This window comes from Ovis aries, chromosome 8 (genome assembly GCF_016772045.2).
Source record: "Ovis aries strain OAR_USU_Benz2616 breed Rambouillet chromosome 8, ARS-UI_Ramb_v3.0, whole genome shotgun sequence".
Classification (NCBI taxonomy): Eukaryota; Metazoa; Chordata; class Mammalia; order Artiodactyla; family Bovidae; genus Ovis; species Ovis aries.
In genome coordinates, this window is record NC_056061.1 from 63812382 (window position 1) to 63934277 (window position 121896).

Consider the following 121896-nt stretch of genomic DNA (forward strand, 5'->3'; position numbering starts at 1 on the left):
TGATTCTCAATTGATCATTAAATGCCTAAACTCCAGTGTGACTGAGGAGACTTTGAGCCCCAAGTTCCTTTCCTCAAATTGTCAAGGGAACATGCATCCTTATCAAGTTTGATCCTTTAAAGATAGAAACAGTAAGAGGCTACTTGTAACTCAATTCTGGTCCCCTCCTTCTCTCTCCATTACAGTCTCAGGTAGACAACGCTGATAATTCGAATGATGTTTAACTTCCTCAGTGTTTCCTATTCCTTATTCTTTTGACTTCTATTTATCTTAACACATTTCTCAATTCTAGATTAGGAGTTAATAGTAAGGTTGTCTAGGCATGGTTAGGTGAATAATAAATATAACATAGCAACAAAAACTATGTCATTAAACATAAACTAACTTAACTTCAATAGAGACTGCTATATCTTCAAATATCATTATTATTCACAATGTTTCAATGACAGAAATTACTGGGTAATTGTTAAATAACCAAACTAAGACAATTAGTAAGAGAAATTACTAAGGACATAAGAAAAACAAACTAGACATAATTTTAAAACACTGAACTTAAATGCCAGTAGCTCCATATGTATATAAAGGAAAAATAATTTTGTTGTAAACTAATTAATGAACAAAAAAGACAATGGTTTGGTTTGTTTCACTACAAAATACTTGTTTTGATATTTTATCACAGTCTTATAAACCTGTCTCTCTTATGTGATAAAATTGCATCAGTTATTTTCCTCTGCTGATGGATTTAGCTACTGAGATTATAGACCATAAAAAGATTCAAACTGTAAAGTTAATTTTAATACTACAGCATTTTCTACTCCAGGAACCTGTCTAGATTTAAAAAATTTTTCTTCATCATGTCCTAAGGATGACTGTTCTCTTTTTTTCATCCTATCTTACAACTTACCAGCCTCTTGGCCAGTCTAGACTGGAAGAATAGTAAGGGCACTCCTATAACCCAGAGAGGTTAAGTGTTAACTGGGAGGGATGGTGAAGCTCCTGTGAAGAATATAATGGAAAGTCTTAGACATGAGAATTCTCTAAATAGCACCACCTTAAGGAAATCTCCCACTGATAATGAAAAATTTCATAATCTTAGGAGTCCGATGGGGACTTCCCTGGTGGCTCAGACAGTAAAGAATCTGCCTGCTCTGCAGGAGACCCAGGTTCAATCCCTGGGTGGGGAAGATCCCTTGAGAATAGAATGGCTACCCACTCCAGTATTCTTGCCTGGAGAATTCCATGGACAGAGGAGCCTGGAAAATTCCAAGGACAGAGGAAGCTGGGCGGGGGGTGGGGGGATGGGGGGTGGGGGTGGGGGTGGGGGGCTATAGTCTATGGAGTTGCAAAGAGTGGGACATGACTGAGTGACTAACACTTCCACTTTCACTTTTAGGAGTCAGATGAATTACCATTAGGCTCAAAAACATTGTTTCTTTTTTCAGACCCTACTAAATGAGTCAATCTTGCAAAATTGGAAAACAAAACTAAAAGTATTTACTATGAAAATACAGATTCCTTTCCTTTCTGTGTAACATCCTCTTCTAGTAACAAATAGAAACAATGACATTTATTAATATCATTCAGTTCAGTTCAGTTCAGTCGCTCAGTCATGTCCGACTCTTTGCAACCCCATGAACTGCAGCACGCCAGGCCTCCCAGTCTATCACCATCTCCCGGAGTTCACTCAGACTCACGTCCATCGAGTCTGTGATGCCATCCAGCCATCTCATCCTTGGTCGTCCCCTTCTCCTCCTGCCCCCAATCCCTTCCAGCATCAGAGTCTTTTCCAGTGAGTCAACTCTTCACATGAGGTGGCCAAAGTACTGAAGTTTCAGCTTCAGCATCATTCCCTCCAAAGAAATCCCAGGGCTGATCTCCTTCAGAATGGACTGGTTGGATCTCCTTGCAGTCCAAGGGACTCTCAAGAGTCTTCTCCAACACCATAGTTCAAAAGCATCAATTCTTCAGCACTCAGCTTTCTTCACAGTCCAACTCTCACATCCATACATGACCACAGGAAAAACCATAGCCTTGACTAGACGGACCTTAGTCGGCAAAGTAATGTCTTTGCTTTTGAATATACTGTCTAGGTTGGTCATAACTTTTCTTCCAAGGAGTAAGCATCTTTTAATTTCATGGCTGCAATCACCATCTGCAGTGATTTGGGAGCCCCAAAAAATAAAGTCTGACACTGTTTCCACTGTTTCCCCATCTATTTCACAATACATTTATAAGTGATCTCAAGATTTAGAACAGCAAAGTATGGGAAAGGGGAGAAAGTCAAGGTTTGATAAGAAATGTTATGAATCTGGGCAATAATGGAGAACAGGGGAGTCTGGCTTGCTGCAGTGCATAGGGTCGTGAAGAGTCGGACATGACTTAAAGACTGAACAACAATAACATAAATAAATAAATAAAGTATGCAGAAAAAAAGAAAAATTTTTGGTAGCTCTGACTGCTAAGTAAGGTCATAAATACAAGATACTATGACTAAAGTTTTTCTTTTTGCTCTGGAAATCACAACTATTATCTAAGTGTTTTAAAAAGCTGTGCTAAGCAGTACTTTAATAGCATTACAGCTTAAAGGAGCTATCAGATGCTCTTCTCTTTTTAGTGTTGGTAAAATAAATCCCCAGCCATAGTGCTTGTTATCTGAGGAAAACAGCAAGATCCTGATACCTTCTTTCGGTCTAGTGTAGACTTCTCTCCTTCCTGGTCTGAAGCTTACACTATTAGAGGCACACCTTTTGTTTACATAATGCACACAGGTCACTGGCCCAGAGGATGCAATTGCACCCAAGGATGGAGAAAACCCTTTCCCTCCTTAGCATGGATTCTCTTGTCAGATCATATCCCCTACTTCTTTCAGGCTGTAACTTAGACTCTAGTGAAAGTCACTCAGTTGTGTCCGACTTTTGCAACCCCATGGACTGTAGCCCGCAAGGTTCCTCTGTCCATAGGATTCTCCAGGCAAGAATACTGGAGTGGTTTGCCATATTGGCAAATGAAGAAGATATAGTCTTTTTCCTTTAGGAGCTCATTGTCTAGCAGAAAATAATATACAAATATAATGCAACATGATACATTTTCTACTATAGTTGACAGAAGTTGAAAAGAATAATAAATAAATAGTCAAATATAATAAATAATAAAGATTGAAAAGAATAATAATCAGTATTACCTAGAATGTGGGGAAACAGCACTGAAACATGATTGCTAGAAGTTCAAATTAATAAGTATTCTGGAGGGCATTTTAGTATTATGTATCAAAAGCATTTTAAAAAACTAAGAAAAAGTGAATACCATTTACCTTAGCAGCTCCATAGCGCAGGACTTAACCTAAGGAAATCCTCAGACAAATTTGCAAGGATGTTTGTACAAATATCTAGAGAGAGTAGCATTTGTTGTAATAGTGAAAATGCTACAGTTTCCAGTAAGAGGTGGTGATTAGTTAAATGAATTTTGCTACATCCATACAACAGAATATTATTATCATCATTAAGAATGCTATAGATTTATATATATACATATAGAGAGTAGAAAATATGCATTTGATATATTTTTGAGTGAAAAATAGGTTATAAAGCATAATAGATACGATGAAGATGGCATATAACTTCTTCCTCTCCAAAACGTATAACCTCTGTCTAATCATGAGAAAAACATCAGATAAATTCCAATAGTAAGGCATCCTGCAATACACTGACCTACTTCACAGCTATCAAGGTCATCAAAACAAGGAAAGTCCAAGAAACTGTCAAAACCAAGAGGGGCCTAAGTAGTGTGTTAGTCACTCAATCATGTCTGACTCTTTGCAGCCCCATGTACTGTAGCCACCCAAACTCTTCTGTCCATGGAATTCTCCAGGCAAGAATACTGGAGTGGGTTGCCATGCCCTCCTCCAGGGGATCTTCCTGACCCAGGGACCGAATCTTCATCTCTTAGGTCTCCTGCTTTGTCAGGCAGGTTTTTACCACTAACGCCACCTAGGGAACCTATGTATTTTACATATATACACACACATATATATTATATATATAAATTGTCTTTCTTACAGTAGCTTCATCTTTCATGCCTAGTTAGCTGCTTCTTTTTGCCCCATGCCTACCCCATGCTCCCAAAGCATTCCATCTCTCCATTCCATTCCTATCTCTCTCTTAGCATTGTATTTATAGTGTGGCATTGTAACCACTTGCTTAAAATCCTGCAATCTCCAGTTTGACAGGAATTCCTGTAGATTCTGCCCCCTACTTTACACTATATTCCAGAGAGGTAGAAAATCCTTAATAAACATTTAGTGAGTGAACAACTATATTTCCACAAGACAAACAAGGAAGAAATTGCGAGAGGCAGCAATCCATGGTGGATATGTTTCTATAAGAAGAAAAAGAAGAAACTAAGAACTGAATGATCAGTAGGATGAAAGGAAAGACAGACCTAAAGCTCAGGCAGATGTAGTAGCGGGGCTCTCAGGAATCACTCGACAGTTTAACTGGAATAACCTGAGGCGCTCTCACATCAATCTTAATATGCTACTATATATACACATACAAGTTCTACACATGTCAATATAGAACAGAATCCAAGATATACTGTGAAAAAGAGAAAGTGACAGAACAGTGTGTCTATCCTAAGTGTGTGTATGAATACATGTGTGTACACACAAATATATACATTCATATACTGCACACGTGTGTGATGAGACCAATAACAAGGCTGTGTAGAAGAGAAAGCTCCTTTTCATCATACACTTTTATTACCTTTTATTTTAATATCACATACATGCATTAATCTACTCAAAATTTATTTTAGAGGGATCTACAAAGTGAAATTTTGGATTGTATTTCTAAGTGAACTTTTAAAAAAGGAAGCTATATGCAGCAAGGAAAAAAAACGTCTGGAATAGGATATACTAAAACATTAATGGCATGCCCATTGTCCGTGGTAATTTTAAATTTTCTCCTTCTCTAGCCTTTTCTGTCTCAGTCTCCTAGTTTTGCCAGTTTCGTTTTTCCCAAGGCTCACTCCTTACAAGTGTTCCCTCTCTGGATTCTCTTGGTGATCTCATCAGGTTTCATGGCTGTAGGTACCATGTATGTAATGAACAAATATATACATCCAGGCTAGATCAGAGCTCCAGACTTAAATATACAACTGTTTCCTCAACATTGCCACCTGAATGCCTAAAACATCAACTCAAGTGTAACATATCTCCAAATGAACTTCCTGCCCTCCCTGGCCTCCAACACACAAGTCTTGCCATCTTAGTCTATGGCAAATCCTTCCTTGCAGTTGCTCAGGCCAAAAACTAGACTCATCTTCCCACATCCCATATCCAATCTCTCAGTAAACCTTGTTACTTTCACCTCCAGAATGGATCTAGGTTTTGACCACTTCTCACCTCCTTCCAGCTGCCCTCCTGGTCCAGGCACCATCTCCTCTCACGTGGATTACGTAGATGGTCTCCAGATTGGTCTCCCTGCTCCTCCCCTCCACTCCCACAGTCTCCCCCGAGGTGGTATCTGTCCACATGAAGGCCAGATCATGTCACGCCTCTGTTCAAAACTCCCCAGATGCTTCCATCTCTCAAAGGGATGAAGTCCAAACCATAAAAACAGGTCACTGGGTCCCACATGATCCATCACTCCTTCCGACGCTCCCATCCACAAAGCTTTATCTCTCTCACTTCACCGCTTGTCATTTCCTGTGCTCACCCCTCTCAAACGAGCTCAACCCTCTTACCGGTCTTCTTTACACACCAAGCCTGCTTCTACCTCTGCCACGGCGCTGTTCCTTTCTCTGCTCTTATCCCAGGTGTTCTCATGACTCTCCCTTTCTTCAAGCCTTTGCTCAAAACTCACTCGCTTAAGTAGGCCTTCCCTTGTGTACCTCCCTATCCAAAATTGCAACTGCCCATCCATGACCCTATGCCCCTTTCCCAGGGCTATTTTCCCCCATAATACTCATCCTTCCTATTCTATAGAAGTGATTTGGTTATTAGGGTTATTTTTACAATCTGTCATGTCAACATTTGAGTACAAGCTGCATGAGAATGGGGACTTTTGTCTGTATTGTTTACTGGGCCTAGAAAAATATTTCACATATAGTAGATGCTCAGTAAACACAAGTTGAATGCACAAGCTTGTATTACTTGCATAAGGAATGATTTAAAAATAAAAGTTACTATAATGAATGAAGGCTACAACTGTCTACTTATTCATAATTTGAAAATTGCGGGGGGGGGGGGTGTTACAAACATTGTATTTTGCTTTGAAAAGATCTTTCCATTCTTGTTGTCTTAAGAAAGAATATTTTATTTTTAAAGAAATGTTTTAAAATATTTTTTTCTTATTTCTCAGGACTATAGTAGAAAAAGGTTTTATTTTATTTTCACCATGGGGGGAAAAAGTAATCCATTTTATTTCAGTGGTTGCACTTTCTACTGCAGGCAGCACTGCAGAGGAAAGAGCAATAGCAATCAAAACCCTAAACAATAGGGTTTAACCTGTCTCCACCACGTACTCACTTGCTTTCAAACAAGGACCTTAATCTCTCCTGAACCTCCTTTTCCACATCTGTAAAATGGGAATCATACTTATGTCACAGAGTTGTGAAGATTAAATGGGGTCACAGCTAATATTTGCTGAGTGCTTACATCACAGAGTGGGTAATATCATGCCTGTTTTCCCAGCTTAGGAAACAGGGCCCAAAGGTTATCCAACTAGTCAGGTAGCAAGGTCAGAGGTCCTGAATGGTAAGTCTGGGATTCTTTCCCCTCCACTCTCCTATCTCTTATCTCTTTGGGAGAGGATAAATGGTGGAAAGAGCATCTAAAGATGACTAAGCGGGGACTGGAGTTTAACTCTTCCCTTGGCACCTGAGAGACTGTTGCCTTGAGCAATGTCCCTTGGGAAGTGCACCATGGATACGACTGGGTCATGCATGAACCACCTCAGGCTATCACAAATCTGGATGAGTTATACAGAATTAGCAATAATCCAGGGCAACACCTCTCCCACTTCTTTTTTGTTTCAGGTAGATAATTATACAAAGTCAAATTCTTCCACTTTTGATTTTTCTTTTCAGTTTTCAGCTCAGTTATTTCCACTACAGAAATTTCTTCCTCACACATGTGCTCCTTAATCTTCTTTCACCTTTTATTAACTCTTATCCAGTTACCTCAGGTAAATCTTCTCCTTACTGACATTCTTCATTGCACCTATAAACCCCAAAACAGCTATGTTCAGGTTGATAAGCACAAAAATAGTATTCAAAATACAACTAAGTTAAGGAAAAGACCAGCCCTTCACTTTGAACTGTTCCAGGCTCAGGGAGCAATATGGTGTACCACCCCAGATGGAGATCAGATACCCTCTTCAGCATCTTCTCTTACAGTCCACTGGCCTCTGTATTCACATCAATGTACCTGTGGTGAACAGGGCTTAATGCAGCTGTGAGTGGGCCCAAGTCCCAGTTCTAATAGGCAGCTGTGTGACTTCGGGCAGTTACTTAACCCTCACCCCACTTTCCTCATCTGTAATGTGTGTGCTAAGTCACTTCAGTTGTGTCCGACTCTTTGCGACCCTATGAACTGTGGCCCACCAGGCTCCTCTGTCCAACGAATTCTCAAGGCAGGCAAGAATGCTGGAGTCGGTTGCCATTTCCTTCTCCAGGATCTGTAATGTGGGATCATAACAAAATCTACCTCCTAGGACTACTATGAGGATTAAATGGGTTAATTCATTTAAATCAATTAGCAAGGGCAAAACAAACATGTTAACAGAGATTTCTTTAAATATGAATATTAATTTTTTTCTATATTTATTACTTTTTAAAATACTATTATTATGAAAATGAAAGTGTGAAAGCGTTAGTTGCTCAGCCATGTCCGAGTGTTTGCAACCCCATGGACTGTAGCCCACCAGGCTACACTGTCCATGGAATTCTCCAGGCAAGAATAATAAAGTGGGTTGCCATTCCCTTCTCCAAGGGATCTTCCCAACCCAGGGATCGAACCCGGGTCTCCTGCACTGCAGGCAGATTCTTCATCATCTGAGCCACCAAGGAAGCTCCAGTTATCATCATAACCACTCTTAATAAAATTTTTTTAAACTACAAATACAGTGGTTCAGTCACAATTTTTTTTTCAGTCACATAATTTTTTTTCTGTCACATAATTAAATATACTTTTACTAGGTAAACTGAAGATCTACTACTCATAGTATTGTTTCTATGGAAAGTTTAAATTCAGAAATTTTTATAAATGACATTTTAAAGCACATTTTATCTAGAAGATAGGGAATGCTCGTACTGAAAATGCAAATATACATAAAACTATAACATGATTGAATTTACCAGAAAAGTCTTTACTTTTTTGAAACAGGATTTATTTCATAAGCAATTTACCTATTTCTGTTGCCAGAGTTGCTATAAATCTGGTACCTCTGAAAAGTATTAGAGGTGACAGGATCTAGAATCTCACTTATTCATGGTTTGGCTTTTGCAAACAGAATCACATGTGTTATTAAAAAAACAACAACGGTGTTTGTATAAAATCACCACTTCAGTTTCTACCATCTGTACTTGCTTGAGGGGTCAATTTCCTGCAGATAAGTCACCCAGCTGAGGAACTCAGATCTGCACGGGTAGAGTACAAAGAGTGGTGAAGTTAGACTTAAAGTGAGGAAGCCCGCCCGACCAAGCTACTTCCTTTTTATCCCTCCAAATAAGGAAACACTGCAGCACCCTGCAGACCTGGGGAGTTCTGTTTATTCTGGAATGAACGACAACAACAAAATATCTGTAGGATTGTCAGATTTAGTAAAGCAAAATATAGGATGACCACTTAGATATGATTTTCAGATAAAGAAATACCCTTTCGGTCCCCAGTATTGCTTGGGATATACTTATGTGAATAAAGTATTCTTTATCTAAAATTCAAGTTTAACTGACCATCCTGTATTTAATCTGGTCACCTTATTGTTGGAAGATGAATTATTTCCAGACATATAACTGCCCCCTCCAACACATTTCCAACTTTAAACAAATACACGTGTTTTGTATGCTGCTGCTGCTGCTGCTAAGTCGCTTTAGTCATGTCCAACTCTGTGCGACCCCACAGACAGCAGCCCACTAGGCTCCTCTGTCCCTGGGATTCTCCAGGCAAGAACACTGGAGTGGGTTGCCATTTCCTTCTCCAATGCAAGAAAGTGAAAAGTGAAAGTGAAGTAGCTCAGTCGTGCCCAACTCTTAGCGATCCCATGGACTGGGGGGTCCATGGGGACTGGGGGAGTCCTCAGTCCATGGGATTTTCCAGGCAAGAGTACTGGAGTGGGGTGCCAAAGCATACCAGTTTGAATATATATTCAGGGTTTTGGAAACTGCTTGAATTAGAGAACTACCAGTAATCCTCATTTGTGTTGAAACTGGAGAATAAATCTATAATCTCATGTATGTATATTTTAATTCTGATTTTGGCTCAGTACAATTACAGAAATAAACTACCGAACTTTGTTTTTTTCCCTCAAAAGTCAAATGCAATTCACAATTTAACATGAGATAATACCGCCACCTGGAGGCCAGAGGTAGGTATGTCTAAGAATCAGTGTCATCGTTAGTCATCTGAGTTATGGTGACACTTGATTAGTAATACCATTCTGCTACTTGCCATTATATAAGTCTAGTTTTCTCCTCATTTATTCATTCATTATTGAACACTTTCTAGGTTTCTACTGTATGACAGACACTATGCTAGACTTTGGGAGTACACAGTTGTCTAAGACCTAGCTTCTTCCTTCAGGCATGTAACAAACTAGTGGGAGAGAGCAGGGGATTACCAGATGTCATCCCAGGTATTCTTGCCCTTTAAGGTTAAAATGAAATTAATATAAACCTCCAATCTTCAGATGGTGGAAAATTCGTGGTCTTTCTAAGATTGTAGGGGAAACTGTGGCTTGCAGTGTTCTTGTTCACCTCAGACTCATAGCTCTTGCTTCATCTGACACAGTTCAGTTTATGGACTGCTTTAGTGTCCTCAAACCATTCAATATCACGGTAGTCCAAGCCTATGCCCCAACCAGTAATGCTGATGAAGCTGAAGTTGAACGGGTCTATGAAGACCTACAAGACCTTTTAGAACTAACACCCAAAAAAGATGTCCTTTTCATTATAGCGGACTGGGATACAAAAGTAGGAAGTCAAGAAACACCTGGAGTAACAGGCAAATTTGGCCTTGGAGTAGGGAATGAAGCAGGGCAAAGGCTAATAGAGTTTTGCCAAGAGAACGCACTGGTCATAAAAAACACTCTCTTCCAACAACACAAGAGAGGACTCTACACATGGACATCACCAGACGGTCAACACTAAAATCAGATTGATTATATTCTTTGCAGCCAAAGATGGAGAAGCTCTATACAGTCAGCAAAAACAAGACTGGGAGCTAACTGTGGCTCAGATCATGAACTCCTTATTGCCAAATTCAGACTTAAATTGAAGAAAGTGGGAAAACCACTAGACCATTCAGGTATGACCTAAATCAAATCCCTTACAACTATACAGTGGAAGTGAGAAATAGATTTAAGGGACTAGATCTGATAGAGTGCCTGATGAACTATGGACGGAGGTTCCTCACATTGTACAGGAGACAGGGATCAAGACCATCCCCAAGAAAAAGAAATGCAAAAAAGCAAAATGGCTGTCTGAGGAGGTCTTACAAAGAGTTGTGAAAAGAAGGGAAGTGAAAAGCTAAGGAGAAAAGGAAAGATAAACCCATTTGAATGCAGAGTTCCAAGAATAGCAAAGAGAGATAAGAAAGCCTTCCTCAGCAATCAATGCAAAGAAATTGAGGAAAACAACAGAATGGGAAACACTAGAGACCTCTTCAAGAAAATTAGAGATACCAAGGGAACATTTCATGCAAAGATGGGCTCAATAAAGGACAGAAATGGTATGGACCTAACAGAAGAAGATATTAAGAAGAGGTGGTAAGAATACACAGAAGAACTGTACAAAAAAGAGCTTCACAACCCAGATAATCATGATGGTGTGATTACTCACCTGGAGCCAGACATCCTGGAATGCGAAGTCAAGTGGGCCTTAGAAAGCATCACTACGAACAAAACTAGTGGAGGTGATGGAGTTTCAGTTGAGCTATTTCAAATCCTGAAAGATGATGCTGTGCAAGTACTGCACTCAATATGCCAGCAAATTTGGAAAACTCAGCAGTGGCCACAGAACTGGAAAAGGTCAGTTTTCATTCCAATCCCAAAGAAAGGCAATGCCAAAGAATGCTCAAACTACCGCACAATTGCACTCATCTCACACGCTAGTAAAGTAATGCTCAAAATTCTCCAAGCCAGGCTTTAGCAATACGTGAACTGTGAGCTCCCAGATGTTCAAGCTGGTTTTAGAAAAGGCAGAGGAACGAGAGATCAAATTGCCGACATCCGCTGGATCATGGAAAAGCAAGAGAGTTCCAGTAAAATATCTATTTCTGCTTTATTGACTATGCCAAAGCCTTTGACTGTGTGGATCACAACAAACTGTGGAAATTCTGAAAGTGATGGGCATACCAGACCACCTGATCTGCCTCTTGAGAAACCTGTAAGGTCAGGAAGCAACAGTTAGAACTGGACATGGAACAACAGACTGGTTCCAAATAGGAAAAGAAGTACATCAAGGCTGTATATTGTCACCCTGCCTATTTAACTTATATGCAGAGTACATCATGAGAAATGCTGGACTGGAAGAAACACAAGCTGGAATCAAGACTGTTGGGAGAAGTATCAATAACCTCAGATATGCAGATGACACCACCCTTATGGCAGAAAGTGAAGAGGAACTAAAGAGCCTCTTGATGAAAGTGAAAGAGGAGAGTGAAAAAGTTGGCTTAAAGCTCAACATTCAGAAAACGAAGATCATGGCATCTGGTCCCATCACTTCATGGGAACTAGACGGGGAAACAGTAGAAACAGTGTCAGACTTAATTTTGGGGGGCTCCAAAATCACTGCAGATGGTGATTGCAGCCATGAAATTGAAAGACACTTACTCCTTGGAAGGAAAGTTATGACCAACCTAGATAGCATATTGAAAAGCAGAGACGTTACTTTGCCAACAAAGGTCCGTCTAGTCAAGGCTATGGTTTTTCCTGTGGTCATGTATGAATGTGAGAGTTGGACTGTGAAGAAAGCTGAGCCCCGAAGAATTGATGCTTTTGAACTGTGGTGATGGAGAAGACTCTTGCGAGTCCCTTGGACTGCAAGGAGATCCAACCAGTCCATCCTAAAGATCAGTCCTGGGTGTTCACTGAAAGGACTGATGCTGAAGCTGAAACTCCAATACTTTGGCCACCTGATGCGAAGAGTTAACTCATTAGAAAAGACTCTGATGCTGGGAGGGATTGGGGGCAGGAGGAGAAGGGGACGACAGAGGATGAGATGGCTGGATGGCATCACCGACTTGATGGACATGACTTTGATGAAGTCTGCGAGTTGGTGATGGATAAGGAGGCCTGGCATGTTGTGATTAATGGGGTTGCAAAGAATCGGAGACGACTGAGCAACTGAACTGAACTGACTGACTGTTTTATACATGCTGCCCCTGTTCTCCATCAAACCTCCTGAAGATGTAGAATACAACGCTTTTCCCTTGGTTTTCATAATGATTAATTTATCTAAAGCTTTGAGCTTGTCAGGGATTCATTTTGATGTTTTTTAAAAAGATTTTATTTTATTTTTGGCTATGCTGGGTCTTCATTACTGCATGTGGGGTTTATCTACTTGCAGCAAGCAGGGGCTACTCTTTGTTGTGGTGCACAAGCTTCTCATTGCTTTTCAGGGCAGACTCTTAACCACTAGACCACCAGGAAAGCCCTATTTTGACATCTAGAAGCATGGTGGGATGTGTGTGTGTATGTAATTAGAGCCACACAAACAATGATAAATTGAATAGACTTCTTTGCTCCTTTTAAAGTCCTTCTTCCCATCATTTTGACTCTTCTTCCCACCTTTTTTTTTTTTCTGTCCATTTGCAACACTTCCACCCCCATCCTCTACCACAGTGAAAACTTTCTCCAATTTATTATACAGAATGGTTCAATTTTCTCAACTTCATATTCCCAAACTTAGTGTTGTGTCCACCTGTGCATATCCAACACTCATTATTGTATTATGACACATATGGGCCATGTACCTAGAGTCTCATCCTTTATTTTTTGCCCCTATATAAATGTTTATTTCCCCCATTAACAGGAATTCCAGCAACTCCTTAAAAGAATGATAACAGTTTAGGCCTTATGTAACATTTTAAAATTTCCTTGTTGCTTTACTACCTTCCCCCACCCCACCCTCCCTCCCTCCTTCTTTTCCCTCCATCCACACCTACAGGTATTTCTTAACAATCTTGTGGTTTGTTGCTGTTGTTCAGTTGCTAAGTTGTGCCTGACTCTTTGTGACCCCATGGACTGTAGCACTCCACGCCCCTGTCCTCCACTATTTTCCTGGAGTTTGTTCAAATTTATGTTCATTGAGTTGGTAATGCTATCTAACCATCTTATCCTCTGCTACCCCCTTCTCCTGTTGCCTTCAATCTTTCTCAGCATCAGGGTCTTCTCCAATGAGTCAGCTCTTTACAGGTGGTCAAAGTACTAGAGCTTCAGCATCAGTCCTTCCAGTGAATATTCAGGGTTGATTTCTTTTAGGTTTGATCTTCTTGCAGTCCAAGAGACTCTCAATCGTCTCCAGCACCACAGTTCAAAAGCATCTATTCTTTGGCTCAGCTTTCTTTATGATCCAACTCTCACATCTGTACATGACTACTAGAAAAGCCATTAGTTCAGTTCAGTTCAGTCGCTCAGTCTTGTCCGACTCTTTGCGACCCCATGAATCGCAGCATGCCAGGCCTCCCTGTCCATCACCATCTCCCAGAGTTCACTCACACTCTTGTCCATCGAGTCCGTGATGCCATCCAGCCATCTCATCCTTGGTGGTCCCCTTCTCCTCCTGCCCCCAATCCCTCCCAGCATCAGAGTCTTTTCCAATGAGTCAACTCTTCACATGAGGTGGCAAAAATACTGGAGCTTCAGCTTTAGCATCATTCCTTCCAAAGAAATCCCAGGGTTGATCTCCTTTAGAATGGACTGGTTGGATCTCCTTGCAGACCAAGGGACTCTCAAGAGTCTTCTCCAACAACACAGTTCAAAAGCATCAATTCTTTGGCGCTCAGCCTTCTTCACAGTCCAACTCTCACATCCATACATGACCACAGGAAAAACCATAGCCTTGACTAGACAGACCTTAGTCAGCAAAGTAATGTCTCTGCTTTTGAATATGCTGTCTAGGTTGATCATAGCTTTCCTTCCAAGGAGTAAGCGTCTTTTAATTTCATGGCTGCAGTCACCATCTGCAGTGATTTTGGAGCCTCAAAAAATATAGTCTGACACTGTTTCCACTGTTTCCCATCTATTTCACATGAAGTGAACTGTGGTGTTGGAGAAGACTTTTGAGAGTCTCTTGGACTGTAAGGAGATCCAACCAGTCCATTCTGAAGGAGATCAACCCTGGGATTTCTTTGGAAGGAATGATGCTAAAGCTGAAACTTCAGTTCTTTGGCCACCTCATGTGAAGAATTGACTCACTGGAAAAGACTCTGATGCTGGGAGGGATTGGGGGCAGGAGGAGGAGGGGACGACTGAGGATGAGATGGCTGGAAGGCATCATGGATGTGAGCCTGAGTGAACTCCAGGAGTTGGTGATGGACAGGGAGGCCTAGCGTGCTGCGATTCATGGGGTCGCAAAGAGTCGGACACAACTGAGCGACTGAACTGAACTGAACTGAACTGAACTGATGGGACCGGATGCCATGATCTTCGTTTTCTGAATGTTGAGCTTTAAGCCAACTTTTTCACTCTCCTCTTCCACTTTCATCAAGAGGCTTTTTACCTCCTCTTCACTTTCTGCCATAAGAGTGGTGTCAGCTGCATATCTGAGGTTATTGATACTTCTCCCAACAGTCTTGATTCCAGCTTGTGTTTCTTCCAGTCCAGCGTTTCTCATGATGTACTCTGCATAGAAGTTAAATAAGCAGGGTGACAATATACAGCCTTGACATACTCCTTTTCCTATTTGGAACCAGTCTGTTGTTCCATGTCCAGTTCTAACTGTTGCTTCCTGACCTGCATACAGGTTTCTCAAGAGGCAGATCAGGTGGTCTGGTATGCCCATCTCTTTCAGAATTTTCCACAGTTTAGCTTTGACTATACGAACCTTTGTCAGCCAAATGATGGCTCTGCTTTTTAATACCCTGTGATTTTGGAGCCCAAGAAAATAAAATCTGTCACTGCTTCCACTTTCTCTAACCCTAACCCTAATCTTGCTTCATGACAATACTACTGAGCCTCAACTAAAATTCAGCAACAAGAGAGAAAACTGATGGAATGATTGTAATACAGTAGAGCTAATTAGCTGGCCCATTGTATCCTTTGCTTTCTGGTTGAGTCTATAATACAGCACTTCTTTTAAAGCCCGAGTGCTCCTATGACAAGACTTGGAGAAAGGATACTGGAAGGATGCATTGTTCTATATCTTGCAAATGACCACTCACTAATCCTGTTAACTGCTCCTGCCCTTAAAAAGGACATGTGAATATGAAACTGGATACAAAACCTTAGTTTTGTAGAATCACAGGAAGAAACTATCCCAAATATTAGGTTTTTAAAATAATCACTCAGGGAGACAACAACTTCCCAAAGTGTCAGAATCAGCTCCTTCATTAGATCCCTTGGTATGAAGACTTCGGTACCCAAACACAAACTGCCCAGCTGGAAAACGAGCAATTGCTTGGGCATTAGTGATGCCATCTGACTGGCATTATGACTGGGCCTAGATCTATGGACTTTGGGGTTTAAACAAGGATTATTTGAATGACTTTACCTTCAGAAATAAAATCAGTGAGCTTCATTTGTTTGTAACACACACATTTGAGTACCTGCCTTATGTCATGTTCTATGTAATGCACAAGGCAAAGTGGTTTAAGATACAAAAATAAACTAAAAAATAATATCTGTCCTTAAGGAACTTAAAGCCTACTGAGGAAGACAGATTAAGCAAAGGCCATATATGTGAGGACTTTGTAAATGTCTAAGTCTGTAACTTTTCATGTCTGTTGTTTACCCTCTTGTTGTTTTACAAAAGTAGCTAGCAGTAAAATACTTAAAATTTAAAGGATCTCTCTGTTTCCTTTGGGAACCTACACTAATGCTTAAGATGTACATCTTAGAGTAGAGCAAAGTCCAGAACACCCCCAGTGGCATTCTTTCAGTTCCATGAATATGGCAAGCTCATTTCTGCTTTAAGACTTTTTTACTAGCTGTTTCCTAAGCCAGGCATGCAAAGAAGCATTAAGACTGATCTGTCTTGGCCTGGGCATTCTGGCATGGGAGGAAAAGGAGATGGAGGAAAAATCACAGATAGGTTTCTAAGTTAAAAAATCTTTCCTAAAAGAACCACAAGGGACAATAAAGTGGTGACTATTTTCTAGGTAGAGCAGCCATTTGATTTGGGTTGAGGTACCTTTTCCTTTGGAATGTAATCTCCAGGGGAAAAACAACGCCTGACTGCAGCTCAACAAAGATGCACAACAGTGGCTTCCAAACCCTCTCATTGCCCACGATCTTACAGAAAAATATTCCTGAGTCAATAAAATGTGGAAAAAATGAGGACACATGATGCTATTGGAAATTTGAACACTGACTGCATATTTGATAATATTAAGTAATTATTGCTGTTTTAGGAATAATGGTGATATGTGATAAAGCTTTTAAAAGATCATACTGAAATATCAGAGATTCAGTCATGTCTGGGATTTGCTTCAGTGTATTACTGGGGAGAAGAAAATGTCCTGGGAGGAATATAAATAAAACAAGATTGGCCATGAGTCAACAGCTAGATGTCGGTTGCATGGGGATTCATTATACTATTCTGTCTTTAGTACATGTTCAAAATTTTCATAAGAAAAAGTATTTTTGAAAATATGCTACAGAGTACATTAGTGGCGGGTGAGGGGATTGGTCTTGTTGATCACAGCTCCTATTCTGGAAATATCTGCTCTCTTTAGGAAGAAAGTATCTGACTAGAGTAATTTGTACAAGATGTGCATTTAACAATCCAAAGCAGAGATTTCTGAAGTATAAAGGAAAATCTAGTAAGTCTCAAAGAACAAGATTTCTTTCAAGCCTCTATATTTCAAATAAAAGAAATTACACAAAATTGTACTTCTATGACTCTATCTCATGTCACTCTGTCCCTAAGCCAGTATAATCCAGGCACACTGACCACTGGCCTCCTCAAATGCGTCAAGCTCATTTGTACCTAAAGACATGTGGTTTTAGTATATGTTTTGTCAAAGAATGCTCATCCCACTGGCTGGCTCCTGTGCTTCATTCATCTCAACCTCCCCCACCAAAGTTGCCTTTTCAGGAGGGCTTCCCCAGCAGTCCATCTTTAGTATCCCAACCCTACAATAACTATGACCTTAAGCTGTTATTTCAGAGCACTTATCACTAAATGAAACTGTCTTATTTGCCTAATTTATTGTCTGTCTCCTCTATCAAGGATATAAGATTTCTGACTGTAGGGCTCTTGTTCATCTTGTTCATGGATGTCCCCTGATTTTTTACAAGTGTCCAGCCAAAAGAGATATTAAATACAGAACTTTGAACATGGAACTATGTAATTTGAAAGAATACCTTCTTGCGCCCTTACATTATATCTGGGGTTGCAAATACAAATGCCACAGGGCTTAGATGGGTACTAAATGCATGGGTCTTAGAGAAAAATAGAGATCATCTGAACTTATCTAAAAAAGTAAGCTGCTCTTGACTACTACTGTTGCCAGGCTACAGTGCAGATCTCGTGTGGTCAGTTCTTCCCATTTATTATTGGGATGACAAATAGATGGGTTGACATAGCTCAAAATTAAACCCGTTTATAAGCTCTGCTCATACAGATAAGACAATTCAAAGATGAGCTGAGATGTTGAGAACAGATATTGAGAAGATCACACTCTACAGCATTGCTCGTAACAGCAAAAAATGGGAAACAACAAAATCACCCATCATTATGGGAATCCTCAAATAATTTGGAGCAAGCCTATTTGATAGAATACAGTACAATTAAGACAAATGAAGTCTAGCCATCTATATTCATGTAAAAAGATCTCAAAAACATACAATTCAAGTTGTAGTGACAAGTCAAGTTGTAGATCAATATACAAAATATAATAGTATTCATGTAAAACTAGAAACCAGGATAACTGCATTTGTCTTTGCTTTGCGTATCTGGCATGGATATGATGCCAGATACAGTTTCACCACTAGCAATGATGGAGAAGTACGTGCTGCTTTCTCGTCTCTTCAGTCTAACAGTTTACGAATCTAAAATCTCCCCATCCCCGCGCCCCCAACTCCCCCGCCCCGCCGCCACGGAGAAGGCTATCCAGACCAGGGAATGAAACACGGATTCGCCCCTCACTTAGGAGAGTTCGATCTCTCTAGTTCTCAATTCCTTCTCCAGAGGCAGTATGTGTAGAGACGAACAGCCTTGGCGAAAGAGAGACTTGGATTTATCAGCCTTTTTCAGTGTCATATTCTTCATTTCAAAACGCAGATTCTAACACCTACCTTATAGACTTTAGTGAGGTTTACAGTTAACGTGTCAAATGACTAACAGTAGCTATTTATAGTAGCAGTAATAGAATTTCATTTAAGGGCTCAGCATCAGGGTCGCTAAACAGAATCACGGTTTTTCACGCTGCCTTCCAACCAAAACTGATTTACTTTGCGTTATCCTGGTGATGTTTCAGAAACAATCCAGAACAGTTGCTATGGCGACACTCTGGTTCCGCCTCCAAGCTCGTTCGAACAGCTTGCTGGGAATTGTAGTGCGTGGGAGATTACACTCACGGAGGGGGCGGGGCAGCTTCCGGAAAAGGTATATTTCCGGTTCTTGCCCTCACACCTACCCTCCTTATCCTCCCCGCTTCTGGGCCATTGAGCCCAAAATAAAAGCCCATCTATGTGTCTTCCTTTCCATGCTTGTCGAACTTACAGTTGAAGACAGGATAAGGGAAGCAATGTGATGCCAGGGCCGTAGAAGGGAGCCGCACAGGTGGTACAGGAAGAGGCGGGGCGCCCTCCTAGGGCACGGAGGCTCTGCCTCCTACATCACTTCCGTAAACAAAGAGCACTGTGGAGGCGCAAGGTCCGGGATGTGACCCCGGCTCGAGCTGCAGCGGTAGCATCGGCGGCTGCGGCGGTGGCTTCAGAGGCCCCGGGGTCTTTGCAGGGTGAAGAGAACCACGATCCCCTTTCTCCTCAGGTATGAAGTGGAAACAAAGGCACCTCCCCAGTGTCCCTTGTACGCCCCTCCCATCATTCTCTCTGGCCACTACTGGATTCTGGGCGGTGAAGGGTCTCCGTGACGGCTGATTGGGGAAGGGAAATGAGGTGAAGTCTAAAGAGACTCTTAGTGGTCTTTCTTGGAGGCTGTGAGTTCCTGGCTCTCGAAAGACTACGAGCTGTGTTCTGTGAAGGTCTTTTCTGAAAGGTTCCATGCTGCTTGGTATACAGGAGGAATTTCGGTGCTCCTGTAGTAGTGATGTTACTTCCGAACACGGGTAATTTTCGAGCCTTTCCCCCTCAGAACATCTTAGTTTAGACCACTCTTGGTTTATTTGTGTTGCTTTACTTCCTAGTTTTTTTTTTTTTCCTTGTATCACCAACTGTGTATAAGCGTCATTAAATTCGAAAACCAGTTTATTTATGTGTAGCATAAATGCATAAGATCCTTGCCTCTAAGAACTGATATCCCATCTACTGTGTTGTTATTTTTTAATTGTTATAATTTAATTTGTGTTGCATGCCAAACCAACCCCAGAAGGTCTATTCTGTTACTGAAAATGCTTCTTAAAGGAAAAACCGTTAACCAAGATTTAAGCAGTTTGTTCTCTGCGCTTACAGACTGGGCAATACAGCCTTTACTTTACAGCCTTTGGTTTTTGGCAGTTTAGCTCCAGTTATGATTGTCTAGAGTCAGCCGAATAAACTTGGTTCAGTGGTTTAATAACAGTGCTAGTAGCACACACACAAAAAAATTGTTTTTATTAAAATTCTCAAGTAATTACTTTAGGAGTGACATCAGTGTATTTGAGTCTTTTTGAATGGTTATTGTTGTTTAGTCGCTAAATGGTCAGAAGACTCTTTTGGGACCCCATAGACCATAGCCCACCAGGCTCCTCTCTCCATGGGATTTTCCAAGCAAGAATACTGGAGTGGGTTGCCATTTCCTTCTCCATTGAATGGTCATAGAATGATTAAATTCAGCACAGCATAGTCAAGACCTAATGCTGCTAAGGCTTTTTGCCATCTGATGAGACAAGTAATCATATAAATTTCTCATCTTATGATACATGAAACAATATAATTAGGAAGAGTTGAATTTGCTGCTAAGTCACTTCAGTTGTGTCCGACTCTGTGTGACCCCATAGACGGCAGCCCACCAGGATCCCCCATCCCTGGGATTCTCCAGGCAAGAACACTGGAGTGGGTTGCCATTTCCTTCTCCAGTGCATGAAAGTGAAAGTGAAAATGAAATCGCTCAGTCATGTCTGACTTTTAGCGACCCCATGGACTGTAGCTCACCGGCTTCTCCACCCATGGGATTTTTCAGGCAAGAGTACTGGAGTGGGGTGCCATTTATGCATAAGTAAAAAGGAAATGTAGAAGGATGTTTTTAGATAGGTGGCTGAAAAGAAAATAAAGCTGGTTAATACATAAAGATAAGGGATAGTACTGGGTAAATTCCCTTGTGGCTCAGCTGGTAAAGAATCCGCCTGCAGTGTGGGAGACCTGGGTTCAGTCACTGGATTGGGAAGATCCCCTGGAGAAGGGAAGGGAAAGGCTACCCACTCCACAATTCTGGCCTAGAGAATTACATGGGTCCATGGGGTCACAAAGAGTTGGACAGGACTGAGCAACTTTCATTTTCATATATATTCTCTCTGGAAAAACCAACTGTAACTTCATAGTGTTACTTTTTAAATGAACATTCTTTGGCATTGCCTTTCTTTGGGATTACCTTTTTTGGAAGTACGTGAACCATGAACTTTCAGATGTTCAAGCTGGATTTAGAAGATCAAATTGCCAGCATCCGTTGGATCATTGAAAAAGCAAGAGAGTTCCAGAAAAACATCTACTTCTGCTTTATTGACTATGCCACAGCTTTTAACTATGTGGATCACAACAAACTGTGGAAAATTCTTAAAGAGATGGGAATATCAGACAACCTGACCTGCCTCCTGAGAAATCTGTATGCAGGTCAGGAAGCAACAGTTAGAACTGGACATGGAACAACAGACTGGTTCCAAATTGGGAAAGGAGTACGTCAAGGCTGTATATTGTCACCCTGTTTATTTAACTTATATGCAGAGTACATCATGTGAAATGCCAGGCTGGATGAAGCACAAGTTGGAATCAAGATTGCCGGGAGAAATATCAGTAACCTCAGATATGCAGATGGCACCACGCTTATGGCAGAAAGCAAAGAAAAACTAAAGAGCCTCTTGATAAAAGTGAAAGAGGAGAGTGCAAAAGTTGGCTTAAAACTCAACATTCAAAAAACTAAGATCATGGTGTCCAGTCCCATCACTTCATGGCAAGTAGATTGTGAAACAATGAAAACAGTGAGAGACTGCAGCCATAAAATTAAAAGACACTTGCTTCTTGGAAGAAAAGCTACGATCAACCTGCTCCTGCTGCTGATAAGTTGCTTCAGTCGTGTCCGACTGTGTGTGATCCCATAGACGGCAGCCCACCAGGCTCCCCCTGTCCCTGGGATTCTCCAGGCAAGAACACTGGAGTGGGTTGCCATTTCCTTCTCCAATGAATGAAAGTGAAAAGTGAAAGTGAAGTCGCTCAGTAGTGTCCTACACTTAGTGACCCCATGGACTGCAGCCTACCAGGCTCCTCCATCCATGGGATTTTCCAGGCAAGAGTACTGGAGTAGGGTGCCATTGCCTTCTCCGATGATCAACCTAGACAGCATATTAAAAAGCAGAGACATTACTTTGCCAACAAAGGTCCATCTAGTCAAACTGACCTATGGTTCTTCCAGTAGTCATGAATGGATGTGAGAGTTGGACTATAAAGAAAGCTGAGTGCCAAAGAATTGATGCTTTTGAACTGTGGTGTTGGAGAAGACCCTCGAGAGTCCCTTGGACTGCAAGAAGATCAAACCAGTCAATCCTAAAGGAAATCATTCCTGAATATTTATTGGAAGAACTGATGCTGAAGCTGGAACTCCAATACCTTGGCCACCTGATGTGAAGGACTGACTCATTTGAAAAGACCCTGATGCTGGGAAGGATTGAAGGCAGGAGGAGAAGGGAATGACAGAGGATGAGATGGTTGGATGGCATCACTGACTTGATGTACATGAATTTGAGCAAGCTCTGGGAGTTGGTGATGGACAGGGAAGCCTGGCATTCTGCAGTCCATGGGGTCACAAAGAGTTGGATGCAACTGAGCAACTGAACTTCTTTTTATATTGGCAAAACTAAATGTATATAATAAAATTTCATGTTTCCTTGGAAGTAGAGAAAGTAAATTCAAAATAGTCATGGAACAAGTTTAACTTTACAGAACAGTTTTTGTCAAGGAACTAGAATCAGTATTATCTCTTGGGAGAAACTGAATTTCTATGTGGTAGTTGAAATAAGGTTTCTGGTTGCTAGTTAAAATGCAGGTACCTATGTCAGCTGCGAGGGATTGGGGGCAGGAGGAGAAGGGGATGACAGAGGACGAGATGGCTGGATGGCATCACTGACTCGATGGACATGACTTTGAGTGAACTCCGGGAGTTGGTGATGGACAGGGAGCCCTGTCATGCTGCGATTCATGGGGTTGCAAAGAGTTGGACACGACTGAGCGACTGAACTGAACTGAACTGATGTCAGTTATACATCTGTTTAAATCTAGTTCTTTTTTCAAAGAATACATTTTAGAAGGAAAACTTAAAGACCACCTAAGGCTTGAGTCAGGCTGAATGATTTGGTGTTCAGATGTCACACCGTTTCTATAACGATATAGGTTTTTGAGGGCAAGGACTTTGTGTTGCTCAGTACTGTCTCACCAGTGCCCAACATAGTGTCTGACATGTGGAAGAGAGTAAATATTTATGGGATGAACTAGTAAAATGATGAACAAAATTTCTTGTCTAACAGGTAGTTTTGGTTAGGGCTTCTGTGTATTTCGTACAGTAAATTAAGCTCAAGGATCCTTGTTCTAACTTTCTTTAATGACCTCTGAAGTTCTTGATCATCTTTCAGCCCATAAAGTGGGTCTTTGAACCCCTTTCATTTTGGCATCTTATAGCATATATGTATAAATCTGCTGTATTTTCTTAGGTCATAACAAGCTGGCCTGGGTGCAGTAAGGAGCTTAAAACAATGGAGGATCGCAAAGTGAAGAGGAGAAGTCCTAAGTCTTTTAGTGCCCACTCTACTCAGGTTGTTAATACCAAAAAAAATGCCATTCCAGTTAGTAAAAGCACGGGGTTTTCAAATCCTGCATCCCAGTCAACTTCACAGCGACCAAAGTTAAAAAGGTGAATTCTTCTCTTTTACATTATTATAGCAAAATGCTATTAAAGTAAATACTAAATCCACTCAGTCTTATAACATTTTTTTTTATCTTGGTTTGACTTTTGAGGCACATACTATATGTGATTTAGAAAAAATTTTATGAAGGTTACAGTGTACAGAGATTAAAAAATGCAGAATGAATGATTGGCTTTAAGGCTCTTTGTCTCATATTAAAATATACAGAGCAAGAGAACTTGTAGACAAAGTTGATGAGCTAGCCAGAAATGGAAAAGAGGTATGTGGTGGTTGTTTTTTACACTGAATATTTGTGCTTTAGTTTTTTTTTTTAAATAATGAATCCGTTGTTTTAATAGAAATGATTTGTATTTATTGTAAATATTTAAACACAGGAAAAATTGAAAAAACAGAAGAACACTAAAATTCCACCACCTGGAAGTAATCACTATTAACATTTGGTGAACATCGTTTGTCTTAAAACTTGAAAGGAAGCGGGGGACAAGTTTGAATGTGTTATGTATTACTGCTGCATATATGTATTTTGTAGTGTTAGATATTTGGAAAGCAAGATAATATCTTTAGAGAAAAAGCACTTCGTAACCTCCATCCTTTAGGTAGTTATGATTAAATAAACTTCCAGCTGAGACTTCATCATGAGAGTCAGTTGAGGAAGTAACGCTGTGACGCTTTGTAGCCGCTAGATTTACACAAAAGAAGAGGGCTGTCTTGGTGATGATCTCACTCTTTTTGAGGAAGCCAGAGACATAACCAGAGACACTTGGAAAAGAACATTCCAATAAGGACTAAATGAAAAACAACAGGAGTTACAAGGGCTTCTGGAAAGGAGTTTTCCTCCTGGAGGAGTTTAATTTAGAGTCAGATTTTGAAAATGGTTTTGGTTGGTGGAAAAAGAGGGCCAAGAGATTTGCAAGGAGATCACTCCTTTTTCCAGATTTTTGCATCAGTTTATTTGTAGCTCATTGTCATTTTCTACCTGGTACTTTTATTCCTATATGCCATTCTAGAATGTAAGCTTCCTGATGCCTGGGGCTTATGTGCCAGACAGTATTTAGAGTAGGACTTGGCACAAAGTGTAATTTCAGTGGGTACTTTTAAATTGAATTATTTTAAAATAAAGTGAAACAGCACGACATGATCAAAAAACTTGAAGTAGGAAGGGACAGATTTATATTTTCTTTTTTGAGAGGGTTGTTAAATGATGAACTGATGCAAAACAGTTACTTGGATAAAGCTTCCAGTTTGAAAAAAACAATTTGCTACACCAAGACCTTATATTCTGTAGTAGTTTATCTTAGATTTTAATGTGAGTATGAATCTCCTGGGGATCATTTTAAAATATAGTTTCTGAATCAGTTAGTCTGAGATGGGGCTTCAGATAAGCATTTCTAGTAAGCTCACATGTAATAGGGATGGTACAGGTCTTAGACAGCACTAGAGTAGCAATCTAATATCATATACATATAAAATTACAAATCTTGCTTTGTGAAGAACTGTTACTGACCTACTGTCAACAGCCCGTGTGTTCTAAATTGATTTCAAGAGAATTAGTTTTGTCTTGCCACCTTCCCCCTACACCCACAGCCCACCCTATTCATCTGACCCAAACTGTAGTGAGTACAGTTGTGGGGAAGATGTCTTCACACAACATTATGCAGAAAGTAATTGAGTACTCAGTATATGTGTACTTCAGGATCTGTAGTATGTGTTCGGGTTATAAAATAACCCCTGTTCCCAGTTAGTCTTTCATTCACAGACCACCTTTAGGAAGTTTCCTCTGCTGTCCCTAGGCTGAATGAACTGTTTTTTCTCTTTGTTCCCATATCTCAATGTGTGTAGCACCATCACTCAAGTGTTTGGGAGCCTGGGATATGATGCTGCTGCTGCTGCTTCTAAGTCGCTTCAGTCATGTCTAACCCTGTGCGACCCCAGAGACGGCAGCCCACCAGGCTCCCCTGTCCCTGGGATTCTCCAGGCAAGAACACTGGAGTGGGTTTGCCATTTCCTTCTCCAATGTGTGAAAGTGAAAAGTGAAAGTGAAGTTGCTCAGTCGTGTCCAACTCTTAGCGACCCCATGGACTGCAGCCTACTAGTCTCCTCCGTCCATGGGATTTTCCAGGCAAGAGTACTGGAGTGGGGTGCCATTGCCTTCTCCGTGGGATATGCTAGGCATGTATAATAATAATCAATGCCTACTAAGGGCCTACTAATGTCTGAAAGGGCCTTCCTGAGGAAATCACATTTAAAGGATGTGTGGGAAGTAGCCTGGCAAAGATGGCAGTGGGGGGGGGGGGGGTGGGGAACGATGCTAATGTAGGCAAAGGATTAGCTGAAAGTAGATGAGAAAATGGATTTCTAGGAAGAAAAAGAGATTCAGAATGTCTGGAGCATTGACAGAACAAGAGGATTCCTGAAGGTTATTGGACTACTAAAGGGTTTGAATTAAGTCAATTATATGATCTGATTTTACTTTTTAAAAATTGACTTGACTGCTCTGTGGGCAAGGAAGGGGGACTCAGACAATACACAGAGGCAGGGAGACCAGTTGGGAAGCTGTTGGACTTGTTCAAATAAAGAACAGTAGCAGTGGAGAAGGAGAGAACCAGAAAGCTGATAGAGAGCTTTATGGATATAATCAACAGGACTTCCTGCCTGCACGTGGGAACCATAGGAAGCTGGAGGAGTCAAGGATGATAACAGACTTTAGCACTCCATCACATCATGATTGTGAATTTATGTCTGTCTTTCTCCTTAGACTGGGCATGCTTCAGTACAATAACTGAAGTCCTGTGCATGTTCATGTACTCAGTATCTGGCACCAAGTCAGCTACAGAGTAGGGGCCTCATAACCACTTACTGGACAACCCATGGTTCGGGGAACAACTGGGATAAGGTTTAGATGAGAAAGCAGAATGTTTCCTGAGAAATGAAATATGAAACATGGGCTAGTAAGAAGACTTCCTAATTCTCTTCTCAGTTATTTATTTGCATATCTAAAGAATTAGCATACTGGAGGAAAAGAATGTCCCCTGGAGGAGGAAATGGCAACCCACTCCAGTATTCTTGCCTGGAGAATTCCAGGGACAGAAGAGCCTGGCAGGCTACAGTCCATGGGTCACAAAGAGTCAGACTCGACTAGCAGCTGAGCACGAAGATCTATTACTCTACTTTTTATATACCTTAATAGTTCTAGTTTACATTTGTTTGAGATTTTCACAGCCTGTTCTGGTTTCTGCCGTGAAATGACTGCTTTTACTTAGTATTGTTTTTATCCTTATGTCTTGTTTTTATGGAAAATTCCATTTAACTCACTAATTTTGCTGAATCTAGAACAACCTGAAAAAATGGAATGATCTCTTTTTAAAGATAATCACATGCAGTTGATTTTTTCATTGCCTCCTTTTAACAGAGTGTCGAAGGAAAAGGCCAGACCTCCTGGTGGAGAAGGCAGAGGTGCCCAGGCAGCCCCGATCCAGCACTCCTTCCTTACCGACGTCTCCGACGTCCAGGAAATGGAGAGGGGCCTGCTCAGCCTGTTAAACGACTTCCATTCTGGCAAACTCCAAGCATTCGGTGATCCACAGTGTTTCTGTCCACTCTTTTCCTTCTCAAGATATTTGCATCATATTTTCTGCATGTATTTGTCATTCTTTTTTTTAAAGTGTCAGGTTTTTTTTATTAGAAAAGTCCGGAGGCATAAAATGCAGTCATCCTAGATTTCATTTGTCATGGGATATAGTTTACCTTTTAAAGTTTCAGGAGAAAAGATTTTTTTAACAAGGGTTGATTAGTTGAAATGTTAAAGTAGGATTGCTGTTGATAAGTCTCTTGAAAGTATAACGAACAACAGGGACATTCTTTGTCAATTAAAATATTTTAGATTTAGTGTTTTCAATTTGGTAAGACTCGATTATTTTTCTTTGAAGCCTTAACTTGTTTCTTGCTTACGAGTCCTGATTTTCAAGAATTTCATGGCTGAAGTTCTTATAAGACTCTTAATTCCACTCAGATTATTGTAAAATTCTGGGTTACTTAATTCTAATGGCTTTTGTCAACTAGGACATGAATAGATGGTGATAATACTCCTACATATGATATTACTATTAAAAAAATTTTTTTAGCTAAAAGCATTCTTATATTTAAAAAATTTTTTTCTATATAATTTTTTAATGCCTGATCATGTTTTAGATTGTTATTGTTTTCTTGATCAGGGATTTGATTTATAATTTTACACAGAAAATATGTAGTCATTACAACGTGATTTACAAAAAGAAAGAAAACTGATTTATCTTATGTACCTAGACTTTAGAAGTTTTTCCTCAAGACAGTTTAACCTATCCTAATCTTTATTAATGTTCTGGAATGTTCCCCCAGGAAATGAATGTTCCATTGAACAGATGGAACATGTTCGGGGAATGCAGGAGAAATTAGCTCGCTTGAACTTGGAGCTCTATGGGGAGTTAGAGGAACTTCCCGAGGATAAGAGAAAAGCAGCCAGTGACTCTAATCTGGAGAGGCTTCTGTCTGATGTGAGTACCGTCCTCTTTTTTTTAAATTCTTTTTTTAGTCAAAATTTGTATTGAGATAAAATTCACCATTTTAATCATTTTAAAGTATAAGTTCAGTGATTTTTAGTATACTCACAAAGTTGTACAGATATCACCACATCTAATTTCAGAACATTTTCATCACTCCAGAAAGAAAGCCTATACCTCTCCATTCTCCCCTCTCCCCATCCCACAGCGACCACCAATTAATCTTCTGTCTCTATAGATTTGCTTACTCCGCACATTTCATATAAATGGAAGTCATAAAATACGTGACTATATATGTCTGGATTCTTTCACTTAGTGTAACATATACTGTTTTTTAAAAAAATTTATTCAAAGGAAATTATATTTACATCTAGGCATATTTTCTGAGATGCTGGCAAATCTAAAAGTAAAAATATTTGCTTCTGTACATATATAAAGGATCTTAAGATATAAAAGTATCTCAAAAGATCCTGGCATGATTAATATATTTTGCATTAATTACTCAGGTGGTAGTTCCATATACTATTGGTGTTTATTGTAATTTAGTACAGGGTCTCCATAGAACTGTATAACTTTAGGCAATTTAATGTTTTTGTAACTCAGATTTTTCTCTCTGTAAAATAGGGATGATTAATTCTACTTTCTACTAAAAGTGTATCATGTGAAATCTTTTTGTAATCCATAAAGTTTTAAAAGATTTTGATCATTAAAATGGCAACTTTTTTCTTTTAAAACCTATCAGAGATGATTATAGTTAAGAATGGTTTTAAGAATACTTATAAAGCTTCTTTTTTTATCATAAGGTTTTAACTCTTTTCTCATATTCTTATTTCATAAATACTAAAGCTACTTTATTATTATTTTAAGTGACTTTCTCAGTCTAAAAAGTTTTGGAAAGTTCTTTAATATTTTGCTTATTTAAAGAAAGTTTAAATGAGAAATAATTTCTTTAATATCTGATTAACAATTATTTACTTATGATATTTATGTTATAAAAATGAAAATTAAATTTGTTGCTTTGTGTTTACAGCTAGAAGAATTGAATTCTTCCATGTATCCTTTGCTTAGTATCAGCAGTGAAAAGTTTACAGATTGTAATTTTTGGTGAATTAAGTACTAATGAAGTGAAGAAGCCTACTATTATTTACTGGGGCCATCTCTTTTTCCTTTTGGTTTCTAAATGGAATTTCCTAATTGTTTTATATGCTTAAAATTTGTTTTTCTATCATTTGTGCTTTGCTTTGTATTGTTTTTGGAATTTTAAAACAAAATTTTAAATATTTTAATCAAAAGAATGAAGAATTAGCCTAGTTGCCATATACATTATTTTGAGTCTTAGATTCTGAAGGTAAATGGAAGTGGGATAGTGGACATAATAGACTACACTAAATTTAATGTTAGAATTAGATGCATTAAAAAAGGTGTAGTATGGGGTTAACTTAAAGGAAGTCACCCAGGCACATGTAAAATATTCATGTTTTGACATTCCAATTTAGAGCATTTATTTCAAGAACTTTTTAAAATGTATTTTTGAATGTAGTGATAGGCACAATATGAAGTATGTAAGAATAAAAAAAAATGATCTTGTCTATATAGAATAATTTTAGAAGTAAGGCATCTCTTTAAACCAAATAATGAGATACTGGTAAGGATACTGGTTATAGAGTCAAGAGATTTGATTTTCAAAATTTGATTCCACATTTTGCTAATGTAAATTTTGGTAGATTGTTTAACATCTTAGAGTGTCCTCTGTAATTTGAGATAATTGCTACATGTAATGATGTGTATATGAAAATTTCCAAACTATATGTTATAGTCTATGTATTTTAAAAATATTTTGCTATTATTGCTATAAAATATACTATTTCTAGCTGCTAAATTGTATAACAACAATGAAGAAATAGGAAGATAGATATATATATAAATCCAGTAGTAGTAACTAATATCTAACCTTTATTGAATACCTATTATTCACCAAGTATTATATGAGCATTTTACATGCATTGTCTCATTTGGTCCTCCCCATGAAGGTAGGTAGTTCTACCCTTCATTTTACAGATGAAGAAAACACACTTTTAAGAAGCCACATAAACTGTAGGGAGATATGGATATGAGATATCATTGTCAAGAAAGACTTTAATACAGGGATAAGATATGAGTTAATTAGGAGGCATTTCTCAAGGGATAGTTCCTAATTCTTTTTTTATATTCTTTTTATAAAAATATATATATTTTTTAATTTGGCTGCACTGGGTCTTAGTTGCAACATGTGGGATCTAGTTTCCTAACCAGGGATTGAACCCAGGTCCCTGCGTTAGAAGTGTGGAGTTTTAGCCACTGGACCACAAGGGAAGTCCCTTTTATATTTGTTTTAAGCTTCATATTCTATGCTTTATATTCTTTCTTATATGCTTATGACACATAATTCCTATCCTCTTATCTGAGTTTTTGTTAAATATTTAGACTTATTTTTCTCACCAACTTCCTCAGTTCAACCCCCACATTTAAACAAGGCATGGTGGTAGAGTACAAGAACATGGGCTTTGGATTGCTTGGTTTCAAATGTTGGTAAGCAGCTGTAACCTTGAGCAAAGCCTGGCAACCTTAGTTTCCTCATCATTAATGTTCTATCTGTAATCATACTTTCCCCTCCTAATTTTGCTCTCTATAATCAGTTATTGTTTTTGTTCAGTCACTAAGTCATGTCAGACTCTTTGCGATCCCATGGACTGTAGCATGCCAGGCTTCCCTATCCTTCACTATCTCTCAGAGTTTGCTCAAATTCATGTCCATTGAGTCAATGATGCAGTCCAACATTCTTATCCTCTGTTGTCCCCTTCTTCCCCTGTCTTCAATCTTTCCCAGCATCAGGGTCTTTTTAATGAGTTGGCTCTTCACATCAGGTGGCCAAAGTATTGGAGCTTCAGTTTCAGCATCAGTCCTTCCAATTAATATTCAGGATTGATTTCCTTTAGGATTAACTGGTTTGATCTCCTTGCTGTCCAAGGAACTCTCAAGAGCCTTCTCCAGTACCATACTTCAAAAGCATGAATTCTTCAGTGCTCATCCTTCCTTATGGTCCAACTCTCACATCTGTACATGGCTACTAGGAAAACCATAGCTTGGACTATACGGACCTTGGTAGGCAAAATGATGGCTCTGCTTTTTAATATACTGTTTAAGGTTTGTCATAGCTTTCCTTCCAAGGAACAAGTGTCTTTTAATTTCATGGCTGCAGTCAGTGTCCTCAGTGATTTTGCAGCCCAAGAAGGTAAAATCTATCACTCTTTCTACTTTTTTCCCCATCTATTTTCCATGAAGTGAAGGGACCAGATGCCATGATCTTAGTTTTTTGGATGTTGAGTTTAAAGCCACCTTTTTCACTCTCCTCTTTCACCCTCATCAAGAGGCTCTTTAGTTCCTCTTTGCTTTCTGCCATTGGAGTGGTATCATCTACATATCTGAGGTTGTTGATATTTCTCCCAGAAGTCTTGATTGCAGCTTGTGATTCACGCAGCCTGGTATTTCATATGATGTACTCTGCGTATAAGTTAAATAAGCAGATCGTCTTGGACATCTGAGTGCCTTCCTGAGTACGTACACTTGGACATTTGGGTAACCCTGAGTCCAACTCATGAATGACAAAACCAAAGAGAGGCAGACAACTACAGATAAAGACTCCAAACCAGTGGGTCTCATTGGCAGAACGCATGCTACTTCCACCTTAAAGTGACTGGTCACCCCTTAGGCCCAGCTGAATGGGGGAGGCAGAAGTTGGTTAGTCTTAAGTATGGGTCACCCATTAGAGATGGTTCTCAAAGTGAGGTGTGAAATGATGCTTCATTGTTATGACTTTTAGGAGCACCAGAATGAGGTGCATTCAACTATTTGGGGGCATTAAATAGGGGAAGGTGGGTGCAATGCAGTGTTCTTTTTATCCTTTATATTATGTTCCAGCTGTTAAGCTGAACTTAGGACACACTTGAAAAAAAAGTATTGGGATTTGAACACCACATGGAAAAACTGGTTTCTAATCTACAGGGTATTGGGCTTTGGAAGAGAGAGGAGAGGGAAGAAAATAATTTTTATATATTTCTTTCCCCCATATGTATTATAAAAAAAATAATTAAAATATCTTCTCAAAGATTTTAGGTAATTGAAATATATCCCTGGATATCTGTGAGCAGTGTTTTCTGGAATCTACGTACAGAAGAAAGAGCAGTTTATTATCTGCTGAGCAATAGATAGGATTGAATAATTTTTATTAGTTATTTAGAGAGCCAAAGAAAAGGCTACAGTCTCTGACAGAACAAGTAGCAAAGTCTCTGCCTGCTAAGAATGATGATAAGTGGTCAAACATAGCCCTGTCATCAGTGCCCCTATTTTTTTAATGTTCAAGAGTATTTCAAAATCCTTTCTATTACTATAGCAGATATTGCTAATCAGTCATGGCACTGTCTGCCATTTAATTGGACAGGGACATGAAATTACTTGCTCTCTCTTAATTACAGTTAGTTGTCAGGCATTATCAGTTCTATTTTATATTCTTTCATTCTCTACCCTCATCACCTGATTCTATAATATTTCAAATTTCTGTTCTCTGGAAACTCTAGAGTTACACTGTTCAATATGACAAACACTAGCCAGGTTATCTACTGAGCACATGAATTGTGTCCAATATGGATTGAGATATGCTATAAGTATAATGTGCACACCTAATTTCAAAGAGTTAGACCAAAAAGAAGAATGTAAAGTATCTTAATGTTTTTATAAAGATTACTTGTGAAATGATAATTTTCTAATTATTAGTATAAATAAGTATATTTTAAAAACTATATCTGTTGCTTTTATTATATTTCTGTTGGACAGTACTGCTGTAGACTTTAGACATTGCCACTAAATAGTTATTCTTCCTAAAACATCACTTTTATCTTGCCATTCCTGTTTCTTACCAAGTTCTTCACTGTGTCAGACTTTTTAAAGGCTCTCAATAATTTGATCATAACATATTCATCCTGTTATGTTTTTCATTATTTTTCATTCCCATCAAGTTGGGTCTCTGAATGCTCAAATTTATGCTCACCTTAATGCCTTTGTTCAGGTTGTACTTTCTACCTAGAGTTACTCTGGCCTACCCTTTCTTCTTATCAAATAACACTCAAGCTGACCACATTCATAAAGCATTTTGTTTGTACCTCAGACTAGCATTCTGCCTTGTTTCATCTTATATGTGTTAAATTTCAACCTTCCAACCGAATGAGAATATCTTTGACAGCAGAGTTGCTAGCATTTAGTTGTCCACAGGATATCTAGATCATTGTTTGAACTGGGTCTTGAAAATCAGGTGGTAAGTGAAAGGTGAAAGAGGAAAATAAAAGGCAGTGATTAGAAGGATAGGGAATAAACTTTGCAGGAATTCTATCCTATTTCCAATCTTCTTGAATAGTCATAGGATTATAGGAAAGGTTTTAGAACTATGATGATTTTCTTCTATTCTATTCTTTTGGACTTTCAGAAAGAAATTATCTTCCCAAGGATCATAAAGTGGTATTATCTTCTCAAGTGAATTTTGTTAATGCAGTAAGTTTTCATATTTTCATATTTACCATGAAGATGATTCTTGCTGCATTAAAGTCATTTTGTACTCTATTAGAACCAGGAACACAGTCTTGAATCAGTGACTTTAAGTCTTCAAATTCTAGACATAGTAAAATACTTCACTACTTTCAAAGACCGTCTTACCACATCCAAGTTTCTCAATAACAGCATAGGCACTTTCTCTTTAAACATATTTCTTTTTCTAATACCTCTGTCTCTTAGCTCTTGAATGTAATTTCCAGAAATGTAAAAGAGAATGAAAATGTTCTTAACTGATGAATTCAGACAAAAACTCCATTTGGCAGATGCACAAGATGTTCCAAATACTTCCACCAGCTAAAATGAAATTCAGTTGCTTTCTCGCGGTTTGAAGAAAAGCAGCACTCTACTTTTCCAGCTGAATCCAGTAGCAGAATCATCTTCCACGATAAGGAATTAAAGTAATTAAAGTGCAAATACAGTGATTGCTTTCACATGCTGCTTTTAGCAAACTTGACTTGCCATAATTCACCTAACTGGAGGTCTAGGCCTTATTGAAGGCTTAATCAGGAAATGTGATACAGAGCTTTTGCTGCTATGCTTAATATTGTTGCCTTACGGGTTTATACTTGAAATGCACTGTGCTAAATGTTGTTGATGGGGCTGAAGGATTTATCCTTCCTGAGCTCATCAAACTTATTCCACTATTGATAAGTTGATGATGCACAGCCTTTTTGTGGCAGCCCAGCTTCAGTTTACATTAGACAATCAGTACACACACCTGGTGTGTTTTCCAGTGGCCAGTGACAACAAAATGTTGAATGAATATTTGTGAAATTTGCTATTTTTAATAAAGTGATTGTTTTAAATTAAAAACAGTCTCTCTGTTTTAGATAAACTTACAGTCTTCAGTCTGGGAATACAAGGGCTGGTTCAATCCTCAAAGGGTAAACTGTATTTAGAAAATTGAGGTTCTACCTTCCTTGCAAACCTTGCACCTTGTGCACATTTGAATATAGATATAATGAAAAAGAGCCTGGGCTTTGATCTTACTTGACCTTGGTTTGAATCTCCATTCTGCCCCTTAGCTTTAGGTTCATGTGTGTTTACTCAGTTTCTGTTTTTTTGTTTTTAGTCTAGAAAAATGTGGTTAATAACCAGCTTGTAATGGTTGTAATGTGGAGAAGGCAATGGCACCCCACTCCAGTACTCCTGCCTGGAAAATCCCATGGATGGAGGAGCTTGGTAGCTGCAGTCCATGGGGTCGCTCAGAGTCGGACATGACTGAGCGACTTCACTTTCACTTTTCACTTTCATGCATTGGAGAAGGAAATGGCAACCCACTCCAGTGTTCTTGCCTGGAGAATCCCAGGGACAGGGGAGCCTGGTGGGCTGCCATCTATGGGGTCACACAGAGTCGGACACGACTGAAGTGACTTAGCAATAGCAGCAGCAGCAATGGTTGTAATGAGGAAGTAAAACATGTATATATAAGATCCTTAGCACAATAGTTGACACCAGTAATGTTCAGCAGTCAGTAGCTTATTAATATTAACATTAGGTTTTAAACAATACGTGAACCATGAACTTCCAGATGTTCAAGCTGGTTTTAGAAAAGGCAGAGGAACCAGAGATCTCCGCTGGATCATCGGAAAAGCAAGAGAGGTCCAAAAAAACATCTATTTCTGCTTTATTGACGATGCCAAAGCCTTTGATTGTGTAGATCACAATAAACTGTGGAAAATTCTGAAAGAGATGGGAATACCAGACCACCTGACCTGCCTCTTGAGAAACCTGTATGCAGGTCAGGAAGCAACAGTTAGAACTGGACATGAAACAACAGGCTGGTTCCAAATAAGAAAAGGAGTACGTCAAGGCTGTATATTGTCACCCTGCTTATTTAACTTATATGCAGAGTACATCATGAGAAACACTGGGCTGGAGGAAGCACAAGCTGGAATCAAGATTTCTGGGAGAAATATCAATAACCTCAGATAGGCAGATGACACCACCCTTATGGCAGAAAGTGAAGAACTAAAGAGCTTCTTGATGAAAGTAAAAGAGGAAAGTGAAAAAGTTGGCTTAAAGTTCGACATTCAGAAAACGAAGATCATGGCATCCGGTCCCATCACTTCATGGCAAAGAGATGGGGAAACAGTGGACACAGTGGCTGACTTTATTTTTTTGGGCTCCAAAATCACTGCAGATGGTGATTGCAGCCATGAAATTAAAAGACGCTTACTCCTTGGAAGGAAAGTTATAACCAACCTAGACAGCATATTAAAAAGCAGAGACGTTACTTTGCCAGCAAACGTCCGTCAAGGCTATGGTTTTTCCAGTGGTCAGGTATGGATGTGAGAGTTGGACTATAAAGAAAGCTGAGCACCAAAGAATTGATGCTTTTGAACTGCGGTCTTGGAGAAGACTCTTGAGAGTCCCTTGGACTGCAAGGAGATCCAACCAGTCCATCCTAAAGGAGATCAGACCTGGGTGTTCACTGGAAGGACTGATGTTGAAGCTGAAACTCCAATACTTCGGCCACCTGATGCGGAGAACTGTCTCATTTGAAAAGACCCTGATGCTGGGAAAGATTGAGGGCAGGAGGAGAAGGGGACAACAGAGGATGAGATGGTTGGATGGCAGCACCAACTTGATGGACATGGGTTTGAGTGGACTCCGGGAGTTGGTGATGGACAGGGAGGCCTGGTGTGCTGCGGTTCATGGGGTTGCAAAGAGTCAGACACAACTGAGTGACTGAACTGAACTGATTGAAATAATTCATATGCCATAAATATTTTCCCTTTTTAGTGTATAATTCAGTGGTTTTTAGTAGATTCAGAGTTGTGCATCTATCACCATAATTTAATTCTAGCTAGAACATTTTCATCACCTCAGAAAGAAACTCATAAGCAGTCACTCCCTATCTCCCAAACCCCTCAGCACTTGGCAACAGTAATCTACTTTCTGTTTGCATGGATTGGCCAATTCTGGACATTTTCTATCAATAGAATTATACCATACACAGCTTTTGTGACTGGCTTCTTTAACTCCTATAATGTTTTCAGGATTGCAAGTTTCATCCATGTGGTAGCATGTATCAATACTTCTTTTCCTGGCTGAATCATATTCTACTGTATTGATATACCATATTTTGTTTATTCACTTATAGCTCACTTGCCTTCACCTTGTAGAATAGGCCCATGCTTCTTCTACGTTATTTCCAGGCCACAGAAACAAGCACCTAAATGGAGATGGGGGAGGGCAGGGACCCACTGAATACTATTTTTTAAAAATCTCAATTTCAGTAAATTTTGGCATTCTGAGTTGAAAGAATTTTGGTCAGTTTATCTAATCATCTTTTTAATACCCCTTTTAAAAATGAGAAAGTCACCAGAACATTAAATGCAACCTTCAAAATTTTTCTGTTGGGATTAGCAGATAGGGATTCCAGGGGAAAGAGCATCCTAGGTCTGATAGAGCAAAAGGAAACTCTGTCATTTGACATGTTTTTCTTGGATGAGTCCTGAGACAGTAAAGAAAAAGCTGTTTCCTGTGGCTTAGTGACAGAGCAGTAGATTGACCTTGTTTGTTTAGTTGGTTCATTTGTCCTTTGTGTCAAGGAATTCCATGTGGGTCTCAGGTGACAAATTTTTAGTTTATCTAATTTGTATCCTTTCACACAACTTAAACATGTTAAAAGACAACAGGAAAAACACATGAGGTACTTGGATTAGAACAAAACCTAATTATAAAATATTATTTATTATACAGATGTTACGTATTTACCTTCCCAGGTGGCGCTAGTGGTAAAGAACCCAGCTACTAATGCAGGCGGTCCTAGAGAAGCAGGAGATGCAAGAGACAAGGTTCAATCCCTTGGCGGGGAAGATCCCCTGGAGAAGGAAATGGCAACCCACTTCAGTATCCTGGCCTGGAGAATCCTTTGGACTGAGGAGCCTGGTGGGCTACAGTCCATAGGGTCTCAAAGAGTCGGACGCAACTGAAGCGACTTAACACGTTTACTGTAGAAAATTTTTACTTAAAATTGGATTTTTTTAAAGTACTACCAGAGCAAACCATTTAATATTTGTTCACATACTTCCAAAGTTCTTAAACATTTATTTACAAAAATTAAAGTGAAAGAAAGTGTAGTCCCCCAGTAGTATCTGACTCTTTGCGATCCCATGGACTGTAGCCCATCAGACTTCTCTGTCAGTGAAATTCTCCAGGGAAGAATACTGGTGTGGGTAGCCGTTCCCTTCTCCCTGGGATCTTCTGGACCCAGGGATCCAACTCAGGTGTCCCAGATTGCAGGCAGATTCTCTACCATCTGAGCTACCAGGGGACTCGAAAAATTACAAAAATTAGGTGGCACAATTCATATAGTTTTCTAACATATTTTTCATGTTGTGAACATCTTTCCTTGGCGTTAATTGTTCATCTACACATTTTTTTAAAAAGGCTTCATAATAAATACTTAAAGGCATTTTGACCAGAATCAGTAAAAATTTATCAAGAAGGATATTGTTTGGGCTTTGGTACCTCTTGTATAATGTGAAAATTGGCAATAGGTATTAAAATAACCAGAGGATTTGTTGAAGATTAAGAAATCCCACCGTTTGCATCACACAGCCTTAAAGTTACTGACTTTCTTGGAGACCAAGCAAACACTGGCTTCAGTATCCAAGTCTCCTGTTGGGGTTTGGCTCCTCTGCTCTTGTCTTCAGGGGCTTCTAGGACTACAGCGACTCCTGGGATCCTGTCACAAACTCCCTGGAGGGTGACAAAGGAGCAGGATCGCCGACTTGGCCAGAATCCAGTGCAGCCCTGATGATGGGGGTGTTGTCCTCCCGGCTTCTCGTCCCCCAGCTGGGACAGCTGGCGACCCAGTCCCTCCAGCCGCTCAGGCCCGGCTATGGGTTGTGCATGCCGGTGCTGCAGAGCCGCCTGCGGGACCGGGCGCGGCTGTGTTGTCCGGACGCTATGGAAACGGCGCGCTGCCGACCCGCCCCTTCCCCGGGCTGCCGCCTGCGTACTGCTCTAGCCCCTCCACGCGATCCAAAGAGGAGGCAACCGCCAGGAGCCGGGTCTCTCCGCCACCGCCTGGAGGTAAAGCCCTTGGCTTCCGGGCCGCATAGCTTTTGCTTGGGGCCTTCGGGGTCCAGCGCCTTGGTGGTTTAGTTCCCGGTGCAGCCTCGGGAAGACCCTAAGGTGCACCCTCTCTGGGCTCCCCTTCCGTAGCCTTGGGGAACCAGCGCCCAGAAGTGGCGCTTGGGAGGAATGAAACTATCCCTGCCTAGGGTCAAGTTTGAACTGGGCCGTTGCCAGTAAACTCTTAGCTTCTGCAGAGCACGCATTTGGGGTAGAGATGAAGTCAGGTTCGTTAGCACTTCGGGAAACACTGATTTTCGTAGGATTCTGAACTCACTCACGACTCCCACCCTTCGTTGGCTAGTTCTCGCCCTCTTCCTCTCGCGGAGTCAGAAATGTGGAGAGTGGAAGGGGTGGGCGTGGGGTAGCAAAGGAGAAATACAAAGAACCTGCGAGTACAGTTCATGGTTAGACCTGCCTAGCTCTGAAAAGTTAATATGCTAAGATTTGATGAATAGGATTATATTCCTAAATAGGTCAATGGGATCAAATCATGGTACTTATATTTATCCTTTTAAAAGTACTTGCTGCTGCTGCTGCTGCTAAGTCGCTTCAGTCGTGTCCGATTCTGTGCGACCCCATAGACGGCAGCTCACCAGGCTCCCCCGTCCCTGGGATTCTCCAGGCAAGAACACTGGAGTGGGTTGCCATTTCCTTCTCCATTTAAAAGTACTTATGCTCTATTTATTAATAAATCTTGCCATATATCAGAACAGAATATCCAGACATCGCTTGTATTCAAGTGCAGCTCAACCCGTGTAATTGTTTTCAAGCCCATCTTGACCTTTGTGCACCATAAGAACCCAAAAATCGTACTCTAAAAACCATTATTTCCATGAAAGAAAGTAAGGATTGAGACTTGAAAGTTTTAGAACAACCATAATTGGTTGTTTTTCTCAAATGAATTTAAATAGTACAGTTGCTTCTTGTTATAATTTTAACGTTTATAACTATAAACTGCTCCATCAGTGAGGAAATTCATCATTTGAATATGTCCAGTTTTGGCTCATGGGTTTCCCTGGTGGCTGAGGGGTAAAGAATCTGCCTGCAACTCAGGAGATGTGGGTTTAATCCCTGAGTTGGGAAGATCCCCTGGAGGGGAGGACATGGCAACCCACTCCCATATTCTTGCTGGAGGATCCCATGGACAAAGGAGCCTGGCGGGCTACAGTCTATAGGGTCGAAAAGCATAGGACACTACTGAAGCCACTGAGCAGCAGCAGTTTTGGCTCACAAGTGTGGTATTTCCTATCCCCTTCTATGCTATTAATAGGGCAGATTTCCTCAAAACATGCTGTTATTTTCATCATTTACTTGTACATTTAATAAAAATTATATACAAGTTGACATTCAAGTGTCTTGTTTTTACATGCCCTGCATATTAGACATTTAACTAGAATTACCTTTCATTTCTATTTTTTCATGAATCACACTCACTTTTTCTCTACACGTGTTCTTTTTGCAGTCTTTAGAACCATACAACCCAAGAGGAGGCATATTTAAAGAACTAAAATTTAGATAATAAATGAATCATTGTACAACTTGCAGTGTGAATTGCCAAATTACTCAAATGTAGGTACCTCTGTGCCAGGGAACAATGTTTTGTTTCCAGTTTCCACTCCAAGTCAGTGTCTTGTCCTGTGCAGCAGAACCAGAGTAATTTACATTCCTCCAACTGTGTAACCAGTCACCTGTGGAAACATGGTTAAGGACAACATGGTTCTGATTTATCCCAGTGATGATTTATAGCTCTCTGTATGGACTGGCGATTGTCCAGCCCTCTCACCCTTTAGTCTGACTTTGATTATCATTCGAATCACCACCTTTTCTTTCACTAAGCATAGAGGTACCAGTGTCAATTGCTAAGTTTCTAATTGATATGCCAGTTATAAAGAATAGTCAGTCATGGAATAGAAAGTATATTTCCAAATTATAGTAGTCATATATCAAATTAAAGTTACACTCACATATTAGGAAAAATCCAGTAAAATCTTTAAATTTGATAGCCAATTACTGCCTGTGTGTCCATAGCTGATTTTCTTTACCCTGTTCTTCTTGTCTGTAATCAAACTCTCAAGGTGAATGTGAGAAATATATGAGCTTATGTATAGGAAAGAGTGACTAGCACCGTGCCAGTCAGAGTAGCTGTTCAAAAAAAAGGATAGTAAATACAGCATTTATGACATATTCCTCTCCCCACTTTGATTTTGTTACTTATTATGTTTGTTGGATCCAGTTACACACAAGAAGAGCTACAGACTCAGTTCAGTAGCTTAGTTGTGTCCGACTCTTTGCGACCCCATGAATCACAGCACACCAGGCCTCCCTGACCATCACCAACTCCCGAAGTTTACTCAAACTCATGTCCATCGAGTCGGTGATGCCATCCAGCCATCTCATCCTCTGTTGACCCTTCTCCTCCTGCCCCCAATCCCTCCCAGCATCAGAGTCTTTTTCCAATGAGTCAACTCTTTGCATGAGGTGGCAAAAGTTCTGGAGTTTCAGCTTTAGCATCATTCCTTCCAAAGAACACCCAGGACTGATCTCCTTTAGAATGGACTGGTTGAATCTCCTTGCAGTCCTAGGGGCTCTCAAGAGTCTTCTCCAACACCACAGTTCAAAAGCATCAATTCTTCGGCACTCAGCTTTCTTCACAGTTCATCTCTCACATCCATACATGACTACTGGAAAAACCATAGCCTTAACTAGATGGACCTTTGTTGGCAAAGTGATGTCTCTGCTTTTGAGTATGCTGTCTAGGTTGGTCATAACTTTCATTCCAAGGAGTAAGCGTCTTTTAATTTCATGGCTGTGATCAACATCTGCAGTGATTTTTGGAGCCCAAAAACATAAAGTCTGACAGACTAGGATCTCTTATTTTACTCCCCTTTTCCATCAAACTTTAGAAATATGTAGAGCCCTTCTTTTACCAAGTGAGGTAAGAAGGAGTTCTCCACTTTGTGTCACCCATGCTGGAGTTTCAATTCAGTGGAAAAACTAGGCTGTAAGTGAAGAAGCAGCAGGACATTCCCTCTTCTAAGAGTGACACACTGCTTTGTGTAAAAACAAGAGCGATCCTAAATGATCAAGGAAGATCTTTATGGTACAGTGTTTCGGCTTTTGGAGAAAAGACACTGAGAAAAGATGAAAAAGTGGATGAGAATTTGATTTTGTTCTCAGGTTTCGAGTCTCTCTTGGTATTAGAAGATATTGTAGCTGCTTTTTTGTAAACAGCTGCCCTACTGTGTATTATAATTCACAATATCTATTTTTGCTCCCAGAGTGAATTCTCATCTCAAATAAAAATGCTTTCTTCCAGTTTGCTGATGTCATAAAAAAAAAGTCTGTGCCATCTTCATATGAATTTGATTGTAAGCTTATTTTACCACCTAACTCGACCCAATGATGGAAATTACTAATAAGATCACACAAGTGGATATGTTGTTACAGTTGTGATGCAATTGTCAGTTCAGTTGCTCAGTCGTGTCCGACTCTTTGCGACCCAATGAACCGCAGCATGCCAGGCCTCCCTGTTGATCACCATCTCCCGGAGTCCACTCAAACCCATGTCCGTTGAGTCAGTGATGCCATCCAACCATCTTATCCTCTGTCTTCCCCTTCTCCAGCCCTTAATCTTCCCAGCATCAGGGTCTTTTCAAATGAGTCAGCTCTTCGCATCAGGTGGCCAAATTATTGGAGTTTCAGCTTCAACATCAGTCCTTCCAATGAATATTCAGGACAGATTTCCTTTAGGATGGACTAGTTGGATCTCCTTGCAGTCCAAGGGACTCTCAAGAGTCTTCTCCAACACCACAGTTCAAAAGCATCAATTCTTCAGTACTCAGCTTTCTTTATGCTATCTAGTTTGGTCATAACTTTCCTTCCAAGGAGTAAGTGTCTTTTAATTTCATGGCTGCAATCACCATCTGCAGTGATTTTGGAGCCCCCAAAAATAAAGTCAGCCACTGTGTCCACTCTTCCCCATCTATTTGCCATGAAGTGATGGGACCGGATGCCATGATCTTCGTTTTATGAATGTCGAGCTTTAAGCCAACTTTTTAACTCTCCTTTTTCACTTTCATCAAGAGGCTCTTTAGTTCTTCTTCACTTTCTGCCATAAGGGTGGTGTGATCTGCATATCTGAGGTGATTGATATTTCTCCCAGAAATCTTGATTTCAGCTTGTGCTTCCTCCAGCCCAGCATTTCTCATGATGTGCTCTGCATATAAGTTAAATAAGCAGGGTGACAATATACCGCCTTGACGTACTCCTTTTCTTATTTGGAACCAGTCTGTTGTTCCATGTCCAGTTCTAACTGTTGCTTCCTGACCTGCATACAGGTTTCTCAAGAGGCAGGTCAGGTGGTCTGGTATTCCCATCTCTTTCAGAATTTTCCATAGTTTGTTGTGATCCACACAGTCAAAGGCTTTGGCATAGTCAATAAAGCAGAAATAGATGTTTTACTGGAACTCTCTTGCTTTTTCCATGATCCAGATGATGTTGGCAATTTGATCTCTGGTTCCTCTGCCTTTTCTAAAACCAGCTTGAACATCTGGGAGCTCACAGTTCACGTATTGCTGAAGCCTGGCTTGGAGAATTTTAAGCATCACTTTACTAGCGTGTGAGATGAGTGCAATTGTGTGGTAGTTTGAGCATTCTTTGGCATTGCCTTTCTTTGGGATTGGAATGAAAACTGACCTTTTCCAGTCCTGTGGCCACTGCTGAGTTTTCCAAATTTGCTGGCCTATTGAGTGCAGTACTTTCACAGCATCATCTTTTAGGATTTGAAATAGCTCAATGGGAATTCCATCACCTCCACTAGCTTTGATTGTAGTGATGCTTCCTAAGGCCCACTTGACTTCACATTCCAGGATGTCTGGCTCTAGTTGAGTGATCACACCATTGTGATTATCTGGGTTGTAAAGCTCTTTTTTGTACAGTTCTCCTGTGTATTCTTGCCACCTCTTCTTAATATCTTCTGCTTCCGTTAGGTCCCTACCATTTCTGTCCTTAATTGAGCCCATCTTTGCATGAAATGTTCCCTTGGTATCTCTGATTTTCTTGACGAGATCTCTAGTCTTTCCCATTCTATTGTTTTCCTCTATTTCTTTGCATTGATCACTGAGGAAGGCTTTCTTATCTCTCCTTGCTATTCTTTGGAACTCTGCATTCAAATGGGTATATCTTTCCTTTTCTCCTTTGCTTTTCACTTCCCTTCTTTCACAGCTATTTGTAAGGCCTCCTCAGACAGGCATTTTGCTTTTTTGCATTTCTTTTTCTTGGGGATGGTCTTGATTCCTGTCTCCTGTACAATGTCAGGAACCTCTGTCCATAGTTCATTAGGCACTCTGTCTATCAGATCTAGTCCCTTAAATCTATTTCTCACTTCCACTGTATAGTTGTAAGGGATTTGATTTAGGTCATACCTGAATGGTCTAGTGGTTTTCTTCACTTTCTTTGATTTCAGTCTGAATTTGGCAATAAGGAGTTCATGATCTGAGCCACAGTCAGCTCCCAGTCTTGTTTTTGCTGACTGTATAGAGCTTCTCCATCTTTGGCTGCAAAGAATATAATCAAATCTGATTTTGGTGTTGGCCATCTGGTGATGTGCATGTGTAGAGTCTTCTCTTGTGTTGTTGGAAGAGGCTGTTTGCTGTGACCAGTGTGTTCTCTTGGCAGAACTCTATTAGCCTTTGCCCTGCTTCATTCTGTACTTCATGGCCAAATTTGCCTGTTACCCCAGGTGTTTCTTGACTTCCTACTTTTGCATTCCAGTCCCCTATAATGAAAAGGACATCTTTTTTGGGTGTTAATTCTAGAAAGTCTTGTAGGTCTTCATAGAACTGTTCAACTTCAGCTTCTGCAGTGTTTCTGATCAGGGCATAGACTTGGATTACCATGATATTGAATGGTTTGCCTTGGAAATGAACAGAGATCATTCTGTCATTTTGAGATTGCATCCAAGTACTGCATTTCAGACTCTTTTGTTGACTATGATGGCTACTCCATTTCTTCTAAGGAATTCCTCCAAGAGGAGCTACCCTGTGCCCAAGGTCAGGGGCAGCAGCTGTGCTTTGCTGGAGCAGCCATGAAGAGATACCCCACGTCCAAAGTAAGAGAAACCCAAGTCAGATGGTAGGCACTGAGAGAGGGCATCAGAGGGCAGACAGCCTGAAACCACAATCACAAACAACTAGCCAATCTGATCACATGGACCACAGCCTTGTCTAACTCAATGAAACCAAGCCATGCCATGTGGGGCCACCCAAGACAGACAGGTCATGGTGGAGAGGTCTGACAGAATGTGGTTCACTGGAGAAGGGAATGGCAAACCACTTCAGTATTCTTGTCTTGAGAACCCCATGAACAGTATGAAAAGTCAAAAAGATAGGACACTGAAAGATGAACTCCCCAGGTTGGTAGGTGCTCAGTATGCTACTGGAGATCAGTGGAGAAATAACTCCAGAAAGAATGAAGGGATGGAGCCAAAGCAAAAACAACACCCAGCTGTGGATGTGACTGGTGATAGAAGCAAAGTTCGATGCTGTAAAGAGCAATATTGCATAGGAACCTGGAATGTTAGGTCCATGAATCAAGGCAAATTGGAAGTGGTCAAACAGGAGATATCTGATAAGAGTGAACATCGACATTCTAGGAATCAGTACTGGAAAGCAATTGTCAGACCCTAATAATCAGTGAAGGAATTGGGCTTTTTCTTGGTTAGCAACTTTTAGAAAATTGGTAGATGTGGTAGAATTACTCATTTACTCACTCAGCAAGTACTTATCAAGTCCCTAACAGTTGGCAGGCTTCCAAGGTGGTGCTAGTTGTAAAGAACCCACTTGCCAATGCAGGAGACATAAGAGACGTGGGTTCGATCCCTGGGTTGGGAAGATCCCCTCTAGTCAGAAAGAGCAACCCACTCCAGTATTCTTGCCTGGAGAATTCCATGGACAGAAGAACCTGGTGGGTTACAGTCCATGGGGTTGTAAAAGTCGGACATGACTGGGCAACTCACCCTTTCTACCTGTTGGCAGGCACTATGTGATAGGCAACTTCTAAAATGAGTCCCTACAACCCCAGCCTCCTGGTATTCCTCTCCTTGTGAAACTCCTCCCCTTAAGTGTGAGCTAGAATTGTTTCTAATACAGGCGTTGCCAAACTTTTTCTGTAAAGGGCCTGGTAGTAAATATTTTTAGCTATGCAGGCCACACGGTTTCTTTCCCAAATACTCAATTCTGCTGTTATACTATAAAAGCCGCCAGAGCCAATATGTAAATAAACGTGATTAGCTGTCTTCCAATAAAACTATTTACAAAAATAGGCTGTAGGCCAAATACGGCCTGCTGACCATGTTTACTGACCCCTGCTCTGACTAATCAAAAGTGATGGTGTATTACTTCTGAGATTCCTTCTGAGGTTTTGTCACAGACTCTGGCTTCCATCTTGCCTGCCCTCTCTTACCCTCTCACTTGCTTACCATTTTGTGAGCTAAGCTGTGGAAAATTCAGCTGGAAGGGGAGCCTCCAACCTACAAGGAACTCTTGTTGCAACAGTCTGAGGAACTGAATCTTGCTGACAGCCTTCTACCAGGGGTTGGAAGTGGCTCCTTCCACAGTTCAGCTTTGCAATGACAAAAGCCCCAGCTGACACTTGGGTTATGAGAGATCCTGAACCAGAGAACCTAGTTAAGCAAGCCATGCTTGACCCTTGACTCATGGAAACTATGACAGAATAAAAGCTTTTTTAAAAAAATATATTTTTATTTATTTTTTGGTTGCAGCACCCAAGATCTTCACTCTAGTTGTGGCATGCACATTCTTAGTTGGTACATGTGACTTTTTAGTTGAGGCCTGTGGGATCTAATTCCCTGACCAGGGATCGAACCTGGGCTGCCTGCCTTGGGAGGTCAGAGTCTTAGCCACTGACCTACCAGGGAAGTCACATAAATGCTTTTTTAATGCAACTAAGTTTTGGGACCATTTGTTACATAGCACTAGATACCCACCATGTTACCCACATCAGATAACTAATACTCTTCATGATAGGCTCCTATAACAATGAACAAGGGAAATGCTACATATTATATCCTTCTCCTGGAGACTGACTATGGACATCAACATACGAAATTTCTAAAACATCCTGAAAAAAAAAAAAAAAAGTAAATTTTGTTCCATCAATAATTTCCAGGCATATTTAACCACATATCCTCTTTTTCTGGGAAATGCCTATTAATATCTTATGGAGCTACTACTTGGGGAGATTTTAAATGCTAGACTATGAAAAGAAATCATTCCATTTAAAGAAGTAGTGATTGCCAGCATGCTGTCTCTCCCTCAGTCAAATAACTAGTCAATGAAGTACAATATTAATCTAAGAGAATGAATATAATCCTGTGGGAATTTGCATCTGAGTCTGTATTTATATCTACAAATCATATACTATATCCACATATTGAAGCCCACCAGCAGAGATAGTAACTATTCTTTCTGCAGTGTTACGTTCATTTTGTAATTCAGCAAATCCCTTACCACAGAGGATAATAACAATTCTGAGGACTTGCTAAATAAAAATCCCTTATGTTGGCTCTTAGAGACATTTCACGTAACAACAGCTGGGCATTGTATGAAACCAAAGATTTGTTTTCATTTAACGCTGATTCAGAGGGAGGTTTTAATTTTCCACATTGCCATGAGGTTTTTATCTGAACGTTGTTGTAGTGTAGTTTGCCAAGACACATCACTACCTTGCTTCACACATGAGACTGAGGCTCAGAGATGAAATTACCTGTGAAGAGTCAATCTTTTTTTCTTCTGGCTATATCCATATGGCACTTGGGATCTTAGTTACCAGACCAGGAATCAAAGCCATGCCCCCTTCAATGGGAAGCAAGGAGTCCTAACCACTTGACCACCAGAGAAGCCTCTAAGAGCTTCAGTCTGGGGGAGATCAGAGCAAGAGTCCAAATTTGGTGCTCACCATGTCATGCTGCCCTTCCTAATATGGTGCATGCCCTTCTGAGATACTCATTTTTAAAATATGTTTCTATCCGACTGAAGTGTAATAAGTATAGAGGCACCACCAGTGTTTGTCTTATTTTCAGATTTTTCTGACTTGCCAAAAAATTTTCCTCAGCTACTCCAGGCTAAAGAAATTCACATTGTTCCCTCTTTTCTTGGTATTTATAGCAACAGAGGTTGCTTAGAAACTTAAACATTTCTGACGCTTGAACCTCAGCTATAATTTCCCTGAGAAGCAGTCATCCAATTTGTGTTTTAATGCCTTCTGTAATGGACATAATCTCCCGGGACAGCTAATGCTGCTGAAGTGATTGTTTTCCTACTTAGACTGAGCCAAAATCCATCCCTCTGACCTCATCCATTTTTCTTAATTTTGTCTTCTGGGCACTCACAAACCATATGTAATTGATTTTATATATAAAAAGCCTCCAGATTTTGATGTGTGTGTGGTATGGTATGCTTTTCCCTATTTAAAACAGATATTCTATTTTTCTATAAATGAAAAAATCTCTCTTTCTCTTTGATTTGTCATCTAAGAAGTGTGTAACTTACATGAGGCTATTTCTGCTCTTATGATTAGTTGTCTGTCCCCATGCTAATATCATGTTATCGTATTACTGCAGCTTTATAAAGTCTTTTATAGATTAATTTTTTATTGAAATATAGTTGATTTGCAATGTTTTCATTTCAGGTGTATAGCATAGTGATTCAACAGTTTTACAGATTATACTTGATTAAAAGTTATTACAAGATAATGGCTGTAATTCCTCATGCTATACAATATATCCTTTAAAAAAAAAAAAGATACAGTTGTGATGTAGTGGTGATTGTGATTTAGTCACTCAGTTGTGTCCAACTCTTGCAGCCCCATGGACTGTAGCCCCCAGGCTCCTCTGTCCATGGGATTTCCCTGAAAGATTAATGGAGTGGGTAGCCATTAGCCATTTCCTTCTCTAGGGGATATTCCTGACTCAGGGATCAAACCTGCATCTCTTGTGTTGCAGGCAGTCTCCTGCATTGCAGGCGGATTCTTTACCGTCTGAGCTACCAGGGAAGCCCATAGTTGTGATACAGTTTATATATATATATATATATATAAAACTTTGCTGTACACCTGAAACTAACATAGCTTTGTACATCAACTATAATTAATTTTTTAAAAAGCCCCACAAGGGCTTCCCTTGTGGCTCAGTCAATAAATAATCTGCCTGCAATGCAGGAGACCAGGTTTGATCCCTGGGTTGGGGAGAGCCCCTGGAGAAGGAAATAGCAACCCACTCCAGTATTCTTGCCTGGAAAATTCCATGGACAGAGGAACCTGTCAGGATACAGTCCATGGGGTCACAAGAGTTGGACACAACTTAGCAACTACACCACCACCACCACCATTCTTTTTCAGGTTCTTTCCCACCATAGGTTATTTAAAGATAGTGAATATTGTTTCTTGTGCTATACAGTAGGTTCATAGCTACAATAAGAAATACTATATCTATTTTATATACAGTATTGTGTGTATGTTAATCCCCAATTCCCTATTTATGCCTCCCTATTATAAGTCTTGATATCTAGAAGCACATCTTCTTCTCTTGCTCTTCCAGACCATCTGGACTACTTTAGCCCTTTATTTCTTGGCCATGCCACGTGGCTTATGGGAGCTTAGTTCCCCCAAAAGGGACTGAACCCAGGCCCACAGCAGTGAAAGTGTGGAGTCCTAACCACTGGACTGCCAGGGAATTCCCAACTTTAGTCCTTTAAACTTCCATGAATATTTTAGACTCAGTTTTTCAAGTTACACACACACACACACACCACAATATCTCTTTGGGATTTTATTTTTGAGATTCCATTGAATCTGTAGATCAATTTGAATGAATTAGTTTCTTCATTTTTCTGAATCTCAAATACATGAATCAAACATGTCTCTCCATTTATTTAGTTCTTTAAAAGTTGTTTTTCAGTAAAGTTTTCTAATATATTTTTTTTACAGTTGTACTTTTATTTTTTTCCTAGGGAATTAGTAGTGTTTGATATTATTCTTTTAAAACTTTTTAATTGAAAATAGAAGATAGAAAAATATGTAAGTCCTAAGGGTAAATACTCAATAAATTATGAAGTGGATTCACCTAGGGTCCCACTCTTCGATCAGTACCAAAATCCCTTCTCATATCCCTTCTAGTCATTCCCATCTCTTTCCTCACTAAAGGAAAAGGAAAGGAAAGTGAAGTCGCTCAGTCATGTCTGGGGGATTGCCATTTTCTTCTTCAAGGGAGCTTCCTGACCCAGGAATCAAACCCAGGTCTCCTGCATTGTAGATAGATGCTTTACCGTTTGAGCCACCAGGAAAGTCCCCACTAAAGATAACCACTATCCTTACTTTGAACGTTATAGTGTAGAACTTTGTATAAATGAGACTATACAAAATGTATCATTTTGTTCCCAGCTTCCTTTTTTTAATGTCTTATGATGTGTGATTTGTACATATTGATGTGTTAACAGCAGTCTGTTCATTGATCTATAGTATTTTATGGCATGAATATACGACAATATATTTATCCATTCAACTACTGAGGGATGCTTGGGTTGTTTCCAGTTTGGAGCTATCCAGTGCAGCTATGAATACTCTTGTGGATATATTTGGTTTATATGTGCATGTTTTTCTGCATATTTTCAACTTTAGGAAATAATGCCAAACAATTTTTCAAAGCACTTATACTAATACTTATACCTTCACCAGCTGTATATGAGAGTTCTGGATGTTCACCAACACTCAGCTTTGTCAGTCTGTGCTGGATAACAAAGCATCCCCAAATTTGAAACAGGAATCATTGTCTTTCACAATTTTCTGGGTTCACAATTCATCTTGGCATGTACACTTCCTCTTTTTCATGATTATTTATTTTCGGTTGTGCTAGGTCTTCACTGCTACTCGGGCTTTCTCTATTTGCGGCAAGTGGGCGCTACTCTTCATTATGGTATATGGGCTTCTCATTGTGGTGGTTTCTCTTGTTGCAGAGCACAGACTCTAGGTGCACAGGCTTCAGTAGTTGCAGCACAGGCTCAGTAGTTGTGGCTTCTGGGCCCTAGAGCTCGCAGGCTTCAGTAGTTGGAGCTCTATAGTGAGGGCTTAGTAGTTGTGGTACACAGGCTTAGTTTCTTTGCAGTGAGGGCTCAGTAGTTGTGGTACACAGGCTTAGTTGCTCTGCAGCATGTAGAATGTTCCCAGACCAAGGATCGAACCCATATCCTCTGCACTGGCAGGCAGATTCTTATCTACTGTACCTCCTCTTCTTTTATAGGCTGGAGTCATTCATATGGTTGCATTTACCTAGGAGCTCAATTGGAACTGGAATACCTGAGTTGGCTTCATTCACACACCAGGTACTCTGACTTGGGTGGCTGAAAAGCTGAGGGCTGGGTTCAACCTCTGTCTTTTCATGTGGTCTTTCCTTACTCAGTAATCTAGCCTAAGCTCATTTACATGGAAGCTACATCTCAAGAGTGCAAAAAGAGAAAGCAAGTCTTAAGGCCTAGGACCAGAAGTCATTAACCATCACTTCCACAACATTCTAGTGGTTAAAATAAGGCAGTGCTAGTTCAGATATAAGAAGAAGAAGGTCAATAAGACTCTACTTCTTGATGGAAGAACTGGGATGAGAGAAATTATTCTTGGCCATAGCTTACAGACAATGTACGACCCACCCTCTGGTCATGATTCACATGCCTTTCACAAGCAGAATACAATTACCCCATCCTAGTACACCCAAAGTTTCATCCAGGTTCATCCAGATTGGTAAGATTTTTATTGTTGTTAAGAATGGAAGTTGGAGCTTATCAAATGCACTTTTGGGGGAATTCCCTGGTGGTTCACTGGTTAGGGCTCTGTGCTTCCACTGCAGGGGCACAGTTTCGATTCCTGGTTGAGGAACTAAGATCCTGCATGCCACATGGAACAGCTGGGAAAAATGCACTTTCTGTATTTGCTGAGATTTTTATGATTTTCTCCTTTGTTTTATCTATGATAAGTACATTGATTTTATAATATCAAACTAAATTTATGTTCCAAGAATCAGTCCAAATTGGTGGTGATATGTTAACTTTTTCATATATTGGTATGTTTGGTGTTCTAATATTTTGATGAGGATTTTTGTTTCAGGATTATGTTTATGATAATAAACCTATAATATTCCTCTCTTGTAAGGTCTTTGCTGGGTTTTGGTGTTAAGATTATGTTGACTTCATAGAAGAACTTGGAAATAATTCCCAATTTTCTATTCTCTTGAACAAGTTCAATTGATATTTTTTCCTTAAGTGTTTTGTAGGTACAAATATTGGATCCAGGAGTAGGGTACTGCCATACCAGCATCAATATATTCCAAATTATGTGTCATTAACATCCACTATAGCAGCATGAAATTGTTATTGGGAACTTGGACTGTTAGCAATCCATGCCACCAAAAAAATCTGTAGAACTATATTCTAGAATAGCTTAAAGAGCATATTATATACCTAATAAGCTTATACTTTACGCAAAGAGGTAGAAAATGACTTATTATAATGAGTCTGTTATTACTGGCTGCATTTGCCAAGATACTACCAGAATTAAAGGAACTCAGAAGAAAAAAATTTGGTTTGCAAGCAGAAATGAAAAGAAATTCAGAGACAACAAAAAAACTCAGAACTGAGTGGAGGTGCAACTGAGTCACACATTCAACTAGCAGAGAAGCAATATCGAAACCCTTTGAGAAACAAAGGCTGTTTAAAACTCGGCATCGCAGCAAGACCGAGTCAAGAAGAAAATGGCTGTCACACCACTGTTAGGATCTCTGAATGGAATAAGGTCTGCTAAGTCAGTTCAGTCGTGTCCGACTCTGTGCGACCCCATAGATGGCAGCCCACCAGGCTCCTCCATCCATGGGATTTTCTAGGCAAGAGTACTGGAGTGGGGTGCCATTGGCTTCTCTCTGGATCCTAACAAATCCACCTCTTATTGCTTTGTCTCTTAATGAATTTTTGCAGTGAGACATCAGGGCCTGAGTTTTGTTAGTTTTGGCCAAGCTTGAGTCCTAGGAGAGAGCTGAAGGACAGGAGGAAAAAGCAGTGGGAAAAATGTGCCATAAGGTGGTACCAGCAAATACTTTCACAGTTGGGAGCATATCTCAAGAAGAGGAGGCTTGGAGTTTGGTTCTTCCCAAGGAAAGTCTGATTAGGCTCATAGTTGTTGTTCAGTGGCTAAGTTGTATCCGACTTTTTGCGACCCCATGAACTGTAGCATGCTAGGCTTCCCCATCCTTCACTGTCTCACAGAGCTTGCTCAAACTCATGTCCATTGAGTCAGGGATGCCATCCAACCATTTCATCTTCTGTTACCCCCTTCTCCTTTCTTCAGTCTTTCTCAGCATCAGGGTCTTTTCCAGTGAGTTGGCTCTTCACATCAGGTGGCCAAAGTACAGGCGCTTCAACTTCAGCATCAGCCCTTCCAGTGAATATTCAGGATTTATTTAATTTAGGATTGACTAGTTTGATCTCCTTGCTGTCCAAGGGACTCTCAAGAGTCTTCTTCAGCACCAAAGTTCAAAAGCATCAATTCTTTGGCCCTCAGCTTTCTTTACTGTCCAACTCTCACATCTGTACATGACTATCAGAAAAACCACAGTTTTGACTATACAGAAAGACAGAGACAAGTCTCTAAACAGTTGTGAACATAGCACTTCCTGAATTCAAATAATTTTAGATAAATACTAAGAAATCAGTATTGTCAAAGGAGTCACCTACATGGTCTAAAAGAGAATGTCATTGAGACTAAAAATGACCATCGAGATCCAGCCTTCTACAGCAGGATCTCAGAATTGCTATGGATTAACTCTTTTATATACCATTCTTATCCTTTACAAATGGGAATACTTATTGAAATTATCCTTTTATTGTTCTACCATTTTATATGTATCTTGTATGTATGGGGGCTTCCCAGGTAGATCAGTGGTAAAGAATCTGCCTGCAATGCTGGAGACCTGGGTTCCATCCCTGGCTCAAGAAGATCCCCTGGAGTAGGAAATGAAAACCCACTCCAGCAGTCTTGCCTGGGAAATCCCATGGACAGATGAGCCTGGTGGGCTACAGTCCATAGTGTCACAAAGAGTCAGACATGACTGAGCATGCATGCGTATTGTGTGTATGGGCTAGGCCAGATAACTTTTCTTTTTAGTTCAGAGATCTGTAGGTCAAGAGTAGATCTTGGTCTGTCATGATTGTTATGAATCATTTCTATCTCCTGGAATCTAAGCTAAAAATATCGATGAAAAAAAATAGAAAATATTGTTGAGATGTAACTTTAGGGTTGTCTGTTTTAGGGAGTGGATGAGTATGTTCTGCACATAGGAAAGGAAGGAAGTTGACCCAAAGTGTTAACTGTGATAGACTGTATTACTCTTGTATAACCCACCCCCCTTGAATGTGGCCTGGACCTAGCTACTTTCTTTTACCTAATAGAGCAAAAGTGATGGGATACTGCTTCTGAGGTTACAAAGAACCTGTGCTTCCCTCTGTGTGTCCTCTCTTGCTTTTTCATTTGCTTAGTCTGATGGAAGCCAACTGCCATGTGAATTGCCCTATGGAGAAGCCCATGTGGAAAGGAAAACAAGGGATTTCTCCACCCAACAGCTCATGAGCAACTGAAACCTGGCTTCAGCCACATGAATGAGCTACAAATCCTTCAGATGAGGGACTTCCCTGGTGGTCCAGGGGCTACTCCATGCTCCCAATGCAGGGGGCCTGGGTTTGATTCCTGGTCAGGGAGCTAGATCCCCCATGCCGCATCAAAGATCCCACATGCTACAGTGAAGACCTGGCACAGGCAAATAAGCTAAAAAAAACCCTTCAGATAAGATGGAGTCCTGGCCAACACCTTGATTGCAGCCTATGGGAGACTGTGAAGCAGAGGGACCCCTTATGGACTGAATTATGTCCCCGCAAAACCAACATGTTGAAGCCCCAACCCCCAGTGTGACTATATTTGGAGATGGAGCCTATAAAGAGGCAATAAAAGTTAGAGTTTATAAGGTTGGAGGCCTTAATCCAATTGGACTGATGTCCTTATAAGAAGAGGAAGAGATACCAGAGTGCACCCCCACCCCCACCCCAAACCCATATGTGCTCAGAATGAAGGCCTTGTGTGAACACAGCAGAAAGGCTGCTGCTGCCAGACAGGAAGAGAGGCCTCGCCAGAAACAGCATGTAGATCGTAGACTTTCAGCCTCTAGAACTGTGAGAAAATAAACTTCTGTTGTTCATGCCTCATCCCCACCCCAATCTGTGGTATTTTGTAATGGCAGATCTAGTACCTTAAAAATACTATACCCCACTAGATTGTGTGTGGATTTCTGACCTGCAGGAACTTTGAGATAATAATAACAGTTGTTTTGAGCTGTTAAATTTTAGGATAATTTTCCATGCAGCAATAGATCATTAATATATTAATCTATTTTTTCTCTCCTTATCCTCTGACTTATGCCTTCGAAAGATGGATAGGGGTAGGGGGCTGGTGGGGTGCATCCTCTTTGAGCCTTTCAGATTGCAGGGAAAAAAGAAGTTAGTATTCATGGCTAGTAAAGAATCATTCTAATTTTTGAGTCAGTTTCCCAGCAAAGTAAAAAACAACTCTGGTTTGGATTCATATTTCAGTGCAAGAGGTTGAGGAGAGAATAATTTCAATGATTTAGAGTTCATGAACTCCCTGTGCATATCTGTATGGACATATATATATAGTTCTAATTATATTTATATAAACAAATATATATAGGTGAATTGCTATAATTCTATTATTCCTATGAGGACAGCATTGATATACTGGATCTAGGTGATCTTAAGCATTTATTGAAATCAATGTACATTTTCTAGGACTGGACAAAAATAATTTGCTGAGATGTCAGCTGGGAATTCTCCCAGGGAAAGCCTGGAAATGGAGAGCTTCCACACAAGATTCAGTGCCTGGACACCTTTCAGCAACAAGTCATTAAATCGACAGGTAAGTCACATATTCTAGAATAAGATAGGATTAAATTCTAGGGTGACGTTTACTGTGATATATTAGGTCTCCTGTTACCATATTTAAAATAAATGCTTGTAAGAACTTAGTTTTTGTGTCACTTTAAACAGAAATGAACATACATTTGTCTTCCCCCAAAATAATCTCTCTTCAGCCCAGTTCACAACTCCAGTTTTATGGAAGGCACAAGACCTGCCCCCACTTTTGTCCTGTTTACACCTCAGGAAACAAAATAGAAACCTCCAGGACACACCCTGATTGCTGTAAGGGTGGTGTTTTGGTGTGGAGAGCATTAGTGTGTGTGTTTCTTTAATTTTCTCTTCCCTCTTGTGTCTACTGCACAGTTCCCTGGGGCCTGAGGATTCCCCCTCTGAAAGGTAATTTGAGAGGTAGTCAGTGAATGGCCCAGGCAGCTTTGCCAGACCTCCATGGAGAAGGCTGCCTGGGTGCTCAGAGCTCGAGCGTGGCCCAGGCTCCTTCACAAAGGAAAGAGACCAGATGGGCTGGGACCAAAACCTGACTAGTAATAAAAGCAATGAGTTTATATTTGTCATCTAAGCCAACCTGGACTGAGGTCCTGGTTTGGGGGCACACTGGTCCTGGTGTATGTCTTTTGTGGAGACACTCCTAACAAAGGCTATTTATTCAGTAATATTTACTAACTTTCATTTTGGTGGATGTAATAAAAATGGAGGACTCTGGCTTGGTAAAATCACACCTACTCCACATGGCCCTGTTTTCACAATTAAGCAAGTAGCTGATATGTATTTTCAAGATGAAATGTCTGGGATCTGTTTCTCCGGACCACACTAGCTTAGGTAGAAACAAGAGTGAGGATTCATTACTTCCTTGTGCCCTCCTTGGGTGCCTCTATAATTACGTCCCCACCAGCCTTTCCCACCTGCTTACCCAGCAAGCCTGGGCTTGCCTGCATCCCTGGATAAAAAGCAGTTTAAGCTGAAGGGAAAGACCCTTACTACAATGTGAAAGGGCTTTATGAACTGTAACATGCAAAGCAAATATTAGCTGTGAGGTTGTTAGGTTGCTTATGTCTTGCTTAGCAACTTAGAATATGTTGAAATGTCATTTCTCTCCCAACTTGTAGCTCTTTCAGGAAAGAGTTGCTCTTATAAGTCACTGGTTTGATCTCTGGACTAATAAGCAACGTCAAGAATTCTTATTCACGATTTTTTTACGATGCACTAAATCACAACTAAGGTAAATGTAGCCTAGTGATGTGATTATCTTAAAGAAAATAAAATATTATACAATGATGATATAACCTTAAAGAGTTTCTCTTTTCCCTAGAGAAAAACAACACAATCGATATTTCAAGGTTTATAAACAATCTTTTCTAGTGCTGCTTCCTCTTTGAGGATGAAATGGAGCCTTAGGGAACTTGAACACCTTCATACCATAGTGGGATATTTGGTTTTTGCAAAAAAAAACTTTTGCAAAAAGTTATAAATAGCTTCAGCCAGTGAATCTGTAACAATCTCTTAGTATATTAAGTTCTCCTTGAAACTATCAGATAAGGTATTTCAAGTAGGTGCTCCAAAATATTTGTTACATGAGTAGATTGATCTAAAAATATCTGAGAAGTGACAATGGCAGCCACATTTAGAAATATAGCAGGACTTGTACAGAAGTGATTACTGATTACCCATAAGTCTTGGTTTTTAATTGTTTCCCTTACATCCTATTATATCTGTAATTTATTTTAAAATACTCCAGCATGGCTGGTGTGACATGTGAAAGTGTTCACTGCAATTACACCCAGGGGCAGCTAGTGTTCTAATCTAGAGTTAGTACTCTTGGGTTGGTTAGCTAGCCACTGTATTGAAAAGGTTAAAATGTCTTAGTTATTACCAGATATATTGCTAAGTAGCATACCAAATATCAGACATTAGTTTTTCTCAGAGCAGCTCATGGCATAGCTTGCCGGATGAATGCTAGAAATGGCCTGTCTTTGGTGAAATTAAAGGTTTTCAGATATGTGGACTGGCCAAGATATTCTAGAGCGCCCTCTGGCACACTGGACCTGGCTGAAGAATCCAGCCAGGCTGGTAGGTGCTTATAAGGGTGGATTCATCCTCCAAAATATGGCCTTGTCTGCCTGCGGAATCTCTGAAAGCCTTAGGGCAACAACAAGGGTAGTGATAGAATCCTGTTTCTGGAACACTGTTATTTCTCAGTTGAGTGAACCCTTCACCCAAAGGTCAGAGAGCTGGGATTTCATCAAGCCCACAGAGGCGGCTACATGAATTCGTCAGGTTGGGAGGACAGGCCAACCTTTGGAATTCTTAGGTAGTTACCAAAAAGTACCTAAGAGTTGTGTAAGACCAAGCTGGCTAATTTTAGTTTATAGCATCTGTGTCTCATTCTTTCTAACCCTTCTGCCTGCCCCATTTCTTTCAATCAACCATTTCTTCTCTTCTGCCTATGAACTCACCTCCGCTGTCAGCTTTCTGTGCATCCGTGGGCCCATAATGGATTATCCCTGAAAGAGTCACTGGAGGGAGACAGCCATCTTCTCCCATTAACAGACTGTGTTGAAAGAGGCTGCAAAGACAGGTCACGATAAAGAGGCTCTTCAGTCAATGCTTAAAAATCAGGGGGAAGGGACATTCTTATGGTAGTCATTGGCTAGGTTTCCTTTGGCTCCAGCTTTGCAGCTTTCAAGATAAGAAAATAATAGACCAAACCCTTATATCCATAATTGCTTTGTGAGCCTTCCTGTTCTAGCCTCATGCATCACAAAGTGAGCTATTTTAGTCGTAACCACTGGAGGTCATTAGTGATCTTGTAGTATATTTTGAGGCTCATTAACATTAGGCCTGACATTTTTTCACTGGAAACTTCATCCATTGTCTGGTACCTGAATTATTCTTTTTCTAGGACAGGGATATAGAACTAACCGGTTCACTGAAATTTCTCTGCTTTGTTGGACAGCAGTTTCTGCAGAGCTGTGTGTATTTCATAGTCCCGTGAAGCTGTTATTACATGTTCTGGGCTAGTGACTTCAGGGGAAGTTGTATATCAATTTCTAGTCTCTGAGTTTGGCATCCTGAAACCAGAATCTTTAATTTGCAGTGGTGTTTTTTGTTGGTGAGCATCAGTCATTTCATTCCCCACAGTCTGGATGAAGTCTCTCTTACACTACTTCCTCCCATCGTTTTCAGTCTGTCATTTCTTCTCTCTTACAGACAGCTGCAGAGAGATACCATGTGTGGATGGTCTAATCTAATTTGAGCTATGCTTGATTTTAAGTAAATCTAAAAGCCCAACTCATTTTCATTTTCAGCCTAAAGTTAATGCAATAAATTTTAAAGCATCATTATTGAAATGTAATCCACATACATAAAACTCATCCATTAGAAGGACACAATTCAGTGGATTTCATACATTCCCCGAGTTGGGCAACCATCAGCACAATCTAAGTTTAGAACACATCCATCAACCACAAAAGAAACCCCCTTTCTATTAGGAATCACTCTCCATTCTAACCCCCCTCCAATTTCAGCCAATTCCAATTCCTCCAATTCTATGTGCAAATACTAATTTCTTTCTCTATAAATTTGCCTTTTCATATGAATGGATTCATACAAGTGTGGCCTTTTATGACTGCCTACTTTCATAAACTATAATGTTCTCAAGGTTTACATATTTTATAGCATTTATCAGTACTTTCATTTTTATCACGAAATAATACTCCATAATATGGATATGCCATATTTTATTTATTCACCAGTTGATGGAATTTGGGTTGTTTCCACATTTTGACTATTGTAAACAATGCTGCTGTAAATATCACTTTATAAGTCCTTCTCTATGGATGCTTATTTCTTTTAGGTGTATAGCTAGAAATGGAATTGCTGAGTCAAATGGTAATACTAAAATCAACTTTTAACTATTGTTTCTTCTGAATTTTGTTTACTCCTCTAGTCCCTATTCCCCCATAATTATGAATAAGCTTGTGACTAAATGAGAGAATTTAGCGTTATTTGAATGCCTGAACACTTTGTATGTAAGCTCAGTCATTTTTGTGTAATACTTTGTTTTCAAGATGGAGAAGCCAAAGTTTAAGATGCTTTGTTTTATAATTTCTGAATAACTTTGTTTTAATTCAGGCAGTTATAAAACTTAAATAGGCTATTGCAATATTGGCCAGAAATATGTTGTCACAGTTTTTATTAAAAGTTTATTCTTAATCTCTATGAGGTATATTCACAAATCTAATATTTTTCTGTCCTAAGTAAATATTCCATGTTGTTAAGAGTTTAGAATTTTTCTTATAATATTTAAGACATTTTTCAAAGGTTCACCTTCTTAAACCTTCCCTCTGTCACATTTTCCCTCTCATCTCAACTTAAATGTCACCTCTGCTGGGAAGAGATGTCCTCTTTGTGCTCAACTTTCACCCCCATGATTTTTAGAAATCTCTATCATGGCACTTCCCCCAACTTCCCATACATTATGCTTGTCTGGCCACATGTCTGATGATTTCCAGTGGTGTTGTCCCCCTGCCTCTTGCCTAGGCTGACCTTTCCTGTGACTCCTTGAAGGAAACTTGGCTGTTTGTGTCTGTCATGCTTGGAGAAACCTATGAGACATTTGAATCAGTCTCCCAGTCACACTGGTGGAACCGGTTTCAAATTGCTTCTGTTCAGCCAAAGGTGATACCTCCTACAAAGACCTTTCATTCTGGGGTTGGAGCTGTTCAAGCTTGTAGCTTTTCCTGGTGGGTGGGGTAACATTTGTGATTCACATAACTGCATTCCCAAGACTTGAGAGTCACTTGGACAGCAAGGAGATAAAGCCAGTCAATCCTAAAGGAAATTAACCCTGAATATTCATTGGAAGGACTGATGCTGAAACTGAAGCTCCAGTACTTTGGCCATCTGATGTGAAGAGTTGACTCACTGGAAAAGACCCTGTTACTGGGAAAGATTGAGGACAAGAGGGGAAGGGGGCGACAGAAGATGAGATAGTTGGATGGTATTACCAACTCAATGGATGAGTTTGAGCAAATTCCAGGAGAAAGTGAAGGACAGGGAAGCTTGGCGTGCTGCAGTTCATGGGGTCACAGAGAGTCAGACATGACTTAGCTACTGAACAACAACATTCCCAAGACATGGATGGAGTGTGTGTGTGTGTGTGTGTGTGTGTGTGTGTGTGTGTGTGTGTATGTATGTAAGGAGAGGGAAATCACAACCAAATACAGATTAGCTTTTATCACTCATCTCCATCAGAGTCACCTGGAAATGGGGTTGGAGGGCAGAAAAATGTACCAACCCATGTATTGTTAAGAGGGAACATCCCCTCTTACTCTCATCTCAGTACACACATCTACCCCGCTCCCAAGGAGTTCCTTGGAGGACTCAGTTGAGGATATCTGTTTTAGTTGTAATCTCTGAGGAAATCTAGTGCATAAACTTTTTCAGAGACAACATACTTCTAGATTATCCTTAAATATAGAACAGCTATATCATGCTGAATTACTGCGGTCCATTTGAAAGGAGGATATTTCTGTGTGGAGGTGGTGGAGAAGAGCGGGGAGTATTCAGAGATACATTGTTTTCTAATATCCAAGACAGGTCTGGAAATGTGGGTCATCCTGCTTCTTCCCTCTCATCAGCCTCATATTCTGGATATACTGGGTTGGCCAAAAAGTTTGTTTGGGGTTATTTCTACCCTTTCACATAGATCAAATGGTTATGGACAACCACAGGAAATATAAGTATTTGTTTTGGAGATGGCTTTTAGGGGTGGATGAAACAAAGAAAGAAAATCCTGAAGTTTAAAAGGAAAGGAGAATATGAACTATACAGTCCGTATTCTCCAAGCCAGAATACTTGAGTGGGTAGCTGTTCCCTTCTCCAGGGGATCTTTCCAACCCAGGAATCAAACCCAGGTCTCCCACATTGCAGGCAGATTCTTTACCAGCTGATCCACCAGGGAAGCCCAAGAGTACTAGAGTAAGTAGCCTATCCCTTCTCCAGGGAATCTTCCCAACCCAGGAATTGAACTAGGGTCTCCTGCATTGCAGGTGGATTTTTTTTTACCAGCTGAGCTACGAGGGAATCCCTCAAGAAAGAAAATCCTGAGGTTTAAAAAGAAAGGAGAAACCTAAACCCAAAGCTTTTTTACCGGGTAAAGGTGGGACAGAGTAAGAGTGTGTGGTAGGAAAGTCACTGGCTTGCATTAGGCAAAGCCTCTGCACTTAAAGTCCTTACTTCCTGTTTCTCCTTTTGTAATGTTTCACTTCTCTTTACAGCGTGTAGCTCCACCTGCCATTCTTTATACACAGTAGTACTTGCTTGTTTATTTACTGTCTGCCTATTCCATTAGAAGGTAACTCGATGAGTACAGGGACTTATTCTGGTATCTCTTTCCATCCCTAGTACTTAAAACACCAGGTTCATAGTAGCCATTCAACAAATACTTGTTTGAATGAATGGAGATGTGTTAGACACTCCTATTACAATGATAATAAAAAGATAATCAAGAAAAAAAACTTTCCTTTGGTAATTCTTTAGGAGGAAGGACTTTTTTTCAAGATATTACAAGTTCTAGAATACAGGATATTATTAATACTTTGCTTCATTGAAGACTTTTCATTTTTAATCAATTCAAGACTTCTATAAAGTGATTCCAGAAGGAATTATGCATAGTAATAATACCTAAGGGTATTACATATTGCTGGAGAAGGGTATGGTAACCCACTTTGGTGTTCTTGCCTGGAGAATTCCATGGACAGAGAAGCCTGGCTGGCTACAGTCCATGGGATCACACACAGTCCGATACGACTGAGTGACTAACACACATTACATATTGCACACCTCCAGGGGGTGCTGTTTCACTCTATCATCTGTGTGAATGACACCTGCTAAACTTGTTTATTGTACAGCTTCCCAAATGTAGCAGCCCTGATAATACTCCACTCATTTATAAAGTACATGATATTAGCTTCCATATCTACCATGTATCATTTACCCTCTGCATAGGAAGAGTCAAATCCACAGATAATTTACTGGAAAATGGAGACAAGGTTTTAGGAGACTATTTGTCTCTATCCTGTATTTAAGAATTTCTTTAAGAAATTTTCAGGAGGGTTGTGGCAGAGTCAGAGTAGAAGTGGGGCTTCCCTGGTGGCTCAGTGGTAAAGAATGCCTGCCAATGCAGGAGACATGGGTTCAACTCCAGGAGGATCCCACACGTGGCGGAGCATCTGATCCCATACGCCACAACTATCAATCCTGTGCTCTAGAGCATGGGAACTGCAACTACTGAGCTCATGTGCAGCAACTACTGAAGCCCACAGAACACGCTAGAGCATTTTCTTGCTCCACAGCAAGAGAAGCCACTGAAATGAGAAGCCCAAGCATTGCAACTAGAGTAGGCCCCACTTGCAACAACTAGAGAAAAACCCACATAGCAACAAAGATTCAGCACAGCTAAAAATAAATGAATTTTTTGAAAGAGTAGAAGTGGCTGCCTATAAGACTTAAATGGCTAAAAATCTTAGAGGCAGGAGGATGCTCTTATTACTTACATAATAAATGTTCAGTGAACACCTGTAATCTTTCGTCCTGCCTTCTCTGTGTATTATTTTGATGTCATGGTCAGAAGGCTTTCAAGTGCAAATAATAGAAATGGAATTCAAACAAGACTAAGAAGAAAAGGAAATTTAATGACCTAAGATTTGTCAAGTTATAGGCTGTGCTAGATCCTAAGATTCAAGCAATGTTACCATGGCTCTTTCTCTCTCCCTTCTCCCAGCTCTGCTTCCCTTGTGTGCTGCATAAAACTATAAAGATAAGCACAAGACCTTTATGAAGGAAATTAAAAATCTGTATTAAAGAACAGTAGGAAAAAACCTGGGTAAATAGATAGATATGATATATTTAAAGATACCAGTTCTCTCCACATGAATCTTTCTATTCAAGTCAATCTCAGTACAAACCCCCAAAGAGCATTTTCTTATGAACTTTGAGAAACTAATTCTAAAGCTAATCTGGAAAACAGAATGGACTATTACAGCAATGAAGAATTTAAGGATAAAGAAAAAAATTAGTGAGTTGCACTGCCAGATATTAAAACTACTTTTATCAATTTATGAAATATCTCCATGTAATAACTCAAGTATAAAGGGAAAAAGGACCGAGATAAGTGCTCTGAAGGGGAGGGAAAAAACAGGCAGCTATAAACATTGGGTAGAAAAGGCACTTGGGCAGCTGGATGGAGATCCTTCCTCTTCTTGCATCAATTCCTGTTTAAAGGGCTAGAAACTGTCCATCACACACCCTCCCACCCACACTGTTCCCCACTTCCTCTTCATCTTCCTACAAAGCCCTTCCCCCTCCTAGTTACCCTGTGCTTCAGGGGTAGTGGGTCTCACCGACACCCAAAGAGTAAGCCACAGTTGGGCAGAATCATGGCCATTCCCTCCTCCTTGAGGTGTCTGGCTTAGGAAAGGGCACGTAGATCTTGGTTCTGCTGAAGGAAACACAAGAGAGTGGCTACTAGAGTTTCTGGGAGAATTTTCTCCGCTTTCAAAGGGACCTAAAAAGGAACTTGAGGAAAGGACATGCTTTCATCTGTCCTATAGCCTGTGGTCTCTGTTGTGTGCAAATCTCTGCTCACAGTAGTCAGTTATTTGGGAACAACTTGAGAACAAGCTGGAGGAACACAGCAAACTACTAAACAGGCAAAGTGAAAATACAGAAAATCTTGACCCTTGACTATTTTGAGTTCTTGAATTCACCAACTCTGGAGCTGCCCTGATTTTCCTTCTTTAAGAAAAGAGACAGGAAGATAAACAGGTTTTAAGGTGGTCTGTAATAGTCCATTTATCTACTTGTCACTGTCTTGTCATATCAACTTTCCAGGATCTAACAAAGAACCAGATAGATTTAGAAAAACAAAAAGCACCTAGTAGTCAAACTGATGTCCTTTACACAATAGGAGAGAGCCTATCAGACCTTCCTGTAGAGTTTAAGTATTTAATTCAGGGCTTCAAACAGGATTATACATTCTTCTAAGTACATCATGCATGTATTCAACACTTTGTACCTGATTGGCATCACCATCAATATCTGCTAGACTGCCTCTTCTACCAATAGGAAGTCTAGTTCACCAACAATGAAGAGGGTGACCCCATTAGAGTCACTTGGAATTTGTTAAAAATGAACTGTGAGCCTCGCCCATAGACATTTTGGCTCAACATACCTGGGGTGGGGCTGGGAAGCTGTTTTTACTAAGTTCCCAAGATGATTTGATCTACAGTCAAGTGTATAACACAAGGCCTGGGATCAAACCAGTCAATCCTAAAGGAAATCAGTCCTGAATATTCATTGGAAGGACTGATGCTGAAGCTAAAGCTCCAATACTTCAGCCACCTGATGTGAAGACCCAATTCACTGGAAAAGACCCTGATGCTGGTAAAGACTGAAGGAAGGAGGAGAAGGGGACGACAGGATGAGATGGTTGGATGGCATCACTGACTCGATGGACTGAGTTTGAGGAAGCTCCGGGAGTTGGTGATGGATAGGGAAGCCTGGCATGCTGTAGTCCATGGGGTCGCAAAGAGTCAGACACGACTGAGCAACTGAACTGAACTGGGTGACCTGAAGGCCCCAAGGCTTCTCCCATCTCTATCTATTCCTTCTTGGAGGCAGGGATACAGACCATGAGTGTCCAGTCTTTTCTATTATCAATTAACAAAGCAAAAGTATTTGTTCAGTTTCTGTAGGTTTTTCATCTTTCATATCTGATACTTTTTAGTAGTTTTAGAATATTTCACTGTAAGTAACTTTCAACTTGACACAAATAATAAAAGAAATATTTTACTCTCATGTAATTGAAAAACTCAGATGTAGGTTTGGCTGCAATTGAATCTTGATCCAGAGGTTCAGTAATAAAACCAATGATGTGTTTTTTCTGCCCCTCTGCTCTACCTCTAATGGTCAGGGCTTCAACTATTATGGTTCCTCAGTTGTGTCCAGAAGAGAAAAATTATTATCTTGGTTTCACTCAGATTGGATTAGTTTGGGCCCATGCCCATTTCTGCCAGTGGCTGTGGCCTTGGGATTGACCCACATGAATTTAATTAGCCTTGACCATGTAATTTTTGGAGTCAGCTTCTGTAGAACCATATGGGCCACCAAATAGGAACTGAGGTTATTTTATCTAAAGAAGAGGAAATAAATGATAGATGCCAAAAGTGAAAGTGTTAGTTGCTCAGTTGTGTCCAACACTTTGCAAGCCCGTGGACTGTAGCCCCCTAGATTCTTCTGTCCATGGGATTCTCCAGGCAAGAATACTGGAGTGGGTTGCCATTCCCTTCTCCAGGGGGGCTTCCTGAACCAGGGATTGAACCTGGGTCTACTCACATTGCAGGTAGATTCTTTACCATCCAAGTCAGCAGATAAAGTCTATTCATTGAGCATTCAATGAATCTTTACCAAGGGTCTACTGTATAACAAGCATAGTTCTGGGTACATGAGATTCAACACTAAACAGAGTGTAAAAGACTCCTACCCTCTGAAGTGCATATTTTAGACTAAAACTTGTCCTAAAATGGGAAAAGAAGAATGTCCATGAGTCTCACTGGATATTTGATAATACAAAATAGCACCCCTGGAAATATTTGGGAGTATTTTGCATGTCTTAGAGGCTAGAGCACTGTGGTAGACTGGATAAATGTCTCAAAATATGTCCAGGCCCTAATCCCTGAAACCTAGAAATGTTATCTTGAATGGAAAAAGGACTTCACAGATATGATTAAGTATTTATGATGGGGAGATTACCTTGCATTATTAGGGCTCAACATAATCTCAGTGGTCCTTGTAATGGGTTCAAGAGACATCATAATCAGAAGAGAATATGATGTGATGATGCAAGAGATGGAGCGATTTGAATGTCTCATGCTGCTGGCTTTGAAGGTAGAGAAAGGGAATATGAGTCAAGGAAAACAGGAAGCTACTAGAACCTGAAAAAGACAAGGAAACAAATCTCCCCTTAGAGTTTCCAGAAATAAACCAGTCCTGCCAAAACCTTGTCTGTAGCCCAGTGAACCTGATTTCAGACTTGTGATCTCAGAACTCCGAGAGGACACATGTACTGCTTTAAGCCACCAGGTTGGTGGTAGTTTGTTATAATGAAAAGGAAATTAATACAAGCAGTGATTTTGTCTTCCTTGTTTTTCAAGTTTTTTTCTCATCCTTAATTCTAATTTAAACATATTTATTTACCCCCTGCTAAGCTACAAACACCATATCATGTGCTGGGGACAGAGCAGCCAACAAGACTGCTGCTATGCCTTTTTAATTTTTTTATGGGGCTTCTAGTCCCGTAGAAGAGAAAGACTTTAAATGGTGAATGAGTCAAAAAAAAAAGGACTAAAAGATTTGAGGGTTAGCTAGAAAAGAAACACAAAAATAGTGCTTAGCTTATACTATAGTGCACATCAAGTGTAAAGGATACAGGTTTTGGCAAAGAATATGAGATGGAATTAAGTATGAGAGGGAATTAAGTAGACGGGGCTCAGTGAGCAAACAGTAGCCTCACAAGGGGAAGTGTTTGGGGAACAGAAACAGTCAGCCTATTGGGAAGGTGAGAGGATTCTGGCAGTACCCCAGATATATCACCCCCCAAACCCACCTTATATAGTCAAATATATGTCACAAAACTAGCTTTTTACAAGCCATGTGACTTTGACCTGCCATTTTGGTTCCAAGAAAGTTTCGTGCTCCTGCCTCAGAACCTTATTTTGCTTCATTGGTCACAAGTCATATAATAATAAGAATCACACAAGGAAAGTCATCCTGCACTCACATAGTGATATCAAGTCCAAGTACATGCATTATCCTTTATTTTCCATAACCCTAGGCAGGTTTGGAAATCAATATCAAGGAAATAGCTACAGTTGTGCTAAGTGACAAAGGAAAAGTAACTGGGATCTCACCTAGTACAGGGGCTCAGGGAAGCCTTCCCTGGGGATTTGACACTTCAGCTGGAATCTGAAGGATGTTTAGAGATAGACAAGCCAAGACTTGGAGAATGAGTGTTCCATTTGGAGGGACCACTTGTGTGAAAGCCATGGAACTTCTCTATCTATTCAGTAGTTCTATAAAATCAGGCCTTTGTAGCTGCATTAGAAACTGTAAATAAGCAAAAAGAGGAAAATACCACAATCACCCATAATTGCACCACTTAAATGTGACCTTCTATCTTTTATGCTTTATGTGTCCATTTAACTATTTATGAATTTGCATATACAAATTATTTAAAAATCTTAAAAAAATCTTCAGTCAGCCTCCTTATTGCTGTACCCACACCTCAGTTTGCTCTTTTTCCCACTGGAGACCTCAGCACATGGTTCTCCATTTTCTGTCCACCCCAGACCCAGTGGTTATTCTGTGTGACACTCGCCTTCATGTGAAAATCCACCTAGCACAGACCTTACCACCTCATCAAGTGTGTGTGAAGCTGCTAGATAAGACAAGGAGACGCTACCTAAACTACTAGAAGGCAAGGAGCTCTGCCAAGTCCGCTCAGCCCTCTCCAGACCACCTCTCCCACCTGCTCTCTCAGCCGCTTCATTATGATTGTGGCAGCTTCTTTCTACTTCTTATCAGAAATTTTAGAACAGAGAATTAGATTCAAGTTCCATATTACTAAGCCTGGTTATTTTTGCAAAGCACACATTGTGCATTGAACAGCACACTGTGAGGCATTATCATGAATTATTTAAATGAAGCTATCCCTGTCACAGCAAATGAGCAAAGCACATTTTGTTCATTGTTTCCTCACATGTTGTTTCTCTTCACAAATTTCTTACTTTGCGACATTAACTAAAATGCAATGAGCCACAGTGTCGTTACTGCAAACCACCCTATTTCTCTGCTCCTCATGCACTGATTCTTTTTTTAATGTGACTGAAGCATTTTCTTTCCTTCATGCTTAAGATTCATTATACTTGAATGTTTCCTTGTAGCAATGCAGACTAGGAACAAATATAAAACATGTGTAATTAAGGTTTACTTTAAAAACCAACTCAGACTTGATTCTCCTTTGCTTGACTGGGATGGAACAGTAGATGCTAAAGTGGATGGGAACAAAGACTCCGAAGATACTGAGACCTGTCTTTGAAAAGGAGGCTGAAAAGTCCTGTTTTGCACTTATTTTATGGATCTATTTTAGAATTCCAAATGAGAGCAAATTGTCTCTCAAGGGCCTGTGGAATGATTGTGAAGCCTACCTCAGACAGTGAGGAGTTCAGGTCATGAATCCACTGGGATTAACTGTCCTTGTTGTTGTCACAAGTCTCATTCAGTTTGAATGTTAATCACTGTCACTACTGAGAAGATCCCTATGAGACCCTTCTGTCTGTGGATACTCTGTGCTGCCAGGAGATGCAGAACTCCATCCGTTGCCCTCCTGCTTACCCTCAATCCCCATCCTTTTCAGACTGCAGGTTCATTTTAAACCACTCTGTTCTATCTCCAGTTATGATAAAGCTGCATGGACAAGGATCAAGAAAAAGCAGTGACATAAAGTTAGGGGAGTAGAACATACAACAATAATAGCAATCATTAAACCTTGGAACTGAAGCAAATAGTTGCTTCTTAAAAAACAAAAACAAAACAACTTTTTACATAATTTTTAACCTACAGAGAAAAGGTGCAAAGCTAATGCAAATAGTTTCTTTAAATTTTTTACCTGGATCCCTTGGTTATTAACATTTTACCATTTTTTCTTTATTATTCTGATTATTTGAGAGAGAGTTGTAGACGTAATGCCCCACTAACCTGACAGAGAATTGTCCACTGGAGAAAGGAATGGCAAGCCACTTCAGTATTCTTGCCTCGAGAACCCCATGAACAGCATGAAAAGGCAAAATGATAGGATACCAAAGAGGAACTCCCCAGGTCATTAGGTGCCCAATATGCTACTGGAGATCAGTGGAGAAATAACTCCAGAAAGAATGAAGGGATGGAGCCAAAGCAAAAACAATACCCAGTTGTGGATGCGACTGGTGATAGAAGCAAGGTCCGATGCTGTAAAGAGCAATATTGCATAGGAACCTGGAATGTCAGGTCCATGAATCAAGGCAAATTGGAAGTGGTCAAACAAGAGATGGCAAGGGTGAACGTCGACATTCTAGGAATCAGCGAACTAAATGGACTGGAATGGGTGAATTTAACTCAGATGATCGTTATATCTACTACCATGGGCAGGAATCCCTCAGAAGAAATGGAGTAGCCATCATGGTCAAAAAAGAGTCCGAAATGCAGTGCTTGGATACAATCTCAAAAACGACAGAATGATCTCTGTTCATCTCCAAGGCAAACCATTCAATATCACGGTAATCCAAGTCTATGCCCCAACCAGTAATGCTGAAGAAGCTGAAGTTTAACGGTTTTATGAAGACCTACAAGACCTTTTAGAACACCCAAAAAAGATGTCCTTTTCATTATAGGGGACTGGAATGCAAAAGTAGGAAGTCAAGAAACACCTGGAGTAACAGGCAAATTTGGCCTTGGAATGCAGAATGAAGCAGGGCAAAGACTAATAGAATTTTGCCAAGAAAATGCACTGATCATAGCAAACACCCTCTTCCAACAACACAAGAGAAGACTCTATACATGAACATCACCAGATGGTCAACACCGAAATCAGATTGATTATATTCTTTGCAGCCAAAGATGGAGAAGCTCTATACAGTCAACAAAAAACAAGACCAGGAGCTGACTGTGGCTCAGATCATGAACTCCTTATTACCAAATTCAGACTTAAATTGAAGAAAGTAGGGGAAACCGCTAGATCATTCAGGTATGACCTAAATCAAATCCCTTGTGATTATACAGTGGACGTGAGAAATAGATTTAAGGGCTTAGATCTGATAGATAGAGTGCCTGATGAACTATGGAATGAGGTTTGTGACACTGTACAGGAGACAGGGATCAAGACCATCCCCATGGAAAAGAAATGCAAAAAAGCAAAATGGCTGTCTGGGGAGGCCTTACAAGTAGCTGTGAAAAGAAGAGAAGTGAAAAGCAAAGGAGAAAAGGAAAGATATAAGCATCTGAATGCAGAGTTCCAAAGAATAGCAAGAAGAGATAAGAAAGCCTTCTTCAGAGATCAATGCAAAGAACTAGAGGAAAACAACAGAATGGGAAAGACTAGAGATCTCTTCAAGAAAATTAGAGATACCAAGGGAACATTTCATGCAAAGATGGGCTCGATAAAGGACAGAAATGGTAGGGACCTAACAGAAGCAGAAGATATTAGGAAGAGGTGGCAAGAATACATGGAAGAACTGTACAAAAAAGATCTTCATGACCCAGATAATCATGATGATGTGCTCACTAATCTAGAGCCAGACATCTTGGAAAGTGAAGTCAAGTGGGCCTTAGAGAGCATCAATATGAACAAAGCTAGTGGAGGTGATGGAGTTCCAGTTGAGCTGCTTAAAATCCTGAAAGATGATGCTGTGAAAGTGCTGCACTCAATATGCCAGGAAATCTGGAAAACTCAGCAGTGGCCACAGGACTGGAAAAGGTCAGTTTTCATTCCAACCCCAAAGAAAGGCAATGCCAAAGAATGCTCAACCAACTGCACAATTGCACTCATCTCACATGCTAGGAAAGTAATGCTCAAAATTCTCCAAGCTAGGCTTCAGCAATACATGAACCATGAACTTCCTGATGTTCAAGCTGGTTTTAGAAAAGGCAGAGGAACCAGAGATCAAATTGCCAACATCCGCTGGATCTTCAAAAAAGCAAGAGAATTCCAGTAAAACATCTACTTCTGCTTTATGGACTATGCCAAAGCCTTTGTGTGGATCACAATAAACTGTGGAAAATTCTGAAAGAGATGGGAATACCAGACCACCTAACCTGCCTGTTGAGAAATCTGTACGCAGGTCAGGAAGCAACAGTTAGAATTGGACATGGAACAACAGACTGGTTACAAATAGGAAAAGGAGTACGTCAAGGCTGTATATTGTCAGTCTGCTTATTTAACTTATATGCAGAGTACATCATGAGAAACACTGGAATGGAAGAAACACAAGCTGGAATCAAGATTGCCGGGAGAAATATCAATCACCTCAGATATGCAGATGACACCACCCTTATGGCAGAAAGTGAACAGGAACTAAAAAGCCTCTTGATGAAAGTGAAAGAGAAGAGCGAAAAAGTTGGCTTAAAGCTCAACATTTAGAAAACGAAGATCATGGCATCCAGTCCCATCACTTCATGGCAGATAGATGGGGAAACAGTGGAAACAGTGTCAGACCTTATTTTTTTTGGGCTCCAAAATCACTGCAGATGGTGATTGCAGCCATGAAATTAAAAGACGCTTACTCCTTGGAAGAAAAGTTATGACCAACCTAGATAGTATGTTCAAAAGCAGAGACGTCACTTTGCCAACTAAGGTCCGTCTAGTCAAGGCTATGGTTTTTCCTGTGGTCATGTATGGATGTGAGAGTTGGACTGTGAAGAAGGCTGACCGCCGAAGAATTGATGCTTTTGAGCTGTGGTGTTGGAGAAGACTCTTGAGGGTCCCTTGGACTGCCAGGAGATCCAACCAGTCCATTCTGAAGGAGATCAACCCTGGGATTTCTTTGGAGGGAATGATGCTAAAGCTGAAACTCCAGTACTTTGGCCACCTCATGCGAAGAGTTGACTGATTGGAAAAGACTTTGATGCTGGGAGGGATTAGGGGCAGGAGGAGAAGGGAACAACCAAGGATAAGATGGCTGGATGGCATCACGGACTCAATGGACGTGAGTCTGAGTGAACTCCGGGAGATGGTGATCAACAGGGAGGCCTGGCGTGCTGCGATTCATGGGGTCGCAAAGAGTCGGACACGACTGAGCGACTGAACTGAACTGAACTCTAAGCATTTCAGTATGTTTCCTAAAAATCAAGTGTGCTGTGCTGAAAAATCTCAGTACATCCTCCAATGTCAGGAAATTATCATCAATTCAACAGTAATGTCCAATGCATAGATGCCATTCAATATTCCTGATTGTTCCAACAATGTCTTTTACAATCATCTTTTCCTTCTCAGTCCAAATCCAACCAAGGTTATTTGTTGTATTTAGTTTTCAGGTCTCTACATCCACCTTCAATGTGGCAAAATTCCTCAGTTTTTCCTTGTCTTTTCTTACTTGACACTTGATGAGGGTAGAGCTGCTACTTTGTTGAATGACCTTCAGTTTGTGGTTGACTGATATTTCCTCAAGATTACTTTGAGGTCATACATTTTTGGCAGGAATAACACAGACTTGATGCTGTGTTCTTCTCAGTGGATCATACTGGGGGTATAGTATATCAGGTTGTCCCACTGTTAATGATCTTGACAAAAGTATTTGAGTGATTAGTTTTAAATTAACTAGTAAGTATTTATGCAAGTATTTTTTTTTCTCATCAAACTTTTACCCACTAGTCTTAGCATATGTTGTTGATTCTAATCTGAAGTACTCTTTACTGTGATAGCTGATTTCCTCATTTCTTAATTTCTTCTATATGTATGAAATGGCGTTCTATTGCAAGGTAGAACATTTCTTTCTCCCAGGACTTGAAATGAGGCCCCAGTTAAGCCAAAAGTTTGTTATTTCATGGTCAAAACTGTCTCTGGGTCTAATGGATATTCAACAATCTGTTGGTAAGGGTAACTAAGGTCTTTTTTTGTCCCTCACTAGAGGTGCCATTTTCATTTTGCATTGAAACTTTCTGAGGCTTGGCCCACTCTATGGAAATTTAGGTTAGAGAAGACCCACTGAAGGATGAAATCTGCTCAGAGTCATCACTGTTCTTTCAGTGAGTTAATCTGTGTCCACTGGGACTCAGTAATAGGGCAGCAGCAGCCACTTAGTGAGAAAAAGTCTTGAAGTCCCAGTGGCGTTAGGTAAAGGAGTTCTGGTAGATTCTTATACCAAAGTTTTCAGTTAGCTGTAAGATTAGCCACAAAATGTCAGTGATTCTGCAGAGTTTGGAGGAAATCAGGGAGTCTCAGGGAAAAGCTTAATTTACTGATACCTGGATTGCTATCTGGAGGCTTAGAACTGTAGCAGATGTTTATTGCTAATATATAAAGAGAACAATCATGTATTACGTGTCTTTTTTGTGTGTGTAATTGTTAGCTGCAGGGCCAGCAGTACATCCTTCATAGACCATGAAATGTTTTTTGGCCTAAGAGGGCCTCTAAGATGATCACTTTAGTAGGGCCTTGGACTTTGTATTCCTTCAAGATCTATCTCTGCTTAGGTGGCATGCATGTAAGAAGTTTTCTTGAAGGGTATTGTATTTTAGAAGTTTTCTTTGTGGATGTCCTATTAAGAAGTTTTTGTTGAATGTATTAACATACGATATAGTTTATGCTTAATTTTTCTTTTTTAGTGATAAACACTGAAATATTTATGGATGAAATTATATAATGTCTTAGATTTGCTTTAAAATAATATGGGGATGATTGAGGAAGATGAAGAACAGGATATGGCAGAAACCAGGTTGGGTATAGGATAACAATTATTTAAATTAATTACTAGAGTCATAATAGTATTACAAATGTTAATGTAAGATAAAGACATTTTCAAATAAAAGGAAACTGACAAATTTTGTTGTCAGAAGACCTGCAATAAAGAAATGCTAAAGGAAGTTCTTCAGGCTAAGGAAATTGATACCAGATGGAAACTTGGATTTAAGAGCAGGAATGAAGAGCACAGGAAGTAATAAATGTGGGAGAAAATATAAAATTTTAAAGTTATTTTAAAGATATATGACTAAAGCAAAACAATGTCTTGTGGGGTTTATAACATGAGTAGATGCAGTAGAGATGACAACAAATGCACAAAGGATAGTGAGAATTATATCGTTGCACTGGTCTTTAATTTTACATAAATATTAGCTCTATGTAGACTATGAAAAGTTAAAGATGCATATCATGCTTCTTGGAAACAACTTTAAAAAGTAGTGCCAAGATACCCTAAAAAACAAATAAAGGAATTAAAATGGAATACAGAAATATTTATTAATTCAAATCAAGGCAAGAGAAGAGGAATAAAGTTTCACAAAACAGATGGGACAACTAAACAACAAATAACAAAATTGAGATTTGGGTTCAACTATCACCAATCAATCCTAAAGGAAATCATCTCTGAAAATGCATTGGAAGAACTGACGTGCAAGCTGAAGCTCCAATATTTTGGCCACCTGATGCGAAGAGCTGACTCACTGGAAAAGACCTTGATGTTGGGAAAGGTTGAAAGACAAAGGAGAAGGCGGGTGGCAGAGGATAAGATGATTAGATAGCATCACTGACTCAATGGACATGAATTTGAGCAAACTCTGGGAGATAGTGAAGGACAAGGAAGCCTTGTGTGCTGCAGTCCATGGGGTTTCAAAGTCAGACATAACTTAGCAACTGAACAACAGAGCAACAATAACAATAATTCTCTAGAGAAGGAAATGACAACCCACTACAATATTCTTGCCTGGAAAAATCCCATGTACAGAGGAACTTGGTGGGCTACACTCCATGGAGTCACAAAAGAGTTGGACATGACTTAGCAACAGAGCATATAACAATATTTAAATTAAATATAAGCAGACTAAACCATCAAATAAAGACAATGTTTGTCAAGTGAGCAAAAAGATAATCTCACTGTATATTGACTACAAGGGACACTTTTAAATATGACTTTTTTTTTGCCGTGGCATGTGGGATCTTAGTTCCCCAACCAGGGATCAAATTTGTACCCCTTGTAGTGGAAGCATGGATTCCTAGCCACCAGACCACCAGAGAATTCCCTACATTTTAAATATAAAGGCACTTATTGGTAAAGTATAAGAATGCTGCTGCTGCTGCTGCTAAGTCACTTCAGTCGTGTCCAACTCTGCGTGACCCATAGACGGCAGCCCACCAGGCTCCTCCATCCCTGGGATTCTCCAGGCAAGAACACTGGAGTGGGTTGCCATTTCCTTCTCCAGTGCATGCATGCATGCTAAGTCGCTTCAGTTGTGTCCGACTCTTTGTGACCCTATAAACAGCAGCCCACCAGGCTCCTCTATCCACAGGATTCTCTAGGCAAAAATACTGGAGTAGCTTGCCATTTCCTTCTCCAAGTATAAGAATAGGAAAATATATTATACATTATGCAAATAGCAAGCATATAAAAGTAGGATGGCAACATTAATATCAGACAAAATGGACTTGAAGACAAGGATTGCTTCCAGAGAGATAAAGATGGGCATGTTATAGTAAGAAAAGTAACAATTCATCAAGAAGTCACAACAATTATAAATGTTTATGTACCGAAGAACAGAGTTTGAAATTACATGAAACAAAAACCGACAGAATAGAACCAAAGAAAAGGAAATTAGTTTGAATGTAGAAGACCTGAGCAATCTTATTTTCCTAGAACTAACATTTATAGAAAACTAGACACAACAATTTCCAAATATATGTTTTTTTATGAGCAAAGTAACATTTATCAAGATGCATTATTTCCTGGTCCACAAACTAAGACTCAAACATTTCAAAATTCTTGAAATCTTATTAAATATATTCTTTAACAACAATGCAATAAATCTGGGGATTGATAAAAATAAGATATCTAGAAAATCCCCAACTATTTAGAGATTAACATCACTTATAAATAACCTATGATCAAATAAAACTCACAAGAGAAATTAGAAAATATTTCAAGTTGAACAACAATGAAAATATGACATGGCTAAAGTGGACTGCAGTGCAGCTTAGAGGGATAATATAATGTAAACATTTTTGTTAAAGAATAAAAGAATTTAAAATTAACTATCTAAATTTCCACCTTAAGAAAAGGGGGGAAAAATATAGCAAACTATACCCAAAGTGAGTAGAAGGAGAGAACTGATGAAGACTGGAAATCAATATAATAGAAACTGAATAAACAATAGATAAAAACTATGAAAACAAAAACTGGTTTGTTATAAATAGTAACAAAATTGATGAACTCCTAGGAAGAGTAATCAAGGAAAACAGAGAGAAAATGTGAATTAGTAATATCAGGAATATAAAATTGGCTGTTGCTATAGATTCTACAAACATCTAAAAAATATAAAATTTTATCAACAATTTTTTACTAATAATTTAAATAGTTTTATAGATTCTACATACATGGTGCATGAATTGAGATAGTTTACTGCTCCCTTTCCAATACATATACCTTTTATCATTTTATTCCCTTGTTGAACTGGCTAGTATCTCTATCCCATGTTAAAGTAGTGAGTGTAGACAATCTTGCTTTGTCAAGAGGGAGACATTTACTATTTCACAATGAAGTGTGATGGAGCTATAGGTTTTTATTCTAATTGCACTGGGAAATCATTGCAGGCTTTTACTTGCATGAGTGATATTATCTAATTTATATTTTTAAAAACCACTTGGGCTAAAGTGTGGAAAATGGGCTCTAGGAAGAGTGGAGTGGAAGCAGTGAGGCAATCAGGAGGTGGCTACACTCGCCCAGGAGAGAGGTGGTGGTTCTCTGAACAGAGAAAAGGCAGTGGAGGTTGAGAGAAGTGGCTGTGTTGGGGCATATATTTTGGGGGATGTCTATTTGTAGAGCTGACAGGACTTGTTGATTTATTGAATTTGGGTAAAGAAAAAACCCAGATTTACGTTGTATACAACCATGTTTATTTCAGAATTTTCCCCTGTGAATTTTAGATATTGATTTATATTGATAATATATAATTTTGTATTGATAATTCATTTTCCTCTTTAGAATGGACCATTGAATGTGGATACAGTATTCTTAAAAATCTGGCCATATGTTATTTAGGACTTAATTTTTTTATTTTTATTATTTTTATTATTATTTTTTTCTGATTAACTTTTTTTTTTAAATTTTTTAATTTTTTTAGTTTTTTATTTTTTAAATTTTAAAATCTTTAATTCTTACATGCGTTCCCAAACACTTAATTTTTTTTAAGGTAGAAAATTAGAGAAAGAACAGTGACCAATATTTATACCAGATTTATAATCAACTTAAAATATTAGTGTTCTGAACTAAATTTCTCTATTTTTCTTTTTAGGCTTATCCAAGACTGGTTTTCAGAAAGGATGCAAGTGGCCAAAGTGGATTTCTCTACAGTGTTACCACGCTTCATTTCTCTATATATCTTTTCCTTTCTGAATCCGAAAGATTTGTGTGCAGCTGCACAAGTCAGCTGGCCCTGGAAATTTTTAACTGAACAGGTTTACCATTTGTCACTTCCTAGTAATAGGACTCAGATGTAACTGTCATCTGTAATGAGGCAATGAGGGTAGCTCCTTTCCCTGAAAATAATAATTGAGGGTGTCTGAACCATAATTAATTTATTCTTAAGAGGAAAAAAATAGGGAATTTTTAATGGGGAATTATATTTAATGGGGGAATTAAATACAGTAATTTATTTTATAAGTCAGGGGATATACACTATTCTAATAATTCACATAATTCTGATAATCTTTAAATAGTAAATTTAATTATTTAGAAAGTAATTTATCTTGGTTAAGAAGTCCAATATTTTGTGAAAATTTATTTAAGATTTGGTTTTAAATGATATTGTTTTAGTCATGATAACCCACCTTAAAAATCACTCTACAACCACAACTTTAACTGCTCTCTCTTTGGCTAACCTCTGTTGAAGAATATAAAACTAGATCTTCTACATCTGCTGCCATTAATTCTGCCTCTGGGATGTTTATCTCTTTACTTTTAAAAGACTTAATGGAATGTAATAGTCAGCATACTTTAAATACAAATCAATAATTTACTCCTCTAACTTGTACAAACTTTCCAGGATGGACTTATGTTGATATTCGGATCTCACAGAATACCTGGCTCTCCATGGAGGGGCCACATGAAAAGCCAACTGTGAGCCCTGGATTTATAGCATTTGTGAATCCAGGTTTAGTGTTCTCATGGTATAGTGTTTCCTCTATTTTTGCTTTCAACCTTTCTCTGTCCTTACATTTAAGGAACATTCTTATAAGCAAAATATGGTAGTGGTTTTCTTTTACCACTTGACAATCTTTGACTTTTACCTGGAATCATTTAGTCTGTTCATGTTTATGTAAATACTGATACATTTGGGCTTAAGTCCACCATTTTACTATTTTTATTTACTATTTACTATTTTGTTTTTCTGTCTTCCTTTACGATTAACTTAAATATTTCTTAGATTAATTGTAAATTCTTTAGCAGTTCTTTCATGGCTACCATAGAGATTACAGCTCTTATCCTAGGGTTATTTTACTACCTCTGAGATAATGTAAGCATAGAACTCTTTAACTCCATTTGCTTCCCTACTCAGTTTCTATGCTTTTGTTCTCAAACATTTTAATTTTACACATAAACACATATAAAATATACAAATATAGATTAAGATATATAGTATATGTAAATATATACTAATATATAAAATATATTTTATAATATCTCTTGTTTATAAAATATATGCATACCTCATGAATATTTAAAACAACTGTTTAATTTAATAGTCAATATTATTTACAAGTAAACTTTTCTGTTATACTTCGTACCTTTCGGCACCTCTGATTTCCCTATGGGGTTCAATTTTTCCTGAATTCTCTGTAATATTTCTTTTAGTACAGCTTGCTACTGACATTCTCTCAGTTTTTGTCTGAAAATGTCTTTATTTCACCTTCAAATTTGAAGGATATTTTCACTGGGAATTTGAACTCTAGGTTAGCAATTAATTATTTATTAGAACTTTGAAAATTTTCCATTGTTCTCTGGCTTTCATAATTATCTTGAAAAGTAGGGGGTTTTATTGTTGGTCCTTGAAAGGTAGTTTCTATTTTCTCTAGCTTCTTTTAGGATCTTTTTCTGTGTCTTTGGTTTTCTGCAAGTAAGATCCCCTGGGGGAGGAAAGGACAACCCATTCCAGTATTCTTGCCTGGGAAATCCTATGGATAGAGGAGGCTGATGGGCCACAGTCCATGGGGTTGCAAAGAGTCAGACACAACTTAGTGACTGAGCAACATGCACAGAGAGGTGTGTGTGTGTGTGTGTGTATGTGTGTATTTATCCTATTTTGTATTTGGCACTGATTTATAAATTGGAGATTTTATGTCTTTTACCAACTTTGCAAACTCTCAGATTCTGTCTCTTCATATATTGCTTTTGCTCCACTTTTTCTTTTTTTCTTCTGGGTTTCAATTTATTACATTGATTCACCATGTCCCATAAGGTTCATATTCTTTTATGTGTCTTTTCCATTGTTCTGGCTTTCAGTGTTTCAGTCTGGATTTTTCTTCTGGCCTAGCTTTCAGTGTACTAATTATCTTTTCCAGTTCAGTTCAGTCGTCTCCGACTCTTTGCGACCCCCTGAACCGCAGCACACCAGGCCTCCCTGTCCATCGCCAACTCCTGAAGTTCACCCAAACCCATGTCCATCAAGTCAGTGATGCCATCCACCCATCTCATCCTCTGTCCTCCCCTTCTCCTCTTGCCCTCAATCTTTCCCAGCATCAGGGTCTTTTCAAATGAGTCAGCTCTTCGCATCAGGTGGCCAAAGTATTGGAGTTTCAGCTTCAACATCAGTCCTTCCAATGAACACCCAGGACTGATCTCCTTTAGGATGGACTAGTTGTATCTCCTTGCAGTCCAAGGGACTCTCAAGAGTCTTCTCTCCAACATCACAGTTCAAAATTATCTTTTTAGCTGGATTCTAATTTGCTTTTAAACTTGTCCCTTGAATTCTAAATTTGTTATTATATTTTTCAGTTTTAGAGTGTTGGTCTGATTACTTTGCCAAAATTTTCCATCCAGCCATTTAATTTCTTAAGTGTATTAACTACGTTTGTTTTTTTTTTTAAGTTCGTGCCTGATGATTACAACTTTTGGATCTCCTGAGGGTCTCTATTTACTATAAAACAAAAGAAGAAACAGACAATTCTTGTCTTTTTTGTGTGCTTGCTATTTTTGGTTGAGTACCAAATATTTCACATAAAAAATTGATGCAATAATTTGAGTCTCCAGATGATCTTATCTTCCTCCAGAGAGAACTTGCTTCTGGCATTTGGTTAGGCTAGGAATAGCTTATTTAAATCCAATCAGAGAATGAGATATTTCAAAGCTAGTTTCAACCTAATTCTTTGTCATCCTTACTGAAAAGGATCTCAGCTAAAAGCCAGGTGTCATTACCAAGGCTATTCTCCTTTGTGGACTCTGAATGTTTCTTCTCTTCCTTGCAAGAATCCTTACATCTTAAGATGTTAAGAAGTTCTTAATTTCTTCTAAATCTTTCAGTCACAACTTCCTGCTCTGCTTCTCAGCCTTAGTTTTGCTTTGGAACTGTCAAATGTTTTGAAGTAAAAAGTGAGATTGAATCAGGATATTACTTTTCTGGGTTTTCTTCCTCTAAGGTCTTGGTTATACAAGTCCTTATTGAATTGGTAGCTTAAGTAATTGTTTTATAGTATTTTGTCTAGATATTTGATTAGATAAAACCACATGAAATTTGCTGTTTTCATATCTCAAAACTGGTTGCATATTGGCAGTATTATATGGGTCAGTCAAAGTTGTTCCCAGTGCAAAGGTTGATGTTAAACAAATAACCATACCGTCGCTAGAAGCAGAATTCTCAGAATCTGGTGCATATGCTATGGGAGCATTGAATAAGTGTACAAAGATGACTAATACATATATTCATATAAAATATAATGTTCATCAAATATTTTTCCTATGGAGTAAGGTATGTATCTTATTTCTCAGAATCAAGTTTAGATGGCAATTCAACTGCACTAAAAATCTCAATGTAATAAGAAAAAATTATCTATGTGCCTAAAAAGATTAATTCTAGGAAACGGCCCTCGCAACTCATCTTTCTCATTTCTTTTTCTGAAGGATTGCTTATGGATGCCCAAATGCATTAAATTTGGATGGTTTCTGCCCTATACGCCAACAGATAATGAGTACGGTGCTTGGAAACACCATTACATTGCTTGTGTGTCCAACTTAGATTGGCTAACCCCTAGAGAAGCTGCTGCTGTTTATGGGACTCTGAATGAACCCAAAACAGAAAATGAAGAGCTACAGGAGAGGCAAAGAGAAAGGTGTCTAAGGAAAATAATTTGGGAGAAAATTGCACTACATAAGAGTGAGTGGCATTTTACAACTTTATGTCTTAGCCAAGTATTGTAGAAACCAATGGATTTACATACAAATTCCCACAGAAGAGGATAGCACCGTCTTCATGAAATAGCCTATAAGAGGCATTCTTTAAAGCATGTCAGGGAAAGCTCTCTATTCTTTAATATTAGCTAAGAAAAGCAAAAAGATTTCCAATGAAATATGTAAGGTTAAATGCCAGTGCCTCCATGAGACTAAAGGTAAGGCGAGAGAAGCACAAGCACAGGCAAAAGAAAATAAATGCATTCAGGACAATTCAGAAGAATTAGTCTTGGTGACAACATAGGAAAAATGAAAATGGAAATGGAAGCAAGAATGACTTATTTTTTTTAAGGTGAAAAGGGAGAAGGGATGAGACATGCTCTCAGCTAAGCCCTCTGATCTGCGCAGTATGTAATTAGCAAACCTGATCTGAGTTCTCCCATCTTGCTTTTTCACTGACTCACCCTCTGTGAGACTGTAACAAATGCGAAATTTACTTGAAGCCAAGAAGAAAGGCAAAAATGATGTGAAGCCTACAAATTGATGAACTGGTTTCTACAAGAAAAGAGTTGCTTATTCTCTGAGCTTTGTTTCTTGACCTGAAGTGACTGGTAACTTGCAGCTACAGAGCGAAGAGGATAAGAGAACCAAAGAGAGTCTGTAAAATGGCTGTAATTACTGCCATCTGGAATACTGCCCTGGTACAGCTTTAATTTTGATGGCTTTATCTGTGTAGACTTGGCTGGGAGAAGCCTGAAGTAAACAGCCAAGCCTGCTGCTGTTTGTTTTTCAGAGGAGTTGTTCAAAGTTCGACCCCCTTGGGTGAGTGGAACACACTGCTCTAGATTGTTCAAATCCAAATGCCAACCACGTCTCTCCCAGACTGCGAGGGATCGAGTGGGATTACACGAAACTTTGGAGAAACAGCTTGTTTTGTCATCTTTAGAATCTTTGCCCAAGCGGTAAGCAAACCTTCATCTGCTGAAGGTTCAGCACCTTCCCATGATACCAAGAATTCATTCTAGAATAATTTAGCTAACATGCAGTGGTCTTGTATAATTAAATCACTCTTATCCTATAAAATAGCAATAGAAGTAGTTTCTTAATCTTCAACAACAGTGGTCTTGAGCATGCTTTCTGAAGTAAATATTTAACATTCAAAATTTACATTTCAAATATTCTTAACTCTGCAAAGAAGCTATATTGTGGATGTAGCAGTTTTTCTGTGTGAAGTTATTGAGCAAAAATAACATTTTTCCAGAATTATTTTTTTTAATGGAGTAAGTATATCTGAATGGTGGTGAGGATGAGGCAGCTGTAGAAATAATGGGCATTATTTGAAAAAACCATGAGGCCCAAGTGATTAGGGAAATTTAAAATATCTTCGCTGCTTCCTTTTCAAATGTTGTTTTGAACCCTTTAGTATGTCAGTACATTGGTTTTAAGTGCCCTACAAAAGTAAGTTCCAAGAACACATTCTAGCATCCCATGAAGACAGGAGGAGACACCCAGTGGGCAGCTCTGGTCCCACTCACCCAGGAGTCCCCTTTGCTGACATCCCTGAAAACCACAGGGAGAGACCAAGGGCCTGAAGCCGCTTGCCATGTACAGAGAACTGATGCCCAGAGGACACAATGGTGTTCACTTATCAAACTAGAGAAAATAAAAACTTCACTTTTCCCCCCTCTTTTCCTTACAGAAGCAACATTTCTGGATGCCATTCCTACCCTTTATTATCAAAGAAAAATTGGCGTGGAGTTTATAAAAATGACAGCAGTTCTTCAAATGCTCTTCAGCCACACTTCATATTAATATCATCTCGGATTCCTGCATATGAGGTACAGTGGGTTAGGAGGCCAGCCCTTCTCTGAATTGGGTTTTTTAATCTCCCCTAGAGTAGACGTATGGCAATCTTTTGGTCACCATGTGTATGAAAATGATTCTTCTAAAAGGAAAGCTGTCTGATCTAAGTGGAAATGTACAGACCCAAATAGTTTTAAAAATCAGAAGCAATAAAAATAACCATAAATCAAAATTTTTTTTAAGTATTAAAGGCCCAACTGCCTTGCTTTCAGGGGTCCAATAAATTTTTGTTGAATTCAATTTTTTGCCCCTAATCCACAAAAGAGCAAAGTGATACAAATTATTTTTAAATTTCTTTGGAATGACCAAGGAATTTAATAATATCTTGTAACTAGCATTTCTAAAAAGAAAACTGTCAGAAATCTATTTTGTGATCTACTTAATGAAGGTGACTTTAAATGAAAATATGCTCTTTCTATAATGAAGTTATACATTTTAAATTTTAATGTGAATAAGAAAAAAGCACAAAGAAGACATAGGAAGTATGTATACTGAGTATGCATGTATATGTACATATGCATGCATTGATACACACATAGGCATATATGGGAAGGATGGCATTAGTAGACTGTATTTGTTGGCTTACTTAGAAAGTTCTTGCAAAAAATTCTTATTTGTAAGAAAATGGTTGCTTTCAAGGTATGAAATCACTTCACTGTTGAACATCTAGGAATTGACTTTGATCATTTACAATGGGCTAGCTTAATGGATCCATATGAAAGCAAGATCAGAGTTTGATCTCCGCGTGGGCCATAGATAGTTTCTCTAACGTTTAAAAATACCTCATGCTGGGCACAGAGGATAACTGATGACAGAGTAAGAGTGAATAAAGTGGAATTGAATAAATCCATGATCCTGTTTGTCTTCTTTATGTAAGACTATGCCAGACTCACTCATTTGACTGTGAATGTAATGGAGGTTTAGGTAAAAACCATGAAACCATATGGTAGTTCTCTACTGAGTTGAACTGTGATCTCCAGAAAGTGGCATGAGGTTTTGGGAAAAATCAATGCCTTCAATGACTTTCCAACCTGACTGCTGCTAAGGAATTAACTTTTTCAAAGTGAAAAGTTTATTTGGTTGGTTGTTGAATTCAAATAACAGTGGTTTTAGCATTTATTTAATACAAATAAATATTTAGTATTGATTACTATTTATAAATATTTTGTATTTAGTATTAATACTAAATAAATATTGATCATTCAAAAATTTATAATTAAGAGAAAAACAAAATCTATTTAAGAAGTCCATTTACAAAATTACATAATTTTATTACTTTAGTGTATGTGTCACTGTGCATGGGTGTGTATAAAGATAAAAAACTGGAAGAAAATAATTAATTAGTGTTTCTTTGAGTGTTGGAGTTACAAATGCACTCAAATGTCCCCTGTTAGAAAAGAAACAAAATAATTTTAAAAAGAAACTGCTGCTGCTGCTGCTTAGTCGCTTCAGTCATGTCCGACTCTGTGCGACCCCATAGACGGCAGCCCACCAGGCTCCCCAATCCCTGGGATTCTCCAGGCAAGAACATTGGAGTGGGTTGCCATTTCCTTCTCCAATGCATGAAAGTGAAAAGTGAAAGTGAAGTGCCGACTCTTAGCGACCCCATGGACTGCAGCCTACCAGGCTCCTCTGTCCATGGGATTTTCCAAGCAAGAGTACTGGAGTGCGGTGCCATTGCCTTCTCCCAAAAAGAAACTAGTGATGGGGAAAACTTATCATCTTCCTCCTATAATTTCTGAAGAAAAACAATAGTCTTCAAAAATCACAGATTACATAGTCACTGTTTTTAACTTATTAAGAAGAATTCTAAAGTAACAGGCTTTCCTGGTGGCTCAGATGGTAAAGAATCTGCCTATAATGCAGGAAACCTGGGTTCAATCCCTAGGTCGGGAAGATCCCCTGGAGAAGGAAATGGCAACCCACTCCAGTATTCTTACCTAGAGAATTCCACAGACAGAGAAGGCTTGTGGGCTACAGTCCATGGAATCGCAAAGTCGGACATGACTGAGTGAGTAACACATTCTAAAGTAATGGGCTTTGGTTCCTACTGGTCTGGTTTTGTTTTCTAGATGGTGGCGAACAGTGTTAGAGCAGGTATCATTTCTGTGGTGTATGAACACAGTGGCCTAACCTTGGAGACCCTACTTTATCTCATAGAAAAAGCTCTGGATGGGCAGATGGCACAGAGTGTGGGAATATTCAGTGACGGAGATAGCAGAGAAATCAACTTACTTCAAGGTAAGACTGGAGATTGGGAAGAAAAATTTGCACTGAGGTAGTGTTTGTCCACAATTTAAGGAAGTTGATATCCCAGCTTAAAAAATCAGGCAGGAGGAGTTCTTCTTACTCCTTTCTTTACTGGGGCTTGGGAAGGCAGTCTCCAGGACTCCGTTAGAAATCACTGCAGACTAGCTGAATCATCACATTCAATTCCCAGGAGGTGAAAGGTACAGTGAAGTTTCCCATGCCTGGGAGCCTTCTTACTTCTGCTCTCGAGGACTTATTTATTGATTGGCAATCATGGGAAACATTTCCACTTTGGAACTTGGTTGCAAATTCCCAGGACTTGACTGGCCATTGACCAACCAGGCTGTGAGCCTGGTAACTCACACTGCTGCCCCACGGAAGCAGAGACACAATGTCCTTAACCTAAGCATTCAGTGTCTAATAAATCCAGGACAGGAGGAGAGTGTTGTCATGTTGGAGTCCAGTGGTACCTTCTGTGGTCCTAACATGGTTCCATCATTGAAGGAGAGATGCCCTGCAGATCTTGGCCTTACAAGCAGATGTTGGCTTTTTGAACCTCTGTATTTTCACAACACAAACTGCTAAGAGCTTGTTAATGTGACATTTTGATTTCCTCCCCCTCAGGCTATAAAATTGGTATTAAAAATTTATTGAGGCCTGAAGTGAGAGACTTCTGGGAAAAATTAGGAAGCTATGTGGCCCCCGAAGAGGAAGGGGGTCACGTGGACCTCTTTGTACCACTTGGAGCATCAGGTCAGTTTTGAGAGTTAGTGGTCATACCTACTTTGTAATGATATTTCATGGATTTATAAAATGTCCTCAATTCAAATAACTAAGTTACATTTATTTTTTATTTTTTCTCCTTATACTTCAAATACTCAGATATTTAGGGGGAAAGGACATCAAGTTAGTGGTCAGAGTAAGCTGTCCCTAAAGAAACAGTCATTAGTGGTAAAAGCTAACCAGAAAAATTATTTGTTTCTTCTGGAAAACACAGTAAAATCAGCCTCCACAGTACAGGTGAAAATCCCAGACCAGCATTGGGACCATCATCAGCCTGTATGAGGAAACTTTCCCTGTTGGGTTCAGAATCTGGAAGGAGTGAGCATGAACTTGGTGACCAGGGACCTGGACTTGAATTCCGCTCATGTGACTTGAGCTGTGTGGTCTTAGGCAAGTTTGTGGACCTCTGTTTCCTCATATGAAAGTTAGGATAATAGTACCTTACCTTATCAGACTTGTGAATATAAAAATGCATATAAAATACTTAAATGTTGGACTATTGAAAAATGATGAAGTGCCTTGTAAAGATGAGTGTGGTAACTTACATTTTAAGTGCTTGTCTAATATCAGCCATATTTAACATAAAAGCTCTGCTTTTATGAATTCATGGGCTATGCTTTTTTGTTTCTTTCTTTGTTGTTGTTTTTTAGCCAAGCAGAACATGGGAAAGGAAGTGTGGAATTAAAGTTTCTCAAACTGTTTCTTGCTACCCATTCCTTAGGGAACTTAAATTTAGTTCTTAATCCTTGGATTTCACTGGACTATTCAATACATACAAAGCATGACTCTGGCAGGATTTCTCTAGGCAAAGGAAGTATAGGAAGGAGTTTAAAAGAAAATGAAGTACAAATTATTGTAAAAAAAATAGTTTTCACAATTACAAGTATATAATCTCAATTATGTAGAAAATAGGGACAGACAACTCTAGGAGCAAATATAGCACACTATTAACACTGTCTAGATCTGTTATTTCAAATTTTCTTTTAAAATCAATTTGAAAAGGCTATACAAAGAATGTGGAAGGTGTGACCCCAATGTTTAAAATCTGTGTATGTGACAGGGAGGGTGGTAGTGGGGTGTGTGTATAAGAAGGGTTTGGAAGCATATATACCATCGAGCTGACTATAGTTGGATAATATTAGTGAGTTTTCCTTTCTTTTATAGTTTCCTTTTTCTTTGATCTTTTTTTTGGTCTCTATTTTCTGTAGTGAATTAGTATTACTTTTAAAATGAGAGCAAAACAAATTTTTTAATGGGAGTAGGGGGAAAAAAGGATGTTAAAAAGTAATGTATTGAAAGGCAAAGAGAATATGGGCAAAAGGGGGAAAGAACAGTAGATTTAGTGACACAAAAATGGTCTCAAGTGAAACTTAATGGTACGCAAACAGTAGATTTCCCATTACCATTCTGGGTCCCCAGGTCATCCCTGAACTTCCCATCAAATATAATTTCTCCTGGGTGAACCATCAAGACCCTGGTTCAGTCAGAAGGCCCTGGCTTCTCAGTCAAAAATCTTCCACCACCTCAGGAATCACTCTGGAGCCTGTCAGCCCTGTAGCTGTACCACCTCTGAAATCCTGATCTTAAGCATTTTTCTCTGAGTACCACTTCCAAATTGTGTCCTCAAATATTCCCACTCTATTGGTTCTTTGCCTGAGGATCTCCAATCCACATACTCCCACTTACTCACTCTCCATCACCATGCCTTTGACCTTGGTTCCTTCCTCATTAAACCTAGATTTACTGGTTTGTCATTATCATCTCTCTTGCAAAGAACCTGAACTTCTTTTTTGCCGGCCAAACCCCAGTTTATTTGGCTAAATCCCAGTGCCAGTTGGAGAAGGAAATGGCAACCCACTCCAGTGTTCTTGCCTGGAGAATCCCAGGGACCAGGGAGCCTGGTGGGCTGCCATCTATGGGGTTGCACACAGTCGGACACGACTGAAGCGACTTAGCAGCAGCAGCAATGCCAGTTAGAACACAACCTCTGTGTAATCTATGCCTGCCAGTGCTGAAGCAGCTGAAGACTGTTGGAAAGAGTAATACAACTGTTCTTACTGATCTAACTTTAATGCCATAAATACCAAATGGGATTGGAGCTCTGATAAGCAATCCTACCACATTTCCTTGGTAAATTCATTTTCCCACTCTTTAATGACTGTCACCCCTTCTCCTCTTTAGTCAATCTTTCAATAACACTCTCACTTGTTGATTTCACCATTTACTTCCCTAAGGAAACCCCTTAATATACCTCTCACCACAAAAACCACCATCTATCCAACCTCTTACATTCATCCTGTCTTCCCTTCTGTTATGGTGAAAGAAGCACCCCTGCTTGAATCAACCATCAGCTACACCACTTGGACACTGGATTGCACCGCCTTTCACCTTCTCAAGACATCACTCCTATGCTCAAATCCACCCCCAGAGCCTCAATCTTCTCTTTCTATTGGATTAATCCTATCAGATCAAGAACACCTGTAGTAGCTCCTCCACTCCCCCTCCCCCCTGCGAGACCATAAACTTTCTCTCACGTGAGTTGACTATACCAATGGTTCTCAAATTTTTGATGTGTATTTGACTCACCTAGACGACTTGTTGCAATCCACATTGCTGGATCCCACGCTAGTGTTTCAGATTCAGGTCTGGCATGGGAGCTGAGAATTTGGTGGTGCTGATGCTGCTGATCCCAGAGCCACACTTGGAGAACTACTGATATAGCTCAGAGGTCCCCAACCTTTTCGGCAGCAGGGACCGATTTTGTGGAAAACAGTTTTTCCATGCACCAGAAGTGGGGGTTTTGGGATGATTCAAGCATATTACATTTATTGTGCACTTTGCTTCAAATCTGATGCTTTCACTGATCTGACAGAAGGTACCAGTCCATCTTCCTCACCTCTCGCTTGCCCACCTCCCAAGCTCCTCCACATGGTCTCAGTCTACCAAAGCCACTTTTGGAAGGCTATAAACGACTCCCATGTGCCCAAATCCAGCAGTCCCTTCCCTATCTGCACCTTGCCCTGACCTCTCAGGGGCGTTTGAAGTGGATGAATACTCTTCCTCAAAACTCTCCTTCTTCCCTTGGTTTCCTAAGACCATCCACTCCTTGTTTTCCTCCTACCTCAGCAATCTGTTCCCCTCAGTCTCTTTTGCTGGCTCCTTCTCTTTGGCGAGGCCCTTAAATGTGTCCCAGGCTTGATCCCAGACTCACTTATTTTCCATGACTACACTCTTCCCTTAGGGAGTCTCATTTATTCCTATGACTCTACGTTCAACCTGGATACTGAAGACTCCCAAATTTATGTCTTCATCTCTGAAATCTCTCAGCTGTAAACTCATCGAGCTTTTACTTGACATCTTCATGTGGGTGTTTAGTTTGCATGGCTAATAGGTGTCTCAAAGTTCACACATCTGAAACAGATTCTTGATTGCCTTGTATTACAAACCCACCCCTTTCCCAGAATTTCTCACATAAGATCGCATTATTCACCAGTTACTGATAAGCCAGAAACCTAAAACTCTTCTTTTTTTGGTGTTACTTACAAATTATAAGCACTTTTATTAAGGTATAGTTGACATGAAGTATTTAAAGTGTGTAATTTGATAAATTTTGACATGTCTATACACCATGTGAAACCATAAAAGTCAAGATGATGAACACATTCATCATCCCCCAAAGTTTCTTCCTGCCACCTTGCAATTTCTCAGTTTGCTTCTCCACTCCAACCAGAGGCAACTACTGATCTCACAATATATTAGTTTGTATTTTATAGAATTTTCTGTAAATGGAAGCATACAGTGCATTTTTTTTGGTCAGGCTTCCGTCACTCCAGATATTTTAGATTTATCCATTCATCATGCTGGTATCAATGGTTCATTCCTTTTTACTACTGGGAATGATTATATTGTATAGTTTTACTACAGTTTGTTTATCCATTCACCTGCTGATAGATATTTGAGATCTTTCCAGTTTAAGACTTTTACAAGCAAAGCTGCTGTGAACATATGCTTTCATTTCTCTTGGGTAAATAAATACCTAGGAGTGGAATCACTGGTTTATATGATAGGTGTACGTTTAACTTAAAAAAAAAAAAAAAACCCCAGTCAAACTTTTTCCAAAGTGGTTATGCCATTTTAGATTTCCACCCAGCTACCCAACACTCCAACACTTGGTAAGGTCAGCTTTCTTAATTTGAGCCATTGAAGTGTGTCCTGATATCTCTTCATAGTTTTAATTTGCATTTTCTCTAATGATCAGTGATGCTAAGCTTCTTTCCATGTGTTTATTTGCCATTTGTCCTCCTTGGTGAAGTGTCCATTCAAATATTTTGCTCATTTTAAAATTTAGGGTTTTTGGCTTTTTACTGAGATATCTTTGTATATTCTGGGAAAGTTGTTGCAAATATTTTCTCCCACTCTATGACTTATCTTTTCCTTCTCTGAATGGTTTCTTTTGAAGACAAGAAATTCTTAATTTGGATAAAGTCTAATTTATCAGTCTTTATGTTTTATAGATTATGCTCTTGATGTCATATCTAAAAACTCTACCTAACCAAAGATCACTTCTATGATTTCTCCGAAATTATTTATAGTTTTAAGTTTGACATTTGAGTTTGTGATTCATTTAATTTATGTTTTAAAAAAAATAGAATGCCAGGCATGAATTGAAGTTCTTTTTTAAAAAACACGTGGCTATCAAAATATTTCAGTACCATTTCTTGTAAAGACCATCCTTTTCCCAGCGGATTTTATTTGCATCTTAGTTGAAATCAGTTGACTATGAATGTATAGGTACTCTTATGACCTTGCTGTAATTTCATTGATCTGTCACTGGAAACATTAGACACAAATAAGTGACAGACATCCCAATCTTCCAGCCACAACCATCTTGCTGCAAGCACCTGAAACAACTTGGAATAATCCTTTACTCCTGGACCACAAAGAATTAAAATACCTTACTTATAGTTTCATTTGAAGTAGTTTGATCTATATGCTGTGTCACAGAAGAAGGGGTAAAATTAACGCTAAAATTTGACCATTGTATTCCACTGTGTGTTTAACAGTTTTAAAACTATCCTCTTGCAGGACACTTCGAGTCAGACTATTTTAGAAAATCTGTGTAGACTTTTCTGTCTTTGGCCTAATTCCAAATTTGAAAATAAGCACCAGGTCAAACTGTATCCCTCTTTCTCCACCCTGTTGTCAGTCTTCCTGAATGAAGTGTCTGGACTTCAGCATTGAGGGATGAACTGTAAAGCGTTGATGGACTATTCCATGAGGGATTTGAATTGAAGACAGACCTACAAGTGACCTTTCTTGGCCAGCTCATTAGTGCTTCTAAGTAGTATTTAACTGTTATGGCAAAACCTGTGAGTGAACTAATGAAAGTATTTTTGATTGTGCAGAGGCAGGAATAGAAGTTCTTTCTCAGCTGTCTCAACTGACTGGCACGTTATTTACTGCTCCCACTGGGATTGCCACTGGCTCTTACCAACATCGTAAGTGTGTATGCATGCTGACTACTGTGTCCAATGATACCCACCAACTCCAGGATCACCAAGGACAAAACACAGCTAATAATACTGGTTCTGGCAATGTCAATTACTGCCTTTCATTCCTGCTCTGAAGGAGTGCTGTCACTTCCCAAACTAGTTCATCTCTCATCACTCAGTCATTTGCTTAGAAGGGAATTATTATTACAAATATCTGCTTCAAACCATCATTTGCAAAAATACCAGCTTTAACAGTTAAACAAAGATGTAGCTGATCTAGAGAAATGATAAGTACAGAGCACAATTTTCTTTGTAAAACATTATCAATGTGCTTTCATTTGGGAAAATGAATTGGAGCTATAAGTAGCTAGTGAAGGGGCTGGCTCAAGTTTCATTGCAGTAGCATTAAGGGAGAGGAAGAACAAAGAGATATTACACTTGAAAGCAAAATTTCATTTAGATACTAAAGCTGCAACTATTGGATCAAAATGTAACATTGTCTGACCAACAAAAGTGAAACTGCTTTGCTATAATAATGTTAATCATTTTCCCCTTTAAAACTCTCACTTCCTATCAAACAGGAATGGGAGTGATGTAAAACTATATAAAGCTTACTTCTCTAGTCCTGAATGCTAAGTGCCTTTCAAGACAGGAAAGCTGGCATCATTGGGAAACTTGTAAGGGAGAAGATTCATGATGATACAACAAAAAGCACACTGACCTAATACAGTTTTGTAGCAGAACTTGCTTGTTAATTTTAGTTTACATAGCAGCAGCATCCAATGAGAGCATATTTGGCCCCATTCAGGGAGGAACTCAGCCTTGCAGAGTTAGCAAGGTGTAGACATTGCAGTTATAAAATGGGTTTTCATCTTTTTCTCCTCTGTCTCTTCTTCCTCCTTTTCCCACTCTTCTTCTTCTCATTCTAGAATATGTTACAAATAGTTTCACGTTTGTCAGCAAAAAATGTGGAAAGAAGAATGAAACTATCCATTTAGGACAGAAAATCGAATTTCCCTTGGCCCTGTGTCACTTAGTCACAGATTTTCAAGGAAAGAAACTTTCTTAAGCACCCATTTCAGTACATGTAGAGATAATCTGTAGAGAGAGAAAGAGCAGCTGGACATGGTGTAAATAAGATGCCAGGTTGGCTCCAATGGAGATAACTTTTGGATGACATGACGGGGAAACCAGGTAAAATGCGGTTTTCCTGTATTTTTACTTTTTAGGATGTGACCATAAAATAGTATATTCTTATTTGGAAGTCTGTTCTGCTTTTGATGCAAAAATCCAGCAGCTATTTAATTTTACTTCAAATACAGTGTAACATGTCAATCTTATCAAAGAGTAGATAGACATTTGAAATTATTCATTTTGTCCTTTTTGAGTTTCTAATTTTACCTTTGAAAGCAGACTATGGGTGTTTATCTTAGTCTTCTAATGAGAAAGGGTAATAAGCCTGATATAAATACAATTAAGGGTATTTTTTTTTCTATACTGTAAACAAGAAGAACTCTTTCATTTGAGCTTAAGTCTGTGATACTAAATGGAGAAAATAATGTCAGTTCTTAGTGACTGGCTGGGACGACAGTGGGAAACGTCACCCCCTTCCATCTACTTCAGCGAATCAAAGCTGCAGACATGGTCCAGCTTCACCGACTTCCTGGAGGACACCTTGAAATCAGTAAGGAAACAATTAAGTCCTCTCTTCAAGGAGTTGCAGAAGAACGTCAGTGGCAGGATGATAGGTAAGAACTGTTGCTACTTCTGTCTGTGGTTAATTATGAAGCTCGTCACATATCCAGAGTGAATACAAATGTAGGAATGCAGAAGTAAAGAACTGGCTGTTTATTGTCTTTGTCTTTCATAGCTTCTTTCAGATATCATGAATATCCACGAAGAACAAATATATTCATCTTTAAAATGCTGAAGCAAGTTCCTGGTTTCTAATTTTACCATCTTATTAATTCTGTCAGTCCATTGTTTACCTTGGCAAATTCACTTTGCTAAGCCAGAGAGCTCTGTTCTTTTCCCTCTAAATTTGCCCTCAAAGTTAAGCACCAACATCCCAGTTAAGCATCTCTTAGACCACAGCACCCATTACTTAAATTGTTCTATAATTAAATTCTATGTATTTTCTAAAGTATTTAATTTGGTGATGGGCTTCATGGACAGGCCTATTGGACATTATTGAATTTGTTTTCACATCTACACTTCTTACTCATGATCCAATTATCACAATAAAGACTTTTGGAAACAATGTCCTGTTTCAACTTTAGATCTTCATCTAAACCAGTCAGTTCTTCAAAATCAAGTACTTAAAAAAAAATATTTAAGTAGGTTTTTCCTGAATCATTAACTGCCAACTCATTTTCCTCCCTAACTCTTCACATGTCTCTGAAGCGCTGTACCAGTTAAGTCATTATATATCTATGTCTTACTTCGCTCTTCCCTTCCTCTGCCTTGCTCTGTCTATACAAGAGCTGTAACATACAAATATGCATGCAGGTATTTTATCTGTCAACATATACCCATATCTCTTTGCATAAAGTAGGGGTTTGTCTTTTTGGTTTTAACTCTACCACATTTAGTAGGTGTTCAGCTAATATTTAAAAATTGTTATGAGGCTAAAAACAGGAGAAATTATTTCTCCTGGTTCTTTCACAGATGTTAATGACTAGAGAGATAAATGAAAAGATTAACAGTAGAAGTGTTTTTTGATCATGTATGTCATAAGGCACGAAAATCAAATGGAAAAAGGTTGCTTTTCAAATCAGTGCAAGTTGCTCAAAATATTTTAAAAATATAGGTGTCTGTATGTATGTTTGTATGTTACTCCCTATGGACTTAAAATATTTATGGAATTGAGCACAAAGATAATGCAGAATATAGAAGAGCTTTTGGTGGAATTGATAATCTAAACTTTATTTAGGTTCATTTTTACATGTTCTTTCCCTGTCCAATTTATATATTTTATTCAATATCAACTTTGTCAGGGTGGTTACCTTTTATATGCTATATACATTTAGATGCTTTTGCTCATTTTCTATTTTATCTTGATAGATAATCTTCATGGCATAATAGAATTTTTATTCTTAGTCTGCATTTTTATCCACTGACAAGCAACTGTAAGGACTGAGTTTTCTTCTTGACACATCTCTTAAATAAATTAATTACAAAGCATATGGACTTATATTTACAGGGCAATTTGTATTTGACACCATGAGTGTGGCTAACATTCTGAATAACCAAGAAATCATACAAGCTCTGGCAGATGGATTGATAGAACTTTCAAAAGAAAATTCTGTAAGTGTTCCTTTGAATAAAATAAGCTAAAAAAAACCCCAAAACTTAAATTTTAGTGTGCATTTACCACTTTATCCTTTAGGACACAATTCCTCAGAGAAATAGCATCAGTTTATGAAAACACTGAAAGAGTCTGAACCCAAGATGTATTATTACACAAAAATAGGAAAATCTTCTCGGTTATTTGATATTAATCATAAGGTACACTGTTCTTGGGTTCTGCAACCATGGGTTCTGCACACTCAGATTCACCCAACCACATGTTGAAAATATTCCAGGGACTCGCCTGGTGGCTAAGACTTCATGCTGTCAATGCAGGGGACCTAAGTTCGTTCCCTGGTCATGATACTAGAACCCACATGCTGTAACTAAGACCTGGAGAAACCAATTAAATACATATTTTTTAATTCCAAAAGTTTCAAAAGGTGAAACTTGAATTTAGCCATGCATTGACAACTATTTACATAGTGTTTATACTGTACTAGTACTATAAGTAATTGAGAGATGATTTAAAGTATATGGGAGGGACTTCCCTGGTGGTCCAGTGGCTAAGACTCTGCACTCCCAATGCAGCGGGCCTGGGTTCAACCCCTTGTCAAGAAACTAAATCCTGAGAGCTGTAACTAAAGACTGAAAATCCCATGTGTAGCAACTAAGACCCGGTGCAGCCAAATAAATGAATAAATAAATATGTAAAGTATATGGGGGTGTTTCCCAGGTAGTGCAGTTGTAAAGAATCAGCCTGCCAGTGCAGAACATGCAAGAGACTTGGGTTCAATTCCTGGGTCGGGGAGATCCCCTAAAGTAGGAAATGGCAACATGCTCCCATATTCTTGCCTAGAAAATTCCATGGACAGAGGAGCCTGGTGGGCTATAGTCCATGGGGTCACAAAGTGAAAGTAAAGTTGCTCAGTTGTGTGCGACTCTTTTTGATCCCACAAACTATAGCTTACCAGGCTACCCCATCCATGGAATTTTCCAGGCAAGAGTACTGGAGTGGGTTGCCATTTCCTTCTCCAGGGCATCTTCCCGACCTGGGGATCAAATCCGAGTCTCCCACATTGCAGGCAGATGCTTTAACCTCTGGGCATACGCACCAAAGTATATGGGAGAATGTCCTAGGTTATATGCAAGTACTACACCATTTTACATAAGGGACTTGAGTATCTGAGAATTTTGGTATCTGCAGAGGTCCTGAAGCAAATCCCTGTGCATAAGGAAGAATAATTGTTGCAGCCCTCAGTTCAGGGGAAGCTGAGAACAAGACAGGAATGGGATATTATCAACGTACCTGATGCTATATAAGGCTTGTAGTTTTCCAAGAAACAGTTCTCAAATCCTTCCTTCAAGGATTACTACAAGGAAGTAGTAATTATACTTTGTGGGGGATTTAACATCGCTTTTGGACACTTTCTCCTTATCCATCATGGTTTCAACTCGGCTTCCTGGGTAAGCATCAGACATCTCCTGGGCTCATGGCCTAGTGTGGAGCCTGAGGAGGTGCAGGTAGCCATGAATTTCTTCTCTGAAGACTCAACTCCCCAGTGCACTAGCCAACCCTCTCGCAGGAGAATTCAGCTGATAATATGATCAGGGATGTTCACAGGGATAATCCTGAGGCCCTGAAATTCTCTGCAGTATTCTCAAACACCAAAGAATTATTCAATGTTTGATGTTGGTTCATGGTACTTATGCCACCAAATTATTTTAAAATAACCTTGTATGATATAATTTTCATGGTGTTCAAACCTATAGCCTGAGAGGGAACCAGATTTGGGAGTCTCACCAGGGTGTTTTCCCCAAGAATTCTGCTGCTTGGAGGCTCTCTTCTCTCCCCTGTAACACACCAAAGTTGTCCTGTCCCCTTTCTTCCTCTGGCTAAGAGGCCAGTGTGGGCCACTTTGGTTCTGAAGACCTTGAGACCCTCCCACAAGACCTTGGCATCCTCACTGAACTGTGACAATAAGCTGAGAACCAAGATTAACCAGAAAGCCCCATTTACTGCCTCAAATAAGAGTTACTTTGTTTTCTAGACTTGTAAATTAGATAGAAAGCTGAAAATGCTACTAGAAAATGTGTTCTCATATCTGCTGCACTCTTGTTGACCTGCATTTGAAATAAAAATTCTTTTTTTTGGGGGGGGGGGGTTGGTAATCTTTCAGGACAACCCTCTGGAATTTTTGTCATATTTTCTGCTAAAGAAATGTAGTAAAAAGAGCAAGCATTTTGAAGGAAATGTCATTCTGACAAAAAGTGACCCAAAGACAACACACAGTTTACTCACAAAGGTAAAATTACTGTGGCATTTATATGCTGTTGCTTCACTGTACAGTTTGAGAAATGTGCTTAAGAAACTCATAATCAGTAATGATAATTCTAACCTGAAAGCTTTCAATTTGTCATTTCTTGTAAGAACTTCATTTTCATGGATTTTTATTTTTAAAAGGGTGTTTTATAGTTTTATAATGTTAATAACACTTAATCTACTTGATTAGTGGATTGCATGGCACCATGCTGATGAGAGTAACACTAGTTGACTCTTAGGGGAAGAACTGGATACTTGCATTCTGTCCAATGTAACCTAAAGAGATTTTTTTTTTTGCAGCCCAGGACACTTTTTTGGTGAAACTAAAAATGGTTCTCTTTTTTTTTTCCTTTTAGTTGAGATTCAAATTCATAAAAGAAAAAAAAAAGTGGGTTTGAAGCTAGTTCTTTAGTCGAGCAAAAATAATTTTGCCAGTACTATATTCAGAATATGTACATTCTTGGTTAAGTGAATATGGATTCAGGAAATACTGAAAATTGCATTGTCATTCAGAGAACTGATGTCTATGAAAATGCCATTTCATGCCCATTGGAAAAGCACCTATCTTTGATGACTGAAGGCTAGGGATGCCACCCCTAACACAAAGTCACCGTGGAGACTGTTAGGAGAAATAGACTTGTAAGTTCCCCTAGTAGCAAATGGTGTGTTGCCCTATTAACCTGATATTCTGGAAGACTTTGTTGCCCTGGCTTTACAGGACAGCACAGGGCATGGAAAGGCAAACGGAGCACCACTGGGGCCGCGTCCTCTCTGCCAAGCTGCCCTAGACTCACTCAGCAGAATGAAAGGACTGCAGTTATGCAGCCCCTGCCCTCTGTCTTTAGTAGACCATGCCTCTTAGCAGAACCCCCACTCCCTGAATCAGCTTATTCTTCCCAACCACAAGCATCCTCTCCAGGAGGAGTCTTGACAAACACATTCCCAAGGACATCAAAGCCTTTAGATGTTAGAACCCTGTTTCCTTGTAGCCTGACCCCTAAATCTCTCTCTTAGGAAACGCACAGACCATGTACTCATCAGGGTTCTCCAGAGAATCAGAACCAATAGACCTGCTCTTGTTACATCACCTTCCTGTAATAAAACTACAGAAATGTTAAATCCTTAATGCCTGAGAATATCTTTGATATTTTCCTTTTTAAAAAATAAAATTAGGGAAAAAAAAGATGTTAGATTATTATTTGGTGTTCTGTTATTTAACACTTGGGAGCTTGTGCATGATGCCCATGAAACAAAGTTGGTGGACCTAGGAAGGAAAACCACAGATTAAATATAGGTGCTGAATTTGGATAAAATGGAGGTGAGTTTCTCCACACCTTGGAGTTTATTTTTAAAAGTGTAGATATTCATCCAGAAGAGCACACAGACTCTCAGCCATGGGAGTAGAAAGTAATGCCTTCTTCTGAGACAACTGTTTTATAGATTGTTCCACAAGGGTTTGTGTAAGAGGATTAGTCTGCCAAATCCAGAACCAAATACACATACATATATACATATAGCTGGAGAAGGCAATGGCACCCCACTCCAGTACTCTTGCCTGGAAAATCCCATGGACTGAGGAGCCTGGTGGGCTGCAATCTATGGGGTTGCTAGGAGTCGGACGTGACTGAGCGGCTTCACTTTCACTTTTCACTTTCATGCACTGGAGAAGGAAATGGCAACCCACTCCAGTGTTCTTGCCTGGAGAATCCCAGGGACGGGGGAGCCTGTTGGGCTGCTGTCTGTGGGGTCGCACAGAGTCAGACACGACTGAAGTGACTTAGCAGCAGCAGCAGCATATACATATAGGTAGACAGCTCACTCTATAAATCTATCATCTTGCTGCTCAGTCAGTAGTACAGTAGTAACTCCTGGCCTTGATATGCCTGCAGTGTTTACACTGATGCTATAGAACCATGGTGATAGGTCACAGCCAGAATCATAGTTGTTCTTCAGCACTATCATTGTCACAACTACTGCATGCATGCTTAGTCGCTCAGTCGTGTCCAACTCTTTGCGACCCCATGGACGGTAGCCTGCTAGGCTCCTCTGTCCATACGATTTCCCAGGCAAGAGTACTGGAGTAGGTTGCCATTTCCTTCTCCAGGGGATCTTCTGGACCCAGGGATAGGACCACATCTCCTGCGTTTCCTGCACTGGCAGGTGGATTTTTTTTTTTTTTTTTTTTTTTACTACTGAGCCACCTGCACCTGGGAAGCCTCACAACTCTTTCTGGACCCTAATTCAGGTAGTCAAGTGTTTTCTGGGAGAAAGCACCAGCAATAAGTAGGATGTTAGCAATAACTAAGATCCTAGAGGAAAATTCCGAATATATGATCCAAAGTGTCCCTTACAGGCCATGGAGAGAGTCAAGGCAAAGGCCCATTGACTCAAAATAATTGTTTTCTTAAAAGTTTGCTACTCTGTTACTTCCTTTGAGTTCATCCTTCAGAATGAATAACAAATGGCATCTTAACCTAAGAACAGGTCCTAAAAATCCTAATAATTAGATAATATAAAATGAGAGAATATGTTGTTTTTAGGTTCAAACACAATTACTATGTCAAATTGACTTGCTATCCACAAAGAAAAATTTACAGTTAAGAAATAGCTGTAGCTGGAATTCCCTGGTAGTTCAATGGTTTAAAAATTCTTAAAAAGCTGTTGCTGAGCCAGAGGTGAAACAAAGCCTAGTCTGAGTAAGCAGGTTCTGAGATAGCCAGGGTGGTCCAGGAGTCCACTGCTGAGCTTCAGTGGCTGAGCACTCATGGGAGCCTGTCCAAAGGGATGATACCCCAGGTAAGGGGCCTCCGTCATCTGTGGAATCCACAGTTCGAATCTGTATGGCTTGGGTTCTCTTAACCTCCAGTCAAGCAGGCTGAGTTTCATTTTCATTTTATACCTGCACCCACGTCTACCTACACAACTGCAGTGTCACTGCTGACTGGTTGAAGTTATCATTTCTCTACATGAATGATCAGCATTATTACATATTTTGAAAGAAGACAATCTTCCAAGCATAGAAATTTTGAATTATTTTGTCAAAATTCAAAGTAGATTCCCTCCGACCTGGCATAAATATAAATACTGGAGTAGGAAATGACAACCCACTGTAGTATGCTTGTCTGGAAAATTCCATGGAAAGAGGAGCCTGGCAGGCTCAAGTTCATGGGGTCACAGAAAGTTGGACCTGACTGAACATACACGCACACAAGTATAAATATATGCCAGACTGGTGTGGGTCAGCCCCAAATGGGAAAGGACATGGTGAAAAGACTATGTGGAGCAGCCATGAAGTGCTCAGGGGCCTGCAGGCCCGGGAGAAACTGGCTAGCTGCGTGTGCTTCTGGGCCCAGGGGTCTTACACAAAGGCTTCAGGCAGCCATGAGGCATGTCTGCAGGTACAAAAGAAAAGTGTGTTTTTTTCTGAGTAGAGTAAGACAAAAAGAGTCTTGGTTATAAATTGGTGTTTTTCTTCTAGTCTCACTCCTACATATCAAGGGGTTGCCATGGATAGTTTTATCTTTGACTAGGAAGGGCAGCAGTAGTGACCATTAATCATCATTAGCTTTCAACACAAACGTGGGACCATTGTTCCATTTCTCGGGTGGACCCTGGGATGCTGCCGGGAAGGCGGAAGGGGGGCTATTTTTTAATGTGATAATTTATATGGAAGCCACAAGAAAACAAGGCAAAGTGAGGAAAGAATAAGCCATATTTAAATGTGGAAACAGATCTAGAAATGGCATGTGAATTTCTTCATGACACTTTTTCATTAGGTGAAAAAAGAGGTGAATTTTACAAAGTATTGTGAACTTTTCTTCTAGCATCTTGACAGTAAGGTAACTTATTTGGCACTGCTGCCAGAATTCAGGCAGAGACCTATGTCCCTGGCACATGTGAGGAGCTGCTCCCAGGGAAAACAGAAACTGCACTGAATTTAGTTTCTTAACACAGTTCCTAGGAAGCAAAAAGTTATTATTTTTTAAAACATAAAATTTAATTTTGTTGAGTGCTTAACTTATATGTCTAGAGAACACTGTGATTAAGGCCAAAGGCAGAGCTACTGAGATCCACCTGTGGGCTTAGCACTGGCTGGGCATTTAGATATCCCAGGACCTGCCTCCAAATAATCAAGTCTGCATTTAATCCTCAGGAAAGAGATGTTATAGAAGATAACCCTCAGGACACAAAACCAAGTCTCAGCAAAAATGATCCAAATTTTGAGTTGCTGGTTAAGCTGGTAAGCCAACTATTCTGGTTTGTTCTTTCTCTTTTCTTGAGAGTTTCTCTTAGGGAGGGGGGAAACCCTCAAATATAACTGGAGGAGATCCAGCCAGCAGTTTTTTTGAGTAAGTCCTGATCTAAAAAGAAGTTGAGCCAACGGGATGGACATGAAACATCTTGGCAACAACAGTCATCTCTGTGCTACTCCATGCTTTTCTAATAGGACGCTAGATAGGCATTTAAAAAAATGGTCCGTGGACATGAAGGTTCACAGTTTCTAACCGACCCATCAACTGTTGATTGAGTGTAATCAACCAATCACAGTTTCTAACAGACTCATCATCAGCTACGGTCTGATTTCAAATGTTGAGTACAATCAATATAACCTTTAGGGCTGTCTTTCAAAGGGTAGTGAGTGGAGGAGGTGTGGACCGGCAGAGGCTTGGTCCTGTACGGCCGGTTAACACACAGCGCATGCGTGCCGTCTAGCATTTCTACAGCACACATTCACTTTTACTGTCATATTTTAGCCTCAGAATTCTGAAACCCGCATTTTGTAGAAGAGGAAGTTCAAGTCAGAAAACTTAAATGATTTCCTTAAGGTCAAGAAACAGGCAGAGAGAAAAGTTTGAATCCTGCAGAAGGGCGCTCATCCCTGGGCTCTTTCCCAACCACGCAACAGCCAGGACCAGTCTGCCTACAGTGGGTGGTGCCTACAGTCCGCCTACAGTGGACAGTGTCCCTGTGGACCTCGGCGGCTGTGGGCTCGCTCAGCCCTACGGCATCCCAGGAACCACCCAGGAAGAGAGGGTTTACAAAGAAACAAATATGGCAGTATCTCCGCTGACCGTTGGTGATAATACTGCATAATGGTTTTGTTACCCAAACACAACTCTATGTGCTCAACGTACAGTGAGGCCAAACATGCCAAAATGTGGGAGTTTGGGGCAGAGAAAAGTTAATTGCAGAGCCAGGCAAGAGATAGGTGGCTCAGGCCTTAAAAACCCCAAACTCCCTGAAAGCTCTCAGCAAAGTGCTTTTCTAGGAAAGGAGGGGGAGTGTGGTTAGTCCTTGCAGACTTCCCTGTATCAGAGCCTTTGTTCTTGAGGTCCGGTCATGGTCAGGTAATGATGTTCCTATAAATTCTACCAAACAAACATTATCCTTTGTTCTGACAGGAAAGGGCCAGGTCCCAAGGTACAACTTTCACCCTCCGCGCTCTGGTCTTGGCTGACAGGAGGCCCATTTCAATTGGTGGCTCCTTCAGGGCCAGGTCCCCAGACCCTGCCCAGCCGTCATCACTGACGGAGCCAGGCACCCAACCCGACTGGCCCGCCCTCAGGCTCCTCAGGCCGCCCAAATTGCAGGGAGAGGTTCTGGAGACTACCTACGTCCCAGGCAGATGGCCACTGCCATCAGGTCACAGAGGTGGGGATGGGGGAGAAGCTCACCACTGCCTCAAGGCCTGGGGCTCGGCCAATGGGCGGCCTTGGCAAGAGCCCCAGAGCCCTGCAGAACAGAGTCCCTGCTGGCCCAAGGCTGGGTGAGCTAGAGAGCCCAGGGAAAAAGCTGAGATCCACCTCTTACCTCACTTTGCACCAGAAGACCACCACTCGGCTGACGGTTGGTGGAATGCTCCCACCAACGGAAGCTTACTGACGGTTGGTTGTTTGTGGGAGGGGCCACTGTGGCACCAACCAATGGCTGAGCAGGAATGCTAACGGTCTCTCAGTAGCTGTTGCCTGGTAACAGGGTGGGGTGGGGAGGGTGGCTAGGGTCGGGTGCGAGTGGGGTTAATGGGTCACAGCATTGGCCCCGTGCTAAGAGCTATACTGGGCGGCGCTCTATTATAGTTTCAAGATAACAGTGGGAGTTTAACAACTGAAACTTTAAATCAAAATCGTTATAAATATTAGATAACTCCAGTATTTTAAAGATGGGGAAATAGATGGGGAAACAGTGGAAACAGTGTCAAACTTTATTTTGGGGGGCTCCAAAATCACTGCCCATGGTGACTGCAGCCATGAAATTAAAAGACGCTTGCTCCTTGAAAGAAACGTTATGATCAACCTAGACAGCATATTAAAAAGCAGAGACATTACTTTGCCAAGAGAGGTCCGTCTAGTCAAGGCTATGGTTTTTCCAGTGGTCATGGATGGATTTGAGAGCTGGACTGTGAAGAAAGCTGAGTGCCGAAGAATTGATGCTTTTGAACTGTGGTGTTGGACAAGACTCTTGAGAGTACCTTGGACTGCAGGGAGATCCAACCAGTCCATTCTAAAGGAGATCAGTCCTGGGTTTTCATTGGAAGGACTGATGCTAAAGCTGAAACTCCAGTACTTTGGCCACCTCATGCGAAGAGTTGACTCATTGGGAAAGACTCTGATGCTGGGAGGGAGAAGGGGACGACAGAGGATGAGATGTCTAGATGGCATCACCGACTTGATGGACATGAGTTTGAGTAAACTCCGGGAGATGGTGAGGGACAGGGAGGCCTGGCGTGCTGTGATTCATGGGGTCGCAAAGAGTCGGACATGACTGAGCGACTGAACTGAACTAGGCTTTATATACAATAGGCATATGTTTGAAAGATTAAAACTAACCAAGAACAGTGTTTATAGTATTTCAAACAGAATGAGTGTTCTGATTCTTCTCTTAAATTATTTTCACATTTTAATTTTAGCTCATGAAATTATAGTTGACATTTCAGATGAAGATCACATGGCATTAAACATTAGTATTGTCTTATTTTATTTGAGGCAGTGTGGGGCTGGAGGGGAAAGAGGAAATTGTGTTCTAAGAGTTTTAATTGTCCTAGGTACAAATACAAGTCCATTAGATTTTTAAAATTTGAATATTGTGATTGTTTTCTATTGTAAAAATACTAATTTTACAACTTCAAAAGTATAAATAGAAGGGAAAGAATCCTAATTCCAGTAAGGAAAATTAATTTCTCCAATCATAAACATAGCACTCAATATCAGGGTGTGGGATTTCTTTACACCAGGGCATGGCTTTTCCCTCAGGATTGCTAAAACAGAACTTTGATATATAGAAAGCATAGAACATCGGGAAACCTAACTACCCAGGAGAGACAGTGGTTTTCCCTAAACACAGAAAGAAGAACATGATTTTGGCATTTCATAATACACAGCGGGAAATAACTATTGAATTATTTGATAATGAGAGGTCTAGCTCATTTCAGTCTTGTTTACACAATAATCAATAAAATGCTACTGGGGAAAAAAAAATAGGAAAGCAATGCACAACCCAAAGGCTTTCTCACCATCACCTCTGTAAGGGCAGAATTCTGCCTTCGCATCATTGTAGAGCCAACACCTAGCACATGACGCTAGATATCTATTTGGATGGATAGACGGATAAAAGTAAATTCTCAACCTGCACCTTCTCAAGATACAAGAGTCCAAGGCCCATCTCTACTATGGCATCAGGCTGGCCATTGTGAGGGACAGTTTGATGATGGGGTCAAGCAGTGGTCAGCAGAGTCCTCCATATTCCCTTATCAAGCTTCCCTTCAGCCCTGTGTATCACGAATCAGAAAGGTGCCCTCAGAGTGACCGCCTGACTGCTCAGCACTTTCATTTCTCTGTCTCCTTTGACTGTCAGGCCTTTTGATGATGGAAGCCTGAAATGAGTCATTACACTTTCCTTCTGAGTTCTTTATGCTTTGCCACAGGAGAGAAAACTCCAGCTGGATTCAGCCGAAAAGCGAACCAGAGTCATCAGGGAACTCTTACAGAGCGAGAGAAGATATGTGCAGATGCTGGAAATTGTGAGAGATGTTTATGTGAGGCCACTGAGAGCGGCGCTGTCATCAAACAGAGCCATCCTGAGTGCTGCAAACATCCAGATCATGTTCTCTGATATTCTGCAGATCTTATGTCTCAACAGGTAAATTCTGAATAGCTATATTTTGAAATATTCATTGTGGTATGGGAGGAACACACACTTGTTTCAAAAAGTTATACAGAGGCTCAGTCATTCTCTGCCCTTTTGGGGGACACTGCCTGATCACCTCACAGAAGAGAGATGATTCTCGACACTGGGCTGCAAACAGTAGTGATGATTCCTGGGGTGTATCCCTGCCTGGACTCAGAGCTATAGGTCAAGGAGTGGAGTTCAGTGCCTGGGGATTCTATATTCATTATGCTATTTATGCAAAAGACAATGGGAAGGGGAGCTATTCATAGTCATCAGTGTTTGGCTGATCAGTGGGAAAGGAACAGGAGGCTGTAATGGGACTAAGTCACTAGAATACTTTGCTTAAAGAACCAAAGGCTGGGGACTAGTGTAATAACAGTATATGTATATGGAAGGGTTGAGAGAGAAAATTGATCATTTGCACTGAATAAAGTAAGACAAACCGAGCTTGTGTTTTTCTGCCAGTAAGTCTTTAGATAACCTAGAACAAGTTCCTTAGCTTCGGGGACCCCAGATTCTATAAAAGGAACTAGTGTGCTTCCAGTTTTGAAATTCTGTGATGGCTGAAGAATAACCTTTGATCCAAGGGAAATGGGCTTAGTGATGGTGATGGCATTCAGCCATTGAAGTGAGTTAAGCACTCTATTCTGAGGACTGTAAGAAACTGTCCCCAGGCAAAGGGGAGAGGGAACAGTCAGGGCAGCCTCTCCAGGCCAGCGTGGGATCCTGACTCAGCCCCCAAGTCAACCTAATTCCTCCCTTTCCAGCTCTGTGTCAAGGCGAAAGGATCTGACAAAAGCCCCTCCCTAAGTGACTGAGCACACATTTATTTTTTGTACGTTTATAGGCTGTCATTGGTCAATATTTCACAGCCATGCTTTTCTCATGTTGCAGGCGGTTTCTAGATGACCTGAGAGACAGAGTACAGGAGTGGGGCCCCGCTCACGGTGTGGGAGAAATATTCATCAAGTTTGGAAGCCAGTTGAACACGTATACCAATTTCTTCAACAATTACCCTGTGGTTCTAAAAACTATTGAGAAGGTAACAGATTGAGGGACCATCCAGGCATTTATTAGACCTTCTGAACTTGCGAGGACTAGAAGGATTAGAATTCGTAGGAAAGACTTTTCCATCCTTGGCTTCCAGATCTCCTCCTCTGGTTTACCGTGAGCTCTTTGAGGATGAGGGCGCTGATTTACTTAGTTTTGATCACTACAGGCTGGCATAGTGCTTGACCCAGCAGTGCCTAGGAACTGGTTGTGGGACTGAGCTAGTCCTCATGCAAATTTCCAGACTCCCACCTGCCCCAGTTACTCTGGGGCTTGGTTATAGGAACACAGTTCACAGTTAGGCAGAAGCAAAACTGTGAACCTGCTTTCACACTGCCTCTACAGCCCGTGTGGTGAGTCCAGCTCTCTCATGGAGAAAAGGAATTCATAATCATGCGTGGAATAATGACACTCAATGTGTGAAATCTCACAATAAAATAAGGAATCCCTTTGTTTTGTATTCCCCAGCAAGTGTGTTTTAAACAGTTGTCCTTGTTGTGACAATGTGTATGTAATCTGAGCAGGACTATGCAGCTCTCATCCGTGCAGCTCTCATCTGTGCCCCTTGCTGCTCTCATTGGGATCTCCTTTGATGACAATAAGATAACTCTTTCCCGTCATGAGGAAGGGGGCCTGACAAAACACAAAGGCAGGATCAAGGAATTCAAATCAGGGACCAAGTCGGTGCTTTCCCCTCCTCAGTTTGCATCAAAAGGGCAGCAGGAGGGGCACCTTGGGATGTGGTGGTGCCCTCTGCCCTGTTCCTGTGTCCACTTTGGCCCTGCCCACCTGTCTGCCCTGAGGCCCTGAAGAAAAGGCCTGGGGCTGGGAGGTCTCTGAACACTTCCTGACCTCAGACATCTCCCTTTGTCGTCTTCTTCCTGCTCCACCCGGGGAGCTTAAGCTCTGCTGCGCAACTCAATTATGTGAAAGTTGCATAAATAAAGCAGTGTCACAGAACTGACCTTTAAGACAAGAATTGGAGCAAGGCATCACATGTTATAATAGCAGACTGGTGCAAGCAATTTTATAGTTATGGATAATGATGTATCTATTTCACTAGCATAGGGGTGCATATAAGTAAGTACTCAGTAAATGTTAGCTATTAATATTATTGAAATCAGTGACTATTTGATTTCTAGAAATTAGAATTACTGGCATCTGAGAAAAATGCGGTGACTTCCTGGGGGCTGTAATGGTGATGAATAATGCATTTTAAAATAGATTTTAAGTACAAAGGAGCACCTTAATGTTATTGTGGAAAACATGCTTAACAGCAGAATTACACACCAATCCCTACACTTAACACTTACTGTGTGGCAGGCACTCTATAGACAGGATTTCCGCCCCCTCCCCAGCCCCTCACCGAGTTAGCTAAGACATCCATGAGTAAACTGAGGCTCACAGAAGTTAGGTAAGCTTGACAAAGTCACACAGAATTAGATAAAATTAAAATAGAATTCTAATCCTGGCCTGCTGCTGCTAAGTCGCTTCAGTCGTGTCCGACTCTATGCAACCCCATAGGCGGCAGCCCACCAGGCTCCCCCGTCCCTGGGATTCTCCAGGCAAGAACACTGGAATGGGTTGCCATTTCCTTCTCCAATGCATGAAAGTGAAAAGTGAAAGTGAAGTTGCTCAGTCGTGTCTGACTCTTAGCAACCCCATGGACTGCGGCCCACCAGGCTCCTCCGTCCATGAGATTTTCCAGGCAAGAGTGCTGGAGTAGGGTGCCATTGCCAGGCCTATCTGCATGCAAAGTCCATTTCCGTTTTTCTATACCGATTAAGTTCAATGACTAGGGTTAATTTATGGTATAATTAATACAGTATACTTAGGATATCAGGAAGCACCTCTAGTATTAATAGTACTGTGATTAGGTGTAGATGTTTCCCTTTTGCTTTGAGTGCTTCACAGATTATGCTTGTCTGGTAGAATAGAAGCAACACTTCACAACTGTTTTACAGAATTTTGACAATATAACTCTCACTTTTAGTGCAGAGAAATGATACCAGCATTCCGAGCTTTCCTGAAGAGGCATGATAAGACCATTGTTACCAACATGCTGAGGTAAGCCCTGAGGGAGAGCACAGCTAGGTCACCCCAACGACTGGCGTTTTGTGGCCTCAGAAAGGGGCCAGAGCCCCCTTTTCTCTGTGCCTCCTACAGTCTTCCGGAGCTGCTTTTGTACCCATCCCGGAGGTTTGAAGAATATATTCATCTTCTCTATGCTCTGAGGCTTCACACTCCGGCAGAACATATTGACCGTGGAAACTTGACCATTGCAATTGACCAAATCAAAAATTACAAAGGCTACATAGATCAGGTTGGTTGCTGGTAAGAGTCTGTGTCCTTTAAAAATGTTATAATGCTTTTGTGATACTCAGACTCAAAGATTCCAAAATCCCTTAGCCTCTTGGGGTTCTCTTCAAACTTTTTCATCCTTTTAATGCTAAATCATTGTATTCAGTGATACTGAGCACTGAGAGCCTTTATTCTAAACCAAATAATGTTTTCAGATATCTCTTTAAGTACACTTATACAGATTTTTTTAAAAAGAGCAAACCTCTTTGTTTCTGAAAGTACTTCTTATGTATTAATCAACTTTCCTGCCTAAGAAAGTACAGCAATCACAATTATCCTCTGCAAGATTTGATCATCTTGGAGTATAGGACTACCATTCTGAACATGTCACTGTGATGGGCACACAGCCCAGGAGTCTGGGCTGAATGGAAACAATAACACAGTACACCCAGAAAAAAACTTTTTGAACAGAGTCTTGCCACTTGTCTCTTTGTTTTAAAACGCTGGGTACAGGAAATTTAGATTCTTATGATAGTTTATGCAAATACCACAACGTTATCAAGTGCCATATTTTAATCTATTTTTATGTATAAAAACATCACAATTTCAGTTTGCCTAAAATCACTTTCTTTTCTAGATGAAGCGGAACATCAGTATGAAAGATCACCTGTTAGACATACAGAGACTCATCTGGGGGTGCCCTGTACGTATTCTAATGCACTTGCTACATCTCATGCTCAAAAAGGAGACATAGAGATTCTGATTCAGCTAACATCTGTTGAGAGCCTGTTGTGTGCCAGGTGCTGCCAAGCTCTTATATTCCACATCCTTGTTATCTGTAAGGATGCTAGATGAGAAGAGGCACAAGTGGGCTTGACCCCATCCCACGATTTCTCTGTAGTCTTAGCACCTTGCTTGGTAGTACAGAGCTCATGACCCCCTTTGAGGAACGGGACCGTATCTTTATTGTTTTCTGTCTCCCTGCACATAATATCTGGCCCAGGATTCTGCCCACTGAGGACATCTGTAAAAATCCTAGAAGTCCTCTGTTGGTTATCTGTTACCTATGGAATATCATCTGACTCATTCTACTTTCCTTCTCACTGCCTTTCAGTTCAGTTCAGTCACTCAGTCGTGTCCGACTGTTTGAGATCCCATGAACCACAGCACACAGGGCCTCCCTGTCCATCACCAACTCCCAGAATGCACCCAAACCCATGTCCATCGAATCGTTGATGCCATCCAACCATCTCATCCTCTGTCGTCCCCTTCTCCTCCTGCCCTCAATCTTTCCCTGCATCAGGGTCTTTTCAAATGAGTCAGCTCTTCGCATCAGGTGGCCGAAGTATTGGAGTTTCAGCTCCAACATCAGGCCCTCCAATGAACACCCAGGATTGATCTCCTTAAGGATGGATGGGTTCTATCTCCTTGCAGTCCAGGGGACTCTCAAGAATCTTCTCCAACACCACAGTTCAAAAGCATCAATTCTTCAGCGCTCAGCCTTCTTTATAGTCCAACTCTCACATCCATCCATGACCACTGGAAAACCATAGCCTTGACTAGACGAACGTTTGTTGGCAAAGTAATGTCTCTGCTTTTTAATATGCTGTCTAGGTTGGTCATAACTTTCCTTCCAAGGAGTAAGCGTCTTTTAATTTCATGGCTGCAGTCACAATTTGCAGTGATTTTGGAGCCTAGAAAAATGAAGCCAGCCACTGTGTCCACTGTTTCCCCATCTATTTGCCATGAAGTGATGAGACCAGATGCCATGATCTTAGTTTTCTGAATGTTGAGATTTAAGCCAACTTTTTCACTCTCCTCTTTTACTTTCATCAAGAGGCTCTTTAGTTCTTCTTCACTTTCTGCCATAAGGGTTGTGTCATCTGCGTATCTGAGGTTATTGATATTTCTCCTGGCAATCTTGATTCCAGCTTGTGCTTCCTCCAGCCCAGCATTTCTCATGATGTACTCTGCATAAAAGTTAAATAAGCAGGTTGACAATATATAGCCTTGACGTACTCCTTTTCCTATTTGGAACCAGCCTGTTGTTCCATGTCCAGCTCTAACTGTTGCTTCCTGACCTGCATACAGGTTTCTCAAGAGGCAGGTCAGGTGGTCTGGTATTCCCACCTCTTTCAGAATTTTCCACAGTTTATTGTGATCCACACAGTCAAAGGCTTTGGCATAGTCAATAAAGCAGAAATAGATGTTTTTCTGGAATTCTCTTGCTTTTTCAATGATCCAGAGGATGTTGGCAATTTGATCTCTGGTTCATCTGCCTTTTCTAAAACCAGCTTGAACATTGGGAAGTTCATGGTTCACATATTGCTGAAGCCTGGCTTGGAGAATTTTGAGCATTACTTTACTAGCATGTGAGATGAGTGCAATTGTGCGGTAGTTTGGTCATTCTTTGGCATTGCCTTTCTTTGGGATTAGAATGAAAACTGACCTTTTCCAGTCCTGTGGCCACTGCTGAGTTTTCCAAATTTGCTGGCATATTGAGTGCAGCACTTTCACAGCACTGTCAAATCCTGAAAGGATTTGAAATAGCTCAACCGGAATTTCATCACCTCCACTAGCTTTGTTCGTAGTGATGCTTCCTAAGGCCCACTTGACTTCACATTCCAGGATGTCTAGCTTTAGGTGAGTGATCACACCATCGTGATTATCTGGGTTGTGAAGATCTTTTTTGTACAGTTCCTCTGTGTTTTCTTGCCACCTCTTCTTAATATTTTCTGCTTCTGTTAGGTCCCTAACATTTCTGTCCTTTATTGAGCCCATCTTTGCATGAAATGTTCCCTTGAATTTTTCTTGAAGAGATCTCGAGTCTTTCCCATTCTCCTGTTTTCCTTGATTTCTTTGCACTGATCGCTGAGGAAGGCTTCCTTATCTCTCCTTGCTATTCTTTGGATGATCAAACCACACAGACATACTCACAATTCTCTAATAATGTCAGCCTCTCCTTACACATTTGTGTTTTGCTCATGGTCTGCCCTCTCAGAAATTGCCTTCTTTTTCTGCTCCACTGGATAAACTCCTATTCGTACTTTAAAGATCCAGTTCAAGTATCATCTGCCCTGAAAAGTTTCCTCCGACATCTCCAGGTCTGAGTTGCCCCTTCCTAGGTATTCTCAACACCCTGAACCTCCCTGTCACACTTTTTTACAGTCCTTTATCCACAAGATTGGGAGCTCCATCGGGTATGAACTAGTGTCTTCTAGTGTTCAGCATATGGCCAGAATTTAATATGTGAATTATATTGAATTAAAGTATCAATCGATTGTGTTTTTATTTGGCCAAATTGAGGAAGCAAAATGCAGTTGTTTAGGCCTAATTTAGATCTGTACATTTTGAAAGGGAAAGAGTAATGGGATTGACTGGATTACAGAAAATTGAAAATTCTTGGGACTCACAGAGTCCACAGAACTATATCTCTGGATCACTATATGCCCCAAGTGATCATCTCCATGGCTAGGTCAGTAAAAGAGCCTGAAATCTTAATTTGTAACATTTCATTCACTTCCTTTTCTTGATAGATCCCTTCTGACTCACCTACATTCCCACTTTATTTTTGGTAGTAGGAAAGCATTTATAATAAAAAAAAATAATTTCAATAGTTTTAAAAATTAGACAACTCCCTCTAGTTTTAAAAACAATGCTTTTTTCACAACTGAACTGAGTTCTACTCAACACTTATATCTTTGGGGATATTATTCAGTAGTGAGACTTATTTTATAAAATATACATATATATATATTTCTAATTCTTTTTATTTCATAGACTCTATCAGAAGCAAACAGATATCTGATTAGGGTTCAAGATGTGGCCCAACTTCACTGCTGTGATGAGGACATAAGTTTCTATTTAAGGTAAATATTCAACTATCCTATGGCGATGCTACTGCTGCTAAGTCACTTCAGTCGTGTTCGACTTTATGCGACCCCATAGACAGCAGCCCACCAGGCTCGTCCGTTTCTGGGATTCTCCAAGCAAGAACAGTGGAGTGGGTTGCCTATGGCTATCAGTGTGTCTTAATTATCTTGTACCCAGAATCCAGAACAATGTCTGTCATATTGTAAATATACTATAAATCTTTGTGTTGATCTGAAAAGTTACACACACACCCCTCTGAGCTGAGGTAAGGTGTTTATCACCTTACTCACATTCCAGGCAGCTACTTCATAGAATGGAAGAAACTAAACCGTCATTGCCTGGGCCACTAACTCAAGACATGGGATTTCTGGTTTGGTCACTTTCCTACTGAGAGGAGAGCTGATGTGAGATATCACATGGATAATCTGCTCAATTCTAAGAAAGAGAAGACCAGTTAATTATCTGCAGTTAGTTACTGAGGTCAGCACTCGAAAGGTCTCACCGTAGGACCACCATTGTATTGAGGTCTCACATGTCTAGCTGGCACGGTGCTCACAGTAGTGTAAAAACTATTGTGATGTGAAGGTGCTAACATTTCCTTTTCTCCTTTAGAACAAGGATGGGCAAACTTTTTCTGTAAAGGGTCAGATGGTAAGTATTCTAGGTCTTTCTTGTCAAATGATATCTGTGGCAACTACCTAACTTTGCCATTGTAGCACAAAAGCAGCTACATAAATACAATACATGATGATTAATATGATCTTCATAAACAATACATGTATAGCTGTGTTCCAATAAAACTTTATTTACGAAAAGCAAGGAGTGGGGCCATGGTTTTTAAATTCTTGCTTTAGAAAACTCTTTGCCAATCTATGTTTTCAGTACTTATGGCAAGGATGGTAGCTCCACAAAGAGCAACCAAATGCAGAGGAATTAATTCCAATAAAAGAAATGAAAATCAGATTGCCTGTTATTTCAGTGAATATTTCACTGAATGTTTTCCAAAGGCCAGGGCAGGATTTGGGGTGGAGGAGACGTTGGAATAAACCAGTCCCTTCACCTCGATTTAACCAGTCCCTTAAATGAAAATCAAATCACACAACTGTCACTTTTCTCACCGTCACCGAGTTTTTCTCATTTTGGTGTTTTTGGTCAGGAACAATAGAAATGAGCTACAACAAGAGAAGGAAACTAGATATCAAGTCAGCAATTCTAAACACATCAGTGTAGTAGGACACATGCTACGGATTATTCCAGTTTTTTATTATTAATTTTACCTTCACATATTCATTCTCAGACACTCTTCCTTTATCTTTCTTTATCTAAGTCCATGTTTCTGACTGACAGAATTTGCTCTGGGGAGAGTAATTTTAGAGCTCGGAAACCTGGAGGCATTTGTCCCTCTGTAGATATAACCCACATAGTTTTGGATTAAGCTTTTATGTACCTTAGAACTTTGACATTTTCATGTGTGACTTTAAACATGCTGATTTTTAAAGCACTTTTGTTTACTTTTGTTCTCCTTCTAATGGGGTGTTGCCAAGTGCAAAAGTGGAGCCTCTAAGACCGGTGAACAGAGGCACGGCTTTAGATCACCAAACAGGGCCATCCACTGCTCAGATCCTGAGTCCTCTTGAGGACAAACATTACTAAACTACAGAGTATGTATATTGTTCACTTTACTTTTAGCTTACCCAAAGGGTAAGGAAGTCATTGACCAGGAAACAGCACTAGGGGAGAGAAATATGCAGACTCCTCAGGGATACAGGACTCTGGCTCTGGATTGACTTTTATCCTGGCCACTGCCAAAAGCCACTATGATCCACTAGTCAGAATGTGGATGATGAGGACAAGGTGATAAACAGTTTTGACTCCTGGTGATAAACAGTTTTAGGTCAGCTCACAGAGGCTTCCCTCATGACTCAGACAGTAAAGAATCTGCTTGCAATGCTGGAGACCCAGATTTAATCCTTGGGTTGGGAAGATCCCCTGGAGAATGGAATGGCTACCCACTCCAGTATTCCTGCCTGGAAAATCCCATGGACAGAGGAGCCTGGCAGGCTACAGTCCATGGCGTTGCAGTCGGACACGACTGAGTGACTAACACTTAGCTCACAGAACCAATGACGTACTGTTATCTGTTCATGCCAAAGTTTATGCTCTGAAAATTACTTTTAAAGTTTTATGTATTTATGGAAGTTGGGTATTTTGTTTCTTGGCCTGGCTAACGTATTGATAGTGATTAAATAATGACAAAACACTTCTAGAATGGTGTTAAGAATTTAAACTATGTTTGGCGGGGTCATTGAGTCTATTTGTGAAAAAGCAAAGAAATCCTGTCCAGGTTCAAGGAAAACATTCTACCCGTGGAGTTGGAGTTGGTTCTTCTGAATCTGAGCAGCAGCAGTTTTCTGAAAGTTGAGTAGGATCCAGAGTTTCCATTTCAGTTGTTCCATTATGTCAATGTGAAAGGCAAAATTATTTGTTTTTACATATGTAGAAGAATAAAGGTTTTTTAAAAAGGGTTCTGGTGTTTTTTGTCTTTGGATGAAACTTGTTGAAGCTCTTGGTGAGTATAAATGGCTTTGGGAAAGCTTTTTCCTAGGTAAAATTCATTTATATGTATTTTAAATATCACTTTCATAATCAGATTAAAATAATAAAAACCTCTTTGTGCATTTATCTTTCCCTGCTCACGTCCTCAGGTTACAAGTGGCCTCAACTCCAAGTTCAATAAACGTGCATGCTCCTTCTCTCCTCTGGGCCATCCACCCACCCAGTCCAATTGGGTCATGCCGTTAGAATTCGCCTTTATTTAACTTACTTTCAATGCTATCCCTTCCAAAGGGAAAACCAAACATCTGTTTACCAAAGCAAACACTCCTTTCAAATCTACATCTTCAAAGCACCCTGGTAGGCACATTCCCTGGCCATTCAGATAGAAAGGCAAAGTTTTATTACAGCTTTTAAACATTTTTCTCAAATGATATGATTCTTATCAGTAATAAGAGTACAAATATTGCCAAAGAAGTGTCACAAACATGGGTGGAATTCTTTTGCCTAATGTGGCCACTCAGCACATACAGCTCACCACATACCGATCTAAATGCACCCCCTTTCTTGCTTCCCCTTCCCTACTTCTATTTGTTCCCTATTCTCAGAATAACCTATTAACTTAATCTGGAACATTATTTCTTGCAAACTGCCAGTAAATATGAAGCACCCCACTCCTTCCATCCTAAATCATAACCACAGATATGGGAAGGAAATGTTTGAAAAAGGAAGGTGGCTCCAGTGGTTGGATGACCACTGCATTTCTCTCTCTCCACACACCTAACATGACCTGTACCCCCAACACTCTCCCAAGAGCTGAACCTGAAGCAAAGCACCCCTTAAAAATGTTTAAAACACTCCCTCTCCCAATCTAGTTTTTTGCCCACCTCATGGGCACAGGAGAAGGCAATGGCACCCCACTCCAGTACTCTTGCCTGGAAAATCCCATGGGCAGAGGAGCCTGGTGGGCTGCAGTCCATGGGGTCACGAAGAGTCAGACATGACTGAGCGACTTCACCTTCACTTTTCGCTTGCATGCACTGAAGGGAATGGCAATCCACTCCAGTGTTCTTGCCTGGAGAATCCCAGGGACGGCAGAGCCTGGTGGGCTGCCGTCTATGGGGTCGCACAGTCGGACACGACTGAAGCGACTCAGCAGCAGCAGCAGCAGCAGCAGCATGGGCACAGCTGTAATTAATGCACGACTTCAGTGCCTCAATACTCTCAAGTGTGGTTGGTGAATCAGCATCACCAGGGAGCTGCTAGAAACACAGAATCTCAGGCTAGTCTAGCTCTACTGAATTTTCATTTCAGTGAAAATCTCTGGGTAATTCAGATGCACAGTAAAGTTTGTACAAGTCAGAGCCATTATAATACAGAGTGGATTCTAAATGTGAATTATAGTAGCTTTTATGGGCAACAACCTGTCAGTCTTTGGTTAAAAATATATATACCATTTGGTCAATCAATCCTACTCTTGGATTATCTGACAGATATATCAGTGCATGTAAGGAGCCTGTTTATATGTAAGGAACTCGTTTTTTCAAACATTGCTCACAGTGGCAATAAAGAAAAAACGAAGGAAACGAGGGAGGGAAGAAGAAAGAGACCTGAGCCTGCAAACAAAGAAATGCCCACTAAGTGAGGGAAGAGTTAGAAAAATGATGGTCCACCCATGCTATTATTTGGTCATTAAAAAGAACTTGAAGTGATTTCTATTGCTGAGAAAAGCAAGAAGGAGCCTGGAATAATACTTAAAACAAACTACCTGTAAATAGATGCATACGTAGGTACATATGTGACTACTTGAATGGGTTAAAAAAAAAAGGAAAGATTATATACTGTTTGGTAACTTGGGTAACATAGGCAGAGGGAGGAATGAGCCAAACAAAAAGTGAAAAAGAGCAGTACACGAAAACAACTGTCAGTATATGCTGATGTAACTGCATCACTTCTGTATGACTTTATCTGGATCTAACTCAACAATTTAAAAATTAAACACAGATGATGAAGATAAAAACTAAGAATTCCTCTGAATAAACCAGTCAACTGAGTTGCTTGCTTAGAGTAACTTCCTGAGGGCTTCTTGATGCTTCTAGGAGAAAAACATTTTTGGGGGGCTATCCTCCAACAAAGTAACGAGCTTGCTGCACTTGGCCATTCCTGGTGCTGGACAGAGATTGAGGGCATGGGGTGAGGCTTTCCCAAGTTCCTCCCTAGTACATCATTTGATAACCCACACCAGAGCACAGTGAAATCTGCTAAACACTGTGATCTGGCTCCATCAGTGGAAAACCACAGAGAATACTAGATGGAGGTTGGGGACCAAAAAACGCCTACCATTGACCATGGGAGCAACCTCAGTAGAATTGAAGAGCTACTTAAATCCAACTTTTCATCAATTTCTCTCCAACTGATATTGGAAAATTCTCTATTTCCTACTTAGTAAATGCTTTTCTTTTGCCTGCTTTCTACTTAAGACACCGCACACCTGATTCTTGTGCTTCTCTCTAACCCAACCTGCTACCCTTAAAGATGAAACTAAACGAAAACATTCCCCGCAGATTGTCTAAGTACATCAAACACAAAATATCAATAAGGCTTTAACCTGACGTGTTATAACACTGGGAAAATTCAGTGTTCATTTTTGTCTACATCGACTGGATACTGTCCAATGTATAAGCTCAAATCATTCCACCAGGAACCCTGAGGCCCACCCACATGACTGGTCTGACAGACAGAGGAACTATTCACACCAGGAGAAAAATATACGGAGAACTTCAAAAACTCAGTCCAAAGGTCTGAGGTGGGGAAAAACTCTGATGATGAGCTTATCAACGCAAAGATGCTGAAGTGTGTAACAAAGCACGTATATATGCATATGTAAAACTAAACTCTTTCTCTTTTTTAAACCAGGCTCTATGAACATACCTGTGATCTCAGTCTTTTCCTCTTCAATGATGCACTGCTCGTTTCTAGTCGGGGTACATCTCATACTCCATTTGAAAGGACTTCAAAATCAACCTACCAATTCATTGCATCAGTGGCACTTCATAGGTTAATCATAGAAGACATACCAGATTCCAAATGTATGTATTCTCTTCCTCCGAAGAGATCACACCTTTAAGAAGCTGTATTATATAAAACTCATTAGCTATTAAAATAGAAAAGCAGGAAGAGAACTGGAATTTGCATTTGCAAATAATTTCCCAAGTATTTTTAGAATCTCATTAATGTAAACTTTTCTCTACCTTTGAAATAGCAAAAGAAAGGAATGCTGGCATCGTCAGACACATACCCTACACATTAGGAAAACAGCTTTCCAAAGTCACAAAGGGAGACATAACCCTGTTTCATTGCCAGGGAAGCTGGAGTTCTTAATCATTATTTTAAGTGGTTAACCACTATTTTAACTTCTATTGCTTGTAGATCTTACAATTTTTATCTATTACTTTTCCATTATACTAGGACTAAATGATTATTGCAGATTTGACTGTATTCTGTAAATTTGCATTTACGAGTTCTCTAAAGGATGTATTTGCAAATGATGTTTAGTAACAAAACATTTAATTCATAATAATCTCAAAAGAAATAATCATTGTTACAAAATGAAATCCTACTTAAACCTACTGTACCTTTTAGTTTTTATCTTACACTCTACTTCCCAATCTTAAAAAAGATTTGTATCTCTTTTCCTGTATTTCTGTTAGGCCAGACAATCTGAATATAACACATTTTGTTCCAGTATTTTTCACTGCATGTGAAGGTAGGACTTACGGGTAAAGCTAGAACCAAGATCTCAAGAGAAGGAACTAATCTAAAAAGAGCTGCTTTCCATTAGCTCTGGCTTCATTTAAAATCTGAGAAAAATTGAACACTAAATGTGAGAATAAATATTTTCACCTATTGAGAAATAAATATTTTCAAACTCAGGTAAGAAGGGTTATCCATAATGTGCATGACATGTCTCCTTCCATCTCCCCTTAATCAGCCGTGCTCTATATCAGAACATCATACTGTAAGCTAAAAGTGGGCATTCAGCTAAGTCATCACTGGCTTCATTCTGTCCTGGTGCTCATACCAGGGTGGCCAAGGTCCAGCTCTCAGCATCTCTTACCTACAATAATTCTTGTAAAGACCTTTACCGGTTCCAGTTCCTTCTGAAATTAAAGAATATCATATCATCTATTACTTTAAAAATAATTGCTAATTATCATTAAACAATTATAAAGATGTTTATTTTAGACTATATTTGAATTATTCAGTAATTCTAAACTGGATTTGTGTTTGAAACTTTAATTTTCAAAAAGTCTTCAAGATGAGTTGATCAACTCTTGAATTCTAAAACATTTTTTCCTTTTGACTGTTACCTACACAAATTAATTTATGTACTTCCAATATTTTTACAGTTATCAAGAATGCATTTATTCTTCAAGGTCCAAAACATGAATGGATTTGTGCAACAGAAGTTGAGGATGATAAATTTCTATGGTTGTCTATACTCCAAAACGCCATCAAAAGTAGTATGGAAAAGTGAGTCTGGACTTCAAACACCAGGGGTGCCAATGTGCCCTGACAAAGACAGCATGTTGTTTTCTGTTCCAGAAGATCCAGTAAGAAGCAGAATAATGGTTCATCATGGATGATCGGTGGATGAACTAGGGGGATACATAAAGTTCCTCCTAACTTTTAAACTTTATCATCTATGCTCAATTAGGTGAAATGGTTAAGAAAAATTTGAATATAAAAATTTGAACCACTTTTGATAGTTTTCATGGACAGTATTATTTAATATGACTGACAAAACCTAAGACTGAGTAAGGATATTGAGTATTTAAAGATGTTTTCTGATCTAATGAAAAATAAAGTCATAATGAAAAGTATTTCTTAAATGATCAGTCTAGAGAAATGTCTTAATCTGTTGGTGATTTATCAACATCTTTTAACATTTCCATGAAATAGTTATGGATTTTAAAAATATGGAAATCTAAACAGTACTTTACTAAAAAACTGGTCCCATATAATCCAAAATATGAATGTATTTCTATAGAGAGCATTAAAAACATATCACTATAAAGCACTAAAATTTTCTGTAATTCTTAAGTGTTCTTTTGTTACAAAATTAAATTCTTAGACCGTCCAAATTAAATGGTTTAAAAATTTGTTACACTGCTAAATTAGAAGGCTGTTTGGTAGAGGGTGAGGGGGTATGTTCTAAACAACAAAAACAAAACTTGCCTGTAATGGAATTTAGCTGAGTAAAAACTGAAGAAATTAAGACAATTCTATTTAAAGCAGAAAAAAATAAAAACAGGTATTGAGTAGTTGTCTGGGCCCTTAAATCTTTCATTTAATTATTTAATAAACTGAAGCTATCACCTGGTTAGCCACTTTGAAACTTTAGCTGATATATGCAGTAGTGATATTTTTACTCAGTTAATGGTAGATAACACTGTATTAATCCTGGAAGCTTTTGGCTGTCAGTTTCCTCTTTGCTTCAAATTCTCCTTTAAGGAAATGAAATCTACTAGTACAGTCTAGGATTGTGAAGTAGGCTATTTTAAACATTTTCTTTTTTTCTACAACAAAAATACAAATTCCTTCTAATTCTTAAAAATTTAAATTCTTGTTAAAAAATGTACAAAAGTTAAAATGTTTTTAATTAGTGTAAAATCACACTTCTGATTATGATAAAACCATGCAGCTTAACATCTGTCAGAATAAAACATTAAAGGAATATCTGCTGTTAGTCAGCAATAAATGTAAATCCACAAATGTGACCAAAA

The 121896-nt window shown here is 39.8% G+C and overlaps 2 protein-coding genes across 9 annotated transcripts; both read left to right on the top strand.

Moving 5' to 3' along the window:
- Positions 1–19216: 19216 nt before the first annotated feature.
- CCDC28A (coiled-coil domain containing 28A) lies at positions 19217–34656 on the top strand. 2 transcript variants are annotated; one of them, XM_060419291.1, is made up of 5 exons: positions 19217–19371; positions 23456–23655; positions 27078–27241; positions 28043–28197; positions 29234–34656. In XM_060419291.1, the coding sequence occupies exons 2-5, from the start codon at positions 23498–23500 to the stop codon at positions 29309–29311; spliced, it is 555 nt and encodes a 184-aa protein (XP_060275274.1). In that variant the 5' UTR covers positions 19217–19371; positions 23456–23497; the 3' UTR covers positions 29312–34656. The 2 variants fall into 2 exon arrangements, with proteins under 2 accessions (XP_060275274.1, XP_042109464.1); XM_042253530.1 differs by lacking the exon at positions 29234–34656 and having other exon boundaries at positions 27078–27305; positions 28043–28160.
- A 4166-nt stretch (positions 34657–38822) lies between these two features.
- On the top strand, positions 38823–121434 carry ECT2L (epithelial cell transforming 2 like). Of its 7 annotated transcripts, XM_027972496.3 has the most exons (23): positions 38823–38889; positions 51248–51329; positions 55845–55971; positions 57098–57210; positions 78081–78243; positions 81902–82154; positions 82962–83130; positions 83868–84006; positions 86104–86272; positions 86906–87034; positions 92470–92562; positions 94122–94304; positions 95759–95862; positions 98025–98150; positions 102321–102407; positions 106089–106303; positions 107228–107375; positions 109377–109450; positions 109550–109706; positions 110322–110387; positions 113465–113553; positions 119027–119199; positions 120520–121434. In XM_027972496.3, exons 3-23 carry the CDS (start codon positions 55870–55872, stop codon positions 120645–120647), a joined length of 2880 nt encoding a protein of 959 aa, XP_027828297.2. In that variant the 5' UTR covers positions 38823–38889; positions 51248–51329; positions 55845–55869; the 3' UTR covers positions 120648–121434. The 7 variants fall into 7 exon arrangements, 5 of the variants coding, with proteins under 5 accessions (XP_027828297.2, XP_060275271.1, XP_027828298.2 ...); XM_060419288.1 differs by lacking the exon at positions 98025–98150; XM_027972497.3 differs by lacking the exon at positions 86906–87034.
- The last annotated feature ends 462 nt before the right edge of the window (positions 121435–121896 follow it).

What these genes read in the sequence shown, in the direction of transcription:
- CCDC28A (XM_060419291.1), top strand. Translation starts at nt 23,498, where the DNA reads ATGGAGGATCGCAAAGTGAAGAGGAGAAGTCCTAAGTCTTTTAGTGCC. An exon ending in TGGCAAACTCCAAGCATTCG is followed by an intron (nt 27,242 to 28,042) that starts GTGATCCACAGT and finishes ATGTTCCCCCAG; the next exon opens with GAAATGAATGTTCCATTGAA. An exon ending in TGGAGAGGCTTCTGTCTGAT is followed by an intron (nt 28,198 to 29,233) that starts GTGAGTACCGTC and finishes TTGTGTTTACAG; the next exon opens with CTAGAAGAATTGAATTCTTC.
- ECT2L (XM_027972496.3), top strand. Translation starts at nt 55,870, where the DNA reads ATGTCAGCTGGGAATTCTCCCAGGGAAAGCCTGGAAATGGAGAGCTTC. An exon ending in CGTCAGTGGCAGGATGATAG is followed by an intron (nt 94,305 to 95,758) that starts GTAAGAACTGTT and finishes TTATATTTACAG; the next exon opens with GGCAATTTGTATTTGACACC. An exon ending in CAGATCTTATGTCTCAACAG is followed by an intron (nt 106,304 to 107,227) that starts GTAAATTCTGAA and finishes CTCATGTTGCAG; the next exon opens with GCGGTTTCTAGATGACCTGA.